Here is a 104,933-nt window from a genome sequence, read left to right on the forward strand (position 1 = left end):
CCAAATAGAGAGGCTGGTTTATTAGTAACAGCTCCTGGGCTGGAGAGAATACACCTGCAAATACTCGGGTGGGTGGACTGTTTCAAAGCCAAGGCTGAGCTTGGATTGGCTCTTCCCCAGCTATCAATCCATGAGGTGAATCCCAAGCCCAGACTAATTCTACAATACATAGGTCCAACATGGCTGCTTCACAAGGAGCATGCCTTCCCCACTGCATTGAAATGGACTCAGAAATAAGGATTCCCAATTAGCTGAGCAAAGCCCAGGAATGTAGCAGGCACTACCTGCACCTTGCCAGATACCTTTCAGGTTGTGAGAAGAGAGAAGGAGGAAAGGATGGTGTGGGGTCAGGTAAGTAGGAGGTTTGGGGGCATGAAGTTAAGGGAGTTCTGTTTTCTTCATGAAGCAGGGAACATGGTCATTGTCTTTCTACAAAGAGGAATAGGGAATACTCAGAAAAGATGAGCAGTATTTGAAATATCTGACTAGAAGAAACTGCTGCCTAGGGAAATGATATGATTTCCAAGAAGCATGATGTTCTCCCTCACCCATCAGCAGTCCAGATTCAGAGAAACCTGAATTAGACTCGTGTAGGTTGATGCAGGCTTGGTATTTAGGATAAGGACAAGGGACAAATGGGGGACCATAAGGTCTGGTCTGAATATGGAAAGAACTCTTCGGCCATGGACAAAGAAAAAGTAGCCTGGAGTTCATGGAGGGGCAAAACATGGAAAATGTCAATAAATGGAAGGTTGTGGTCAGTCCCTTCACCTCCTTTTATCCAGCCTTCCCCACCCACCTCTCCTCTGAAATCTGTCAGTCTGTTCCATGTGTCCATGCCTCTGGTTCTATTTTGTTTATTGGTTTAAAAGATTAGCCAAAGAACGTATATGCATAGTCCATGGGCACAGACAACGGGGAGGTGAAGGCCAGGGCTGGGGCTGGCTGGAGGTGGACAAAGAGGGGGACAATGGGGATCATCTGTAATAGTGTCAACGATTACAAAAATAAGGTTGTGGTCAGAAAGCAGGATGAGACTAAAGGTAAAGTAGATCATGATGTGAAGTCTTTGATGAATGTGGGAGAGTGTAAGCACTCCATTAAGGTTGTGGTCCAATGGAGAAATGAAGACAGAAGGCAGTATGGCTAAATCTGGTGGTGGTGGTGGTGGTTGGTGGTTGTTGTTGGTGGTTGTGGTTGATGGTAGTGGATGGTGGTGGTGGTTGTTGGTGGTGGTGGATGGTGGTGGTGGTTATTGGTGGTTGGTGATGGTTGTGGTGGTAGTGGTTGGTGGTAGTGGTGGTGGTTGTTGGCGGTGGTTGGTGGTGGTTATGGTTGGTGGTAGTGGATGGTGGTGGTGGTTGTTGGTGATGGTTGTGGTTGGTGGTAGTTGATGGTGGTGGTGGTTGTTGGTGGTGGTTGGTGGTAGTGGTAGGTGGTGGTGGTGGTGGTTGGTGGTGGTTGGTAGTGGTTGTGGTTGGTGGTAGTGGATCATGGTGGTGGTTGGTGGTGGTTGTGGTTGGTGGTAGTGGATGGTGGAGGTGGTTGTTGGTGATGGTTAGTGGTAGTGGTAGGTGGTGGTGGTTGGTGGTGGTTGTGGTTGTTGGTGGTTGGTGATGGCTGTGGTTGGTGGTAGTGGGTGGTGGTGGTGGTTGTTGGTGATGGTTGGTGGTAGTGGTAGGTGGTGGTGGTTGGTGGTGGTTGTGGTTGTTGTTGGTGGTTGGTGATGGCTGTGGTTGGTGGTAGTGGTAGGTGGTGGTGGTGGTTGTTGTTGGCGGTGTGTTACAAAATGAGGAAGGAGCAATGACTTAGAAGCTCATAGAGACCACAGACTCGCCCCTGCAGTACCTGGAGTAGGATGGAACATACAGCCTCCCTAAGAGCAGTGCAGGGGCTGTAGGGTGCTGGGGGGAGCTTAATGAGGGTTAAGAAATAGGAGAGGTGGGTGGGGCGCTGTTTAACAAGAAAGGTGGGAGGGATGGGAGGAAGAGGGCCAGTGGGCAGACTGTTACCTCTCTATGGTGATGTCCACTCTCATAAGAGTATAAATTCTTCCTAAAGAAGAATGAGAAGATGGAATTCCCCCTTGGGTCCCTGGAAACTACCAACTTCCGCCGATTCACTCCGGAGTCCCTGGTGGAGATTGAAAAGAGAATTGCGGCCAAGCAGGCAGCAAAAAAAGCCAAAGGTAAGCAGAGTGAGCACAAGTGGAAGCAGAAGCTGAAGCAGAAGGACCAAGAGGAGAAGCCTCGGCCCCAGCTTGACTTGAAAGCCTGCAACCAGCTGCCCAAGTTCTATGGTGAACTCCCCGCAGAGCTGGTCGGGGAGCCCCTGGAGGATCTGGACCCCTTCTACAGTGCACACAGGGTAAGGGCTACTGGCTGGAACGGCTGTTCTCTGCTCTGGGAGAGGAAGCCTCTGTCCCCACTCAGCCCAGGGCGTCCTTCTGCATCTTGGGTGATGTGGTTGTCAGCTAGACTCAGTCAATGGGAAAGAAATGTAACTCACCTCTTCGACATTCTCTTTGAATCTGTGTGGTACTTATGGTAGAGGCTAATGAAACCCGAATCCTCAAACGCAGTGAGGACTATTGTGGAGGTTTCAGAGGAAGTGGCTGTTCCCTTGGATGAGTTCTGGCCAACGATCTCTAGAGATGATGGCTCTCTTTGCAAGTGGGGAGCAGAGATCTTGTGGGGAGGGGAGAGTAGGCAAGGGGATCAGAAATGAGGATGATTTAAACCAGTGGTCCTCAAAGTATGAGCTCGGAAATCCTGGGATTCTCAGAACTCTTTTAATGAGTTCTGCAGGTCAACACTATTACATAAGAATACTTAGATGTCATTTGTCTTTTTTACTCATGCTCTTTTGTGCACATATAATAGTAAACAGAGGTATTGATGGGGGAATGACATCATTAGTCTAACAGCTACTAGAACGTGTGCTTATCTATTCCCGTGTTTTAAAATGTCCTACATTTTCAATTTCTAAAAGTATATGTACACAAACATGTATGTATACACACACACTCACACACATAAACACACACACACACACACACACACATAAACACACACACACACGGTATAAGCAAAAAGGTATAAACACTACCAAAAGCTCTTTGGAGTCCTCGATAATTTTTGCATTCAAAAGTTTGAGAACCAATCATTTGAGCAAGAGCTGTTCCATGACAATTACCCTGTCTGTATGGTATCTTAAGTGTTCTCCACAGCTGGAAAAAATGGTGTATGAATGTTTGGGAGTTGGGAGGGTCAGGAATCAGCCATCTCCAGTATGGTTTGTGGAGAAAATAAAGGCACTGGACTGTCTTCCTCCCTCCTCTCATCTGCCAGAGCCCTCACCCTCCAAGATGCTCAGAGGGGGGTTTAAAAGGGAAGACCTAGGAGGTGGAGGACAGAAGGGACATCACGGGACTAGAGAGATCCACTAATTAGAAGAAAAATTAAATGCCACCAGAACTCCAGCCCTGGGCATGATGCATCTTAGCTGCTCCTTGGTCAGCTGCCTGTCTACTGGGCACTTGCAATGCGTTCATTATGATGCACCATCAGCCACGAGGCCTGGGGTGTTGCTGGGAGGGTGGGGGTATGGCTGTGAGCCCCTGATCCTCCCTAACTCTCTGCTTCTCCATTGGGCTCTCACTGATCCATGGTTCCCAGACCCTCTTGCTCATGAGCCTGAGATGATGCCACTCATGCTCAAGAACATGGTTGTGTGAGGATGTGTGTTTCTCACTGGCGGTGCCCTTCTGTTATGTTTTTTTGTAGACGTTTATGGTGCTGAACAAAGGAAGGACCATTTCCCGGTTTAGTGCCACTCGGGCCCTGTGGTTATTCAGTCCTTTCAACCCGGTCAGAAGAACAGCCATCAAAGTGTCTGTCCACTCATATCCTTTGCACGGTTGATTCTGCCACATGTTAGAATCAGGCCTTGCCCACTGTGTCTAGTACCCGCTTCAGAGGTTAGCAATAGAGCCTTCCTCTCATCAAATCCCTTTTTCAGTCATTATATTGAAAAAACCGTTTGTGACTTTAATGTATCCAACACCTGAAAGCAGTCCCAAGGCCGAGGAGGTCTTCATGCCACCCAGAGATGGGGCTGGGTTCACCTACACTAGTATGGACACACCTCTGGATGCACATCTTGGAAAATGTTCTCTCTATGAGGAGAGCTTTGCTGATATGGCAGGCACAGTCTCACCGTATGTGGTCGGCTCTTCCCACAACATAAAGACCAGTGAAAGGGCCCTAAGCCTTCTTTGGGCCAATGAGATAGGCATGGTATGCCTGGGCTCTAGCCATGCTGGGGAGTGGCTGCTTATTGGGCAAAGGAGCAGCACTTCCCAGAGGGCCAAGAGAACAGACAGCAATGGGCAGAGGGTAGGTTGTCTCAATGGGCCCCCACTGGTCATGTGGCACTGCCAATGGCATAAGTTACCACCAAACTACCAGCAGGTTGAAATTGTCAATAGCCCAAGGTTCCTGCCATTGGAGAATGTAATGATTAGCGATACATTGATCAAATGTCTGTATATATTTAGGTAGCGTCAGAAGCTGGCTTCAGGTTTCTGTTGTGGGGGTAGGAGATGGGGTTTTTTGTTTGTATATTTTTCCCAAGACCAGTCACACTAGTACAAATAAGAGACTTTGGCTTGGTTTCCAGGGATCTTCCCTGGTGACTGTCCAAGTTGGATGTTCCAGAGTTGATTTCAGCTCTGGCTTCCAGGAGGTTGACTTGCAAGAACAGCCTTGCTTCAGCTGCCTGGCAGGTGGTACCAGCCTCTCCCTAGGAGGCTCCAGGAAAAAGAGCTCTCTCCCTGCACCCTGGGGCAGCTCGCAGGATCGCCGGGCAGCTCCCACCGAGCTGGTACCCCTGGCACAGAGATCTCAACATGAAACTGCTGCCGCAGGAAGTTGCATTACAATTTCCTTTTCCTTGCTTTATGGTTAACCAGTGGGAAGTATATTTTCTTAATTGAATCTTGGATTTCTTGATTCTACAGAGAATTTTCATGATAATAGTAGGCTCCCATTTGCTATATACCCCGTAAGTGTCAACACTCTCGTAGGCACGGAAACCTTTGAAGAAGGGATTAACCTCCCCATTTTGCAGATAATAAAACTGACACTCAGAGGCATTAAGTAAAGTTTCCAAGGTCACTCCGCTTGTTAAAAATGTCCATCCTACATCCTGCTTGGAGCAGTATCAACAATAAGGAAGTAGGCAGCTAATGAAAATGAATTAGGGTAATTTATTCTCTCAGTATGTCATCTCTACTAGCGTTTTCCTTATTTGTAATTTTATGTACAATTACATTAAATTACAAATAAAGAAAAACAGCAAATACACAAAATTTTCTCCATGTATCCTGGTTGAATTACATCTAAATAAGTAAGAAACAGCTAATTAGAAATAAAATCACTTTAAAGAACCAAGTGCCAGGAAATATTCTTTTTTATTATTGTTGACAGTATTACAGATGTCCCCCATTTCCACCTCTTTGCTCCCTGCCACCCAGCCACCACCCCACCCCAGACCTTCCCCACACTATTGTCTGTGTCCGTGGATTATGCATATTCTTTTTATCTTGATATTTTATGAATAAATAACTATGTAGAGGGTCTACTCATCATAGACTTATCAAAATCTGCATTTCTGGATGTAAATCTCAGGAACTTGGGTAGCTCTACCCCCAAAAGATACTCCTTAAGGTATGGGATTCTCATTGTCCTATTATTACTATTTCATCAAAATTATAATTCTAATCAAATTCACTATGAATGTTTTTATAAGTAATATTATACATAATATGTCATATTACTTTTAAAAGTTTTTGGAATTGAAGATATCATTTTACATTAATCCTTGGGTTAACATCCCCCCCCTCCATGTGAATACATTTCTTACTTTAACTGCAAGTCAACAGGAAAATGTGGCTTAATTAGTAGAATTTTCCTTTTTAAAATAGAAGTTTTCCTAAGTAACTATGAGACAGGGCACATTAAAGACATTTACACAAAACACACACACACACACACACACACACACACACACACACCTAAAATAGATTTAAATAGTTCTGCTCACGCTGAAATTATGAAAGATGAGCGGTTCACTCTCTCCCTGTAGGTCAAGTTCATCATCAGGCTTTATTTTTCTTCAGGAAGGAATTGTCAAGAACCCAGCTAGTTCTGAGAAAAATGTCCAAAGGGAGGCATTGATTGTTGCATTTTCCCCACCAACGTTTTCCTCATCTATTTAGCCCTCCCACTTGCCTTCCTGTTCAGTGTCCCCTTCCACTTCTGATAACCCCCTTGCCCAACCTCTCCTCTAAGAGTCTCCTCTCTGCCTGTTCAGAGTTCTCACCACAGCCTAATCCTACTTGGAATTTCCACCTCGGACCAGCATTTCACTTCCTGTGCCCGCCTCCTCCGTTCCTGGCCAGAAGTCCACTTCTTCAGCCAAGTTAGGAAAACAACCTGACTAATCTAATTTCCATGGAAGCTTGTAGCTCTCCCATTATTTCTACGTTCCCAGGAGCATTCTCTTTGTCTTTTAGGGGAAGAGAGACATTGATGGATGAAGCTTCGGGGTATATTGTAAAGTGAAGTGAAGCCTTCAGGGCAGAAGGACATTTTGGAAGAAAGGTTCCGTTTCCTTTCAGCTTGCTCAGGGTTCTCTTAGCAAACGCCCTGAGTTCACATCTTGGCATCAGGGTCGACTAGCTGTGTGAGCAGGGAAAAATTACCTAAGCTTTATCAGCCTGTTTTCTTAGCTCCAAAATGTAGATAATAATATCCACCTCTAGGGTAATTGTGTTGGAAAAAATGTGAACGAAGTACTCAGCCCATAGTAGGCACTCAGGAAATGTTCCTGGTTATTAAGCGACAAGACCATGAAGCCAATCCTAGCTAAGAGGTATGAATTTCATCATTCAGCATCACCGTGGTCACAGATGCCATTGGGGAAGCACGGTGACTCTCAGCTTTTCCTTAACCCAGCCTCTCAGGTGGTTCAGCACATTTATCACAGTCACGATCGTGGTCAACTGTGTGTGCATGACCCGCACCGACCTTCCAGAGAAGATGGAGTGAGTAGACTTGCTGTCATTCGCTGCCTTTCCTTTTTTCCCCCTTCTTCTCTTCCTCCACATGGCAGCTTTTCCCCCTGTTATTTATTCTGTGGGGTTTCCTTTGGGTAATGTGGGATCCTATTGTCTATCTGACTTTGTAATGGTCATATATCTTCTCTGTAGACTTTGTTTCATATGATCCTCAGCTTTAAAGAGCTATACATTAGTGGTTCTCAACCTTGGCTGTGCGTTGGAATCTCCTGGGGAGATTTATAAAATATCGATGTTGGTATCTCAGTCTCAGAGGGTCCAATTTCTGTGATCTGGACAGATGGGATTCCTGCCAGATATACACCCATTCACCTGCTAGGTGCACACATGAATGAACTTTAGGGAAGGCCTACTCTTGGAAAGAGACAGAATGAAGAACAAATATATATTTGGAATTTGTTCAGAAAATAACCCATGAATGAAGCTGGGTAAGTTATCATGGCTCATATACTTCAAAGTGACCTTAGTATTTCTGAGATTATGCTGAGTTAGCAAATGGAAACTGTAGTTTCAGAATGTGGGAACTTTTCAAAAGCACCCTACACCAAAGCTTTCTGTAAAGCTTTCTTTTTCCAACTTTCCAATTTTTCTTGCTGACGATGACATTAATATACACACAATAGGAAACATGTTCTCTTTCTATTAATAAGTTAAAGTGGGAAATCATGTGATCATCCTAATTGATGCTGAAAAATTATTTGATAAAGTTTGATATCTGCCTATGATTTAAAACTCTTGGAAAAGTAGGACTATAAGGGAATTGTACTCTGATAAAGGGTAACCACTTTAAAGAAAGCAACAAACATCATACTTAATTGTGAAAAGTGGCAAGCTTTCTCTTTGAGATCAGAAGAAAAATATAAGAAGCAAAGATGTCTGTTTTATCAGTTCTATTCAACTTCGTAAAGGGGGAAAAAATAAAAAAACAAAGGAGACTTTATCCGTGACCTCAGTTTAGGGAAAGATTTATTACATAAAAAATAAGAAGCATGAACCATAGGAGAAAAACCGGATACATTTTAATACATTAAAATTTAGAGTTCTGTTCATCAGAAGACTACTTTTTGAGAGTCAAAAAGCAAGCCTACTGAGCAGAAAATATTTGCAACACATATACCTACAAGGTGTTTATCCAGAATAATGAGCCGTATGAATTCACCAGAAATATGTCAGAGCAACCAATTTTAAAATGAGCCAAGATTTAAATAGATATTTCACAAAAGTAGAAATCCAAATGATCAATAAACAGATAAAATATTCTTAACCTTCTCTTAATTAAGGACATGTGAACTAAAATCACACTGAAAGATTTCTATAAGTTTGTTGGATAGAAAATTTTTTATTGTTGACAGTGCCAAGTATTGAGAAATGTATGAAGCAATAGAAAGTCATATACTTCTGGTGGGAATGCACATTTGTACAACCCTTTTGGAAAGCAGTGGACATTATCAAGTAAAGGTGAAAACACATATACACTGTGATCTCCTAATTACATTATTGGAACATTCACTCAACAGAAATAAGTACTTATGGGCACCGGGATCCAGCTATAGAAAGTTTATGAACGTTGCCTAAAAGGAAAACATTGGAAACAACCCAATGTTCATAAAGTTTTGAATACGTTAAACGTCTTCATTATGTTCTGAAAGTGGGATAACGTACAGCAAAGAAAATGAATACACGCGCCACACAAGGATAAGTCTCAGGAATATAATATTGAACAAAAATGCCAGACACAAAAGACGACCTAAGTATGATTCCATTTAGACAAAATTTAAAAACAGAAAAGCAAGACTACTATGCTGTTTAGAGATGAATACGTAGGAGGTAAAAATATAAATAAAAAGGCACAAAACCCCACAAAAGTTAGGATAGTAGTAACCTCTTAGGCAGAGGTGGGAGGATGTAATTGGCAAGGGGCTTGTGGGATGCTCATGATGTTCCATTTTGTGACATGAGTAGTTTGTCATATGCTGTTATGGACTGAATTATGTCCCCCCCAAATGTATATGTTAAAGCCCTAACTCTCCCCACCCTCCCCCGCCCCCTGCAAGTGACTGTATTGGAGAAAGGGCCTTAAGGAGGTGATTAAGGTTAAATGAGGTCATAGGGCACAGCCGTGACCCAGTAGAACTGGTACCCTTCTAAGAAGCGGAATGGACACCAGAGCCTTCTATCTGCCATGTGAGGACACAGCAAGAAATGGGACCTTAGCCAGCCAGGAAAGGGCCTTCCCCAAAGCCTGACCCTGCTGGCACCCTGATCTTTAACTTCCAGCCTCATGAACTCTGAGAAGATAAATTTTTATTGTTTTACCACTCAACCTATGGTATTTTGTTACGGAGCTGACTAATACACAAGCACTCATTTTACAACTAATTTATGTTTCATGTGCATTTTTATCATGCATGTTACGTATCAAAATAAAAAGTCTAAATACAAAGTAATTTAAAAAAAATAAATGACCAATGCGTAAAATGCAGAATACTGAAAACTATAAATCAGAAGATAGTAACTAGGTAGAGAGGTAGAGAAATGACTGTTAGTATTTTAGCTTCTTGTCCTTCTCTCTCTCCCTCTCTCCCTCATAGATAGAGATAGAGATAGGTAGATGATATATATAGATAAAGAGATAGAGATAGGTAGATGATATATAGATAGATAAAGAGATAGAGATATATAATGTAGATATAGATATAAAGATAGAGGTAGAGATAGCAATAGAGATAGAGAGGGATGGAGATAGAGTTTTAAAATGGCTGAGCTCAGGCATGTAAAATTTCTGTTTTTCTTCTGAACTTTTAATGCAAAGCATTTTCTCTCAAAACTAAAAGTTATTTGGGGATTCTTGTTAAACACGGAAGACAGCATGCATATGTTTTACCCCAACTCTCTCAAAATGCTGATAAAATGACAGCATGGGAACAAGAACGGTATAAATATACGAGAACAAAGGAAAGCCCAGAGGACACAAGATGTCAAAACAATCTCGGAAGACTGCAAGTGGGTGGAGGACTAGTAAAGGACTCGGCAGATCAGAGCTTGTTAAACTACAGTGCCTGCAGGGAGGGATAAAAATGAGGATGGAGGCATTTTACCCCCCAAACCCCAGAGGCCCTGAAAACATTGACATGGTATCCATAGCAAAACTTGGGAGTAGAAAGAGGAAAGAATGCGGGAACTGCTTCTAAAATAGCAAGAATTTAAAGAGTATTCTTTGAAGTTGGTAAATCAAGGACTGGAAAATAATTATATTTAACAATACATAGGTATGAAAAATATATTATTAAATACTATCAGATGATGCATAAAGCAGAGGGGAGAGGAAGAGAAATAAGATATTGTTTAAAGAGCTAGCATACCAAGGACAGTGCATTACATAGTTTTAATTATAATTATAAATTTATATTTATAAAGGCAACCACTAGAACTAAAATAAAAACAGTACTAAATTCAGAATCATGCACCAAAATAAAGCAAGTAAGATATACCTGATAATGAAATATTTGAAAAAAGTATTAAATACATAACATAAAGTAATATAAATAGTAAACTAAAATCAAACAAATCTGTCAGGTTAATAAATATAAATGATTTGATGCACCTGTTTTTTAAATTTCATATGTATTTTTATATAACAAAGCTTTATCCAACTTCATGTTTAATGAAATATATACTGCTCAAGGCAATGCAGAAAGGTCAAAATTAAACAAAGGGCGAAGATATAAGCAAAGGTAAACAAAAGAGAGCAGGAGACATGATCTTAACGTAAGAGAAGGTGGAATTTAGGCCAAAAATCATTAAACAGAACAAAATGTTTTTGTCTTTTTACCATTATAATTCACTACATCTTTGCAACAAATAATGTGGCAACAATGTCCATCAATCAAAAATTATGAGCATATAAGGGTAAATAGACAACAACATTGTAAGAATGGGAAAGTTTATTTTCTTCAGCCTATGATAGGCCAAATGTATAAAAATATACATGACATGAGTAATGTAATGAAAAGCTAGATCTGATGAACACATATTAAACTATATTCCCTGAAAAGTAGAGAATATACTGACTTCTCAAATGACCATAAGAATTGACCAAATATCAAACCACAACAAAACCTCAATAAGTTCCGAAAGAAGAAACAATAAAGAAAACATTCTTTGACCACACTGCAATAAAGTTAGAAAATAATAACAAAATCAAAAAAAAGGAGAGGTCTTTCATTTGTTTTAGTTTTTGTGTGTGTGTGTGTGTGTGTGTGTGTGTGTGTGTTGTTGTTGTTGTTGTTGTTTTAAAAAAACACCTCTCTTAAAGAACTCCTAGATGACAGAAAGACTACAAACTAAAATTATAGAATTTCTAGGGAAGAAAAAACAAGTCACACTTTAATCAGAACCTATAGGGTGCAAGTAAAGATGTGCTCAGGAAATATCCATGGCAATGAAGCACAGAATATGTATCAGTCAAAAATGAAAGGAATTATTTAGATGCTTAACATAAAGCTAGACAAAAGAAGAAGAAACTAATGAAAGGAAAACAGAAGTTAATAACTTAAGAGAAAAATTAGTTTGTTAGATAATAGAAAAATAAATTCAAAAGCTATGGTAAAAAATAGGCCCAAACCTTTATACTGAAAAATGGCAAAACATTATTGAGAGAAATTTCTAAGTACCTAAATAAATTTAAGGATAGCTCATGTTAGTGCTGCCCAAATTAATTTACAGATTCCATGAAATCCCAATAAAAATCCCAGCAGCAGTCATTTTGTAGAAATTGCCTGAATAGATTTTACTTGCATGGATGAAGCAAAATTTGTTTACCTATTGTCCTATTGACAGGCATTTATGTTGATTCTAGTCAACATAATTCTCATATTCTGCCATAACAGTTCTTCGGGGAATATCCTTACACACATATCTTTGTACGCATAATATGGGTAAACGGGAGCAATGAATTCCTAGAAGTGGAAATGCTGGGTTGTAGGGACGCACAATTTTAATTTTTGAAATATTGCCAGACTGTTTTCCAAAGCTGCACCGATTTCCATTTCCACCAATTATTAAACTCATTCTTTAAAAAATTTTTTTAAAAATTGATTTCAAAGAGGAAGGGAGAGGGTAAGAGAGAGACAGAAACATCAATGATGAGAGAGAATCATTGGTCGGCTGCCTCCTGCACGCCCCACACTGGGGATCAAGCCCACAACCCCGGGCATGTGCCCTGACCGGGAATTGAACCATGACCTCCTGGTTCATAGGTCTGTGCTCAACCACTGAGCCACGCCAGCCAGGCTTAAATCTATTCTTTATCAGATTTTTGTATTAACTAAATTGTTGGCACAGTTTCCTTTATAAACACACTTTGAAAAAATATAAATGATAAAAATCTACCTAGCTGGTCCTCGTTCTAGAAATGGGTGTGACAGGTTTTGAATGGTGTTCAGTATCCTCAGCTTCACAAAAATGATCAGACTTCAGATTTTTTTTTTAATACAAACTGATAACAGCTCTTGGCGGTGCCCTGTGTTGCCGGGAGCCCAAAGGAAAAGAGTCAATGTCCTTGGGTTAGACGGGCTACAAGAGCATGTTGTGTATTTCTTAGTAGAAATTAAACCGTAGCCAGTGAGGAATCAGAAGCTGATCCTATCGCCGTGTGGTTGATACAGTCTTTTGGACACAAGTGGTTCCCATTCCTTATCTCTCCTCCCTAACACTGTACCTCCCTGAAATGTTAGCTTTGCTCTGCTGCTGGATGATAAAGTCAGCTCCTGCGCCCTGCCTCCAAACCCCCCCTACCCCCCCCCCCCCCCAACCACTACCACCACCTGCCTGCCCATCTGTCTGCTTGTGGGAATATTTATATACTTATACTATACTAGGGACCTGGCACACGAAATTCGTGAGTGGGTACGGTCCCTAGGCTGACAAAATACAGCAATTTGGTTGCAGGGAAAAGCACATTGGAAAGAATGTTTTCTCACCTGGAAAAGAGCAGGTGAAGTGAAGCTGAAGCAGTAGGAGACGGGGGTGGGGGTGGGGGGGTGGGGACCTGGCTGTGCGTGGCATAAAGCCGTGTTTTGTGTCTTTGCAGATTTCTATGAGGGATACGGCACTGCATGCACGCTTTAGCGGATGCTTTTTAAAAATCAATATGGTGTTTGTGTGTTTGTCTAAATGGCTACATGTAGACTTATTTCATTTGTGGATTTTTTTGTTTGTTTGTTTTACTGCTATGTAATATCCTATAAAGATATTCTCCTGTATTTTCTTCTAAAAGCCATAATACAGGGTGGGGCAAAAGTAGGTCTACAGTTGTTCCTATGGAAAAGAATACAATATGAATAAATAATAATACAAGGATAAACTGTGTTTATAGTACTCACAACTGTAAACCTCCTTTTGCTCCACCCTGTACTTTCTTCTCTGCTTAGGTAGATAGCGCACCCTCCTCGACATGTGTGTGTGTGTGTGTGTGTGTGTGTGTGTGTGTGTGGCATGAAACAGGCTTCTAATATTTTTCCATGTGTATTATCCTTACGACACCACTTTTAATAGGTCATCATTTCCCAAGTCATTCCTTCTACTAGCTCAGTCATGCACCAGATTTCCATGCGTACTCCATCTGTTTCTCCCAGGAATTTATTTGTCACTTCCCGAGATAACACCGTGCAGATCTAAACGCTTTATGATATGATCCGACCTGGTTGCTGATGGCAACCCTTCCTGTTGTCTTCTTGAAAATTCCCTGGTTCTTCCTCGTTCTTTACTTCTCCATATCAATGTAAGGATCAGCTTTTCAAGCTTTTACAATTTTATTGAAACTTTGATTGTAAATGCATTGAATTTCTTTATTACCACATTTATAGTATCAAGCCTTCCTCCACATCAGCATGGTGTATATGCCAATGTATCCAAGCCTTCTTTATATTCTTCCATAGCATTTTATCATGTCTTATGTACAGCTTTTTACACATCTTATCTTACATTATCATTTGGATATTTATTTTTATTGCTAAAATCTATTAATGTTTTTAACTTCTAACCTTTCTGAACTCTTTAACAAGTTACAGCATTTCTCTGTAGAGCCTCTTGGGTTTTCTGTTTAAACTGTTATATCATCTGTAAAGGATAATGAACGTGTTTCCTCCTTTAGGATTCTTATGCCACTTGTTCACTTTTCCTGTCTTATTGAACTGGCCAGGACCTTCAGCACAATGCTGAAGCTCCTGTGAAATGATTTAGAGGCTACTGATTTTTTGCTACAAGGGTGAATGATGACTATGTTCTTTTTCTCTTGTTTTTATACAGTATACATCTAACGTTTCACTACTAGTATTATCATGATGACTATGGGGTTCTCATGATTACAATCCTTTATCAAGTTATGGAAAGTTCTTTCCACTTCTGGTGTGTTAAGAGTTTCATAATGAATGAGTATTGGTTTTTATCAACATTTCTGTATTTATTAAGCTTACCATATAGTCTTTCATCTGCTAATATAGTAAGTTACCCTAATAAATTTGCTAGTCCATTTTTAATGATTCTTACTTGATCATTGGTGGATTCAGCTTGCCAATATTTCAAGTGATATATCTTGGTAAATGAGGCTGCCATAATCTTCTCTCATAAACTGTCCCTTTGGGTTGCTTTCCCATCTCCCTATCTCACTGTCTTCCTTCTGTATCATCTCTGGGAGCTCAAATTCTTCTCATTCTGTTTCGCAGAGCAGTTCAGCTCTCACCATCCCCTACAAGTTTCTCAATAAGTGTTCTATGGATCTCTCTTGACCACCAGAAGTCTCTCAGTAGGCTCTAAATCATTTCACAGATTCGGAAGAAAAGGCTACGCAATCATTTATGCACATATAATTTTAAAAATCTGAAATGTAAGATTAATAATAATTTCTATAGAATTTCTCACTTTTTATGTTCTAAAAAGCAGTGTATTCAAGGACTGACTTAGTTCAAACTGGTGTCATTTATCTTAAAAAATGTATTTATCTTAAAGAATGTATTTTATTGTCATCTGACCATTATTATTTACGTTGGTTAAACCCACATTTGTCACTGTTGCTGTCGTGTTGCATAATATCTACAATTCACAACATGAATCAGCATTTACACAGTGGTTTGCGAAAGTAGAAAAATAACGAAAGTAGAAAAATAAATTATAACGAAAGTAGAAAAATAAATCCTAGGAATGAAATAAGGTCACAAATATAAGTAGTAAGTGGACTCTGTCATAAATGTAAAGCTTGAATCTGTATGTCACGTGACAAGTGGACAATGGATGTGGATAATCTCACAAAGGCAGAGAAAAAAGAAAACAGGAAGCATGACAATGGAAGATGATAATCAAATTTATTGAATTAATGAGCCTTTTGTCCTAGTGCGCAGCTCATAGCCCTTAACACTTTTATCAAATAATAATATAAAGTTACCCAAACTTTCACAATATTTCCCAACAAAGCTTATTAACCTTACTTTTAAACCATTTGACTTCTCTAGTGCAAACAAAAACTAAGGCTTTCCAGTACAAAGTTGTCAAAATTTAATGTTAAAGGTTGAAAAGACATGAAAACTATAGTCATCATTCACCCTTGTAGCAAAAACAAATGCAATTATATTCTTGCTGGCAAAATATGAAACCAACTTCAAATCAATAACAAGTATTGTGGTTGGAAAGAAAGCAGGAAACAATTGGTAGAGTTTCTTTATCAGAACTATTGGATTTCTCCTAATGTGACTGGCATTTAAAATCAATGACTATTATGTATGTACACAACCAGACAATTCACTTTACAGGTTAATAAAACTATGAATAAATCAATGTCAGTATATATTTGCCATATACATGAGTGATTTTAAAAGAGATTTCTGGTTTAATTAACGATTAGTTTGTAAACTATGAGGTAGACTTTGAAAGTTATGTTGGACATGAATGTTCCCATGGCATTATTTACAATAGCCAAAAGGTCAAAACAAGGCAAATGTCCATCAACAGATGGATGAATGAACAAAATGTGGTATCTCCATACACAATGGATTCTTAGCCTTAGAAATGAATGCCATTCGGATGCATGCGACAACATGGGCGAACCTTTAAAAAACATTAAGTAAAATAAGCCAGACCCCCAAAACAAAAATGGTATGATTCCACTTATATGAGGTCCCTAGAATAGGCAAATTTACGGAGACAGAAAGTAGAACAGAGGTTGCCAGGCAGTAGGGGAGGGAAGAATGGGGAGTTGATGTTTCATGAGCAGAGAGTTTCAGTTTAGGAAGATGAAAAAGTGCTAGAGATGGATAGTGGTGATGGTTGCACCATGTTGTGAATGTACTTAATGTCACTGAATTGTATACCGTACTTTAAAAAGGTCAAAGTAGTCAATTTTGTACTATGTACATTTTACTACAATTGAAAAAAAAAATATATACATTGACTTGGTATTGAAGAAGCTCCGGCCACAAGGGCTGCATGCAAAGGCATCACGATGCCATTGAAAGTTATTGCTGCCAAATGCAGAGCACGCCTTATTCATGGAACACGCCTCATTCACGGGGGTCCATTGCATGCCTCCAGAAATGAAAGGGTTTACAGTGTTTTAAAATAAGGAATGAAATCTTTTTAAAATTATCATTTCTGTGAACACGCGTGCCGTGTCTCGGCAATGCTTTTAGGATTTTGAATAGTATGGATCTTTGACTTCAGGACCGAAATATCAGGATTTTTAAATGATCAGACCTCAGAATTTCTTAAAACTGAACAGTGGTTGAGAGTCAGCAAATGGCTCCATGGCTGAGAGCTTGACTCTTTCCCCAGAATCCGATGATTTTCTTCATTCAGCAGAAAAAAAGCACTTAGGCTATGTCTTTTGCATATTACAAGTCACATCCAAATGCTGCAACTGAACACGGAGAAATATCTTACAAGCCAAGTGCCAGCAGAGAGAGAGGGTGTGACTGTCAGCTGATATCTCCAGGTTGGGACCTCTGACACCTCAGCTCTCAGGGGTGCTGAGCTGGGGCGCTGGTCTGCTGATGAAACACTGAACGTTGTCTTTAGTGGAAATTCTCTCCGTGATTTCTGGGTCTGCATTTGATCTGAAAAGCCAGAACTATCTGTCAAAGCTTCCCAACAACCTATAATTCTGAGTTAAGATTTTCTAATGCAGAAAACACAAAAGAGTGGAGTTCAGGGGAAAACCAACAGAATATGGAAGCTGACAGCTCACGCAGCTGTCCAGCCAGAGATTTCTTCGTGAGTGATTTCAAACGCTATTTCTCCCCTCACAGATATGAAAAACCAGTACTGCTATTCACGTTTTAATTTGATTTTTACTTTTATTGAAGATATACAGGCTTGTGGTTTAAAAGGTCGCGCCTCTATAAAGAGTCTAACAAAAACAGCAATTTCTTTTTTCTCATCTTCTCACCTCTAATTCCATATTTCTGAAGGCAAACCTCTCAACATTTTTACTTCTTCTATCTCCCTATCTCTAGTAATATACTCATACTACTATTTTTTTTCCATTTTAGATGTTATCTATTGGCTTTCTGTTATGGGGAAAAAAAGAATTAGGTCCACATATACAGACTCATTCCCTCTCCCACTCATCTTCCCATTAGTTGCACCATAAAGTTTAGTGAGATAATCAGACAATATGTACATTGTCTGGCTGCACATATCTATACTAATAAAAGGGTAATATGCTAATTAGACCAGACGTCTTTCGGACATTCTTCCTGACAAAGCCGGGAACTTGGCTGGCCTGCAAACCACCCTAGGCCCCTTGCTCAGGCTGACACCCCCCCCCACACACCCAGCAGGACCCCCCACCCCAATTGGGGACGTGGGCAGCCTAAAAACTGCCCAGGCCCCTTGCCCAGGCCACCCCTGCCCCCAGTGGGGACCCCCACCCTGATCGGGGCAGGGTGGCCTAAAAACCCCGTGACCCCTGCCCCAGTGGCTCCACCCTCCAATGGGCTCCCTGCACCCCGATCCAAGACCACCTTCAGGGAAGGCCAGCCAGCCCCACCCATGCACCAGGCCTCTATCCTATATAATAAAAAGATAATATGCAAATTGACCCTAACGGCAGAATGACTAGAACGACCACTGGACCAGTCACTGTGAGGTGCACTGACCACCTCTCAGTCCCTTCCCCCAGCTGTCAAGCACCGATCACCCAATGGCGAATAGGGAACCTGGGGTGGGTGGCGGTGGGGGGCAGGGCCAGCTGTGGGCAGTTGGGGAAGATGGCCCTGATCGCAGGCCAGGTCTAGAGACTGTACCCACCTACGAATTTTGTGCGCCGGACCTCTAGTGATTATATAATAGTGCTGCTAAGCAAATCCCATTCACAGCTGAGTTGTGCAGTATGTTTTGATTATATTTTCTTTTTGCATGTTTTTGCTCTCTCTCGCGTTAATAAGGATTTTATTTCTTCATTTGTTCACTAATTTATCACTAATTTGTTGCCAGACTCTTTAGAGGTTTAATTATTTATCACTAATTTGTTCCCAGAGGTTTAATTATTGTTTCAATTTATTCAAACACAGCAGGTTTTCCACCAGTTTCAAATTTTCTTGGGGAAACCACTCTTGGAGTGCTCCATCTCCTGCCTCAATCTAGTCTTTTTTTTTTTTTTTTTAAATATATTTTTATTGATTTTTTACAGAGAGGAAGGGAGAGAGATAGTTAGAAACATCGATGATAGAGAAACATCGATCAGCTGCCTCCTGCACATCTCCTACTGGGGATGTGCCCACAACCTAGGTACATGCCCTTGACCGGAATCGAACCTGGGACCCTTCAGTCCGAAAGCCAACGCTCTATCCACTGAGCCAAACCGGTTTCGGCGCAATCTAATCTTAATGTTCTCTAGGCCCGATGCACACCTTTTTCCAGAGATTTTAATTTTCTTTCTCCATCCTCTTTTGGATTCCATTTATCTCTCCCCTACATCCCACATCTTCCTCTTTATCGATTACTTCCTTGTTTGGGTGGAGCACACCCTCTAGTAACCTTCTTAGAAGGGTAGATAGGAAGTAAATTTCCTGAGACTTTGCATATCTGTAATTGTCTTCATCCGACCCGTAACAGTTTAGGTGGAGAAGAAATGCTGCATTAAAAATGATTTTCTTCAAAATGTTGAAGGCTTTGTTTCATTGTCTTATAACCCCCAAGACTGTGGTGCTTGAAAAACTGGATGATATTTTGATTCTCAGTCCTTGGTGTGTGACCTGTGATTGTCACTCCTTCTAAAAGAGAGGCTTCTCTTTGTGGACAGTGCTCTGAATCTTTTGATGTTAGGCCTTGAGCCTTTCATTCATTTTTTTTTTCAATATTTTTGGGGTATTTGTAACTGAAGACTTAGATCCTTCAGTTTGGGGAAATTGTCTTAAATTATTTCTTTGGTGATTTTTCCTGTCTATTTCTTTCTAAACCTCCTAGTATTGAGACATTGTAACTATTGGTCTGATTCTCTACTTTTGATCCTTTTTATCACCTCTTGTCCATTTCATTTTGTTCCACTTTCTGAGGGATTTCCTCAATTTTATCTTCAGCCCTCCCATTAATATTTTACTTTCCCTATGACATTTTTTTATTTTAAAAGTTCTATTTCTTCTTTGAATATTCTTGGTTATATCCTTCTGTCCTTGTTTTATGTATCCAGTTTCTTCTCATTTCTTAACTCTAAAATATTAATGACAGGGTTGTTTTTTTCTAACTTTTTTTCCTGCTCCCTGCATTGCCTCTTTCTTTCTTTCTTTCTTTCTTTCTTTCTTTCTTTCTTTCTTTCTTTCTTTCTTTCTTTCTTTCTTTCTTTCTTTCTCTTTCTCTCTCTCTCTCTCTCTCTCTCTCTCTTTCTTTCCTCTTTCCTGTTTGGTTTCTTTAACCTTTGGTATTAGAAGCATCCTTAAAATTCCCGATGCTTGTTGGCTGGCTGTCCATATGAAAAGTGCAGCATCTTGGGCTATTAACCTGACTCCCAGGCTTCTAGGAACATGCTGCGGGAAGGGAGCAGGTGGCTGGGAGGGTTGTCTGCCTTTCAGTGTATACGTTTTTCCTTCATCATCCTGTCTCGGTGTGCAACCCTCTCCCTCGTGTTCACCTCTTGAGAGAATGAACATTTAATTCATTTCCAGTGCATGGGTGGCATGGAGTGGGATCGCAGAAGCTCCGCTGCTTCTTGGAAAGACTTTCAAACTGCTCCAGCCCCTGCTTGCCCTCCCACCCCCCCAAGCCCAGGGACTTAGCATCTCTAAGTCCTCAGCAGTTCTGCAGTGTGGGTTGCTTTGCTTCTGGGAGCTCCCCACTTCCAACTAAGGTGTCGGCTTTCTTGGCTTTGCTCTGTCAGTTGCCACACATCCATCTTCACTCTCATCTCCAGAATGATGTTGCGTTCTCTACTATCTTTGTCCTAGTGGGTTTATGCTTTTTAAAAAATTCTTTTATTGTCATTTAAGAAGAATTTTAGAAAAGGATATTCAAAAAAGTCTTCCCTTTTTTAATACCAGTGTTTTATAATGTAAAACATCTAATGTATCCAAGATGATAAGATTTAGGTGTGCATCTGGATCCCTTTGGTCAGTGGTTACAAAGGGTAGTTCCCTGGGTTGGCAACATTCACATCAGCTAGGAACTTGTTAAAGAAAAAAACAATTTTGGGGGCCCTACCCCAGATTTACTTAGTTAAGAATGCTGGGGGGTGGGGAGTGGGTACAAGCCCAGAAATCCATGTTTGAATGAGCCCTCCAAGTGGTTCCAATGCTTGTTAGAGTTTGAGAACCACTACTGTAGGTGATGAAGGGATTCTGAACATTTAAGAAACACCAACCCCCCCCCCCCCCCACTTCAAATCCAACCAACAGAACAAAAGAGCAAGTTTGAGAAAATGTTTGTGGACATAGATGCTTTTTCCTCCATGACACCCAGCTGTTTCCTGCCTTATATGGCTTAGACTGGGATCCCTGGGCCTGGGCATGGCGTGAGAAGAAAAGACAGTCATAGTAGAAAAGTTTGGGGAGGACAAATATCGCAGGGTTCGGCCCTCTTCCACCTCTTCAGCCATCAACAGGTTAGAAGAGGAGCCTCCAGCTTCCCTCAGGGCAGGGAGCCTCTAGGAACCTGGAAACTTGGGGCGTCCACTGCCTCCCCCTCCCCCCGCCTACCATCTGAGCAGCAAATACTGCCAATCGCCTTAACCACACACATTCGGCCCATTCCTCTGAGTTCCTGTGTCTGCGTCTTTTCTTCTTCCCCTTCCCCACCTTGGGGAGGATCTTCGCACGTTTTCCTTTGGAACCCCCTCAGCAGCTCTCCCTCTGAGCTCTCTCCACCCTCCCTCCCAGGTATGTCTTCACTGTCATTTATACCTTTGAAGCCTTGATAAAGATCGTGGCAGGAGGATTTTGTCTAAATGAGTTCACCTACCTGCGAGATCCTTGGAACTGGCTGGATTTTAGTGTCATCACCCTGGCGTGAGTATTTCTCCACCCTGATGTGGTGTGTGTGTGTGTGTGTGTGTGTGTGTGTGTGGTGGGACGGAGGGGAGGGCTGTGGATGTGCCCAGGTTCACACTCCGCGGTCTTTCCTCATTGCTATCTAGCTTCCTCATTTGGAACTGCATGGCCTGGGAGTTTGTTGCCACAGACTGTGGCTTTTGGGGTCACTTTCCAGGGTTAGTCCCATGTCCTCAGGGACCTCAAATCTGAGCTGGTAACTGGCCTGTCAAAGTAGATTGACAGGGCTCAGCCTTATACCTACTTGACAAGAAGGTCTTTTCCTGAGCAACCAGTGTCTGCAAAGGCTGGTTGGCCAAGCCCACATGCTTGAATACCCACCCATACGTGTAGCACAAGGGACCCCCCGCCCCCCACAGCCCACAGCACATCTTCTCAGAGGGGCCATTCGGAAAGGTATTATGACAAGTCAATCAATGTTCATGTTGGTCTGTAGGTGGAAGTGCTATTGGACTCTCTGTCTCTTCCGGGTCCTTCCTCGGCTCACGTCACCCCCAGTCGTCCTTATCTGTGCTGCATGCATTCCCAGCACCCCCTCCTTGCAGAGATGCTGACTGACTTCTGGTCCTATAGGTACATTAGCACAATGACAGATCTCCAGGGGATCTCAGGCCTGCGGACGTTCAGAGTTCTTAGAGCTTTAAAAACAGTCTCTGTGATTCCAGGTGAGCGGCTTTAACCAGCACATTTACTCGTGGAGCACGTGCTGGTGTCCACAGCCTAGTGTCCTCCTTTGACTTTCACCAGAGCCCTATAATGTTCCGGAGCATGGTCCAGCTGGCGTGGCTCCGTGGTTGAGCATCGACCTATGAACCAGGAGGTCACGGTTCGATTCCCAGTCAGGGCACATGTCCAGGTTGGTGGCTCCATCCCCAGTAGGGGGAATGCAGAAAGCAGCCAATCAATGATTCTCTTTTATCATTAATGTTTCTCTCCTTCTCTCCTTCTCCCTTCCTCTCTGAAATCAATAAAATATCTCCTTGCACCTCTTTCTCTTTCTCTCTCTCTTAAAGTTCCAGGGCATGGACTGTTGGCCCCACTTACTATAAAAAGAAACTGAGGCCCAGAGAGTAGAAAACACAATCGTAAGTCCTCATTCCTGGTAAGAGGCAAAGTGTGACCTGGAAACCTAGTGTCTCGATTTCTCATCCAATGCTCTGTCCACAGCATCGCATGGTCTCACCATGAATAAGTGACAAGAAGAAGGTCAAGTCCTTGTTTTATATTCTTGTTGTGGAGGTCAGGCAAGCCTCCATCTAGTCAGATTCACATTTATCCCTTAAACCAAAGGTGTAAACTTGGAAATAAATAAGAAGGAAGGGGGAGGCAGCCCAGGGCTCTGTGAGTGTCATATAGCCATTTCCATAGATCTGAAAGCTTGAGCCTCAGCCCTGTCTTTAGACAACTGAGAAAAGAACTAGGTAACCCCTGATTACCGAGAATTCAGAAATGAAAGTAATTCACCAGAGCTCATCTTATTAGGCCCCCAAGATCTCTGTTGTCACCAGGAGCCCAAAGGAGACTTCCTGGTCTTTCCCATCATCCTCACACCCCACCTCACCCCATCCCCATTCCCATTCCAAGACTTCAGTTAGGGGCTACTACTATGGGTGCCCATCTGCTGGCTAATGCTATGGAGTTCCCCTCAATTGTCACACAACTCCACCACATGCCAGCTCCCAGCCCAGGGACAGACACAGCTAGAGTTGTGCTCAGTGGGTTATTTGTTGACCAAAATAACAAGGCAAGGATTGATCCCAGACTGCTTTCCTGGTCAGAGGTCATTCTGCTACCCTTGGAACTGCTCTCACAAAGAAGGTGATTTCGTTGGCAGAGCAGCAAACCATCCGTCCTTAAACGAGCAGGGGCCTCATTTTTGCTGCCAACTGGGCTTGGCTCTGACATAGCTCCTCTCAGATTCTCTCTGTTTCCAGTGTTCATGGTCTTGGTCTACTGCCTCTGTGTTTTTGTGTCTGTGTCTCTCTTTTCTGTCTCACTCTGTCTCCTTGGATCTCTCTCTCTCTCTCTCTCTCTCTCTCTCTCTCACACACACACACACACACTGGGTTCATGTGTCCTTAGCCTCAAGTTTCTCCCAGGATATTGAGGTAAGAAAAGAAACACAGATGCCGAGTGACTGGAATGAAGTTAGGTGCCTCATGATTAGCACAATGCCGGGAATATAGCAAGCACTCAACAATTCTTTTTTTATAAAATATCTTTTAAAAATACTTTGATTAATTAATTAATTAATTTATTTTTAATCTTCACTGAGGATATTTTTCTGTTGATTTTTAGGGAGAGTGGAATAGAGAGGGAAAAACAGAGAGAAATATTGATGTGAGAGAAACACATTGATTGGTTACCTCCTGCATGAGCCCCAACCAGGGCCTGGGCTAGGGGGGAGTCTATAACCAAGGTACAAGCCCATGACTGGAATTGAACCTGGGACCCTTCAATCCACAGGCCAATGCTCTATCCACTGAGCCAAACCGGCTAGGGCTCAACAATTCTTTTCAAAATTGAATTGCTATTGTCAGGAATGTATTAGCCTTAAGATGATAAAAAAAAAAATGCATTGCCTGGTATCAGTTGCCTCATCTTTACAACGGGGCAATAATCTTTACTAGGTTCATATGAGGAGCTAGGGTTGGAACTGCCATAGAGTTTGTAAAACGCCTCATACCTGTACGTAGTGAGAGGGTAGGATGGCTAAGATGCAGGTGTGCCAGGCACATGTGTGTGCTGGGTGTGGTACCTTATCCATGTGGGAGTATTGCTGTCATCTTCCCATAGGGCTGAAGGTCATCGTGGGGGCCCTGATCCACTCAGTGAAGAAGCTGGCGGATGTGACCATCCTCACCGTCTTCTGTCTGGGTGTCTTTGCCCTGGTGGGCCTGCAGCTCTTCAAGGGCAACCTCAAGAACAAATGTGTCAAGAATTGCACCGCTCTCAACGATACAGCCAATTACTCCTCTTATGAAAACCTCGCGTGGGATTTCTGCCATAATGACAAAGGTCTGGTTGGCAAGGGGTGTGAAACCCCTGCGAGCCCATACAGACATGTATTTTGATTCCTCTTTTCTGCTCAAATGCTTCTCCAGAGTTACCTTTTACCTTCTGATTTCCTATTTCTGTTACCAAATGTCCCTTTTACAAGGGAATGAGGAATAAGTCCAGGGGCAAGTCATTCTGCCTCCGCTGGGAGAGGCTTGAAGCTGAAGTCACTGCTCAGCCTTTCTCTTCCCAGATGGGGCTTTTTCCTTCCAAGAGTCCTGCATGTCCACTGAGGGCTCATAGCCGAGGAAACTTACCTCACTGGGGCGGAAGACTTACAGGTGCTGCCCTCACCCCAAGGCTTGAGTTGTAGGGTTCAGAACCATATGTAAAGCTCCCGCTTCTTCCTTTCTTTTGCAGACGCCTTCATCAATAAGCCAGGCACTTCTGATCGCTTATTGTGTGGCAATGGATCTGATTCAGGGTGAGTGTCCAACCCATGACATAGCTCCAGCGCCCAACAATCCTTTCTCCTTCTTGTCATCAGCATTTTCTTTTTCTCTTTTTTTCCAAATATATTTTTTATTAATTTCAGAGAGGAAGGGAGAGGGAGAGAGAGAGATAGAAACATCAGTGATGAGAGAGAATCACTGATTGGCTGCCTCCTGCATGCCCCCTATGGGGGATTGAGCCTGCAACCCAGGCACATGCACTGACCAGGAATCGAACCATGACCTCCTGGTTCATAGGTCTTCGCTCAGCCATTGAGCCATGCCAGTCGGGCATCATGAGCATTTTCTGGGCAGAGATTGGGCTACAGGTCCTAAAGAAACTGAGGAAATGAGTAAGTCATGGCTTCTGCCACCCCAGGGCTATGGGAGAGAGTGTATAAGTTAGCTTCTGCTGTGTAACAAACAACCCCAAGATTTTGTGACTTAAAATACCAGCTATTTATCTAGCTCAGGATTCTACACATCAGCATGTTGTGCTGAGATCAATTTGGTGTTCTGGCATTGACTGGGTTCATTCATGCATATTCAGGGGCAGATTAGCTGGAGACCAGCTGATCTAGGATGGCCTCAGCTGGAGTGGTTGGTCTCTGCTCCATGAGAGAGAGAATGGTCTCTCATCCCCCAAGGCTAGCCTGGGCTTATTCTCATGGCAGAGTCAGGGTTCTGAGAGAAAGACTGAACGTGTCTCTTGAGGCTTAGAACTGGCACAGTGTAACTTCTACTGCACTCTATTGACCAAAGCGAGTCAAAGGTCAGTCCAGATCCAAGAGGTAGAGAAATAGACTCCACCTTTTGATAGGAGGAGCTGCAAGATCATATTGCAAAGGAGTGTGGATACAGGGAGGAGAATAATCGTGGCCATTTTTATAAGCAATCTATCCCAGGAGGGGACTCATATATTATTAAATATGTTTTGTGTCAAATGCTCCACATTTAATTATCACATGGGTTTCATTATCCTCACATAACAGAGAAGAAACACATGCATCAGACTTTGTCATTTCAAATCTTATGGAGGCCAGACACATGACAACAAATGAGAGGAGCGGGCTGAGTGGGACCCATGGCAATGAGAGTTCACCCTCCATGTAAAGGGGCAGCCACTGCTCAATGCAGCCTTTGGTTGCCATGAGGGTCCACTACTTCCAACTCTTCCAACTGTTAAAAGAGAAATAGGAAATGATGATTTTTATGTGAAATCTCCCAACTGTTAACATTGGCTACCGAATCCATAAAATGTCTATATATTATGGACCCAAATATTTCTGCAAGCCAAATTCAGCCTGCGAGCTGCCTGTTTGTGAGCTCTGGATGCTACACTGTGGAGACCCAGTGCTGTGCTAGAGACTCCGGGGACTGTGGCAGCACAGGGAGGTCATGGTGTGAGGCGGGGGAGGAGGTCAGGGAAGGTTTCCTAGAGGTGGTAGTTGAGTTGAGAGTTGAAGAGCAGGATGGGTGAGTAAGAGTTTGAATGGAGGCCATTCCAGGTGGCAGAACGGAATGTGAGACAAAGAAAAGAGGGAGCCCTCCACCCCCAGGTTTGCCTCCTTCTTTGACCACTAGAGCAGATGTGAGCAGAAAGAGCACAGGAAACAGCTCAGAAGGGCTCACCTCTCCCACCTCCATGGCTGGGGGCCTGGAAGATCAAAGCCCACATGACCCTACTCCCTGTTGCCCAAGTGGAGCTAGTGGTACCTATATGGAGCTCTGCCTTAATCAGCTCACTAGGAAAACAATCTCAGATAGAGCTGAGGGGTGGGTGCAAATAGGAGAATTTGATCAACATAGGCTTCTTGGCCTCTTTCTTTTTAAAAATATATTTTATTGATTTTTTACAGAGAGGAAGGTTAGAAAACATAGATGAGAGAGAAACATCGATCAGCTGCCTCCTGCACACCCACTACTGGGGATGTGCCTGCAACCAAGGTACATGCCCTTGACCGGAATCGAACCTAGGACCCTTCAGTCCTTAGGCAGACACTCTATCCACTGAGCCAAACTGGCTAGGGCTGGCCTCTTTCTTCACAAAGCTCTTGGCATTTGGTTCTTTGGCTCAGGGAGAGAATTGTTCTGATGTCAGCTTTCATTTGCCTTTGACTTAAACTTAAAATAGGGCCCCATATTTCCTGTCTGATAAATGGCATTGCTCATGGCAATGGCTCCAGAGTAGCCCATTCACTGGGGTCCATCCATGTGTACCCCCTTAAGCTCCAATAGAAGCCAGACCTCCTGTTGGGCAGGTCCTAGACAGGTAGTGGAGGAGTGGATAGAGCTGGGATGGCAAGTAGAGGCCAGCTCAGGACAATGGGCAGAGTAAGCCCTGAAGGGCATGTCGTGACCAGCAAACCTGGGACCTATGCTGGCCTTCAGAGAAGCAGAGCCCTGAGCAGAGGCCCACACTGACCAGTGGCCCTGTGGCAGAAAAGCCTGGGGTGTTAAGGTGGGAAACACATAGTAGGGAATACTTGATGATTTTCAGCATTCTTTCACATACATCCTTCTGGTAGCATCAGGTTAAAAGCAGCAGGGATTTTAATTTACATTTTATATATCATCTTTACTATGCTGAAGGCATCAGGCAAGAGGCTTTGTACCATGATCTCGTGTCATTCTCAGAGCAGTTAGCTGTTGATGCGTAGCAGCTACAGTGGGGTTCTACAGAAGGCATAGAAATTAGATTGCCCTCAGAGTTCACTAGCAAACCTACAGGTGAGGGGGTCCACTAGCTCCTTGGGGGAGCAAACCAAGAGGCTGACTATAAATGTGGGTCTACAATGTCTGGGAACCAAGGTTGGAGATAGAATTGGGATTGATTATAATCAAGTTGTTGGGGCTCTAATCAGTTGTATGGATCCCGGGCTTGAGTGTTCACATGGACGTCTGAAATAAGGAGAGCCCCTGAGGCTGGTGTTGGTGAGGGAATCCTAGAGTAGTAGAACCCAGAATGCAGATGTAGCATTACTGTTTCCTTGATCAGGCCAACCCACGAGGGTGGATAACAGAACCTCACAGGCCCTGAGCTTAGAGATATTTCTCAACATCAACTTACCCTCTTATTACGACAGAGAGGATTCCAGCACTCCCACCCTAATGCTCACCAAGAAATCATCTTCAATTTGACATTCCTTTATAGGTCAGTCTCCATAAGCTACTTGACAGTTATAGTTCTCCTTTTAAATAAATACAGTTAAATTATAGCATTTTAAAGCATGAGAGAGAGAGAGAGAGAGAGAGAGAGAGAGAGAGAGAGAGAGAGAAGGTACTCAGTAGGTGGAAAATGTTTTCATTGTTATATATAATTGGTCGGTAAACTTGGCTAAGGTGAGTCCTCCTTCAATGGACAATTCTGCAGGTAATGCCAATAGGCTCAGGTGTTAAGTCTGTGTTATTCATACCAGCTCTCCCACCCCTGGTGTGAACTTACAAAGAGCTCATCACCTTATACTATAAGGCTTATAAGGTCATGTCTGAGCAGTCTGCTGGGCCACTTCTCTGGGCCACTTCCTTCTGCATGAAACTCTAAAGTGAGAATATTGTTACCCCCATTTAATGGGCAAGACAAACTGAGATCTAAAGAGACTAAGTGTCCAAGGTTATCTGGCTCATAAGAGGAGGTTCAGGCCTTGAATTCCAATCTCCCCACAGCTCCAGGATGCCTTGCCCCCAATAAACAGGGTGCTGTGCAATTGATGACCTTCTCTTCTCTTGCTGCAGCCACTGCCCTAAAGGTTATTTCTGCATGAAAACATTTGACAACCCAGATTTTAACTACACCAGCTTTGATTCCTTCGCTTGGGCTTTCCTCTCACTGTTCCGCCTCATGACACAGGATTCCTGGGAACGCCTCTACCAGCAGGTATTGATCTGCATGTCCCCACACAGACTTGGTTGAAGCCGCAGGGGTCAGATTCAACATGGCTACATTTTTCCTGGAGGAACCTGTCAATGTCAGGGGCCCATCTACTCTGGGCACATGTCTCTCTTCTTTCTCTTGAATCTGCAGACCCTGAGGGCTTCTGGGAAAATCTATATGGTCTTTTTCGTGCTTGTCATCTTCCTGGGATCTTTCTACCTGGTCAACTTAATTTTGGCTGTCGTCACGATGGCATATGAGGAGCAGAACAAGGCAACTATGGATGAAATTGAAGCCAAGGAGAAGAAGTTCCAGGAGGCCCTTGAGATGCTCCGGAAGGAGCATGAGGTCTGTGAGGGGTGGAAGCTTTGTGAAATCTGTTGCAGGCTGTACAGTCTTAGGCAGAGGTTTGGACCAGTCCCTTAGATTAAGGCTCTTATTCTCAGGAACTAGAGACTACATTTGGCCTGATCCCATGGGAACTCTGGGGCATGCTTGTATCATGCTAACTTGAAGCAAGAGGGCCCACCTTTTGTACCCCCATACCTGCCCCAGCCAGATGTATAGTCAAAGGAAACTTTCTGCAGAATGCTGCAGCTGTGAGCCATTAGCAGCAAACACTCCAGCAGCTGGAGATGAGTGTCCTGACCAGGTGAAAGGGATCTGGACAGGTCATCAACAGGGTCTCCTTTGAATAAGAGAGGTGACCCAGAGGTAGCTCTTCCTGCCGTGTCTCAATCCCACCACCACCCAAGCCCTCATCCTGACTTCCTCTGTTTCAGATGCCTTCAGCTCTGTGACACCCCATGTCTGGGGGACACATGTACGCTAAGCTCAACCAGATACTCTTGGCTGCAGCTGCTGTTCTTTCTCCTCAGGTGCTGGCAGCAATGGGGATTGATACCGCCTCTCTCCACTCCCACAGTGGATCACCTTTAACCTCCAAAGGAGCCAATGAAAAAAGGCACAGAATGAAGCCAAAGGTGTCAGATGGCTCCACAGATGACAATAAATCACCACAATCTGAGCCTTACAACCAACGCAGGATGGTAAGGGGCTCAGGTTTGTGCTCTAAAGATTACCCACCGTTGCAGCTGTTGTATATGTCGGTTTGTAACAGGGAGCTAGCTGGAGGCACAGACCTTGGGAGGCTGTTTTAGTGAGCCAGACCCCAAAATTGTGGCCTATACCAGGGCAGGGTCATTATGGATGGGAAAAGAAGGTGGATTATAAAGATTTTGATGGGTAGGGATGGAATCAACAAGACTGGGACTGTGGAATGTGGAAAAAGTAGAGGAGTTCAAAATGACTCCCAGGTTTCAAGCTTGGGCAATTAGATGGGTGGAATTCTAAGTCAGGAGCACTGGAGGAAGAAGCTAAGTGTGTTGGAAAGTGGTGAACCCATATTGGGCATGATAACTTCGAGGTGCCTGTGGACCTGTGGTCATCCTGAGTCAGCTTCCTTCTGATACACTGTCTGCAATTCTGTAACCTGGAGGGAGGTTCTTGTCCGTGGTGCTGAAATCATTTGCAAGCTTTTTTCTGACCTCATGCCTCAGCCCCTACAGCTCAAGTGCCTACCTATTGTTGGCACAGAAGATCCCAGCACCCATCTCTGTGACAGTGTCCAGTCTGGGAATAACTTGAGTACCTCACTGCAGATCCTGTAGCAATTCTGCCCCACAGAAGCCTCTACCTCCCACTCTGAGATTCACGGTACTCACCAAGTTTCCTCCCACCACCTTCTTCTCCCTTCAAAGTCCTGTGGACCCCACCTATGCCCTTTCCACAGGCCTGAGAGATAATAACCCCTTTGTGGTACAATAGTACCCACTCTAGTTGTATGGCAAAGGGGATAAAATGGCTATTTTGGAGCCTCCTGACTCTCACTTCCTTCTCAATCTCTTTTCCTGTGCTCATCTGAAGGACATTTCACTTTTTGGAATACCATCTGTACAACCCTCAAAGTTGTGTGTGCAACAAGCACACAGACACACTCACCTGCACACTGGCCTCAGAGACACCCACACTTTAGCATTTATCAGAGTTTGTGTCCTTCCCTTCCTTGCTCTGCCTCTTGAGGAACACCTGGCATGCACAGGGCACAGTTCAGAAGAAGTTTCAAGGGGGATTTGACCAGGGATTTGACAATCAGGATGAATTGCTGCTTCAAGGAGATGTCAATGATACTCTGAATTGGGCTTTAAATTTCCCCATAACTCAGCACCTGGATTTCCAATAATTGTTGGGTGTATGTGATTGTCTTTCCAGTTATGCTCACCTTCAATGGGAAAAAAGAGAAACTATGTCTTGTTCATTCAACAATACTAGGTGCTTGGTATGAAGAGATTACTAAAACATGGTCTGTCTCCCAAGGACTTCCATTTGGATGGAGGTGGCAGAAATAAAAACAGATACATGTTAAATACTCTATCAGGGACAAGTGAATGGTGTTTGGGAAATAGAAGAAGAAACACAACTCTTACAGGATTGGGCTGTATCAGGAAAGGCTTCACTGGAGGAGAAAATCATTAAAATGAAAAGTAAATAGTGAGTAGGGGGTCCTCCAGTAACTGAGGCCTGGGAGGGTTTGGGAGGTATATTTTCCAGGCACAAAGAAGAACATGTACCAGCAAAGACAGGAAGATGCCATTTGGGTAATTCTTTAATACTACCTGGTTAATTGGAGGCCATGCAATAAGGCATACCCTTCCTCTTTTCCCCAGTATATTCATGTGGTAAATAGACCATAGGCAGTTTTTATATAAAGCCATTTTTCTCACCATCAGAAGTGAGAGAATGATTGGAGGTAGCTAGGAAAGACACAGTCAGGGTCTCAGGGAACCCACAGGAAACTGGTTTGTCTGCTTGGATGATGCATGTTATGGCAAGTCTAATACTTAAAATCAGGAGTCATTGCTGCCCTGGCCTGTTTTGGTCAGTGATTAGAGCGTTGGCCCAGGAACCAAAGGATCTGGAGCTTGATTCCTGGTCAAGGGCACATAAGTCAGTTGCAGGCTCAATTCCTGGCTCCAGTTGGGGTGCGTGCAGGAGGCAACCAATCGAGGTGTCTCTCTCACATTGGTATTTCTCTCTCTCCACCCCCTCCTCCCCTCCACTCTCTCTAAAATAGTCAATGAAAAAAATATACTCAGGCAAGGATTAACAAAAAAAAAAGAGAGAAGTCATTGCCCACAATAGGTTAATTTTGAAATATTAATTGTTGGCTAAGGAGGCACTGCCTGTCAAATATGGGACAAAAAATTTTCTTCCTCCTTTCTTTATAGGTTTGCTTAGTGCCCAAGTACAAATAATTTGGTTGTCCAATCTTTAATAAGGATTTACTGACTCTGCTACTTTGCTTCAAAAGTGAGAAGGGTTTGTGGATTTTTATGAGTCCCATGTTCCTTGGACATATATCCTAGGCAAAGCGTGCTCTGTTTACAATCTCAGGATTTCAGTGATGGCTGGGAAACTTCTGTGAGTTAAGGGGATAAGTAAGGAGAATGCTAACAGACAAGATGTCTCAATTTTGGTACTTTAGTAAATAAAAGAAATTCTTGATGTAAAAAATGTCAAAAGCTGTAAATAATTTTTTAAATATTTTTTTAAATTGATATTTAGAGAGAGAGAGGGTGGGAGAGGGAAAAAGAGAGAGAAACATTGATGTGCAAGTAACACATCAACCAGCTGCCTCCTGCACGACCCCCACCAGGGATTGAGCCTGCAATCTGGGCATGTTCCCTGACAGGGAACTGAACCAGTAACCCCTCAGTACACGGGACAATACCCAACCAGCTGAACCACGTAGGCCAGGACTGTAGAGAATTTTTATGAGTTTGTTTGAGTCAAATTAATGACACTTTCTGGAAAGCATGAATCCCAACGGATTGAGGAAATACTCCTGAAAATGGCAGTTTTAACACTTTATACATCAGCATCAAAGGGGAAGATGTAAGGAGGTTACATGAAATCCATGGGTGAGAGATTAGGGAGGCGGGAGAAAGCAAAAACAGGAAAATCTCAGAGATTGGATAGAGAGTAAAATGAAGAGACACATACTTCTTTTACATTGGTGGATAAAGGGTAGTTAACATTTACAGCACATAGAGATGGTATGTGGGAGAACAAGATATCAATCAGGGGTTCTGTAGTCTCATATACTGGTGGGAGATTGTGTCCTGAGGAGTCTGGAAAAGGGGAATTACCCTGACATTCCAAAGGTAAGTTATCATAGATGCAAAAAGATGATAGATGGTTTCAGTTAAGATAAAATTGACCTTTGCCAATGAAGATACTGGCCTAGGACATGACTGCCTTTGGTTAGGAAGTTTTCATTTCAGACCATCCTATTTCATTACATTAGGTCTCTTGCAGGCCACCCCTGAGCTTGTCAGGTGTAGTATGTGTCCCCTTTTTTGTCCACAGAAGTAAGGAAGGGGGAAATTTTCAGCAGCATGATCAGAGTTTGGTAAGAAGTCAGTGTTTAGATTTTAGAAAAACTATATGACCTATGGACATAATTGATAACTTGTTATGGTCAGGTTCCCACGATGGCCATGGGAACTAGTGCACCCAGCAACATGACCCTCCCTGAGCTCTGGGCCTATGAATTAGTTCCTTTTCTCTGGCAACTGTAGGTCACACAATTCCCTCACAGGCAGATTTTGATGGGAAATGTTTATTGATTGGGAGGAATGTCATTATTCTTCCAGGAAATTAGGCTGTAACTCTCCCCTCAATCTCCCCATTGTCGACTATTCAAAGTTTGCCTCAAGGGATCCTGAAAGCTTATTGCACGGCAAAGCTCTTGTCTTCTCCTTTGCCGCACATGTAGGCTGAGTCTAATGAATTGTAGAACCTAATTTTCAGGTCATAAAGTGCACTGGGTCATTCAACAACCATTTACCAAGCATGTTCCAGAACTAGTTCACATAGCAGAGTCTCCTCAGGTCACAACTTGCATGTGGAGTAGCCCGATGGCCAAAGGCTGGTAAACAGATGACACATCTGATTGAACCACAAGGTTGTCCTCTAACATGTCTTTGGCCATGAGGACCTATTTGCTGATCTTAAACACCCTATAATCTGTCATCTCTCTTGGCTTTTTCCCAGGTTGTGTCAAGAATATTTTCCCCTATTCTCCCCCTCATGTTTACCTAGACGACCTCTTAGATCTGTGTCCTTCATTTGCTGCTAGATGGTCATGAGAATAAGGGTAGGGAAATGGGAATGAGCAGAGCCAGGTGCTGGGCTCCAGGGCGAGCTTCCAGCCTCCGCCTTTCCTGTTCCTCTGGGGCAATGCCCAGTCTTTCCTAGGCCTCACCTCTGGGAGACGCCGGGCTAGCCACGGCAGTGTGTTCCATTTCCGGGCCCCTGTCCGAGACGGCTCATTCCCTGATGGGGTCACAGATGATGGAGTCTTTCTTGGAGACCGCGACAGCTATCGGGCCTCCCTGCTGTTGGGTGGGAGTATCAACCAACCAGGCCCTCTCCCTAAGAGCCCGCTGCCTCAAGCCACCAACCATGAAGAGGATAGACACCCCCCACTGCCCACTGGTGAGCATGGACCTGGAGTCACAGAAGGCTCGGTGAGTTTGGGAGTGTTCTTTGGGGCTGCTCTCCAGTTAGAGGCCTTGGGCCAAGGCATTCTGAGTGTCACCCATGAAAGTGTCCTTTAGAATTCATTCTGCCCAATACCTCCCATTCATCCCCATTTTACTGACTGGACAAGTGAGACCCAGAAAGAGAGGTTGGGTTGACCTGCAGTCAAACAGGTTTTCTGGTTTACTCTGTAAAGGGATACAAATTATTTTCCAGTTGATCCCATATTTTCTTCAGTGTTTCTCTGTCCCCACTTGCTACCACTGCTTTAGAGATAGGCCCGCTTGCTCTCTGGATAAGTAAGAGAAAAATGGAAGATTCTCTGCCTCCCTGGGGCTCTGTGCAAATTACTCTGGGCTTGGCTAATGGGACCCAGAGAAATCCTAGCAGGTGCCCTGGACAGACCTGAGCAAACACAAAGTAGGCAACAGTGACTGAATGGTCAGCACTCTCAATAGAATAATCACAGAATGTAATGCCAAGCCAGGGACTCCTCATTGGATGGGGAGCCATGATAGATGTGAGCTCTCCATCCAGTTGCAGTAATGATGCTGCTAGTGTTTCTTGGTTGCCCTGGCTGGCCTCTGACACACAGCAGTTTGCAAATGGACTTGTGAGCAGACCACTGGATGGCTCTTCTGACTTGGATAAGTCTTACAGAGTTACCTCGGCTGCATCTCTGATGGGATGCCAGCAAGAAACAGATGAAGGAACCGCTCCAACGGGCAAGAGTTTAGAGGAAAACTTTCAGGGAGTGGGCAGGGCTCTGGGAGCTAAGAAGAGACAGTGAGATCCCTAGAGACCAGCCCCGTGGGAAGATGTATGTGCCGAGGCTGGAGGGACAAGAGGAAGGACCAGAATCAGGACCTGGCAAGAGCTACTGCTTTGTGTAGAGGCGGCTTCACAGAACTTGCCATCTCAGGTAGAAAATTATAGCCAGGGCCCAGCCACAACCCAGCAGGGGGAAGCCAGATGGTAGATCCAGGGCTCCTCTCTCCTTCCAGCCTCTGATCTCCTATCTGTGCCTCCCATTGGTCAAACCCAAGCAGAGCCAGAGGGTGAGGGTGACGCGTACACAGGACTGGGCAGAGAAGAGAGAGTAGGTCTTTAAGGACCAACAGGAATCCCCAGCACAGAGTCCTGAAGTCAAAGCCAGTCTGCAGGGCCCCCTCAGGGGTGCTTAACCTTCTAGACAATGCCTCATTCAAGAAACCTTATTATTGATCCCTAGATTACTACTTTCCTAGATATTCCAACTTGGGTACATTTTTGGTAAATTATTTGGCTTGTGCAGGATTAAGGCTTTAAGCCCTTCTGTGTCACACAAACCTGGGTTTCAATCACAGCTGTGTCATTTACTGACTGAGTCACCTTTAGCAAGTCCCTTAAATTCTTCACACTTCCATGTCTCCCCTTATAAAAAGGCTTCTAAATAGCTGAAGGGTTCAATGGAATCAGAAAGTGCCTACATTTACACACAGGAGTCTAACGAATAACTCCAGTATCTGCTAGCATCTTTGGTTGAGCCCTCATGATTGGAAACTTTCTTTATATGTATTAAGCACTTACTATTAGCTTCAGCCATGGTCAGTGCTCAATAAATGGTTGCTGAATTTGGGTTCTGAATGGTTTGTGCGGTGCTCAGTCAGGTGCTGTGGGCTTTGGACTCCCCACATCCAGGGAATGTGGGTGATAGAGGTTGGGGCTTGGCATAGGACCCAGACAGAACTTCTGATTGAAGACCCAAAGAGGGAAGTGTCAAAAGGATTGTGTCAGATAACTGAAAACTGGACAATGAACACTCACAAATGTCCCTCAGAAAGAAAGAGGCTGTGTGGAATTAGAACCCGGGTTATATGTGGAGAAGGAAATGGGCCAGTGAGAAGGGAGGTCCAGAAAGTCTATCGTGGAGTATTATACATACCATGCATATTCTGTGTAAATGTCATGTGCATGGCCCAGAGGACATCTCATATGACTGCCTGGCCTGCTGCTCCTCTCCCTTTGGTAGAAGCCCTCCCCGACCCTGGTGCCAGGTCCCTGTCCCAGGGCAGGAGTTTGCAGAGCCTCAGGTGAGCCCAGGCCACTCTGTTAGCTGCAGACCTAGGCTCGGGCTGCACCCCAGCTCTGTGTCCTGCTCGTCATGCTTGAGTTCTTATCCCAAGTTCAAGCAGCAGCCCAGTTTCTCTGAGCGTGACTGCCGAGGGACCCAGCTTCACTGGGCAGCTCACAGCTACAAGAGACTGGCCGATAGAGGCCGAGTGAGCTCTCTTTGCCACTGAAAAACCATCAAGTCAAGTCTGGGGAGAGCCCTGACTCTGCTTGTGTCCCAGCAGGCGTCTGAAGCAGGACAAACGAAGACGTTCTTGACAGCAGAATACTTGAATGAACCCTTCCGAATCCAAAGGGCGATGAGTGTGGTCAGTATCATGACCTCCGTCCTCGAGGGTGAGTGCTACTCATTGGAAGGTCACTGTCATGAGTCCCATGTGAGCAGCAGGAGGGATGCCCCAGCCCTGTGTCAAAGGGCACCCGTCTCTGTGTCCTGAGATCCTAAACACGCCTCTTTTTTTCTGCCTTTGGCCCATTACCCTTAGTCAATGTGGGGTTTTGGGAATGTGGATAATTTTTCAAATAGCAACTGTGAAATACAAACAGCTTGCTTTTCCATTTATTCCCCAGAACTCTCAGGCTTCCTCCTTCCCCCTTTTCTCGTGTATTCACTCATCAGCAAAAGTGTGTTGAGCACCTGCTCTGTGGATGGCATTGTTCCAGGTGCTGAGGATTCAGTGGTCAGCAAGCTGGAAGCCCTTCCTCATGGAATCTACATCCTGGGGCTGGGGTATACAGATGATAAGCACAAATAGATATTCAGGTAGTGATAAGAAGTAAAAGAAAAATTCAGGAAGGAAGGAGGTGGAGAATAAGGAGTTAAAGAAGGAGATAGTTTTTTAAAAAATATATTTTTTATTGATTTCAGAGAGGAAGAAAGAGGGAGAGATAGAAACATCAATGATGAGAGAGAATCATTAATAGGCTGCCTCCTGAACATCCCCTACTGGGGATCGAGCCCACAACCCAGGCGTGTGCTCCTGAGCAGAATCGAACCCAGGACTTTTCAGTCTGCAGGCCAACGCTCTATCCACTGAGCCAAACCGGCTAGGGCAGAAGGGGCTATCTTAGATGGGGTGGTTGTGGAAGACTATTCTCCCTAAATAGACCAGAAGTCTGAATAAAGTAAGGGAATCAGCCTTGTGAGAACCTAGGGGAGAAGGTTCTAGGCAGATGAACAGCAAATGCAATGCATTTTGCAGGAATGACCAAAATGTGTGTCCTAAGAACAAAAGCAGTTTTGGTTGGATGAGAAGCAATAGAGGGGAGTAAAGAACAGAGACCCTAGAGCCCAACTGTCTGAGTTTGCATCCTGGCTCTGCCACTTGCGGTCAGCTGTGCAATCTTGGGGCTCCGTGAACTGTTCTGTGCCTCAGTTTTCTCATCTGTAAAATAGTGAAAATGTACAGTAGGTTATAAATTCCACAGGTCAGAGATATATCTGTTCGGTTCACAGCTGGATTTCCAGTACCTAGAATAGAAGTGCTGGCACATGGTAGGTGCTCAACAAATAGTTGTTGAATGAATAGTAAATGAGTGTGATGCACAAAAAGTGATATTGGGGGCGGGGGGGGGGGGGGGGGCGGTAATACTAATTTGTAATGACCTAGACTGATGAACAGGGATTGTCATATATTCTGAGGTGGGACAGACTTCCCCTCAAGGAAGATACTATGAGAGGAAGTGAGGAAAGGCAGGAGAAATAATGACATTTTTCTGGGTAAAGGTGACCTCAGGTTAGGTCAGAGGTGTTTGAGCATAGGGCAGATGAGCTGTGATCTTCTCTGGTTGAACATTATGTCCTCTATACCCATGGAGTCCATGAAGGAAGCTTGATGCTGTCAGACTTATGATTGGATTTACAAAGTCCACCACTTTGGGAGTGATTGTGCCTGAGAAAGTTTGGCCCAAGCCAATAAGAACTTGGCAGTTCCCCAAAGTTGGGGCAGGTGAACCACCTACGCTTGGCATACAAGCCAAGATTTGACAGTTGTCCAAACCAGAAGACCAGAAGCAGGAGTACAGCAGTGAGCACAACCTAGTCTCTACCCTCATGCTAAGTCGGGGAGAAGGACATGGAACAAGTTACTTCTGGGGTGCTGAGTGTCTTAAGGAGAAGTGCAGGGTGCTCAGCAAGTGTGGTAAGTTTAGCCAGGGGCTAGGGATGTATTCCAGATAGAAACAACAGCAAAATCCCTGAAGCAAAAGACAGCATTACACTTGAAGAATTGAAAAAGCTTGCTGGAGCTGGAGCATCAAGAGCCAGGAAGAGAGGGCCTTACAATAAGGCTAGAGAGATGGACTGGGGCCAGACACACAGGACTTCTTAGACCATATTAAGGATTTTGGACTTCATCCTAAGAGCAGTGAGGTGCCACTAAAGGATTGGCAGCAGAGGCGCTACATTTGCATTTTATAAAGGTTACTCTGGATGCATGTAGAGAAGGGAATTAAGAGGGGAATGGCATTGGCAGGGGACCAGTTAGGACGAAACCAGGGAAATACGGCAGTGCTTGGACTCTGAGGTGGTGGCAGGGGGGACGATGGAAATGGAAGGATCTGAGAGCTATCTAAGGAGCGTAAGAGTCAAGATTTGGTGGTTCACATGGTTCTGGCGTAAGCACCTAAAGGGATGCTGGTGCAATGACATAAAGGGAACACTTTAGGGGGAAAGGGAGATTCACTGGGGAAAGATGAGAAAGGAGGATCATGAGTTGAGTCTGTGACATATTGGGTTTCAGGAGCCCCTGAGACATCCAGGTGGAGATGCCCAGGAGGAAGTCAGTTTTATGATAAGTAGGTCTGGAGCTTAGATGTTGAGAGTGACCTAGTGATACGCCATTGAAAGCAGTGAATACAGACGGTAATTTTGAAATGGTGCAAGTGGATGGATGATGTTGAGGGAATCAAGCAAGATGAGAAGAAGGTCTGGGACAAAGTTCTAAGAAAGCAACAACCTTTAATGATTGAACGGACGAAGTGCAGTCAGTAGAGGAGGCTAAGGAGGAATGCCTAGGCATAAGAGAAGACCCAGGGAATACAACACAGAGCCAAAGGTCTAAATTCCTTCAAGAAGAACAGAAAGATCAGAAGAGGCAATGCTATAGAAACGTGTAAGATCAAGCCCCAAAAAAGTCCAGGGCTTTCGGTCATGTGATGTGTTTGGTGATTGAGCAAGAGAAGATTGGTGGGGTGGGGGTGGGAGGGCAGGCAGAGGCCACATTGGAGGGAGGGATGAAGAATAAATGAGAGATAAGGATTTGGAGATATTATATATAAACAACTTTTTCAAGAAGTTTTTCTGTGAAGAGAAGGAGATAGTAAAAATGACACTATAGTGTAAGTAGAGTTGAAAAAAGATTTTATTTTGGTTTTCTTACGTGGCTTTTTTTTAAAAGGACATTTACATGCTAATCGAGATGATCTGTGAGAATGGGAGAGATTGAACATAAAGGAAAGAGGGAATGTTCCATAAATTCTTGAAGTGGCTAGCACATGTGGAGACATTGGCTGTTAATAAGAGGGGGGACATCTCTTTAATAATAACAGGAGGAAAGTTCTTTCTGGAATAGTTTTTTTGCAGAAGACTCTTTGGGGGAAAAACCCTGATCATTTACAAGTTAGCAAGTGCATAATTCTTTTAGCTTCTGTATCTCCCCAGTCAAGAGCAGCAAAGTTGAGGCTGTTTACAAGGCTGAGTCTCTTCCTGTCCTGCCTCACAGGCAGGCTGCTTCCTGCCACAATGGTGTCTCTGCAAGATTCCTCACTCAGCACTGCTTTCTGTGATTCTTTTTAGTGCCAGAGAGAGGGTGGAGAGGGGGAGATGGAGATTGGAGGAGAGAGGAGGAAGTGAGAAATAGTAGTCTGGAAGGCTGAAGGTGTGGACTGAAATAGAGAAATGTGGCAGAATTTTTGGACAGTGACCAGCTGGGACTCATGAATCCCTAGTGGGACCAGCCAGCATAGTCATGTACTTTTTAAAAAATATATATTTTATTGATTTTTTTACACAGAGGAAGGGAGAGGGATAGAGAGTTAGAAACATCGATGAGAGAGAAACATCGATCAGCTGCCTCCTGCACACGCCCTACTGGGGATGTGCCTGCAACCAAGGTAAATGCCCGTGACCAGAATCGAACCCGGGACCCTTCAGTCCGCAGGCTGACGCTCTATCTACTGAGCCAAACCGGTTAGGGCAGTCATGTACTTTTTGCATCCAGGTTCAGCTGGTCAGGTGCGGAATAGTCTTTGCATTGGGTTTATTCAGAGTTGGGGTTCTGCCAGATAAGTACAATGAAGGGGAAGAGGGGCAAGGGAATTGCAGGTGTCTGCAAAGGACTCAATAGAGGGATGGACATGAACTCTAACTTAGGTAAGTTGAGAAGTAAAGACATGACATAGGTGATGAACAGTTAAAAAGTGTAGGGTGCATGGTTTGGAGGACTAGATGGGGAGAGACTGGATTGGGGTTGCTGGACTGAAGGAACTTCAAAAACTAGGAAACACTAATCGGAGAAAGGGAGGTTGAAGTGGAGACTGAAAGTAGTGGTTATTCGTAATGACAAGGTCTAGGGCAGTGGTCGGCAAGCTGTGGCTCGAGAGCCACATACGGCTCTTTGGCCCCTTGAGTGTGGCTCTTTCACAAAATACCGACTTCTGAGCATGGGCCACGAAGTTTCAATCGCACTGTATGTGCGTGCCTGCACGTGGTATTTTGTGGAAGAGCCACACTCAAGGGGCCAAAGAGCCCCATGTGGCTTGCGAGCCACAGTTTGCCGACCATGGTCTAGGGCAGTGATGGCGAACCTTTTGAGCTCGGCGTGTCAGCATTTTGAAAAACCCTAACTTAACTCTGGTGCCATGTCACATATAGAAATTTTTTGATATTTGCAACCATAGTAAAACAAAGATTTATATTTTTGATATTTATTTTATATATTTAAATGCCATTTAACAAAGAAAAATCAACCAAGAAATGAGTTCGCGTGTCATAGGTTCGCCATCACTGGTCTAGGGGATTGGGGTCTGAAGTGACTCCTGGCTGACAGCTGTCGTTGACTACACCTGTGATGCAGAACTGGAGGAATCTGAACAGAGGTGCCCACCCTGCTTGACCAGCTTGGCTCGGAAGTATCTGATCTGGGAGTGCTGCCCCATGTGGCTGAAGCTCAAGACACTTCTGTTTAGGATTGTGACGGACCCCTTTGCAGAGCTCACCATCACCTTGTGCATCGTGGTGAACACAGTCTTCATGTCCATGGAGCACCACAACATGAGCCACACCTTCGAAACCATGTTCCAGATAGGCAACATTGTGAGTGCCCGGCAGCCATGCCACCGTGGCCGGGGAGCTCTGGGTGGGGTGGCCGCATGCCCTCATTGATTGGAGCATTGGTCTAGCTGGCTGAAGGCAGAGGAGCAGTGCAGGAGATGTGTGGACGCTGAGTTCAGGAAGTCAAGTCCAGAGGACCAGGCTGAGCTGGTGGGAATTGCTTGGGGATGAACGAGCACAGGGAAGTGGACCAGGAAAGCCCTGACCACTTGAATTCTCCCAGTTTCAGATGCCTCTACCTTGAAATAAGTGTAAAGGCCACTTTCCTGTGTAAAGATATGGACATTCCAGTTTCCTTCCAGAAAAGGAGAAATGGGAAGAAAAGAGAGAGCTTATTTTTAAGAAGTCAGCATAGACCACAGAGGGCTTTCTGGAAGAGACTTCTGGGTCCACACCCCCATTTTACAGTTGGAGAGGTTGAGGTGAAAGAGAGAGAGAAAGAGAGAGAGAGAGAGAGAGAGAGAGAGAGAGAGAGAGAGAGGCCTCCACCACTGTGACAGAGCAGAGCACCTGTTATTTTGAAATGAAAGAAAGGCAGGCATTCGGGGTGCCTACAGGTGCTTTATAAGTATTAGCTCAGAGTCACGACTTTCTGAGATTATCATCACCCTCATGGCCCAGAAAGGAGCGCTGAGAATCAGAGAGGTTGTGAATCCCGCCCCAGGTGATGCAGCTGGGAAAGGGGAGTGAGGCTTGTCCAGGTTTCTCTAGGGCACAGGACCCTAACCCCACACTGACTTGCCTACAGAGCGCACCCCACAGATGCCCTTTGAAGAACACCGTTGCAGTCTGTGCCATTAGCCAAGACCCTGACACTCTCAACCCATTCCTTCTCTGTAAAAGCAGTGCAACCCTCTGTTGCCCAGGCTGGTGACAGGCATCGATGAGATCAACGGACAGCAAAGCCCTGGCCCCTGGTCTCTGCTTTCTTCTTCCCTGCCTCCCTTCCCTACTGGTTGTTGTGTGGCCTGGGCCTGGTCCTGGCCTCTTTCGAGGTCAGGATCCTGTCCTAAGACACTCAGAGCGGGAAAGAACCTGAGACAGTATATTATTTTTCCTCTTGCCAATAGCTATTATTTATTAGCGAATGACTGTCTGCCAGGACCTTTGTTGAGGCCTGCACTCGCATTTTCTCACTTTGATGTTCATTATACACACGAGGAGCTTGGGGTACGGAGAGGGCGCGTGACTTGCCCCAGCTTACACAAGCTCAGAAATGGCCGAGCTGGGATTTTTATCTGGGTCTGCGTCGCCCCATCATCCACGCTTTAAACTACTGAACCAGATTGACTGCTCGTTTACATAATTATGTCATAACTATTATCCTCATGATTATCCACTTATTCCCCCTCTTCACCATGCAGATGGACACACTCAAGCGTGGGTTCCAGTGCGTATGCCCTAGCTCTGGTCCACAGAGTTCTCTCTGCTGCCACATCGAGTGTTCCCAGCCCCAATCCTCCAGGAGCCTGCAGATAATATAGACGCTGAACACAAACAAGGGAAAGGGGTTTGCTAGTTTACAAAAAAAAAGACACCTCGCTGCTGCCCTATTCGCCTTTGCCCCCTGTCCCCCGGGACCCTGGCTGAGATGGCTCCTCGTTTCCCTCCGCAGGTCTTCACCGTGTTTTTTGCGGCTGAGATGCTCTTCAAAATCATTGCCTTTGACCCCTACTATTACTTCCAGAAGAGGTGGAACATTTTCGACTGCATCATTGTCACTGTGAGCCTGATAGAGCTGGTCACGTCCAAGAAGGGCGGCATGGCGGTGCTGCGGTCCTTCCGCCTGGTAAGGACTTCCCCACATCCGGGGAGGCTCACCCTGGGAACAGACCCTGTCCCTTGCTCCCTCTTCCTTGCCTGTCCCTGTGGGAAGCAGGCAGGACATGACCCCTGGAAGCTGGAGAGGAGACTTGGTGCTTTTCACTTACTCAAAGTGGGGGCGTGCCTTCTCCTCTCCGGGCCTGGGTCCCCTCATCTGCACCAGGCGGGGACTTCCCAGCACCCTCCTGTTCTCTTGTCAAATAACAGTAACGAGGATACTCATAGCAGCTATTGCTTCTTGGGCACTGATGATGTGGGCACAGTGCTAATCCTTTCACATAACATTCCTCATTTCAGATTTACAGAGAGTTGCTTTTTTATTTTATTTATTTTTAAATTTTTATTGATTACAGAAAGGAAGGAAGAGGGAGAGAGAGAAATGTCAATGATGTGCCCTTGACCAGAATCAAACCCGGGACCCTTCAATACACAGGCCCACGCCCTATGCACTGAGCCAAACCGGCTAAGGCGAGAGTTGCTTCTAATATCCTCATGGACAGCTGAGGGTAGCTGAGATGCAGAGCAGTTAAACAACCACCCAAAGTCTCCCAGCTGTCGAGGGGTGAGGGGCCCAGGGTGCGAGCAGCAGACCTGCATTTCAAAGCCAGCTTGCTTGACCCCGGAGTCCCAGCTCTTCCCGCCTCACGGAGGTCATCCTCTGACTCCCTAGTGCCCCAATCACAGCCCCCATGTGTCACCTCGAAAACTGCCACCTACTAGCCTCATGGCCTGACTCTTCTCCAAACTCAGCTCCGGTGCACCCTCTACAGGAGCAGTTCTTCTATTCAAGTAGCTGGTGCCCCGTTGCCCACAACCACCCACTCTTGTAAGAGCCACATCTGTCAGGTTTGTCAGATTGCCGGGAAAGTCTGGGGTCACTGGGGTCTCCCAGTTTCCAAGGCCATCTGGAGGAAGCGCAGTGCCTCACTGACCGCTGTTCTCAGTATTCTCGCAGTGCCCACCGGCCGCCTAGTGTCCGGCTCTGGAGAGATGACAGAAGGAAGGGGACAGAGCTCAGAAGTGTCACTAAGTCCATTTCCAGGCCAGAAAGTCTGCTTAGGGCCCCATCAGGGAACCCAGCCAAACAGCACTGAGCTCCTGGACTTGGGGTCCCTGCATTGGGGTGGCAAATGCAAATGCCCATAGGAACCAGGCAGGCAGTGAAATAAATTGGCCAACGCAGAGCTTTTGGCACCGGGCACTTGTCCCATAAAACAGGCAGGGGCCACTCCGTCCGCTCTAGGCCGACCAGCACAGAGCCCGGCTCCAGGGAGGACACGGAAATCAGGGGACTCGTCCACTGTTGTCAGTTTCCAGTTTTTTTATGAGAAAACAGAAATCCAGATCGTATGTGAAAATGTTTTATATTGGCTAGTAATTCAAAATTTTAAAAAAAATTGTTGACAGTGTTACAGACGCCCCTCCTCTCCTCTTCCCCTCCTCTGCCCCCTTCCGCCCAAACACTCCACAGGCCAAATGAAGCATGTCCTGGGACACACGTGCGCCCTGACCCACAGGTGATGACATCTGCCTGAGATGATGGTGCCTTCGCCAGCCTGTGGAGGAGGAAGGCAGGGTGGGCCTCAGGGCCCTTTAGCCATAACCTGGGAATGTGAGGGGATCCGAATTAAATCACAGTTTTCACCAAAAGGCAGATTTTTCTAAGTATCTAGAAAATGATGATAAGAGGCAGGCGCCTAAGCTCTAAATGAAATATCTCTTTAAATTTCCTTTTCTGGTTTTTATGTTTTTACTAGCATTTTGCTATTTAATATCCTTGTATCCAGAAATCTCTCATTAATTCTAACAATTTATCTATATAATCTTTTAAATGTACTAACACAATCATATCATGCAAATGAGTTTTGTCTCTTCTTTACTAAGCCTTATACCATTGGGGTTTTTGATGAAACATTTTTAATGTTGACACAATTGCAGGTGTCCCCCTTTCCCCGGCCCTTTGCCCACCCACCCCACCAGCCCCTTCCTTCACCAAACTATTGTCCGTGTCCATGGACTATGCATCTATGTTCTTGTGTAGTCCCTTCACCTTCTTTATCCAGCCACTCCCAGCCCCCTCCCCCTCGGGCATAAGCCGGTCTGTCCCATGTATCCATGTATCCATGCTTCTGGCTCCATTTTGTTCGTCAGTTTATTTTGTTCATTAGATTCTACATTATCGTGCTGATTAGGACATCCGGTACACTGTTGGAACGAAGTGTTCACAGCAGACATCCTTGCTGTTCTCCTGCTCTCAGAGAGAATGCTTTCAATATTTCACCAAGTCTGATATTTGTGACAAGTTTTTTTAAAGATTAAAAAAATCAGTTTAGGAAAGTTTTTTTGTTAGAAATATTTGTTATGGACCTGATCGGGTGGCTCAGTTGGTTGGGCGTTGTCCTGTGCACCAAAAGGTTGTGGGTTCCATCCCCAGTCAGGGTGCATGTGGGAGGCAACCAATCAATGTTTCTCTCTCACATTGATCTCTCTCTCTCTTTCTCTCTCTCTCTCTCTCTTCCTTTCTCTCTTTCTTCTTCTCTCCCCCTTCCCTCTCGCTCTAAAAAAAGTCAATAAAGACATATCCTCAGTTGAGGAATAAAAAGTATACATACTACATATATTTTTATTATGAATAGATGTTTAATTTTATCAAACAATTGTTCCGCATGCACTAAGATAATCACAAGACTTTCTCCTTTAATCTAGTAGAGACGTAAGTCATATTAATTGATTTTCTAACGTGAAATCAACTTTGCATTCCTGGGATAAACCCAACCTGATCGTGATATAATCTTGATACATTGGAAGGTTCAGCCTGCTAAGAGTTTGCTTAAAATGTTTGCATCCGCATTGATGAGTAATGTTTCCTTTGCTTGCATTGTCCTTGGCCAGGTTTTAGTATGCTAACTGCCAGGTTATGCTAATCTTCATGAAAAATATTCCTCTTCTTCGACACCCAGACTTTGGGTAAGAGTGGAATTATTTGCTCCTGGCGGGTTTGGTAAAATTCTCTAATGAAGCCATTTGGAGGTCAAGGTTTTTCATTAATGATTTACTTTTCTTAGTGGCTGTGGAACTGGTAAGGTTTTCTATTTCCCAAAGTAGTTTTGGTAAGTTGTATTTTTCTAAAATTTTCCTTCTTATTTAAATTTTAGGTGTATTGACATAAAGTTGTGTGTGCTATGCTGTTATCTTATTTTTTTCTTTGTTTTTTTTTTTTTTTTTTTTTTTTTTTACCACAATTTACTAGTAGGTATGTGCCGTGACTGGGAATTAAACCCACAGCCTTCTTGGTGTATGGCACGACACTATAACCAGCGGAGCCACCCAGTCAGCTGCTGTGCTGTTATCTTTTAAGGGCCTACATCACCTGTACTTATGTTACCTTCTTCTTTCTTTTAAAAAATAATGATTTGTGCTTTCTCTCATCTTTTTTCTTTATTTTATTTTTTTAGTCTTACAAAAAAAAATCGTCAATTTAATCAATCCTTTCAAAGAACCAACTGTTAGCTGGTGGATCCTCTGTACTTCATTGATGTTTTCTGTGTCAATTAACCCTGCATCTTATCTTAATTACATTCTCCGTTCTGCATATTTCATCCTTTCCTAACTTCTTAAGATGGAATTGTCAACCAATTTTTCCCCACTATATTCATTTAAGACTTCAATTTCCTTCTAAGAACCACCTTGATGTGTAGAATTTCCCTTATTATTTGGTTCTAAATATTTTCTCGTTTTTAATTTGATTTATTCTTTGACTCGGGTTAATTAGAAGCATGGTTCTCAATTTCAAGACATATGTGGTATTTCCAGTTATCTTTATGCCATTGAGTTCTGGCTTCATTGTGTTATAGTCCAAGAACATGTATTGTATGATGTTAGTGCTTTGAAATATATTGATAATTTCCTTTTGGCTCAATATATTGGAAATGTTCCTTATGTACTTGAAAAGAATGTGCCTTCTGCTGTTGCAGGGTGCAAAACACTGCATAATCCGCTCAGTACAGGGAGTTCATGGTATGGTCCAAATATTCTATATCCCTGCTTGGTCTAGTAATTATGAGAAAATGGTGTATAAAAATATTTCCCACTATGATTATGGTGAGGTCTCTTTCTCCTTCTGGTGTTATCCTGAGGTTGTGTCATTAAATGTATACAAATTTGAAGCTGTTGTATCTTCCCAGTGAAGTGAAATTTACCACTCAGAATTGACCTTCTTTGTCCCTAAAATACTTTTTGCCTTAAAAATCTCCTTCCTTGATGTTAATTCAAGAATGGGTTTATTTTTTGTTTTGGTTTTTTTTCTGGGTTGTTTGTTTGTTTGTTTAGAATTTGCCTCATATATCTTTATGCATTCTTTCTCTTCTAATCCTTGTGTATCATGAAGATTTTTATATGTCTCTTGTAAATAGCATGGTCAGATTTTAAATTCTTATCCAGTTCTGACCATCCAATCTTTGTCTTTGAACCAAAGCAAGTAGCCCACTCATTCTGTGAGCACCCCTAGGTCTGGGTATGTGCCTATCCTTACATTGGGGTTTTCCATTTGCTTTGGTGCTCAAGTACACTTGTGTTCTCTCTCTCTGCCCCCACCCTTCTCGATTTCTTTTAGGTTGTTTGTTTTTCTTTATGCCTTTTTCCCTTTTATTGGTTTTGAAACAGAAGACTCTGTTTTTATTCTTTGAGTGGTTTGCCTTAGCAATTCCAGCATGAGCAGTTAGCTTAAACAAAGTGAAAGTTAGCTAAAATCTTTACTTTCCTCCAAGACAAATTTTCATTTGTTACCCCTTCCCAACTTATAATTCTGTTAAGTAGTTTAGTTTTATTTTGTTTCTTTAAAACTGTGGCTTCGCCCAGCCGGCGTGGCTCATTGGTTGAGCGTCGACCTATGAACCTGGAGGTCACAGTTCAATTCCAGGTCAGGGCACACGCAAGGGGTTGCGGGCTCCATCCCCAGTGTGGGGTGGGCAGGAAGGAGCCGATCAATGATTCTCTCTCATCATGGATGTTTCTATCTCTCTCTCCCTCTCCCTTCATCTCTGAAATCAATAAAAAAATATTTTTAATAAAAATTTTTTTAAAAAATCTGTGACTTAATCAACAGTAAATAATTCTCGTGTTGTACAAACAGTCCCCGAACTCAGCGTCTTCACCCAATAAGGGGTATTTCTCTCTCCTGTCATAGTGTGATGCAAGCCAGGCCTGTACAGCCTTCAGAGCTTGCCCACAGCTTGGGGGAATTGGGAGGCCGAGGCTCATTTTACCTTTTAAACAGACAAAGGCTTTGCAGTCAGGGGCCATGGTTTCCTTTGCAATTCACTTCCTTTAAAACTTAGATGGCCAGCCTCAGGCCGCTCTGCGTGCTTTCTTTGACAGAGTTCTCAGCGAGGCTTTATTTCTTTGCTTTCTGGTCCCCATGCCTTTCTCTCTCAACTCAGTGGTGGCCACACTATTAGTGAAATCTTTGCTAAGAGTGGCTTCGTTTCGTTAAAAAAACCTAACTGGTCTTCAACACTGAAAGACTTAACCCCATGGCTTATCGATTGGGATATGAAGCAGGGTACTTTTCCCCCTAAACAGAACATTTTAGATTAGTTACGAGATTAACTAGAGAGGTTAATTAGATATGAAGGAATACTCAACAACTATTAAAAGCAATAGTTTATAAATTTTCCGTGATAATATGAAGCAATTCTTTTGTTGTAATGCTAAGCTGGGCAAAGGCTACAGAGAGCAACTGGATGGGGGTGGAGGTGGAAGTGAAGGTCAAGGGGAACATGGACACAGGTGGGGGTGCTTTCCTGCACCACTCATTCTAGTGTCAGCAGGAGCCAGCCAGGTGGTTTGGGGAAGTGGGGGCGCATGCATTACAGCCCAGCATCAAACACTCTATAAATGAGTGTTGACTGACTGGCTAACAGTAGTGGTCCCCAAGCCCAGACATCTCTAGAACAGCAAATGGAGGGACCCTGTTTTCCTGTCCTTTATAAAGACAACAAAAGGATTAATAGAGGATGGCTCCATTTATACCCTATAATGAGAATTATACACAACTTGCTTACAGTTTAATATAAGCTTAATTATGGACAACAAACTGCTATCTTAGGGGATTCTAATACAGTTGATCCTTAAACAACATGGGTTTGAACTGTGTGGGTCCACTTACACGAGGTTTCCCCCCCAGTAAATACTGTAAATGTGTTTTCTCTTATGATTTTCTTAATGACATTTTCTTTTCTGTAGCTGACTGTATTGTAAGAACACAGTATATAATACATACAACATAAAATATGTGTTCATTGTCTGTTTATGTTGTGGGTAAGGCTTCTGGTCAACAGTAGGCTATTAATAATTAAGTTTTTGGGGGAGTCAAAAGCTATACATGGATTTTTGACTGCATGGAAGGCCTGCACCCCTAACCCCCATGTTGTTCGAGGGTCAACTGTATTAGAATCCAACTATATTAATATCTAAACTCTCCATCCCAACCCCACCCCAACTAATTAAGGACCCAATGGGAACCATTAGCCAGGTGGGATTAAGACAAGAGCCAATGCCTGGCCTTTTTGCCCAGGTGCCAGTGAGCTTGCCCCTGTGTCCCTCACTGTCCCAAGTCAGGCCCCTCAGACTCTGTGGTGTGGTGGGTGGCTGTCACCCTGTGGCAGGGCCCTACTCCAACCTCTGCTTTTGCTCTTGTCCAGAGTTTACCGTGAGAATGGAAACTTATCAATCGTGTTGCTAAGGAAAGTTTGCATTCTCCCAATACCCTCCACTAAAGGGCTCTGTCTAGTGACAAACACTCAGTTTTTGTTAGGGTTTGTCAGCCGCCTCTATGTCCAGTCCACAGAATTGGTGTTTCAAGCTCTGCTTCCAGTGTGAGGAGGATGACGTCCTGATTAGGTCTAAGGCACGGCGCTTCCTGTGGAAGAGGGTTAACCCTCCTCCCCTGGGATGCACTCACTGCTGTGTGAGTGATAAAACTTGCTGTCCTGCTCTGTCACCCTAGCACCCGATCCAGAGCCTGGCTCTCGGTAGGTGCTCCATAAACACCCCATGACAGCTGGGCCCAGATATTTCTTTCTCACAAATTAGAGAACCACACAAGTGTATTTTTAAGTGTTTATACATCTTTACGCATGGTGCTTTTGCTCTCTTGTGGAATTTAGCACATTTGGGTGTACAATGAAGACTTTGGGGGGGGGGGGTCTTTGCCTTGTCTTTTTAAAAAAATATTTTTTTATTGATTTCCGAGAGGAAGGGAGAGGTAAAGAGAGGTAGAAACATCAATGATGAGAGAGAATCATTGATCAGCTGACTCCTGCACGCCCCACAATGGAAATCGAGCCTGCAACCTGGGCATGTGCCCTAATTGGGAATGGAACCATGACCTCCTGGTTCATAGGTCGACGTTCAACCACTGAGCCACGCCAGCCAGGCTCTTTGACTTGTCTTTGTTAACTAAACCATTCGTTCCATGAAGGCAGGAGCCTCTCCCCACACACCTCTCAGGCTGGCACAGTGCCATGTACACAAGTGGTTGGCATTCAATAAGGTGGGCAGTTTGGTTGATCTATTCAATGAACGCATGGGTCATTTATTGCTGGGTCTGTGATATCATAGATACTTGCTATTTCAGTATCTATGCTATCACAGATACACACATCCATGGCCCCAAGATAAGAAATGCCCTAAGAAATAGCCAATACCTCTCAAATGCAGTGGGCCATGCCCTACGTGCAGGAGGCCAGCCTCTCTTCAGGTCAAAACTGGACCGTTCTCACTTATTTGTGAGTTCCATCAGCCTGTACTCCACCCCCACAGAATAGGCCCGCACCAGGAGGCCAGTGGCTACAGAATAGAGTACGTACGGCAAGACCACCACCCCAGTAGGAGCCCCCTGACTTCGCCACAGTCAGTGAAGCACCTTGAATATGCAGGGACCACAGAGGACTGATAATATTGTTGAGTAGCTCAGGACATAGGAAGAAAATTCTGTAAGGGCACCTTCCTGGGAGCGTCCCCATCTTAATGGAATGAGCTGCCTTGTGATTTTCCTAGGCCTTTGGTGCCTGGCCAAGACTCGAGATGAAAGGTGATGAGAACAGCCCCCAGGACCTGACACCGTCTCTGTTTCTCTGCAGCTGCGGGTCCTCAAGCTGGCCAAGTCCTGGCCCACCTTAAACACCCTCATCAAGATCATCGGGAACTCGGTGGGGGCTTTGGGGAACCTCACCATCATCCTGGCCATCATTGTCTTCATCTTCGCTCTGGTGGGCAAGCAGCTCCTCGGGGATAACTACCGGGAAAACCGGCACAAGATCTCCGCGCCCGACGAGGACTGGCCCCGCTGGCACATGTACGACTTCTTCCACTCCTTCCTCATCATCTTCCGGATACTCTGCGGGGAGTGGATTGAGAACATGTGGGCCTGCATGGAAGTCGGCCAGGAGTCCATCTGCCTCATCCTGTTCTTGACGGTGATGGTGCTGGGGAACCTGGTGGTGAGTGCGGAGCCCCCCCTGGGGCACTGTCCCTGGGCAACAGTGGAAACTTCCGGGTTGTCCTGAAAAGCTTGGACGTTGCACATTTTTTTATGCCCACAGAGTCCCTCCCGGATTGAAGGCCTTCAGACTTTTCAGGGTCATTTATAAGTCACATTGTAAGAGCTGTCCCTTGGGAGGCAGCCTGACTTGTGGGGAATGAGCACACGTGGCAGAAAAGGAAGGACCTGGCTTAGAACCCCAGCTCCACTGCTGGTAGCGGTGGCCGACCCAGCGCCAGAGACAATATCCCCGAGCTCTCATTTCCTTAAAATCAAGAATACAGTGCTTGCTCGGGCTTACTGGGAGAATTAAATTACAGGAGATGACATATGCAAATTGCCGCTGCAGTGTCTGGGCTATGGCAGGAACTCAATAAGGGATAGCTGTTAGTCATTAAAGGAAAAATTTCCTTCCCGCTCCTGGGAGTTTCAGAAAATATTTTTCTCCAGGGGAGTAAAGCCGGCTGGTTTCTCCAAGCTACGAAGGGCCTAGCTAGGAGCAGGGAGCAAGCGCAGTGGGACCAGATGAGTAAGGAAAGCTGCACCCTGGGCAGCGTCCAGCCCACCGTGGCAATGACACAGTCCACTCCCAGGCTTGAGGGGAGCCTCTCTGGAGACTTCCTGACAATCGGCCCCAGCGCCCCTTCTCTGCCCCAACCTGGCTCCTTGCCCTCAGCTGGTCTCCAGCCACGCTGGTTCTGGGCCCCCTTGGTCTCCCAGCACCGACTGGCTGGAGGGGGAGGTGGACTTCCAGAGGCCCCTTACTTGTTGCCCTGGAAGTCAACCAGCTGAGGTGCTTTTCCCGTAAGAGTTTTACAGGCAGAGAACGCTAAACCAAGAAGAGGGATGAAACAGCAAATCCAGGCTCTTCCGAGCCTTTCCCACCCAGGTTCCTGAGGCAGAGATGCCTTCCGGCCACATTCCCAGTCGGGGGCTGGCTGAACCCCCTTTCTTGTAGGCTGAGCTCACCCTCCCTGCAGAGCCTCAGGCCCTAGCTCTCAGGCAGGAGGTTTGCCTCTCAGCACTTTCACATCCATCCCTCCGTCCTTTCCTCTGCACAGCCCCTCTGAGAGGTTCAGAATCCCCACTCCCTGCTTACAGGTCAGGCGTGAGGTTGGAAGCAATGAGATGTGTCCAGGATGCCAGAGTGAGGACTAGGACCCAAGGCTCTGGCAGGTGGTCCCAGGGAGGCCATTACCTGCTCTGCTCTGTTGTCCCTGGACATCCCTTCGCTCAGCAGGGGCGATCCTCCTCTGTGGTGGAGAACAGGCTTCCAAGTCTGATGTACATGGGGCAGGTCACTTATGACATCCCCAAGGCTCTCCTCGGTTGCTCTCAGACGGTCCGTTCCCCCAGGAGGGAAAGCATCCTGGGATGCAGGGAGAGGCCCAGGTGCGGCTATTCTGCGGTGTCCCTGGGGCCAGGTGGGCCATGGAGGGGCCCAGGTCATTGACTGAGCAGCCTTCCCTTCCACTCCTTCCCTTCAGGTACTCAACCTGTTTATCGCCCTGCTGCTGAACTCCTTCAGCGCCGACAACCTCACGGCCCCCGAGGAGGATGGGGAGATGAACAACCTGCAGGTGGCCCTGGCCCGGGTCCAGGCGTTTGGCCATCGCACCATGAAGACTGTTCGCAGCTTCTTCCGCAGGCCCTGCCTGTTCTCGCGGACCAAGGCAGAGCCCCAGCTGGTGGTGAAGATCCCACTCTCCAGCTCCAAAGCCGAGAACCACATCGCTGCCGATGCGGCCCTAGGGAGCCCTGGAGGGCTCCCGGCTCCCAGAGACCCCACGGACAGCCACAGTGACTTCGTCACCAATCCTAATGTATGGGTCTCTGTGCCCATTGCCGAGGCTGAATCTGACCTCGATGACTTGGAGGAGGAGGAGGAGGAGGAGGATGGTCGGAGCTTCCAGCAGGAAGTGATCCCACACGGGCAGGTGAGAGCTCTCCCATTGGACGGCCATGGGAAGCAAGGAGAAGTCTCAGGGAGGGAGCGACAGGGGCAGAAGGGAAATGATGATACAGATATTTACCAACATCAGGGCTGGCACGGCCTGGAAGAGCTCCAGGCTAGCCAGGCAGAGGCACCCTTGACATAGGAAATGCAAGCCATGCCATGCTTCCTGAAGGAGGTGGCATTTGAGCACCTGGAAGAAAGGGTCAGGATTCCCGGGGCAAGCAGGGAGCAGGGGCCCCCTTGAGCCCCAGGCCACTTGGAGGTGCTTGGGGCTGTCTTTCACACAGCGGCCCTGTTTGCTCCGCCAAACCCAGGCTCTGTGCGTGAGAGGCTAATGAGATCCCTCTAAGAACAGGATGCTGTCCACGAGCAGGCTCCTCTAACCTTCAGCAGAAGCCTACGGAGTCCTGGTCATTATGTGACTCATTTATCCAACAAGGGATGTTACAGGGAAATGTCACTTGTTCCTTTTGGCACCAAAGAATTTCAGCCTTTGGGAAATATATTTTTAAATACTTGGCACAGTTCCCTACTGTGTATCCACCCTCATTAACCTCTTCGCCATGACTGGGGGCATGCACTTCTGCACAATATGGGAAGGCAGGGATCCCTGCGGGGCCCAGGACACGCAGGGCTGCTGGCCATCCCACTAAATGGCCTGACACAGCTGCGCTTTGAGTCTGTGGCTCTTCCATTGCCTTCTTCCCCGCAGCTGTCACTTCTCTGTGTTCCAGCAGCTGCTATCAGCTGCCATATTTTACATGCCTTTGTCTGGGTAATGGCCAAGGGCAGGGCGTCACCACCCCCACAGTAAAGGGCATGAACTCTGGGGCATCTATCTCCACTCAAAGGCATTTTTAGTTACTTTGGGGTCCTCGGGTGGCTCCAGCTAGCCACGTTCACTACCACTCTGACCTTTGGACAATTGACAATGGTCATGGCTAACATCGACTGAGCCAAGCACTTTGTTCAAAGTGTTTTACAAGCATGAACATATTGAAGTCATCAAAATAACTGAATGAAGTAGACCTTGCCTTCTCAATTTTGCAGATGGGAAAAATGACGATCAGAGAGGTTAAGTAACTTGCCTAAGGTCACAAGGCTTGTAAGTAATGAAGCCACAAGTTACACAGATCTATCAGGCTATCGAGTCTCCCCGCTCACTTCACACGAGTGGATGGGTGCGTGGATGGGTAGAGTGTAGTTACATAGACACAAGATCTCTCCTGATTTAGAAGTGGTCAGCGGAGGGTGGGCCCGAGTACCGAGCTGGGATCCCCTCTCACTAGCAGGAGCAGCTGCAGCAAGTCGGGAGCTATGAGGACCACCCGGCACCCAGGAGCCCAGGCTCTGGAACGTCCTCTGAGGACCTGGCTCCATACCTGGGCAAGAAGTGGAAAGACCAGGCGGCCGTTCAGGCCCCTGCAGAGGTAGGTAGAGAGCTTCCTGGAAAGGTGGGGTCTTCCAGGCTGCACTCAACCTCCCAACCTCAGATCTCATCTGGCAATTGTTAAAGTCCCTCCCAGCCCCTCGGCCACTCGGCATGACGTTAGAAGGGAGAGTGAGGCTGGGGGGCTGGGAGCCTCCTGGTCTTCACTGTGATGCTGAATGGTAACCTTGGCAGGATTCTTTAGAAACTTAAATGAGATGCTGCTTGTCAAGTGTTTGGCTCTTCCCTGAAATGGAAAAAGTGCCCAGAAAATGACAACCAAAAAGAAAGGAAACCGAAGACAGTGCACAGAGAGAGTTGGGTGAAGCCGGCCAATGAAAGTCAGGGTGGCCCGTGGGGGAGACAGCCCCCCCGTAGCTCCCCACCCCCGCGTTCCTTTGTCCACACCTTTTTCTCTCACCAAAAAACATCCTGGCGCTCTGGAATGGCTGTCAGTGCTGAACACTCAGCTGACAGCCTTATGCACACTGAGCAGGAGGAGGACTCGGGGGTTAGGAATGTCTTAGAGGAGGTAACAATGAACTTGGTGGTTTCATTACAAATCTCTGAAGAAGATGAGTTATAGGGAAAGAGGTGTCTGTAGAGGGTTAGCGTCTTTCATACACTGGATTAAAAATCAGGAATTTAACTTGACCCCTAGCTGCTAAGGGCAGACGCTGTGACAGGCCCTGAACTAGGCAAAGATAAGGAAGATATATCATTCATTCCCAAAGTTATCAAGCCCTTCAGCCTGAGGAATGCCAGCTACTGGCTGTGGGCCCCTGGGCAAGGCTGACCACAGCGGCGGAAGATAAGAGGGTGGGCTGACAAGGGACCTGGGAGCCCCGGATGAACACGGTCACTTGGGCCCAGCCGGGCGAGGGTTGCACCTTCTGCACGGGAAATCAGATTTCCTCCCGAGCCTGCTAAGGACTCCCTGGCTGCTTTTCTCTGTCCATGTTGTCGGTACACAACTGCTGGGTGTTAGTTTTGTTTTTGTTTGGTCCATGACCCTGGCCAGGCAGGGAGGGGCCTGACAGTGACAGATGGGAACACACCCCACCATTTGGGTCCATTAGCCAAGCTATCAGGTTTACTAATAGGCCAGCAGCGTCAGCTCCTAATTGAATTCATCTGGAGACATTACAGGGCCGGAGCTGCCAGGAGGGCTGCAGGGCCCCTGCGGCATTGCTCCGTGGTTAAATATTCAAGCCCAGTGAATGCACAGTCTTTATGGGTGTAATTATGGTGTCTCGGGCCATCGCCAGCACTCCATCAGGGTCTGGAGGGGGAAAGCCTCGCATCACTCAGAGAGCATCACTGGTCTGGGCCTCAGCTGGCCAGGCAGCAGGCATGGGAGGGACCCCCCGGCGGGTCCAGCCCTGCGTCTCCGAGCTCACAGCAGTGCAGGTTCCCTGGCAACCTCAGAGAGCTGGACTCACTGCCCTGGGCCTGTGTCCTGCAGGGAGCGAGCGACAGGAGCTCCTCCGAGGGCAGCACGGTGGACTGTCCGGATCCCGAGGAGATCCTCAGGAAGATCCCCGAGCTGGCCGATGACCTGGAAGAACCGGATGACTGCTTCACGGAAGGTAACTGACGTGAATTAGGGCCCGAATCCAGTTCAACACTCATCCGGCACCTGTGTGTCCAGGGCCCTGGCCTGGGGTCCACAGGAGACGGGGCCCCCTTGCTGCCTCACTCCCAGGCTCGCGGGACCAGCCTCAGACACAAGTCCTGGGGGCGCGATGTGTGTCTCATGCCACGTTGGACATAGCCCATGGGTGCTGTGCCCTCCCGGCACCCCGGAAAACCCCTCAGTTATAAACTTAGCCTCTTGAGGTTGCCAGGGGAAAAGGAGTCACTACCACAACCGCTCTTGATTCGGGACATAGAGGACAGAGGAGGGGCGGGACGTGCTGTTGCCTTCAGTCTTCCGTGTCACCTCTGAAGACAGAAACTGCACCTTACTCTTCATACACTGTATTAAAAATCAGGAATTTAACTTGACCCCTAGCCACTAAGGGCAGACACTGTGGCATTCATTGCTCTAGACATCTTCAGTTCCCTCAATGTCTAGGGCAATGAGGCACATTATGTTCTCAGTAGATACTTGTGCAATAAATGAATAAAGCGTGCCATGAAATTGTGGCCTCAATAATAAAATTAAAATTTTTCATAAAGAAAACACTTCTAGTTTCCAGTTCCACGTGACCCTGGGCTGGGCTGGACCCAAGCCCCATCCCAGCCACGTGGTGGCAACCTCAGTTCAGCACAGGCTCAGGGCACGGCCCCTCAGACACCACCAGGCCCAGGCCACATGGTTTGTCAGGCCTCTGGGGACAGGCGAGCATGAGCGCAGGGACCACAGGGATCATCGACAGGAAGGAAGAAGGTCATCCCAGCCAGTGTGGCTCAGTGGTTGAGTGTTGACCTAAGAACCAGGAGGTCACAGTTCAATTCCTGGTCAGGGCACATGCCTGGGTTTCGGGCTGGATCCCCATTAGGAGGCATGCAGGACGCAGCCAATCAATGATTCTCTCTCACCATTGATGTTTCTATCTCTCTCCTTCTCCCTTCCTATCTAAAATCAATAAAAAGATATTTAAAAATAAATAAAAAGAAGGAAGAAGGTTAGGAGGAGATGAGAGTGGGCCAGACCGATGGTGGAGAGGAGCCCCTGAGGGCAGGATAGAGAGACTGCCTGTGAGGGACCCCGATTCTTGCATATCCCAGGAAAGAATTCTTTTCCAAAGGGGTGGCAGGTGGATTTCCCAGCAGAGCGGTCTCCCTGCAGGGCTGGAGCAAAAATGCTCCCCCTTTCCCAGTGGGCGGTCACTCACCATCAGGCACCTCTCCCCACAGGCTGCATCCGCCGCTGTCCCTGGTGCAAAGTGAACACCGCCAAGTTCCCATGGACCGTGGGCTGGCAGGTGCGCAAGACCTGCTACCGCATCGTGGAGCACAGCTGGTTTGAGAGCTTCATCGTCTTCATGATCCTGCTCAGCAGCGGGTCTCTGGTAAGGGAAAGGCCCTAGAGCTGCGTGGGTGGGTTCCCTTGACTCCTGGGATGCAGGTCCCCAACCTGTGGCTGGAAGGAGAGCTGCAGCCCAGCACGTGGGCTCCTCCCAGCAGCAGGGCATGGTGGGTGGGTGCTAGAGGTGCCCACCTGGCCTGCTAAACCCGGCTGCAGGCATTTCAAGCAGCGAGTGTGTGCATCCCACTTTATAGGTGGGGAATCTGACCTTCAAAGGGCTTAAGGGACTCGTCCAAGGTTACCCAGCTTGTCAGTTACAAAGCCTAACAGCCCTCATATGATCCCGAGGCCCCTGACGCGCCAGCCACCTTCTGACCCCCAAACACACCGGCCTTCTCTGAAGGCCCAGGACAAAGAGGATGGTTTTTCCTCGTCTTATCAAGCCGCTTGTAAATATTGCCATTGCGTGTTCAAAGCTCACAGCCACTCATTACCACAGCACTTCTCAGAATGTGGTCACCTGGGGAGCTTGTCTGAATGCAGTTCCTGATTCCAGAGATCCGGGCTGGAGCCTGAGACTCTGCATTCCCAGCAAGCTGCCCGGCGAGGCTGAATAGCTACGCCTTGCAGGAAAAGACATTCTCCGTTAGGGGACACTTCCTAAGCCCCTTGCCGAATTCCAGGCTTTGTGGGACAAGGAAGGATGCGTCTCTCTGTCTGGTGGCTCAGTGTCGCTTCACAGTCTCCACTCATCTTCCCAGTGAACCAAAGTAGAGGCCAGCACAGGCGGGGACGCTCGTCCCCAGTTGTCCGCATTTTATGGGCGAGGAGTCACAGCTCAAGGAACTGGAGGGACCTGCCCAGGGTCCCCGCTAGCTAGTCAAAGGGAGGCCTAGAACCCACTCTCCTGGCTCCTGGCTCCAACCTGGAAACAATCTACTGACTGTCTGGGCACCCACTTAAATGCCAGGTTCCCACACTGCTCAGGGTACAGGTCAGCCTCGGGGAGGAGCAAAGGCAGCTGAGAAGGCCTCATCTGAGAGGTGGGGGTGGCACAGGACGGAGGTAGCAGAGGGGTCCCCGGAGCAGGGCTGGCCCACAGGGTGGAAGGTAGAGCGGGCATGGCAGCACCAGCAGGGCGGTGACTATCCACCTGGAACAGAGTCTCGGTCCAGGGCCGGGTGCAGAGGCCGCATTGCAGGGTAAGAGGAGGCTGGAGGTGCTCTCTCCACACTGACCCTGCCCTCCGTCCTGCCCTCCCTGCTGGAAATAATAACCACATTTGCTGCTGACTGGGGGCTTTCCTCATTACCTCGTTGGCTCATGCCTAACTCATGGGCCTTCTCTCCTCCACTCTCCCTTGCTCCCTCCCTCTCTCTTCTCCCCACGTTCCAGCTGCCCCACTTCCCTCATCCCCCATCCCCCATCACAGCAGGGAGCTGGGATCCTGCCTCAGCAGCTCTCCACTCACCTCCCCTCTCCTTCCTCAAGGGACTCCATAGGCTGGCACCAAATTTAGTCTTCCTTATGCTTTTACTCTGAGTACTTTTGAAAAAAAAAACCCACAAAAACCAGCATGAGTTTTCATCTGACAAAGTGCAAAAACAAAACAAAAAAAATCCCACCACTTGGAAATGATGGGAAAATGCAAAGAAAAGAGAGCACCCATTTTCCTGCCACTCAAAGAGAATCTCACGTCCCTTCGCCCGTATGCATGTGCCACATACACATTCCAAACTGAAACCACAGTTACTCACTCTGCCGCCTCTCAGGCAGTGTCTCAGGCCACAGGCCCCTCCTCACTCATGCAATGGTGGCCGCTCGGTCCACGGCAGTGCTCCCTCGGAGGGGCCGCCTGGGAGAGGAGCCCAGAGAACAGGGAAAGGAGCTAGAAAAAGACACAGGTTTCCAGGAAGTCCAGTCTCAGCCGGGCCCCACGGGAGCTCTGAAGCATAGAGGGCGTCACAGAGCTGTCCTACCTGGAGGCCTGTTAAACGCACAGTCAGTCGCTGGCTTTGGGCTGCCTCCCGAGGGGGCAGGTGACCTCCTAAGGTGGAGGCCGCTTCCTTCAGCCCAGGGCCATCCTCCTGAGAGGGACATTCAGGAGCTGGCAGCTGCCAGCATTCACAGCCGGTGGGGCATGGTCGCTCTGTCCCCTTCAACAGGATCTGGGCAGGGCACCAGGACATTTAGTGTCCTCAGGGTAAGTTCCTGAAGGCAGAGTTGCTAGGTTTCTGCAACCTTTGAGACAGGTCACCAAACTGACCTTCCAAAAGACGGAACTGGCTTTCCCTCCCCTCTGGCTATGCAGGAGAGTGGCTGGCCCCAGCCCCACAGCCACAGGAACCGGGGGCTCCCCGCCCCCCTTCCTTTTTAGCCTCACCAATCTAGAAAAAGAAAACCCGGTGTCTTCATTTACATTTCCTTGATTCCCAGGGAGCTCCAGCATTGTTTCAGAGGTTCACTGGCGATTCTTACTTTCATTTCTGTGAACATGCGGAACACCCTTGAATGCTTTTATTCTTAAGCCAGGTCACAGTCAGCATCCCTTTGGTTCACTTCCAAACTCCAGTTTGAGAAGGCCTCCTTTCTCACTTGCATTCAGCTCCCCTGCAAAGCCTGAGCACGACCACACGGGCCCGTTGGCTGAGGATGGCCTGGTTTGTATGGCACAGTGTCTCCTCCACTACTCCACCTCCCCAGAGCAGAGAAAACAAAACAATACAGGCCAGCTGGTTACCAGAACCCTGGGGGGGGTGGGGGGGGGGGGGGAGCCCAGGCCTGGCGGGGTCCTGCCCCATCGCTGGGCCCCAGCAGTGGGAGTCCAGTCCAGGCAGCCTGCCATTCTGTTCCCTTCCTGCCAGGCCTTTGAAGACTACTACCTTGACCAGAAGCCCACGGTGAAGGCCTTGCTGGACTACACCGATAGGGTGTTCACATTTATCTTTGTGTTCGAGATGCTGCTCAAATGGGTGGCCTACGGCTTCAAAAAGTACTTCACCAGCGCCTGGTGCTGGCTCGACTTCGTCATTGTGAACGTGAGTAGCTCAGGGGGCACACGCGGGGCTTAGGGGCCTCACCTCTGATTGGTGGCTGCTGTTGCCCAAGAAAGCTCGGAGGCCTGGCCCTCAAGGGCTGCACCAAAGCAAAGTCTTGAGCACGTAGCGAGGGGTCTGAGCATAGCCCTGTACACCTGCAAGTGGTAAGATGCGGGCAGTGCATGATTTTCTCACCACGATGAGCCTCAGGAGAGTCTCAGTTCCTGGCCTCCATCCAGCAAGACCCCTTAGGTCCTCTGTATCTACATTTAAAACAAGATGGCACACGAGGCTCCCCAAGGCCTTATGACCTTGCACCCGTTGACAGGGTTCTGGACTTAGGGAGCTGAAGCCTGCGCAGCACAGACAATCTGCCCTCCTGCCGGCTTGGTCCTCAGCCCTGGCTGCACTCTAGAACCACCTGGGTGGCTCTTAACACTACAATGAATATTGCTTGGCTGGTTTGGCTCAGTGGATAGAGCATCGGCTTATGGTCTGAAAGGTCCCGTGTTCAATTCCCGTCAAGGGCATATGCCCGGGTTGTGGGCTTGATCCCCAGTAGGGGGCGTTCAGGAGGCAGCCCACCAATGTTTCTCTCTCATCATTGATGTTTCTATCTTCTCTCTCTCCCTCCCTCTCTCTCTAAAAATCAATCAAAATATTTTTTTAAAAATACAGTGAACAAACACTGCTATTCCCAAAGACGCATATCTCTCTGGTTCTGGGCTACAGGGTTGACAGGGGCCGAGGCATCAGTCTTTTGTAAAACTCCTGGACATATCCAATGTGCAGCCAAGATTGAGAACCACTGAGCTAACACCACTGGCTTCTCCCGGGAGCACTGACGGGAAGAGAGGGTCCCTGTGGAAAGGTGATGAGCTGAAGCTCATATGTCAGACTCACACTAACCTGTGGCCACTGACCCTAAAAGCTAGGAGCGATCTCTCCCTTGTCTTAACCATTACAGTCTTCTATCTCTGTCCAGGCCTTTGCCCTCTTGGCTTTGCAAGGTGGCTGCCTGTGTCATTTGTTCAGGGTGCACAGCTGAGGGTCCCCTGCGGGCTGGGGGAGACACGTGTTGTGTTTGTCTCTGCCTCCCCCACTTCAGCAGCCTCCAGCACCACGGTCTGCACATCAGAGGAGTCGGGAAATGTGTCTGTATTTGATATTTGCCTCCTGAAGCTGGATGGGGTCCAGCACAGAACATTCTGTCCGCCTCCTGTGTTGGCAGGTCCTCCACAGCAGGTCTGAGCACTCGAGTCTCTTCTTTCCTGATACCAATGTGCTAGCAGCATCAGGCCACTGTACCATAGCGATTAGCTAGCTGTGAGGCCTGAGATCGGAGTCACATTATTCATAGATGAATGAAAAATGTTTTCTTCTGGCTACCCACCCATGTTAGGGGCACAGTCACTCCAACCTATGTAGGTCTCACTAGCTTCAGACTTGAACGCTTTAAATGTGATCATCTGACCATCCATCCTTTCTTCCATACAGGCCTCCTTCCATCTATCCAGCCATTCACCCTTCCGTTTTCTTCCTTCCAAACGTCCATTCATCCTAACTTCTTCCATTTATCGTCTCCATCAATTTTCTCCCTCTACCCATTCATTCTCAAAATTCCTTTCTTCTTCCCTTCTGCCCATCCATTCATCCTAACCTTCCTTCCAGCCATCTGTCCACTGGTTCTTAATCCTTTTGTCTTCTTATCTTTTGATCCATCCCTTTGTCTAACTATTCAATCACCTAACCTTCTTTTCACTCACTCATGCACCTTCCAACCCAGCACCCTACTACCCATCCATTCTTCCATCTTTCTATTCTTCCTTTAACCAATCCATCTATCCTTTTTTTCTTCTACCCATTTGTTCATTTTTCCCTTTTTCACCCATCCATTCATCCATCCACTACTCCGTATTTTTTCCTTTCTTTCTTCGGTTCTTCCTTTCAACTATCTGTAATGTCCATCCATCAACTTTCCATCCAGCTGTTTTTCCTTCTTTCTTTCCTTCCTTCTATCCATCCCAACATGCCTCTGTCTTTTCTTCAATTCATCAAATGCTTATTTATAACTACTGATTATAGGATTGACTTATGAAGAGCTCTGAGAGAGATAAAGCCAATAAATTAAAACTCCGCATCTCAGGAGTTTACACTTCAGTGTTCCAGCAGATTAGACACACAGGGAGAAATAAACATAGTATAAGGGGGTATGTGGTGATCACCGTTGGTAGTAATTAGTATCGTAGGTACACAGGGACAGGAGCCTGCTTCCACCCAGTGGGGTTTGTGGTTAGGAAGGCTTCATAAAGAGGTGGCATTAGGTATAGGGCTTAAAATGAGCAGGAGCCCTAGCTGGTTTGCTCAGTGGTTAGAGCATCAGTCTATGGTCATAGGTTTGATTCCAGTCAAGGGCATGTATCTCGGTTGCAGGCTCAACCCCCAGCCCTGGTGCTGGAGGCAACGGATCCATGGGTCTCTCTCACATCGATGTTTCTTTCTCTCTGCCTCTCCCCGTCCCTTCCACTCTCTCTAAAAATCAATGGGAAAAAATATCCTGAGGTGAGGATTAACAACAAAAATGAGCAGGAGCATGGAGGTGCAAAGAGGACTGGGGGCGGGGGGGGGGGGGTAGGGTGGAGGGCGGCAATCTTAGTTAAAAGATGACCCTGAGCAGAAGAGCAGACACAGGTGTGCTTAGGGAACAATTTGATTTGGGTGGAATATATGGGTGAAATATGAGTGGAAAAGTAGGCTGTAGCTGTGGCTGTGGCTGTGTCATTGGGCTAAAGAGTGTGGAGCTCATCCTAAGGGTGCTTATCCCGAGTAAAGGAGAAACGACCACAGTCAGATCTGTAGTGGAGAAAGGATGGGATGGGTGCACTACAGGAGCCTAGAGGCCAGTTGGGAGGCTCAGTGCCCTGAGTGGGGGGAGCTGGGCTGGGTTTGGGTGGAAAGGCTTTGATGGACCTGTGCTGGAAAAACAGCTGGATGGAAAGTTGATGGATGGATATTATAGATAGTTGAAAGGAAGACCCGAAGAAAGAAAGGAAAAAATACGGAGTAGTGGATGGATGAATGGATGGGTGAAAAAGGGATAAATGAACAAATGGATTGGTGGGCTGCCTCCCCCACTTCAGCAGCCTCCAGCACCACGGTCTGCACATCAGAGGAGTCTGGAAATGTGTCTGTATTTGATGTTTGATTAGTTAAAAGATGACCCTGAGCAGAAGAGCAGACACAGGTGTGCTTAGGGAACAATTTGATGTGGGTGGAATATATGGGTGAAATATGAGTGGAAACGTAGGCTGAGAGATCGCTCCTAGCTTTTAGGGTCAGTGGCCACAGGTTAGTGTGAGTCTGACATATGAGCGTCAGCTTATCACCTCTCCACAGGGACCCTCTCTTCCCGTCAGTGCTCCCGGGAGAAGCCAGTGGTGTTAGCTCAGTGGTTCTGAAGGCTTTGAAGGCTTTGATGCACTGGGGGCTTGGCCACCTGCCCCAGCCCCTGGTTGTCCCGGCTGCAGATTCGCACAAGAGCCAGGCTTTCTAGGGTGCTGAGCAAAAGACTGAATAGGGTGCGGCATGGAGCTGGCCTCAAACCTCCCTGCTCTGCCAGCCATGCAGTTGGGTGCCACCTGCTGGTGCCTGGAGCCTTGCACGGGTGAAAGGGGGGGTGGGGGGAGGTCCTTTCATTCCAGTTCTTTATCCTGGTGGGATATGCCACCCGTTCCAAGAATAGGCATCTTTTGAGGCTCTAGCACCCAAATATAAATCCCTCCCCTTCTGAAGTTCCGGCGTACATCCCCACCTAACTGCCAGGACGAGCTAAGCCTGAATTCGGCCGGCCAGTCATGGTACAGGAGGATCTCTGAGGATTGGTGCACAGCCTCTGGCAAGATCCTGCATATGGTATCTCCCCGGCACCTTCAGAGTTCCTGGAAGGTGTGACCATTTTTCCATGTCAGTTTGTGTCCTTTGCAATCCTTGGAGAAACTAACAGACCAACAGGGACTCCGCCGTTATGTTTCAGCTGTCTATCAAAGCTGGCTTTCATGGACCCATGCTAGTCACTCTGGCTAAAGAACAGACCTGTAGGGCCTCGGAGTTCTCTTAATCTGACTGTCATTTCACAAAGGGTGTAAGTGCAACCTAGGCTAACATGGCACTGACCCAAAGTAAAAAAAAACAAACACAAAAAACAAACAATCAGGGTCAAGCCCTGGCGGGTGTAGATCAGTGGTTGGAGCATCAACCTGGTCACCAAAGGGTGTGGGTTCAATTCCTGGTCAAGGGGTCAAGGGCATGTACCTGGGTTGTAGGTTCAATCCCTGTCTCTGTTGGGGCATGTGTGATAGGCAATCAATCGATATGTCTCACCTCTCTCTCTCTCTCTCTCTTCCTCCCCACTCCCTTCATCCCTTCCACTCTCTCTAAAAAATCAATGGAAAAATATCCTCGGGTGAGGATTCACAACAACAACAAAGAAATTAGGGGTGGAGAGGGAAATAGACCCTACCCAGACCAGGACACTTTCCACCTTGTTTTACTGAGCAAATACAATTGAGACTAACTTTCTATTCCTCAAAATAAACGTTCACATAACCTCATGAAGGACCATCATCTCTCCGAGTCTCTGAAAGTCAATCAACGTTTCAAGGATGTTGGGGACCTGGTTGGTGCCCCTAGAGGGAACGGGAAGGTGGGTTTAATGCACTTGGGGCTTGGCCACCTGCCTAGCAGGGTCTGGCCATGTGGGAGACTGGCTTTTCCTTTCCCAGAGCTTCAGATCAGTGATGAGCAAGTATTTAATACAAGGAAAGGGACTGAATTGTCTCTGGAACTCTCGTTGGAATCCAGAATAAGGTGGGAGCGGGGACCATGGCTTAGACAGAGTGGGGGTGGGAGGGGTTTCCTGTCTCCTTCCACCAGAACTGCCCCTCCGGGACCCTAGAGTGATGTTTGTGCTCTCTGCCCGCACTCAGATATCACTGACCAGCCTCATAGCAAAGATCCTGAAGTATTCTGACATGGAATCCATCAAAGCCCTTCGGACCCTCCGCGCCCTGCGACCACTGCGGGCTCTGTCTCGATTTGAAGGCATGCGGGTAAGACCTATCTCCAAATGGCTCTGGTCTGCAACATTTGGTACCACTTCCCCCCTTATGCCCTCCAGACCACTGACCCTGAGCTCCAGGCCCCACCCCCACAGGTCAGCTCCGGGTCCTCCCTTCTGCATGGACACTGGTGCTGCTGCAGTGTCCCGACTCTCCTCCTAGTTCCCCTTCGGGTCCCTCTGTGAGCCCCTCTTCCCTTCTCACTTGAAACATCACATCTGCCTGGGCTCAGACCTCACTTCTACTCTTACTGATCCTGCTTCATGGCTCCACAGACATCCCTTACTCAACCTCCACCCTGCCAAGATGTCCTCGTTGCCAGAATCTTCTCTACGTCCCCAGCTCTTCATCTTTTCAGGACAAATGAGCCTCTCCTCTGACACTCATTTAGATGTAGTGACATCATCAGCTCAGCACCTCCACCACACCCACTAGAATATATCTTCTCTCCAACCCACCGCAGTCATGGGTCTTATGGGTTTTTCCTTTTATCCATCCCTGTCCTTACATATCTCTATCAGCACCCACCTTGCCCTCACTGTCTTCCTCAGGGTGGAGTGCTCACACACCTGGCCCTTGCTTTAGGGGAGGTCGAGGGACTGTTCATTTCCCCTCTCCTCTTCCTCATAATTACAAAGGTCTCCTGGCATAGAAAGTGAGGTTTTGCCTTCTTCCTCCATCCCTGACTCAAAGCAGACATCAGATCTTCAAACACAAAAGCAGACTTTTAAAATTACCTTGTACCTTTATAAACACTAGGCGCTTATGACTGCAATAGTTTGATATTTATTTTATTTTATCTCCAGGTTGTTAGTTTACAAATAGGCAAGTTTGTGAATATGGATTTAGGTTGTCATTCATTCTTAACCAAATACCATAGACCATTTCATGTGTTGTATTTAAGGAAAAGAAAGCAAGTTTCTAGAAATCTGTATGCACTAGCACAACGCATATACTCACACTCCTGAATGAGCATGTGTGTACTTGTAAACTCATCCACCTCCTCAACCTTGAGTGAAGACACTGAAAGCTGCCCTGGATGAAGTTTAGAGAAGGTTTAAACCCACTTCACCTGCTCAGTCTTCTGAGTCTGAATTACTGCACTAATTAACCCATTTCTCTTGCTTCCGAAGGCCACTGGCTCTTGAAGCAGCCTGAGTGAGTATAGAAAGAAGTTGGATCCAGCAAAAAGGGGTGAGACATTGGTGGGGTTCCAGGTCCTTTTGCATTTCCCCCCAGGTGGTGGTAGATGCCCTGGTGGGTGCCATCCCGTCCATCATGAACGTCCTCTTCGTCTGCCTCATCTTCTGGCTCATCTTCAGCATCATGGGCATGAACTTCTTTTCAGGGATGTTTGGGAGGTGCATCAACATGACCAATAAAGACTTTTCTCTTGTGTCTTCTACTGTTGTGAATAACGAATCTGATTGTAGACTTCAAAACTACACTGGCAAACTCTTCTGGGTCAACATGAAGGTCAACTTTGATAATGTTGCAATGGGTTACCTTGCACTTCTGCAGGTGGTGAGTTCTGAAATCAACCATGTATTTTCCTTTGGCCTCTCTTTAACGTGGAGGAATGGGGATCTTTCAGAAGATGCTATGTAGGGGAGAGCACTCAGTGTGAGCTGAGGTCATTCCTACAGGCTACACCATGAGGCCAGAGGGCCTTACCAATGAGTATGATTTCCCAGAGGTACAATTAGACCAGTGCGAGCTAATAGGCTAGAATAAAGGATAAGCTTGTCATGCATTGTATCAGGTAATGAGTTAGAATTTACAACTTGTACAAAATAAACATGGTATAGCCACATGTTCAGTCTTCTGCAAATTATCCCCCAGAGCAGTGGTTCTCAACCTGTAAGTTGTGACCCCTTTGGCGGTCGAACAACCCTTTCACAGGGGTCACCTAAGACCATCCTGCATGTCAGATATTTACATTACAATTCATAACAGTAGCAACATTACAGTTACGAAGTAGCAACGAACATAATTTTATGGTTGGGTCACAACATGAGGAACTGTATTTAGAGGACCAGAAAGTTGAGAACCACTGCCCTAGAGGATAATAGATTATGTTCTAGGTCTATTATAGTGATAGATAATGCTGGTGATGATGACAGTCAACCACATTCATACTTCAATTCATTCATTCATTCATTCATTCTTCATCACTTGCCTTCATCCATCTACTTGTTCATTCAGTACTCCATCCATTCAAGTGTTAATGTAATTGCTTATACATTTGTCATGCAGTTACCCACAAGTTCTTGCATGCACCATATGTTCATGCATTCATTTGACAAAAATCCCTGAGTAGCTATGGTGTGCCAGGCATTGTGCTCTACCCTGGGAGATAGAGACATGTCAGAACTGGCTCCAGGGGGACCAATAATGCTCAATGAGAAAAACAAGTAAGCCAATCAAAACAAAGCCCAGTGTAGATGCATGGGCAGAGACTGAGTAGCCACTGCTCTTTGTTTCCAGGCAACCTTTAAAGGCTGGATGGACATCATGTATGCGGCTGTCGATGCCCGAGGGGTAAGTCTTGCCCACTGCCTTCCCGTCCATTTGCCCCCTCCCCCCCCTCCCCTCCGCACCGCCATCAGTCTATTTGAACTGGAGTGAAGACGGTGGCCTTGGTACCAGAAGAGGCGACCACTCAGCACCCTAGCACTGTTCCTCTCTGGAGCAGTGTCCAGCTGGCTCACTGTTGGCTATTTAAGCCAACCTAGCCTGTTCTCCTTCCGTGCAAACGCCCTGGGCTTCTGAAACTCTTCCCCTGCATGAGGAAAATGCAGATAAAGAACTGTGTGTGAGGGCATTCCCTGGCAGGAGCAGGAGCAGAGGCAGTGGCTAGAACCAAGGGATGAGATAGAATTTCAGCGTCTACCATGGCAGCCAGACGGAGAGCATGATGCTGTTGAGGAAAGACCATTCCCACGGTGGCAGACATTGCAGGTGCCCTGCCCATCCTCTCAGCCCAGCTCTGAGTTCACTGGCATGCTGTGTTTCTGATTCTCTGAGACTTGACTTTCTTCAGGGCTTCAGACCTTGCTCAGCAGCCTCTCCCCCAAGGGTGAGGGATTTAACATTCCTGGGGGCAACTCTCACAGATAGTATGGGAAGTCTGTAGATACATGCTCTAGCTTCCCTGTCCCTTGGAGGTCAAGTCCTGAGGCCTGTTCTACAGGCTTTCTTAGAGGGCCCCAGAGGATAGAGTGCCAGCTGCCCATGGCAATGGCTTTCTTCCCAGCATCCCCTTCTTTGCTTTTCTCCTGTTCCTGCTTACCCTCCCCCTCCCTCACTCCTGCTTCCTGGATCACCTCCCAAATAAACCACCTGCACCCAGGTCCATGTCTCAGTGTTGGCTTTTGGGGTAAACACAAACTAAGACACCCCCTTGTCCCCATGCCGTGCTTTGTCTGCTCACAGGTGAACTTGCAGCCCAAATGGGAGAACAATGTGTACATGTACTTGTACTTTGTCATCTTCATCATTTTTGGCGGCTTCTTCACACTCAATCTTTTCGTTGGGGTCATAATTGACAACTTCAATCAACAGAAAAAAAAGATAAGTGGGGTTCCGGTGTTTCTGCGGTAACGGCCAATCTTATACTTCTTGTCCCCTGGCCTCATGACTAACGCCAACACTACTCATAGCCCTTCACGCCTGATGGGGAACCCAGTTTTGACCTTTAACACCAACACTGACCTTTGTCCCCTGGTTGCTGCGCTCACCTCTGTTTGGTGTCAGGGCTGCTGCTGAAAGAGTTGTATTTCTCTGTATCAGCATTGCCTCCCAACCTTGCCTGGGGTCCCCATCTTCTCTCCCAGAGTGCCATGGTCCTCCTACTTGAACCAAGTGGGTTGAGTGTGTCCCAGGTGACCCCTTGGGGAGTATCAACAGGGAAAAAAGGGGCTCCAGCACTTGCTGCCTCTGTCTGGAGCCCTGGCATCCAGAGCTCTGTGTCCAGATGCCTCAGGAAGGGCCAGAGTCCAGTGTTGGCAGAATCCCAACCTTCCTCAGGCTGGGGAAGAAGGCCCTTGCCTCCATGGGTGCTGACTTCAGTAAACAGGAGCCCAATCTCAGACAACCTGTTATATATTTATTTATCCTCACCCAAGGATATTTTTCCTTTGATTTTTTTTTTTAGAGAGAGTAGAAAGGAAGGAAGGTGGAAGGGAGAGAGAAAGAGAGAAACATTGATGTGAGAGAGACATATCAATCGGTTGCCTACCACACGCGCCCTGACTGGGCCAGGAGTTGAATCCATCACCCTTCAGTGTCTCCGTTCTAACCACTTAGCAACACCAGTCAAGGCCACAGATTTTTCTGAAATCTCCTTTCAAATGCCACAGATCTCAGTCCCTTTCCCCAGCATGTGCAGTTACTAATTTATACAAACATGCTATTGAAACGGGAGGCTTTAAAATCATGTCATGAAGTAAAAGGTGAGGGGTTGAATGTAGGAAGTTCAAAGGGTCCCTAAAAAAACTAAATCCAATCCTAAGGGAGCAAGGCATCGTCAGTGGGGGAATTTCTAGCACTGTAACAGCAGGGAGCAGTGTTACTGGCAGGGCCTTCAGAGAACCAGTCAAGGGTTCTCCAAAGACCCTTGGATAAAGCAATAACTCTCCAGGAAGGGGTTGAGGGGCTGGGTCCCAGGTCTTTGTTCCAGAAGTCCCTGAGGTAAGCTCTTGCCCCTGGCCAAGATAAGTTTCTAGAAACCAATGGATCTTATTGGAATGAGTAGGCTGGATTCTAGGCTCAGATTTGAACCAACCCATACCTTCCCCTTGGGTCCTAGTTCCAAACTCTCCCCACCTTTGTCCATGTGGCATCTCTGGGTTCCTGTAGGCGAGAAACAGGACACTCCTTGATCCTGGCTTTGGCATGTCTTTCTGCAGAAAGGGGAGAAAGTTGAGATGTCTTTCCCCTACAGCAGTGGCCGGCAAACTGCGGCTCGCGAGCCACATACAGCTCTTTGGCCCCTTGAGTGTGGCTCTTCCTAAGCCTTAGGAGTACCCTAATTAAGTTAATAACAATGTACCTACCTATATAGTTTAAGTTTACAAAATTTGGCTCTCAAAAGAAATTTCAATCGTCGTACTGTTGGTATTTGGCTCTGTTGACTAATGAGTTTGCCGACCACTGCCCTACAGCATGATTTTGATATCCCCGGGGATTCCTACTGCTTTAACAACAATGGTGTGTGTTATCCTCTCCTGCACTTAGGGGGCCAGGACATCTTCATGACAGAGGAGCAGAAGAAGTACTACAACGCCATGAAGAAGCTGGGCTCCAAGAAGCCCCAGAAGCCTATCCCCCGGCCCCTGGTGAGTCCCAGAGCTTCCCTCTACCAGAGTGTGTCTATGAATCCAACCTGACAGCCTATGCCTGTGCTGGGTAGGGGCTGGGCAGTGCCCTCTGTGGAGGAGGAGATGTGGGTTGAGTTCAGGGATGAAGGTAATGAGCATTCTCGGGTCCAAGGAAAGAGACGTCTAAAAGAAGCAACTCTGGTCTTAAAGAGTGAACATATCTTCTACAGTTACTCCAGATAGAACTGTTTAGGGCAGTACTGAGTTCCACAACAGTTTTAGGGTTCAAGTACAGGATTGAGAGCTGATTAGGCTAAGTGATAAGAAGGATGGTTAGAGCCCTGAGATGAGACATTGTGTGAGTATGCATTATGATCTAGGTTGCAATGGATCTCTAGCCTTACCCTACATTTCCCCCCATTCCTACAGCTAGAAAGAGGGGAAATGGCCAAAACCCAACCCTCTCTGGATCCTGGATTGATCAAGATCAAGGTCAGGTGGCACAAAAGAAATTAAAAAATTATCCCACTCTAGTATTTAAAGATTGACCAAAACTTAGGGCCATCCTCCACTTTGATTCCTTTATTCACAAAGATCCTAATAGGCATGCCCTTTTCTTCTCCTGTTAAATGCAGCACCCAAACCGTACATGATACCTACCATCTAAGTTTTCCTCAGGCCTCTGCCAGAAGGTGGAAAGCATCAGCCCTGTGGCTGGCTCCTGATGGAAGTGGAGCAACAGGTTTGGGAGTGGGGATGTTGCTGTGCTGGAAATATACAGCTGAACCTCTTCAAAGAGTTTCTGAGCCATCTATTCCAGTGAATGGAATCGGCATCCTGTCCCTTTATATAACCTTTCTGTGGTTAAGATGCAACATTTATGAAGAAAACTACAAGCACTGTCCATGGCAAAATCCCATTAGCCCTTCCCCAGACAAGGGCAGAGCTTAAGGACCTTCAACAAAGAGACAGGACTTTCCCTAAATGAATTAGAAAGACCCACATTAGAATTTCTAAATCATGGCATGGGATTTGCATAAATTACTAAAATATCCATGAATACAGAGTCTTAAAAACATTTACAGGAGGAAAAAAGTGTTATGAACTTTGGCACACTTTACTTGGAACCAGTGGTCATAAATTTCTTACTATTCTCAGTTTTGATAAGAAATGTTATAATGAGGAGTGATAGGATGTCAGAGGCAGAAGTTTCCTTCCAAATTCCCATAAGATCAAGATAACTGGGCGTGAGTGAGCATGGGCGAACCTGAGGGAGAGTCCTTCAAGTTCACTGAGTATCCCTCTGTCAACCAGTCCAATGGGCAGGAACAGGCTCAAAATTGGAATATATAGGTGAAAGGCTGAGCCCAGCCAATCAGAGTCAAGTCAGGGGCTACAGTTGGAGGATGCTCAGACTTCCTGAGAAATAAGCAACTGAGTCCATTCTGGCCTTTACTGACGGCTGGACTGATGTTGACTCCATGTTTGAACCAGACACCAAGGAGTTCTATGCGAGGCACAACCTTTGGTAAAAAATCAAAATGGTTTCTGGAACCTACCCCTACAAACTACTCAATTTCTCTATAATCTCAGCTTCTCCCCTCACATCAACCAATCCCACGGGCCACCATGGCTTCCTCCTCTGAAGGAAGACAATCTCCTGGGACAGGGTGGGCTGCATTTCAAAAAGGAACTGTGGAGAGGACACTAGGAACTAATGTTGGCATGCCAGGCACTACAATAGAGGTGGAGGTTGATGGTTGGGCAGGAAGACCTGCAACAAAATCACCGTTTTTCCTAACTAAGGCACCACCAAGATCCTTCAAGATTGGCACATAGATAATGGAAGCGAGACCATAGACCAACTGTGTTCCTAAGATCCGTCATCCCTTAGGATGGGGAGTGGGGCAGGCAATGATCACTATCAATACTATGTTAGCTTTAGTGGGGGAGCATGGCTCTCTCCTCCATATTCTGGTCCAAGAAGGGCAAACACTTTTTCCTTTGTTCCCTTCAGCATAACTGAGGCAAGGCTGGGACATTCAAACAAGACTTTGAAGTCTTAGGGATGCTGCAGGGCCCAAGTAGCAACTGCAGCCAAGGCCCATCCCAGCTCCTGGCTGGCATCCATATGGCAGACAACATCTTGGCATCCACCACCCAGTGGCACAAGTCTGATTACCTGTCCTCCTCAAAGTCCAGAGCTAAGAAAGAAACCCAAAGAAAAAGAGAAATTTCCTCTGCCATATAAGATCCACCTTCTCGGGTCCAGTTTTCTTTTCACATGACCATTGGCACTAGAATGCTCACCTTCTTCCCTTAGGAGTCCCAACAGGCCAAGCTGGTCAGATAAGCAGGGCATTGGCACAGAAGTTCTGACCCCCAGTTGCATGGATGCCATGTCATAACACAGCCAACCTGGATGACCTAGGGACCTCCAACACATGCACATACACAGCGCTTACCACCTCTAGTGAAGCCCAGGTTCTAAACCTTATGTTACATCCATAACAAAGACTCAGATTTCCATGAGACTAAGAAATTTTATTCTATAACGTTCTTTACTATAGAAGTCACTAAAAGCAGGTTTTATATACTCCACTTTATGGGAAAATAATAGGCTCTGTAATAGCACATTATCAGTCACCCACTTCATCATCTCTGACAGCACTAAGGGCTGCAAAGGTGTGATCACTGCCCACAAGCTAAGCCGAGAGCAGCCAGCAAGCTACTGCTTCCCCAGTGTCTGAATATACAGGGCAAACTCGATGCCTGGAACTTAGCAATGTTGTCACCTGATCTGTTTCATTTGAAGTCATGTGGCTGTGAATGGGCTCTGTTTTTTCACCATTTTCAGTGATGGAATGGAAACTATTATTGGCTCAGCAATACCCCTCCCACTCCAGAGAAGACGTGAGTGGGCAATTATGCCGGAACCATGCCCACTTGGGTCTGATTCTTTTCTCTAACCACATAAGGTAGCAGCAACTCATCCCTACTATGAAGGAGAAAGTAGGAACCAGCCTCTGTCACAACCCTTCTCTCCTCTGATTGCTTTGCAGCTCCTGGGAGTTCCTGGTGAGACTCCTAACAGCTTCCTCTCTTCCTCCCTCACTCATGCAGAGCCTTGCACATAGTATACACTTATTAAGTGCCTGTTGTGCAGAAGTAAATTTAATCAAACCCTAGTGGATTGGCTTCATGGTTTTTTAAAGTTATGGGTAACAAAGCTGTCTATTCTGTCATCTATTCATTCACCTGTTTATTGAGCACCTATTGTGTGCCAGGTACTATACAGATACTGGGGTAGAACAGTAAGCAAGATAAACAAAGTTCCTGCCCTCACAGAAATTACAGTCCAGTGACTCAAGAAAATAATTAGCAAAAACCACATATATGTTAATTCATAGGTTTGAGAGATTAACAAGGGAAAAGAATGAGTTGAAAAGCAAAGGGTGCCTAGAACTGAGCCTTGAGGAACTCTTACATCTAAAAGTTGGGTAAAGAAGACTCAAAAAGGAATAGCCAGGAAGTTAAGATAAGAACCAGGAAAGTAAGGCATGATGAAAACCAAAAAAGGAGAGTTTCAAGATGGATGGGGTTGGTAATCAATGCCAAACAAGTGTCCTTGGAGTTAGCATTATGGAGGTCATTGGTGATCTTAGCAAAAACCATTTCAGTGGCAGGATGGGGACAAAAGCTATGTTGGAGTGGATTGAGAAATGAATAAGAAACAGTGCTTGCGCACAACTCTTTCAAGAAATTTTGTTGTGAAAGTGGAGAGAGAATAGGGTGGGAGTTGGGGAAGATGTGAGGTTCAGGAAGATTTTTCTATAAATTATGAAAAACTAGGTCATTAGATAGTTAGCTACGGAACTAAGACATATAGCCAAGAGTGGCCAAGTGTGGCTAAGAGCCTCACTTATCAGTGACACAAGTTTTAAGAAGGAAGGACTTTACAAGACACAAGAATAAAGGTCTGGAATTGACAGAGGGGAACAACAAGGGTCTTGGGCCTGCCTCCTAGCCCTGGAGTTCATGGGGTGGGGAGGAAGTATCAGCCCTAAGTAAGAGGAGATGTTTGCAGATCAAGGCAGGTGAACTCAGGAGAAGGTAAGGAGTGGAGAATGGAGTTCAGATCAAGGAATCTCAGAATACTACAAAGTTAACAGCGCAGGAAAGTCTAGAGTGCCATGCTAGGAACTTTCTAAAAACGCCATAAAAACAGCCAAATAGAAATGACTTCTTTGCTATCCAGAACATTCTGCCTCTTTCCAAGAGTGCAGACAATTAAGACTTGACCCTATGCTTTGTCCCTGCATTGGCTTAGACATCTGCACAGCCCCAGGAATAAAGAGAGCATTTGCAGGAAGAAGTTGCACCATCACACTAACTTCACCCTTGAATCAATAATTTTGCAAGCAGTTCTTGAACTCTTGCTATGTGCAGGGCACTACAGGGACACGAAGTTAAATAAGACATGGCTCCTATATTTAAAAGCTCATTGTCTAGTAGAGAAGAGCAGCATACATGAAATGCTAGAACTCAAGACTGACCGTAAAGGATCAGTGGGAACCCAAAGAAGAGGCAATGTAGTGTGATAAGATTAAGGAAAACTCCCTGGAAGAAGTGAGGCTTAAGAGACATAGATCACTCAAGACTATTGGGATTTAGATACCAAGAGACAGGGTATAAGGGCATTGCAAATGGAGGGAGGAGCATGGACAAGGACAAAGTACCTGGTGACTTCATGGGGCCAGGAGAGGTGATGAGGACTTGAATTGAGGCAATGAAGTAGAATCAACTAAGAGTGATGTATTTGACAGGACTTGGCTTCTGATTGGATGTGGAGTGTGAGGGAGACAAAAGAGACAGACTTTGACACCCTGTCTATGGAGAACATAGGCCTCCAGATGCCTGATTGATATTGGCCAAAAGGCCCTGACGTGCCATCTCTTGTTTCTGCAGAACAAGTACCAGGGCTTTGTCTTTGACATCGTGACCAGACAGACTTTTGACATCAGCATCATGGTCCTCATCTGCCTCAACATGCTCACCATGATGGTGGAGACAGATAATCAGAGTGAGGAAAAGACGAAAATCCTTAACAAAATCAACCAGTTCTTTGTGGCTGTCTTCACCGGAGAGTGTGTCCTGAAGATGTTCGCTTTGAGGCAATACTTCTTCATGAACGGCTGGAATGTGTTTGACTTCATCGTCGTGGTCCTTTCCATCGGGAGTAAGTGGGCATCACACATGGTGGGGAAGCCCAGCCTCTGCTTGGGGTTGGTTTGGCTCTTCTTTCAAAACCAGGGAGACAACAAACAGACTTTTTAAACACGTTATACATTAGAGGAGCCCAGTGTTTGCTTCTTTCTAAACACAGCAGATTTAAAATGCCCCTGGGCCTCTCAGTCAAATGCAGAGGTTTCATTGACTTTCTCCATGCTGTCATGAAGTGTCTTTAGGCACCTTCTGTGTACACAACCATCACCAGAATTTTGGAGGCTGATGGGAAACAATAGCTCCTCCAGAGAACCTCAGATGATGGAGTTTCCAGTGGGCCTTATTTTTATGATCTTCAAATCAGAGAGTGGGTGGTGTGATGTGAAGTGAGTCATAAAATACACCTTCTGAAAAAGGAGGTGGATTGCCAACTGAATGAAGAAAGTCTGGGAGGAGATTGTTGAAAAGGAGATTCTTAAGTCAAGAGTCTGGAATTAAATATCTGTATAACTCTCCTCTTAAGGAATATGAGTGATAGAAAAGTCAAGGGATCAATGCCAAGAGATCAATGCTATTATGGTCTAGTCTGGGTGTTGTTGAGTGATGGGCCCAGGATTTTAGGGCCAAAGTTGTTCAGAGAAAATGAGTAGAGTCAGAGGCTAAAGTGGAGAAGGGAGCCACCATAATTGACCAAATTATGTGTTTGCTGCGTTCTGAGCCGTAGGCTGGGCGCTGTGAAACTTCACAGTTGCCATGTGAAAGCAGTGTCATTATTCTCATTATTCTTATTTTATACATTTAAAATTGAGCCCCAGAGATTAGGAAAGTTATACAATTTGTAAAGGGTGGAGCTGAAATTAGACAGGCTAATGTTCTAATGAACTAGCAGTCTCCCACCAACAACTGAGAAACTATCCCTGGCCTTCTTGTGGTTTAGCCAAAGTTTGGCCTTATAAAAGCCAAATCCCAGCATACCAGCTTTACTTTGCATTATAAATACATCCTGACCTGCTAACTTTTCATATCAGGGCATAACTGTAGATTTAATTTCCATTGGTTCCAATCAAAAGCTAATAGCATCTAAGCACACCTTGCCAACACTTCATCAATCTCCCTACCTGGTGCTGAAATACAGCCTTGGGTTATGTTTAGTCATTTGGTGGTGGTGGTGGTGGTGGTGGTGGTGGTGGTGGGTGGGAGGGGGGTGGGGGTGAGGGGGTTATGTACTTTTGTTTTGTTGTTTTGTTTTATTTTCTTGTTGCTGCTGGTTTTTATGGGAAGTTTCTTTTGTTCGTTTGTCTTCCAAAGTGACAGACTCTAAAGTCCATTTTGATATGATTTCAGAGAAGGGAACTTATTTATAGAAATAAAATATACTTAAAGTACTCAATTCTATAATGTGGACACCTTAACTACCAGTTCCTATGACCTACACAGCAACATGTCCCTGGGTAGAAATCACTCTGAGAGGCAGCTAGAAAACAAGTGACAGATAGCTTCCACCTGTCCATCCTTCTCTCCCTTTCTTCCTTCCCACCAGCAAGACATGCATTGAGTATCTAAATGTTACAACTATGAACACTTATTCTCCCTTGAAGTAGACATAGACCAGTTGTCTGGCACAATCTAAGGAGATTATATGGACCCATTATGTACCCATTATGTGTCCATATAATGTCCTAGTTAAAGTGGACTTTAGGAGAGAGGCTTTCATTAAGACTTTATAATAAAAAATTATAATTATTTGCCAAGTCTCCTCCCACTTCCTTCCACCTTCCAACACAATACTGTCACTACTCATGTTCCTATGATAAAAGGCAACTAGTAGAAGAGGGTCAAGGGAATCCTGGCAAGGAGAGGGCTTGCTACCACACCCCTCACCATTTGTCCTAAGAGGTTTTGAATCATGTCTTACCTAAACGCCTTGCCTAATCTTTGGTAGTCCCAATAAGTCCCACAGTTCCCCAAGACCAAGCTTTACAAATCTTCAAGTAAGATACCAGATGGAGAGACATATGCATTCTTCATCTTTCCAACCTTGTTCATGTTGGGGTGGGGGCTGTAACTGACCTTAAACATGCCCATCTCCAGACCCTAACAGAGAGTTTAAACACAGCTGGAAAGTGAAAGAAACAAATAAAAGCCATTATGCAGACAGCTGGTCATTCAAAGCCATTCTGCTTTAGCTGTCAGCAAGTTGCCAAAGTCCTCAGGTCCCCTTGTAATTAATACCAGTCTCTGTACAATTATCCCCCGGACCCTGTGCCAGGAACTTAGTCAATCTTCACAGTAGGAAACAGGGAGATGAATCACAGGGGGGTCGTGGCCTTCACAGAGCACAGGACCAGGGTGGAGGAAAAGGCATGACCCAAAGGCTGAATTGTCAGGGAAGAGCAGGCTCTGGGTCATAGACAGAAGCAGACAATAGACTGTGAGCTTATGGAATAGAGTGCAGTCACTTCCAGCTGAATTACGCTGCAGAGGATAGGGTTTTGACCGTGGAGGTTGACTAAATAGATATTCTGGATGGATAGAAAGGTGAGAACATGGTAGGAAGGGTGAGACTACTTGAGAGAGAGAGGATTTCTGCAGTTAGCATTTACTACACCCCTACTCAATGCCAACCACTGTGCCAGGCTAGAGGGCTCACAGTCTTTGAATACAGATGCACACGTGTAAGTTCATCTGGAGCCAGGATGAAGGATTGCGATCACAGCTAACGGTGTCAGGGATCATGATTGGGAGTACTAATTTAGATCATTTCCTCTCTCTTTTTAAGGCCTGTTGGTTTTTGCAATTATTTCATCACTTGAAAATTACTTCTCCCCAACCATCCTCCGAGTCATCCGCCTGGCCCGAATCGGCCGCATCCTCAGGCTGATCCGAGCAGCCAAGGGGATCCGCACGCTGCTCTTTGCCCTCATGATGTCCCTGCCTGCCCTCTTCAACATCGGGCTGCTGCTCTTCCTCGTCATGTTCATCTACTCCATCTTCGGCATGGCCACCTTCCCCCATGTCAAGTGGGAGGCTGGCATCGACGACATGTTCAACTTCCAGACCTTCGCCAACAGCATGCTGTGCCTCTTCCAGATCACCACGTCGGCTGGCTGGGATGGTCTCCTCAACCCCATCCTCAACACGGGGCCCCCCTACTGTGACCCCAATCTGCCCAACAGCAATAGCACTAAAGGGGACTGCGGGAACCCAGGCATGGGCATCCTCTTCTTCACCACCTACATCATCATCTCCTTCCTCATCGTGGTCAACATGTACATCGCAGTGATTCTGGAGAACTTCAATGTGGCCACAGAGGAGAGCACCGAGCCCCTGAGCGAGGACGACTTTGACATGTTCTATGAGACCTGGGAAAAGTTTGACCCAGAAGCCACCCAATTTATAACTTTTTCTGCCCTCTCAGACTTTGCAGACACCCTCTCTGGCCCCTTGCAAATCCCAAAACCCAATCGGAATATATTAATCCGAATGGACCTTCCCTTGGTCCCTGGAGATAAGATCCATTGTTTGGACATCCTTTTTGCTTTCACCAAGAATGTTCTGGGGGAGTCTGGGGAGTTGGATTCTCTGAAGGCAAATATGGAGGAGAAGTTTATGGCAACAAACCTTTCAAAAGCATCTTATGAACCAATAGCCACCACCCTCCGGTGGAAGCAAGAAGACATTTCAGCCACTGTCATTCAAAAGGCCTATCGGAGCTATGTGTTGCACCGCTCCAAGACAATCATCAATCCCCCACGTGTGGCCAGCGCTGAAGAGGAGGTCGTGTCACTCCCAGATGAAGACTTTGTTGCATTCGTAGGAAATGAGAATAGTGTGCTTCCAGACAAATCTGAAACTGCATCTGCCACATCTTTCCCACCCTCCTATGACAGTGTCACTAGAGGCCTTAGTGATCAAGTCAACATGAGCACATCTAGCTTAATACAAAATGTAGGTGAATCCACCAGTAAGGAAGCCACTACCCCTGCACCCTAGTGAGGACACTCCAGCATGGGCATGTCCAGTTCTGATGTGTCCTTCTGCTCTGTGATAACTCTTTCCCACTACAGGTGGCACCCAGCTACCACCTCACCATGCATGCCACTGGTCACAATGTCAGAACTGGGCAAGGGAATGCAGTTGCCACCATCTTTGGAGAAGCCACCAATAAGAGTCAGAAGCCAGGAGCATCTCCACTCTGACTTCCCTTATGAATTTCAGTATCAGGTGATGGGTTCCCTTACTTTCCAGAAACTGTCCCTGATTCTTCTATTTTTATTGTGATCAGAGCTTCCATTTATCAAGACAAACTTCTCAGGACCAGAACTTCCAAAGATCTATGGCAAGGATGTTGCTGAAGGTCCAAGGTAGTCCTCTGTGAAACACCATGTAGAGATTGACAATGCTACTTAGGATTTTGCATGACTGCATGTTGAGAGCTGCAGACAACTGCTCCAGCCCCAGGTAACACCTGTGGTCTATGTCATGAAAGGCCTTTGAAATAGCCATTAAAATTAATATTTTTAAAGGTAGGTCAAGACCGATGTTGTATCTTAAAGCATCATTTTTTTAAAATTATGTGATATTGATGTGTCACAAATCACTTCTTCACTTCCAGAGTTCCTAATATTCTGCAGTTTGAGCTTGAGGCTCAGGTGGGAGTGGGGGGAGAAGGAGCACTGGCCTGGGAACTTGTTCTAATCCTGACTCCTCCATTGATTGATTGCCTGGCTGACCCGGCCAACCTCTTTCACCTCTGAGCTTCAACTTCCCCACTTGTAAAATTGGTGGGAGGGGGTACGGACTGGACACTCGATAGTCCTTGCATTTTATGTTGTAGAATGCAGTGATGTCCTGTCAATTTAGATGAGGAAAACGCTCTCTCTTCTGAAGCCACAATGGCCAGACCTCTCTGCTATATAGCTGAAGAGGCAGCTTTTGGATATATTCCAGAGCCTGTTCCACATCTCACAATCAGACTTTAAGGAGGAAGTTCTTCACATTCCCCTTGGGCCAGGACTTCATAATTAGTATAATCAAAAGAAAAGAGATGTTTTGAGAAAGATGATCTGGGAGATAAACGGTACAGTCAATATTTTCTTTAACTCATCCTACAAATGTTATTAAGTACCTATTATATGACAGGCACTGCTCTAAGCACAAGAGATAATGGTAGTGAAGTCCCAAAAGATGAATTGGAATGGAGTAAGGGTCATCAGAGAGAATATTCAGGCCACAGGCCTGTGGCAGGTGTTAAGATGGAAGACAGCAAGGAGTTCATATGACAACATAGAACATAAAGGGTCTTAATGACAGCCATGATCTTTTATTGATTCTTGGGACATTCCCTGCAACAATGACAGGGATCAAATCAATTTGTTGATATATATTATATTTTATCACTTTGTAAGATTTTCCATTTATACAATTACAAAACGAGATGCTGGTCCACCTAACATGGTCCACCTTACCTCTGGAAATCTCTGAAAGTCTAAACATTATCAAGTGTTGGCAAGGATGTAGAGCAGCAGGAACTCTGACACAATGCTGGACTGAGTGAACTGGCACAACCATTTTGGAAAACAGTTCAACCTTACTAGGATTGTTGAAGACACATCCACCCATGACTCAGGCTTTCTACTTTTAGGTATGAAACCTAGAGAAATCCATGCATGCATACTCTAGGAGACATGTACAAAGTTTCTTAATCAACATTGTTCCTACTGAACCCAAATTAGAACCTAATATCCAACAGCAGTAGGATAGATTAACTTGTGGTACATTTTTTAATGTAATTTTATGTGGCAATGAGAATGGATAGTATAGCCTATGGAAGTCTATACATAAATCTTAGAAACATAACATGAAGTGAAAGAATCCAGACACGAGACTATACATACTATATGATTTTATGAAGTTCAAAGATAGACAAAATTAAATATATCGTTTAGGGCCCTGGCCGGCATGGCTCACTGGTTAGAGCATTGGCCCACACACTGAAGGGTGGTGGATTTGATCCTGGGTCAGGACACATAGAAGAATCAACCAATGAATGCATGGATAGGTGGAACTACAGATAGATGTTTCTCTCTCAATCAATCAATAAAATGTTTTGTAAAATTTAAAAAGAAAAAAAAAAAGTTCCCTAGGACTCAAATACCTGCAATGCACTGTGTCTCCAGAAAATTCCTCCTACGTTCCCTGAAGTGGAAATCCGTTTGAAGTGTGCTCTCCTGAGAAGCCCCAGATGACTCATCAGCCAAGTGAGTTCAGGGGGAGAAAGGCAGGATTTGCAAATCTGTAGCAAGAAAGTTTATGTCAACTGTTGACCCTTTAAAACACCGGTTCTAACAAAAACCAACAACAACAACAACAGCAAAACTGGGTCGATACGGTTGGTTGCACAAAGATAACAAATTCTAAAGGAGCGTGATGAAGAGGACTCTTTTTTTGTTTTGTTTTGTTTTTTCCCCTGACCAGAACGGAGTTAACTGATTATTAAAAATGTGGCTGCTCCTGCTTCCAGATGTAATTGTGTTATAAAGCAATATAAAGGCACATGTGCATGTGCCTGCTGAAGAATGATGCTTCTTGCCGTTAGAACAGGGAGCCCAGAACCACTTGGAAGCCGAAAATGTCTGTAAATGATCCCCACGGAAACACTCAATTCAGAGCCTAAACAATATGCTGCTCTGGACCGAGCTCTGGATGAGAGGGTAGAAGGTTCTGTTTGATTCCAGGCCTTCTGTCACTCAACCGTCACCACTTCTCTGAACAACTGTCCTCGACTATACAATGAGAATAAAGATTCCAGCCCTGCTGAACTCATCAGGGGGTTTGATGGAGCTAAAAATGCTCTCTCTGCCCCTTAAAGAAGGAGAAAGATAAAAGTAGAGACAACTCGAGAATCCCTCCTGCCACTCTGTGTCCCAGGGTGGCCTTCACAAAGGGCGATGCTGCTGCCCCATTCCCCCCTTGCGCACAGATATGTCTGGTGATTCACACTGTGCTTCACGTACAAAGGGACATCTAACCACAAAGGAGCCTCCCCGGACATGGTGGCACTTTGACTGGTGGTCAGGATAGAGGGCCACTGTGGCAGACACTGCTGCTGTCTCTTCTGACTCTTCTACAAGGACGCAGCCTTTCTCTCTTACGGTTTTCTCCAAAGCCACTGGGCTCTTCTCCACACAGGCACGGCAGCCCAGAAGGGCATGGGGAAGGAGAGATGGCGACACCCTTGAGGACAACTCTCAACCAATGGGCACAAGAGTTGGAAGAGAAATGAATACCCCGGGCTCCCATGCCTGGGAGGAACAATTCTGAGTTAAGGTCTCAGAGCACCTCTACAAAGTCTGAGCCCTAGTTGTAGGGCCAGTTTTTCACAAACCTGAGAGTAAGTGCCCCTTAACTTTTGTACCTAGGAGACTCTCTCATCTCACCCTACGCCCAGTTGCCCACAGCTCTAAGCAGCTTTTTGGAGGAGTAGGGGATAGCTAATTCCTTCCTTAGCTAACTCTCCCTTCTTTTTCCTTCACTTTTGCCTCCTGGTATCACATTCCAAATAAACTACCTGTCCCCCAAGCCTCGTCTCAGCTTCTGATTTAGAACACAAATTAAGATCAACTCCCAGATCTCTTTCTGCTCAGAATGAAGAAGCTGTTTTCTTATGCTGTCCACCTGCCCATCATCCCAGTCGGAGGCTTGCTATAGATGGCTCCTGCATAAAGGTCTGCAAGAAGGGAGTCACTTCCCCTGATGCGAGGTGTGTGAAGGGTCCCACCCAGAAGTGATTGTCATCTCCCCGTCCTCGCTCTCTACCCATCACCCACCTGCTGCTGACTGATGAGGCAGGCGAGGCTCCTCTGCTCACCCTCTCAAATTATCATAGAAGTTTTGATTTTCTTAGCAATTGCCTTGGGACCAAGTGGATCCTTGCCCCCCCCCCCCCCTTCAAAACTATTCTGTGATGAGTAGAAAGTTAATTACAAGCTTCTCACTGTATCTTGTAAACTGACAAGATTCCTGACAAGTCTATAGCCACCTCTGGCCTCATTTTTCATCATTGTATGGTACTGGGTTACTTTGGAATTTCACAGTTTGCAACTAGGTGCTCCAAACTGAGACTTTACCCAGAAGTTGTCATGGTTCCTTTTGCTGGCGCACAGGATCATGCTAAGTGGCCACCAGTTAACAAGCAGCTTGGCTTGTGCCACTCTGAGCAGTGGAGGACTATGAGAGAAACCCCTTGGCCTCCCCCTTGACCACATAAAAGAAGTCAATGAGCATCCAAGGCTCTCTCCTGCACACCAATAAATAAGGGGTCAAACCACCGGTTTCATTCCAGTGGCATCATGCATGTGGACCATGACTTCCACCTAACCCACCCACTATCTATTCTTTGGACAGAGCCTGCACCGTATTTTACAAAGTTCTAAATCTCTCTGGACAGGGGTCTCCACCCACTGAACTCTGGGGTATTATCAGCACTAACAGTATGAGGTTATTCTCCACTATTCATTAGTGCCATGGCCTCTGGCTCACTGTCCCCACCCCTATTCCTGTCTTCAGTCACAGCGTGATTCATCCAGGACACAGGTTTCTGCAATCCAATGATCATACCCTCTACCCTACATTCACTACCCACTCAGGTGGTCATATCCTAAACCTTGTTGATTCTGTTAACAACACCAATCTCATATACAGTTCTCCAAATCCCTCTGTAGATCTGCCCGTAGGGACTCTACAGACCAATACAAACTTCCACAATGCCCTGCCATGGTGGGGAGAAGACTGCTGGGTTCATCCTCGTCTTCTAAGAGCAGATGTCAAGTCATACATAGACGTGCAAGAAATATACTGGTGGAAACATTTATGAGGAATAAAAGGGAGGGAGCAGGAGTCGGCAGGAAGAGCCTCGGGCTGCATTGCAGCTGTAAAAAAGTCTCAGAATAAAAACTGCCCAGTGGAGGACTCTTCGTTGGCCAAGAATGGCTCAGCTCTAGTCCTCCCTCCCCCCATCATCTCTAGTCACTGGTGGGAGCAGCACAGGAAGACCATGAGCATAACCATAGATCCTCAAGGTGCCACAGCTGGAGCTCACCAGAGAAGATACTCAGCAGGATATTGGCTGAGAATTCTTGTTCAAAGAAGAAGTTTTCTAGTTGAATTTAGCAACACCGCCCCCCTGAGTGCCCACAGTCATCATGGACTGCCCTCAACACTGTGGAGCCGTGCTTCTGAAGCAGACTCCCCGTTCAAGAAACTCCCACACAATAATTTAGCCCTTTTTCCAAATCAGTCCTTGGGGAGAAGGCATACCTCTTCCCTTCTAACAGGGATTGTGCTTTCCTCCCTCGTTCTGTCTTCCGGGCACAGACAGGAGTGAGGCAAATGAGCTGGGCACAGAATTCAGGGAAGAATTCATTCTCCAGTGCTGATCTTACACTTGCCTAACACTGAGAGTGAGTACCTCCTTAAACTTTGCACCCTGACGTAGTTCTTGACTCATCTCAGCTCTGGCCTTGAGAACTGCTTTTAATCCACCCACTGAACTCTGGGGTATCATCAGCACTAACAGTATGAGGTTATTCTCCACTATTCGTTAGTGCCATGGCCTCTGGCTCACTGTCCCCACCCCTATTCCTGTCTTCAGTCACAGCATGATTCATCCAGGACGCAGGTTTCTGCAATCCAATGATCATACCCTCTACCCTACATTCACTACCCACTCAGGTGGTCATATCCTAAACCTTGTCGATACTGTTAACAACACCAATCTCATAATTTTGCCAACTATCCAGTACACTTAACGTATGACCTCCACCTAAATAATTCTCCAAATGCTGTAGGTCCTCCTCCATCCTTTGACTTTCCATCACCCCCATTCTCCCCTCACCCACGTTGATGTCATGGTCTATCTTTATAATCACATGCTCTCAAATACTTTCAGATCTTTTGCCACCTGCTCCCTGCATCCCACATGTCTGGTAAAACCTTGAACTATCCCAGTTAAACCCAAATTTCTACCTTCTCTGCTCCTACTCCAGACAGTCACTGGTCTCATTCCAATTTCATGACCACAAACCCTATTCTTTATTATTAAATTTATTGGGGTGACATTGGTTTATAATCATGACCACAAACCTTAGATGAGCTCTAAATGCTGTTCAATGATACAATTGCATTTCTCTAGAAAGTTCATTTTCCTACCCACCAAAATGATGTTTTTGTGCCTCTTTCTCTCTTCTCAAATTTCCAAGCCTCCCAATCCTGCCTTCTCCCCTTCCTGCATTCTCAATATATGTTCGCAACTCTTTTTTTCTATTCAATGATGCAGCCTCATTTTTGTCATTCACTGTTCCTCCAATTTTATCAGGATGGAACTTGTAACACTTCCGAATGAAATCTTGGATCGTCCAAACCTGTATGTAGTAAGAAGTCCTTTGGTCACTCTAAGTCTCAAGACACAGTTGATTTGACCCTTAGAACATCACTCCGATGTAGTAGCAGCCAAAGCTTCCAACTCCATTCAGAGGTCCGAGTACTCCCCTCCCTCAAACTGAGCTGCCAGTGGGCTTCCAGCTCCTGGGAAGGGGGCATCGATTGCTTTCTCACTCACTTGCCTTCTCCTTCTCTCCTAGATGCCTGTCTCTTACTCATGCAGGCTATGGGGGTTGAAGAGCAAAGGGAACTGGAAAATTCTGCTCTCTGAGCCTGACCAGCATTTAAAGCTATTATGAGTTCATCTGAAAGCTCTCACTCCTGGAGATCTCTCACCGCAGTTCTTTTATTTGGAGTCATATGCTCTCCTCCAGCTCAGCTGCCCACTCACTTCCTTCCACAGCCCTGAGAACCCTGAGGTGGTCCACCTCCAGATTCTGTCTGCTGAGGGGCCCTGATAGATGCTTCTCCATCCCCAACCCGCCCCCCACCACCACACCCCATATCTCTGTGTCTCAGAACCTATATCTAATATATGACACTCACAGATCTTTTACTTTGACAAATTCTGGAAGGCCATGTGTATCAGTTCCTCTGCCCATTTTTAGCTGTTTAATGTCCCAGGCAGGAGTCAAAGACCAGCCACTACATCCCTCATCCACAGAGTCCTAAAGTTAGCCTCTTCAAATCCTCCTCACAAGGTTCAGATGAAAGACAGGCACCCACCCACAACACTTCCCCAGAGGAAGTGGGGACAGGTCTCTCTCAGAACACTCTAGCACCGCCCATCAAATCGTGAGTCTCAAAAATCCTTCCACCTTCTTTCTGACAGCCTTCCTCTGTCCTCCCTCTGTGCGTGGAGTTTAAGAGTCATATAACTATGCCTTCAAAAATTTGCTTCTTGGTCTAGCACCTCACTGTTAGCATGTCAGGTCTATTATACTTTGGTGTCTCAATCAACACTTACAATTTAACATCCTGTTACACTCCACTGAAAGAATAAAGTTATCAGACACTCTCCCACCAGCAAAGAAATGGATCTATTTGCTTCTATGAATGTGTTCTCTGTGTTTCCTCCTCTTAAAATGGAAAAGGACTTTCTGCTCCAATCCAAAGTTAGTCTACGCCCCAGATCACATCATCCTCATCCCTTCTCCTTCATCATCAATGTCATCATTCCATCAGCCTTCAAACAGGTTCTATAGTCCCCATCTTAAACACACACACTCCCTTCTCCCTCCTCCCCACGTCTCCCACCCCATCTCCCTGTGCATCTTTACAGCAAAACTTGGCTCAAGATTTATCTAGACTCACTCTCTCCATTCATTTACTCTTGTTTGTTTGGTTGGTTGATTTGAATGGGAATTTCTTTACTTCCAATTTGTATTCTAACTTTAAAATATATCAGAAACAAACTAGAGGCCTGGTGCATGAAATTCGTGCACTTGGGGGGGGGGGGGGAGAGTCCCTCAGCCTGGCCTGTGCCCTCTTGCAGTCTGGGAGCCCTTGGGGGATGTCCAACTGATGGCTTAGGCCCGCTCCCCAAGCTCCTTAGCGCCGCTGCTGCACTCACCAGCTGTAAGCCAAGCTCAGGGCTTCTGGCTGAGCAGCAGTCCCCCTGTGGGAGTGCACTGACCACCAGGGGGAAGCTCCTACATTGAGCGTCTGCCCCCCCCCTTGCCCCCCTCCCCACCCCCATGATCAGTGCGAATCATAGTGACCAGTTGTTCCACCATTCAGCACGTTTGGGAGGCCAGCTCCCCAGGCCCCTCCTCCTGGGACCCCAGCAATAGCCACTGTCACTTTCAGGCCCTGGGCAGCTCACTCTTTGTCCTAGGCCTGTCTCCCACGTGGGAGCAGTGAGGGGCCGGAGTGGGAGCCGCTCTGCCTCACAGCCCGGCTGCTCTCAGGCGGGGAGAGTGGGAGGCAGCTCTTCTGTTCCCCTGTCACTGTTCACTTGAGAAGCCTGCACTCCAGCCCCTGCCTCTTATCTCTTAGAAGCTGATACACTTGCAGACGAGAGGCAGCTTTTGTCAGTCGCTGCCAGTTCTGAACATTTTCTGGCCCGAAGCGTTGCTCCCGGCAAAGAAACCAATTTCCCTACAAAGTCTTCTAAATTCTCCTGTCAGGGCTGGCACCGTGGCTCATCCACTCCTCTCAGGAGCGTGCAGGTGATGTGGGGTAGGCGAATTGCACACCTGGCCTCCACAGGACACATGTCCATGTTTGGACGCAGGGAGGAGGGAGGCAGCTCTGGGCAGAGGCCCTCCTTGGGGGCCTGCGGAGCTGTGGGCTTCCTTCCTTCATTCCTGCACATTCTCCGAATGTCAGGTGAGGATTTCATAATCCCAAGGCTTTTCTCCTAGAGATGGGGACACTGAGGCCCGGAGGAGTGTGTTCACACTAGGGTTTGAGTCTATTGGAGCTGCTGAGCCCACATCCAGTCCCCCTCTGTACCTCTGAGGTTTTCGTTTTTAGGAAGCTGTGGGTGCCAGGGTGGGGCAGGGGCTGGGGAGGCTCAGGGGGTTCATATGTGTGAGCCTGGGGTTCAGTCCCTGGCCCCCTCCCCTTTTCTCTCCCACAGCAGCTGGAGGGAGGAGCTGTCTCACCAGAAAAACAAAACAGAGCAGAACCAATGAACATACGGTCTTTCGTCTCAAGGTCCATGACCCCTGTTTCTGGCAACCAGAGCCTCTCGTTCAAGCTCCTGCACAGAGCAGAGCAGAGGCGATGCCTGCGGCCCGGGGACTGCGCCAGCTCTCGGGGGCTCAGGACAGCAGCTGGCCACTGGCTCTTTGAGAACCACCCCTACCTCTTGTTTCTCTACTACCCACACACCCGCACACCCACACAGCTGCACACCCACACAGCTGCACACCCGCACAGCCACACACCCACACAGCCACACAGCCATGCACTCGCACACCCACATAACCACACGGCCGCACACCCGCACACCCACACAGCTGCACAGCCACACACCCGCACAGCCGCACACTCGCACACCCACACAGCTGCACAGCCACACACCCGCACAGCCACACAGCTGCACACCCACACACCCACACAGCTGCACACCCGCACAGCCGCATACCCACACAGCTGCACACCCACACACCCGCACACCCGCACACCCACACAGCTGCACACCCACACACCCACCCAGCTGCACATCCACACAGCCACGCACTCGCACACCCACACAGCTGCACATCCACACAGCCACACAGCCACACAGCCACACACCCGCACACCCACACAGCCGCACAGCCACACAGCCACACAGCCACACACCCACATAGCCACGCACTCGCACACCCACACACCCGCACACCCACACAGCCGCACAGCCACACAGCCACACAGCCACACACCCACATAGCCACACACCCGCACACCCGCACATCCGCACATCCCTGAAGGAAGTGCCACTTGTGCTCAAAAAGGTAAAGACGCTTTCCTTTTTGTTTCCAAAATTTTTATTTATTTATATTTTAATTTATATTCAGGGAAATGCATCCCTTTTGCTGTACGCTTCTAGGAGTTTTGACAAATGCGGAGTCATTAACCACCACCGCGGTGCAGAGAAGAGTTCCATCACCCCAGAACGTCGCCTCCCTCACGCTGCCCCTTCCTCCTCACCCGCCCCTCCCTCCACGCCCGTCCCTGGTATGTAACCTTTGAGGGTGGCTTCTTTCACCTAACGTAACACATCTGAGATTCCGCCATCTCGTGTGTATCAATAAGAATGCCTCTTAAAGGTATAACAAGGCAGCTGTGGTGGGTGCTCAGTGCCCAAGCACAGAGCCCATCTGGCAGGGTCTCCAGCTCTGAGCACAGCTCCCAGCTCCCGGCTCCCCTGCAGCCAGCACCCTCCTCCCCACCAGTTTCCGTCCCATCCCTGCCCCACCTGCCCAGAGCCCGCGTTCCCAGCCCTCCCATTGTAAGGACCGGCTTGTGATCCCAGCTCACATGACCACACTGGGTGCTCCAGAGGCCTGGGCAGGAGGGGGGGGGGGGGGGCTGCTTGGGGGCCTAATCCAGGCGAGAAAAACTGAGATGCCTGCAGGGCTGTGCAGGTGATATTCATAAGCATAAGACAAGGACTGGTAGAAACCAAAGAGAACTGGAGAGTGCAAGGCCCAGCTAAAGGCATTCACAGTATTATAAACTATTAGATACGCCATTCCTACCCCGGAGCCACCCCTCCCCCCAATAAAGACCCATCTCTGGGCTGCATCCAGGTGCCCGGGCGCCAATTGGCAGCCTCTGACTCTCCCACACTGAACCTCTTCTTCAACTCCACCACTGCATGGATATAAAATACGACAGGACACAGGGCAACCATGTCGCCGTCATCGAGGTGCAGGACTCAGGGTGACCAGTGTCCTCCCTGGAATGCGACGGAGCGTGGAAAACCAGGGTGCCCCGTGTGGAGTGGGGGGCTGTGGTGGAATGTGCTGCGTGCAGGGGAAGGGGTCCGTGGGAGAGATCATGCCAGGGAGACCCCACCCCAGCCGCAGCAGACCGATGCTCCTTACTCTGCAAAACCCAAACCCAGGAAGTCCCTCCTGTGCGGAATCCGCCTTTGACTCTTTTCTTACACCTGCCGTATTGTATCCAACAAGAACGCACGCTCCCCCCACATACACAACCGAGAGTACAGGGGATACTGCGGTGAGCTGCCCAGAGCCCCTCTGAGGAGCCGCGTACTGCTGTTCCTCCAGCTGCCAGGAGTGTGGCTTCTGATGGCTCAAGTGTAGCCCTGTCCGGGCCTTCCCCTCGCCTCAAAGGAGCCACCTGGCCCAAGGTTACGCCCACCCCATGGAGCAGCCACTGCCAATGGTTGGTTACGGTGGAGACAGAAGAGCTTGCTCCCTCTCCTCTGGCCTCCGTTTGGCACACCTCCAAGGGGCCATCCAGCTCCGGAGCTTCCTGAGGGCGTGGCTGAGACCTTTGTTGCAACTGCACGGAAGACCGCCCTGTCCCTCCGCCCAACCCTGCTGCCCTCCCAGCCGTAGGGATGCTGTTCCGGCGGGCACTCCCTGGAAACCTCCTGCATGCAAATCTCCAACTCAGCGTCTGTTTCCAGGGAACCCAAACGAGGGCAGAGTGTGGATGGGCTTGGGTTAGTCCTGCTGCCGGTTCTGTAGAATATTTATTCCATGGCAAGCGCTTTTCCAGCTGTTGTTTCATGTGACCCTCTCCACAACTCAATGAGGTGAATCTATAGTTATTCCATTTTACGTATGAGTTAGGTGAGGTCCGGAAAGGCTCCGTGTCTAATCCAAGGCTTAGAACATGAACAATAGTGGTGAATCTGATCTCACCTTCCGACCCTCCACGCCCTGCTCCCTAGCTCACTGCAGTGGCCGCGCTGTTGGGTGAGGAGCAGATGGGAGGGGTGGAGGCAGGAGCAGGCTGCCGCGTACAGTTATGCTTCACTTGGGGCAGGCGGCACAGTGCCCGTCATCCGATTTGTGTCTATTTTCTCTCGGTTCTCCAGCAGATGGCAGTCAAGTGTCTTAAGGACCCAGCGGCTCTTCCTCATTTGCAGGCCGGCATCATTTGAGGGGTGTGTGTATTCAGGACTAAAGCGGAGAGCACATGTAGGGGACAGCAGAGCCCATTTGGCGATAGTCCCTCAGGTTAGAGCATTAGCCTGACCATCTCCAAGGCATAAAGGGGGAGTCACACACACACCCCCCCATTGGAAGCAGGTCATGCCCTTGCCCTTCACCATGAATACATCTCTCTTTTTCGCTGCCTCTCATAAGACAGAGGGTCTTGACTGCTCAAGCATTCAAAATACAGCCAAGTCTCTTCTTAGGAGAACCCTGACCACTCAGGAGGGTGACATCTGATTATTTTCTCAAAATGATCTGGGGTAGAATCTGAAATGCGGAACTTTCTTCAAAATATAATGAGTTTGAAGACATCTCTTGACGTTTCAGCTGAAGACAGAAAAATACTTTTGAAAGTCATAAACCCTACCGGGACAGAAAATATAGAAGAGGAAGCAACAACAGATGTGACGAGAACTTTCTGGAAGTTAGAGCGGTAACTGCCTTAGCAGAGCAGGCAAGGCTGGATTCAAAGTGCCCGCAGAGGTGCCTCCTCAAAACCCCAGGGACGTTTCCAGGGCTCAGGCTCCAGCTTCCTGAGAAAGAGGGGAGGAGGGTGTGGCTAAAACAGAAGGGCTGGTTAACGGTTGGTCCTAAGAGCACCTGGGCTTGCAGATCCCACCCCACCCAACACAATCCGGCTGCGAGCACAGGCAATCGCATCTCATTGGTTTACAGGAGAGTCGAAGAGCAGGATGTAGTGTGGGCTGGGTTTGCTGTCGTGGGGCCAACGTCTGCACATCTGGCCTCACCCTTACGGATGTGCCATAGCTTCTCAGCTCCAAGCACCTGTCCTTGGGCAGGTTCACAGCAGGAAGGAGAGGGGAGAGAGTCCATCCGACGGCCCCTGTCCTCTTTGACCAGGAAAACGATGCTTTCCCAGCAGCCGCCCTTCCCCAGCAAAGCTTTGCTAATATCTGTGGCCGTTATTGAGTCACATGACCAGCCCTGAGCACAGGGAGACCTGCAGAGGCAACTGCTTAGCTTGTAGAACCTCCGTAGGAGAGACAGGCAAGGAGCAAGAGGGTGGGAATGAACGTGGAGTGAGCGGAGCTCCTTGAGCAGCGAGCCTTACAGGGGGGTGGTTGGGTGGTACCCAGGATCCGAGCGCTTTCCTCGTGGGCTGGTCGTTTTCTCAATGTGGAATGGCCAATCCTTTGCCAGAGTTCTGGCACCTAGCAGAGGACGGAGACCAGGGGTCTCCCTGGATCCCCTCACTCTCAGCAAGGCTCCTCACTCCAGCTAGTTGCCCTCTCCCAGAGCCTGGGGGTCGGAGGGAGCATCTCTAGGTCTACGGGCCTTTGTGTGAGCACACCTACTCAAGCGGCTAATATGAACACGATAAAAATACCAAGTGCTGGAGGATGCAGACGAACCAGCATTCTCCTACGGTCACTGCTGATGGAGTGTGTGCTGGTAGAACCACTTTGGAATACTGCTGGGCAGTGTCGACTAAAAGCAAACACACTCACTCCCATGACCCAGCAATTCCACTCCCAGGTGTGTGCCTGGCAGAAATGCATATGTACATTCACCAAAATACAGGTAGTAAAATGTCCATAGCGGTGCTAGTCATACTCACCGCATACTAGACACTACCAAACACCCCTCAGCAGTAGAATGGATGGGTAAACCATGGTCTATTCGCCCAGCGGAATTCTCCACAGCAACGCAAATAAAAGAATTAAAACTACAAGTAATATGGATGCATCTCCTGGACCTAAAGCTGATCCAAAGAAGCCAAATGCAAGAGTTCATACTATATGATTCCATTTACATAAATATCAAAAAGAGGCCGAACTAACACGGGGAATTCTATGCGAGTATAGTAGTTAACTCTGGGGGCAGTGGCGGGGACAGGAAGAGGGCTGAGGAAGGGGATTTCCGGGGTGCTGGTGATGTTCGGCTTCTTGGCCTGTGTGCTGTTGCGTGGGACCGTGGTCAACTAGTGGCAACCCTTGAGCTGAACACGTAGGGCCTGTGCACTTTTCCATATGTAGGTTATAATGCAATAGAAGTAAAGCAAATAGAAAAGCCTGGGGTGGTAAACACAGACAACATTAGTGCACACTTTACAACGACGCGTGCAAAGTCAAAGACCTGCTTTGCCTATTAGAGAGGGTGCCTGTGTGGGGAGGGACACGGCAGTGAGGTCATGGTAGCCGGGGAAGAAATGAAGCGATACCAGAGAGGCGTGTTGTCTGGATGCACAAGGACCCGGTGTTTAACCCAGCTGTGAACCTGAGGTAGGGCAAGGGTGGAATAAAGGAAACACTGGTTGGAAAAGCCTTTGATTGTTCTCTGACTGCTGAATGCATGCTCCGGCTTTAATTAAATGGGGTCTGGGGAAGAGGAGGGAGTCGCCCAGATCTTGGCAAGAGCTCCTTGTAGGGGGTGCCCCATCTCAAGCCATTGCCTCCCTGCGGCCCCTCTGACCCTGAGGCTGACTGTCCATGGGGTCAGAACTCTGGTTCCTCCTTCTCATGGGCTTCTCATCTAAGTCTCCTGCTGGCCAGATCCCAGGGCTCAGCGCTGAAGATGAATGTGGGGAGCCCACTTCCGCTGGCTGAGGATGAATCAGGGGCTAACGGCCACCCACAGCTGACTCCCTTCTACCTCAGTCCCCTGCTTGGCCCAATGTCCCGTTTGCAAGTTTGAATCTTCATCCTGGGGCCCGGAAGCCAGTGGTGGAAGTCCTCAGGGAGGACCCCAGCTCTACTCCCCTCTCCTCCCACCTGGGGAGGTGTGAGCTCAGGGAAGACAGACCACCAGGGTTAAAATTTGACATTGCCTGCACTCCCTGCTTTGGCCGCTAGTGGGAGATGCTGGCCAACCCGAGGCCCGTCAGGGGGCTAGAAGCAGGCAGCCGGCAAACGATTCAACTATCCAGCCTCCAGCTACCCAATCGGAGGCAGGGTCAGAGAGGGTTCCGTGTCCTGAACTTTCCTGTCGACGCATTTTCTTCCTGATTCAAGCTCCAGCGTATATGTAAGGCACCCAGCGGCCCCTGGAGCCCCACACAAGGTCCCAAAGGGCAGATGGCTCCCTGGTGACCTCTCCAAGATCCCAGGAATGGAGGGCAGAGCAGAGCCTCTGAGCTCCGGTACACAGCACTCGGTGCCCTCTGAGACCTCAATGCCGTTTTTACCCTCCAAGAACAACTCTTATTCCAGGAGCCTTGAAGATGTGTCAGGAGAGAGCGAAATGCTGCTGGGAAAGAGATGTGTGTATGTGTGTGTGTACACACACACATACACACACACACACACACACACACACACTCCTGGGACCAGGGTGCAGAGTAATGCATGCCATCCCTTCCAAGGGTGTTACTGATCTGTCAGCAAAAGATGGTGGTGGCCTGTTTTGGTTAAAGAAGGACTTGTGTTCCTGGGTGTTTCCCTGCCCGTCAGCCTGGGTGTGTGAGCAATGGTGTCTGCCAGTGTACGGATCCCTGTGTCCCTGTGTGAGAGATGGTGTCTGCCTCTCCGTGTGTCAAGGTGTGGGTTGTATGTAGCTCAACAGGGTGAGTGTGAGTATGAGTGTGAGTGTGTGTGTGTGCGTGTGTGTGTTTCAGTGTGGGTGTCTGTGTGTGTTGGTTGTGTCCTTCTTTCTGGTCAGGGTGTGTGTTTCCACAGTGCATGCGTGCCAGCATGTGTATGTGTCCGTAGAGGTGTCTACCATTGTGCAGACTTGAGTGCTGTCTGTGTGAGTGTGTGTGTCTGTGTCAGTGTGTCAGTGGATGTGTGTCTCTGAGTCGTGTGGGTGTCACTGAGTTCGTCAGAGCGTCTGCCTCCGTGACACTGTGTCACTGATGTGTCTGCCTGTGCGTCCCTGTGGGTGTCTGTGTCCATGTGTGTCTGTGTCCACGTGCAGGTGTGCATGTGCCGGGTGTGTTTGCCCCAGCCTGGTTGTCTGTGTGCTTCTGGGTGCGATGTCCGTGTATGTCCGAGTCTGCGGGGGAGGGTGTCTGGTGTAGGGTCCCCAAGTCGGTGAGGATGTGCGTGTGCGCTCTGGCCAGTGTTTGTTGGTGTCCGCGTGGGTGGCTGTCTGTGGCACAGCGTCACCAGGTCGGCGTGGATGTGCCCCGCTGTGTGTGCCAGTGTCTGCGGTGTCTGCCCGTGTCCTCGTGGGCGGCTGTCTGTGGCAGGGCGCCCCCGGGTCAGTGGGGGTGCGCGCCCCGCCGGGAGCCGAAGTGTTCTCCCTCCGAGCGGGCGGAGCGCCACGTGCGGATCTCCGGGCGCGTCGCTCTGGGGCGGAGCCAGCCCGGGGCCCCGAGCCCCAGGCCGAGCCAGGCGGGGCCCGCCCCCGACCCCGCCCCCAGCCCGAGCCCGCGCCGCCCGCGGAGTCCGGGAGCCCGAGACGAGCGGCGGAGCCGAGACGGCGGCGGCGCCCGTGGGATGCGGGGATCGCGACCCCCGCGCCGCTGAGCCTGCGCCCAGTGCCTGGAGCCCCGCACCGAGCCGCATCCGTGCCGAGCGGCAGCCCCCATCCCGGGGCCCCGGCCGGGGACCCGCAGGTGAGCGAGCGCCCCCGCGCCCGGCAGCCCCGGCCCGGCCCGGGCACCTTTCGCCTGCCGCCACCCAACTTTCCTCCCCGAGGGTCGGAGGCGCCAGCCCTGCGCGCTCCCTGGCGGCCCCGTCCGCCCGGCAGCTGCCTCCCCACGGCTGCCCCCGAGGGTGGGAAGGGGAGAGGGAGGGGCGCAGACCAGCCTGGCCGGAGGGGATCCCCGGGGGAGGGCGGCTCTGATCGCCGCGCGCCCCTTCCCCTCCCCTTTCCTTCCGGGTTTCCCGGTGCGCTGTCGAGGGCCGGGGAGGAGGAGCCGCGGCCCCGGCTTCCCTGCCGACCCCGGCGCAGGCTCGGGGAAGGTATGGGATTGGGACCCGGATTCCCGAGGCCGGAGACCCCAAGGTCAGAGCGGCGACTGGGCGCGCAGTGAGTGTGGCTCCAGGGCGCGGGGGAGCTGACGGACGGAGCCGGGCTGGGCTGGGGGAGGGGGCCAAGCACCCCCTTTCTCTGGGCCGCGCAGAGAGGTCCGACCGAGGAGGCCACTCTGGGGCGAGATCTCTGCCCGTCCTGACTCGGGACGGTTCTCTGTGCGCCCGGAGCGGGGAGAGATATCTGTGTGTGTTCTGTCTCTGCGTGCTGCTTCCACGGAGAGATCTCTGTGCCCTCTGACGCCCTGATGGGGCGGCCGCTGGTCTCCGTGGCTCTGAAGGCGGAGAGGTGTGCGTGTGCTCCCACTGGGGAGATCCCTGCGCGTCGGGACTGGGGCGCATCCTCTGCCCTCCTGGCTCTGACCCTGGCAGACCCGCGTGCCCCACGGAGGCGGCCCTTGTCCTCTGCGTTATTGGACCATCTTGGGTGGCGCCTTGGGAGGAAGCGGAGGTGCCTTGCCTTGCGGGGGCTGGAGATTTGGAGAGTGGTCATGGTGGGGGGAGTGCTGGGGCCGAGGCCCGGGGCCGAGGCCCTGGCCCGTGGCCCGCCGCGTTGAAACACCTGTTGGAGGACAGCGCAGAGCCCAATCAGGAAGCCATGGCTGAGGTTGCGGTAGGAGCCGGTCTTCTCTCCTTAATGCCTTGAGACCAGTCCTGAGTGGTGGGATCCATCCTCCCCTCTTGGGGTCCTGGGCTGGCATTCCCTTCCCCCATCTGTCTCCTCGCCTCCTGCCGAGACGCCCAAGCCTCAGGGAGCCTAGACAGCACATGAAGACAGGCACAGCGTAGGATCCCACCATGCCAGGCACCACAGCCCGCTCCGGAATTCTCCCCATCCCCAATCTCTCCATCTAGAGCAGTGGTTCTCAACCTTCCTAATGCCGCGACCCTTTAATACAGCTCCTCATGTTGTGGTGAAGCCCAATTTCATTGTTACAAATTGAACATAATTAAAGCATAGTGATTCATCACAAAAACAATGTGTGATTATAGATGTGTTTTCCGATGGTCTTAGGCGACCCCTGTGAAAGGGTCGTTCGACCCCCAAAGGGGTCGCGACCCACAGGTTGAGAACCACTGATCTAGAGGGACCTCGAGTGGCCAGGGTGGGGCCACCAGGGCCCAGGCCCTTGCTGCTGCCTTCAACTCTACTTCCTTGCCCTCAGTTCCTCCCCGTTAGCACATGGGAGGAGTGGGGGTTGGTAATGGAACTGGAAGGTGGAATGAGGGTGGCACAGGCCAGTAGCTCAAGCCAAGCTGCAATCATAGGAGTGTGAGGAGGGGAGGGTCAGGGGACAGCCGGAGTGCAGAACACAGATTTTTATTTTTTTGCTAGAATGTCCAGCCCTGTACTGAAATGAGCTTCAATGAACTTTTCATCTAACTCTGTCACCACCCTTTGCATGGTACAGGGGGAAATTGAGGCTGAGAGTGGGGTCAAGGACGTATGCAAGGTCACCTAGAGAATCGGTGGATTTGGGACACCACTCAAGGTGAAGATTCCTTGAGATCAACTTTCTGGGGCCAAATTGACCTGGGACTGACCAAGGAAGATCTGGGCAGAAGGGGAACTGGCCCGAAGGTGCCAGGAACCAGGCTGCAGCCCAGTGGTGGCGTGGGCAGCTGCTATGCCTCTGGGGTGCTAGGCCCAGCCTCTGTGTGGTGATCGAAGGGCCTCTGGAAAAATTCCAGGATTGACTCTCTCAGCATGAAGATTGAGCTCAGAGGAGTGGTAGGAAGCACCAGAGACAGCTGGGAGCGAGGGCGAAGAGGGGACTGGTGTCCAGGCAATCCAAGGAGAAGGGAGTCCTGGGGGCAGCCTGTGGTCGGTGGCATTCCTTGGTCTGTTCACAGGAGGCTAATTCCTGCTGCCCTTGGGAAGACGATTGGAAAAGTGTGCAGTGATAGAAGCGTGTCTCCACGGCCCATTCAAAAGAGGAGTGATTACCTTTGGCCACGAGAGTCAAGGGTATCTATCTAACAAATATAACCTTTCAACTGGGTTTTGAAGGATGAATAGGAGTTTTCCTGGTGAAGAAGGTACAGTCCACCCGTCAGGACTGGCATGTGCCAGCAGTACACGGAGATGTGAAACAGCACGATTGTTAGTTCAGTGACCTGTTAGGTCCCATCGTATGAGGGAGAGAAGAGTAGAAGCCAACGCAAGGTCACAATCCCAGGGGCCTTTGTGAGTGCTGCTCAGGAATTGGGAATTTATCCTCAGTAATGGTACTAAAAATAGCCAACATTCACTGAGTGCTATCTGCCGGCCAGGCGGAGCACTAAGCACTTTATAAGGCTCATCTCACTGAATCTTCGCATCAACCCTGGAGGTAGGGACCATAGTATTGGCCATTTTGCGGGTGATGAGATTGAAGGCCCAGAAAGCTTAAGTCACTTGTTCGCTGTCACACATCCCTAAGTAGCAGGACATGAGTGCGAGCCCAGGTGTCAGTATGTCTGCTCTGCGGTATACTCCCTCTCCAGGGCAGGCCAGCGGTGCCACCAGAAGTCTTACAATTGAAGGAGAGCGACAGGCAGATTGCCACAGTGATAGAACCTGCGGTGTTCCAGCTACCTCCTCTGTTAAGGGATATGCCTCCCATCCCTAACTTAGATGGCTCACTGAGGGAGGCACATTGCCGCCCTATCACCCTGGGACGGGGGGAATGGCCACGTGAGGTTTGGGTTGGCAAGCCTGATGAAGGGCAAAGGGAAAGTGATGGGTGCCTCAGGGTTCTGACTCGAATCTGTGGTGCCTCCAGGGACGATGCCCACATCCAGTGTCAGTTGGAGGGAAGGCTCCAGCTGACTTGGGCCCGAGGTGGGAACTTGCAGTCAGACACAGAGACTGGTCCTTGGGGCCATGGCCACGAAGGAGCCTGTCCAGCAAGAGTGCTGGTCGGGGGTTCTCCACCCTGGTGACATTAGCATCACGTGGAAAGACTTAAGAAAACCAAAACACACCTTCACCTAGGCTCCACCCAGGAGATTCGAATTCATTCGGCTCAGGTGAGGCTTGGCATCAGCAGTTGGAAAGCGCCAGGTGATCCTAATGTGGTGAAGGGGGTGAGAGAGAAGCGGGTGGAGTTCGGAGCCCTCGGGCGTTCTAGCCAATGAGGCAGAAGAGGTCCGGCCAGGAGGCTGGGCAGGAGCAGTCAGAGACAGAGACGGGAAGGGAGCCAGCAGTGGAGGTGCCCCGGAAAGCAAGGCGGGAGCACATCCCAGAGGAAGGGAGTCTTGGTCTCTTCCTGCCAAGAGAGCGAACCAAGTACGTTCTGTGAAGTTCATGGATAGATTTTTTTTTTTTAAGGGAAGGCATCATTTATTTAAAAAAAAAATTGTCCATTAGCAACGGTAAGGGTACTGGTGACTTTGACAACAGAAATTTTCCTCTTCACACCCACAAAATGGGGTGCCCGGTACGGATTGTTGAGTGAATGAATGAATGAGTGAATGAATGAGTGAATGAATGAATTGGTGAGAATGGAAGGCAGTTTTGGAGAGGGTGGAGGAGTGAGCGGGAGGTGAGGACGTGGAGACAGCATGTGCAGACAGCTCTTTCAAGGAGTTAGATGCTTTAAGAGGGAGGAGAGAGATAGGGGGAGCTGGCGGGGGTGGGGTCAGGGAGAGTTGTAGGGAGAGCCTGGAGTGGCCCCGGAGGGCGTGGGTGCCCGTGCGGCGCACCCATGTGCGGGTGCTGACCGGGAGAATGCCTCTTCCTCACCGCGAGGGGCTGGAAGGCTGGAGGTGGAAGTTGTGCCCGTGGGGTCCCGGTTGCTCTGGTTTGCCCAGGGGGTCGGTCGGTTGGTCGGTCGGTCGGTCAGGAAGGCCTGGGCTGACCTGGCTCTTGCTGTGAATCTCTGGCAGAGGGTGTTTCCTGTGAGGGGTGGCGGCAGCAAGGGGAGGGAGATCCTGCTCTGAGGAGAGAAAAGTGCCCCGGAAAGCAGTGTTTGGGGACAAGATGCGGTCGTCTAGAGCAGTTGTCCAGGAGTGGAGGGGCTGGGCTCCTGAGGCTGAATCCACAGCATCAGAGAGAGGAGAAGGCGAAGCCAACCGGCAGCCTGTGGACAGAGGCCGGGCACCAGTTCTCAGGCTGCATCCGGGCCAGGCTGGGAGGTGCCCTAAACCATCTAAGATGAGGGGGAAATCAGCCCGTGGGAGGGACCCGCCCAGCTCAATCAATCCCTCCTGCCTCATTGACCCGGGCCATAGCTGGAAAGTGGTCCGAACAAGCCGGGGCTGCAGAGCGAGCCCGGGACTGGAAGCCCACTGCCTCCTGCCAGCCCAGACTGGCCTGAGGCCGAGGTTGGAGGCAGAGTTCAGCCTGGGATGGTGGGGAAGAGCCTGGATAGAACATTCAGCGCCAACTCTGTGCCGTGGAAGATTCTAGCAGGTTTACACTGCAGATACAGTAACTGCTCACATGAAGTCTACATACTATTGGGGGAAAGACAGACTGGATGCTACCGAACAGATACAGGGGTAATTTTAGATAGTGACCAGTGTGATGGGGAGATGAGGGTCACTCTGGCCAAAGGAGGCCTTCTTGGAGGAGGACAATGAACTGAGACCCAGATAACGAGAAAGAACCAATCCTGAAGGGGCCTGGGGAAAGAATGTCTTGTAAAGAGAGAACTGCAAGTGCAAAGGCCCTGGGGCAGGGACCAGCTCCTGAGGTAGGGTTGGCTGCTGTGGCTGGAGCAGAGGAGATGGGGTAGGGATGGCCTGCGTTTCCACCCCCAGCTCTCGGTCATCTGCCCCTTCAGGCTGCCCCTTTGGTTATTCACACCACTCGACTGAGACTGGCAGCGATTCCTGGGGATGAGACTATATTTAGATACAACTCTCCTCTCTGTGGGCCTAGAACATACCGTGTCTTTTTAAGATGATCAATATGGAATGGGTGCTATTTATAGAGACCCCATGTCAATTTCTGGGGCCTGAGACCCTCAGATGGGGGAGGGAGTCCAGGACCAGGCTTCGCAGGGGTAGGGACAGAAGCTGGCACCGCACTGGAGCCATCTGACTCATGGGCTCTTTGAAACTTTTGTCACCTTCCCTGCCTGCCTGGCCACCCTCATCCCTGAAGAGTCACAGCCCTGGGCTGGGAGCTGGGTGCCCACAGCCTCCCCACCTCCAGTTCATTTCCTTGAGGGGTACCTGGTGTGCCCCGAGCCCAACAGAAAACTTAGTTGTGATTGTTGAAGTCAGAGTCCAGTGGGGCACTTATCTATCTCTCTTGTTCGTTCCTCGCTCTGTTTACTACTCTGGGTCGGCAGGAAAGGGTACCGAGGACCCTCGGGGCTTCTCAGGTTCTCCCCACGCACCAGAGAGAGATCTGCCCAGGACAGAGGCAACGCCAGATTGGAGTCAAGAGCTCATCCTCCCTGGTGGGAGGTAGTGTGGCCCAGAGCAGCCAGGGGAGGCTGCCTGGAGGAGGTGGGCTGGGAGTCCGGCCATGGAAAATGCACTGAATTTGGAAAGGTGAAAGGGGTCAGATCATGTTTGCTCTCCTGTTGTGGGGAGTGAATGTTTCTGCTTTGAGGCTCGATCGATCTCTCTCTCTCTCTCTCTCTCTCGCCTTCGTTTTCTTCTCCTGATTAAATCTCCAGGGAGGCAGTGGAAAATTGAGTTCCCACAGGAGTATTAACCCAGTGGAAGGACTGAGCTGCTCTCATGGCATCCGTGTGGGCCCAGGGAAAGTCTCTCACCCACTTGGAGATTCCCCTGTTGTCCCAGGTCCCCTCTTACAGTCCTGGGAAGCTGAGGACCAATGCTAGCCACCCCATAGGCTCAAGGTCACACAAGGATGCAGGTGGCCCTAAGCCCAGGGCCCTGTCTGCCTGGCCCCACCCAGGTCTTGCCCAGGCAGTCCCCATGCTTTCTGGGAATGGATTTTGAGCAGTAGAAAGGCTCTTCCTGGCATCGGGGGTGGGTAGCAAATGCCTTTCTGGCAGCTATCGATTCCTCGAAGGCCTGTTTGAAGGACAGACCTGGCTCAAGAGGCAGTTTTCAGAGGGACAGCAGGCCAAGGAGGAGTAATGTGGTTGTAGGCACCAAACCAGTTCTCAGGCTACATCCGGGCCAGGCTGGGAGGTGCCCTAAACCATCTAAGATGAGGGGGGAATCAGCCCGTGGGAGGGACCAGCCCAGCTCAATCAATCCTTCCTGCATGGCCATCCAATCCCAGCCTCACCGACACGGGCCCATCGCTGGAAAGTGGTCCGAACAAGCCCCTAGGAGCCCGGGTACTCACCCTCTGCTGCCCAGCGCTGCTGCCTGCCGCTCGGCCTAGTCCCAGGAAGGTCCCAGCCCTGAGTCCATTCCCTGCTGGCCCAGGCCCGCCCAAGGGACACCCAGCTGGTGTGGGGGTGCAGGGAGGCCGAGGGACAGAGGCCTGCCCACCACACCCAGAACCGAGT

General features: G+C 47.8%; 1 protein-coding gene across 1 annotated transcript; it reads left to right on the forward strand.

Annotated features, from left to right (window-relative positions):
- Positions 1–2,073: 2,073 nt before the first annotated feature.
- Positions 2,074–81,500, forward strand: SCN10A (sodium voltage-gated channel alpha subunit 10). Its single transcript, XM_070391051.1, has 27 exons — positions 2,074–2,367; positions 3,786–3,913; positions 7,028–7,108; positions 21,499–21,627; positions 22,243–22,334; positions 24,466–24,687; positions 25,087–25,150; positions 28,893–29,034; positions 29,182–29,379; positions 29,910–30,080; positions 34,341–34,622; positions 36,972–37,083; positions 41,823–42,061; positions 43,695–43,868; positions 52,045–52,404; positions 53,933–54,382; positions 55,695–55,832; positions 57,297–57,420; positions 58,694–58,848; positions 61,670–61,843; positions 66,829–66,951; positions 68,200–68,484; positions 69,448–69,501; positions 70,396–70,533; positions 72,195–72,299; positions 77,250–77,520; positions 80,287–81,500. The coding sequence occupies exons 1-27, from the start codon at positions 2,074–2,076 to the stop codon at positions 81,498–81,500; spliced, it is 5,919 nt and encodes a 1,972-aa protein (XP_070247152.1).
- The last annotated feature ends 23,433 nt before the right edge of the window (positions 81,501–104,933 follow it).

Source organism: Myotis yumanensis, unplaced genomic scaffold (genome assembly GCF_028538775.1).
Source record: "Myotis yumanensis isolate MYYU_CA2020_CCGP unplaced genomic scaffold, mMyoYum1.0.hap1 SCAF_14, whole genome shotgun sequence".
Lineage (NCBI taxonomy): Eukaryota > Metazoa > Chordata > Mammalia > Chiroptera > Vespertilionidae > Myotis > Myotis yumanensis.

Excerpts from the sequence above, each read along its gene's own strand:
- SCN10A (XM_070391051.1), top strand. The coding sequence starts at position 2,074 with ATGGAATTCCCCCTTGGGTCCCTGGAAACTACCAACTTCCGCCGATTC. Across the intron at positions 24,688-25,086 it reads TTTCTGCCATAATGACAAAG|ACGCCTTCATCAATAAGCCA; the intron begins GTCTGGTTGGCA and ends TTTCTTTTGCAG. Across the intron at positions 58,849-61,669 it reads TGCTCAGCAGCGGGTCTCTG|GCCTTTGAAGACTACTACCT; the intron begins GTAAGGGAAAGG and ends CCTTCCTGCCAG.